The 144,179-nt window shown below is 36.8% G+C and overlaps 6 protein-coding genes, 3 non-coding genes and 1 pseudogene across 14 annotated transcripts; 3 read left to right on the top strand and 7 right to left on the bottom strand.

The window, feature by feature from the left end:
- Positions 1–15,366: 15,366 nt before the first annotated feature.
- Positions 15,367–18,872, top strand: LOC116110001. Its single transcript, XM_031396253.1, has 4 exons — positions 15,367–15,610; positions 15,896–16,291; positions 17,493–17,907; positions 18,369–18,872. Exons 1-4 carry the CDS (start codon positions 15,367–15,369, stop codon positions 18,568–18,570), a joined length of 1,257 nt encoding a protein of 418 aa, XP_031252113.1. The 3' UTR covers positions 18,571–18,872.
- Positions 18,873–20,331: 1,459 nt separating this feature from the next.
- On the bottom strand, positions 20,332–20,412 carry TRNAL-CAG. Its single transcript has one exon. It is a non-coding gene; the product is annotated as a tRNA-Leu (tRNA).
- A 1,879-nt stretch (positions 20,413–22,291) lies between these two features.
- On the top strand, positions 22,292–24,852 carry LOC116110000 (annotated as a pseudogene).
- Positions 24,853–27,911: 3,059 nt separating this feature from the next.
- LOC116109999 lies at positions 27,912–28,919 on the top strand. The gene is made up of 2 exons (XM_031396252.1): positions 27,912–28,244; positions 28,531–28,919. Exons 1-2 carry the CDS (start codon positions 28,001–28,003, stop codon positions 28,917–28,919), a joined length of 633 nt encoding a protein of 210 aa, XP_031252112.1. The 5' UTR covers positions 27,912–28,000.
- A 31,480-nt stretch (positions 28,920–60,399) lies between these two features.
- LOC116109997 lies at positions 60,400–64,625 on the bottom strand. The gene is made up of 8 exons (XM_031396250.1): positions 64,371–64,625; positions 64,043–64,284; positions 63,070–63,748; positions 62,550–62,784; positions 62,132–62,475; positions 61,623–61,922; positions 61,320–61,525; positions 60,400–61,113 (listed from the first exon to the last, which is right to left on the bottom strand). The coding sequence occupies exons 1-8, from the start codon at positions 64,531–64,533 to the stop codon at positions 60,400–60,402; spliced, it is 2,883 nt and encodes a 960-aa protein (XP_031252110.1). The 5' UTR covers positions 64,534–64,625.
- A 1,775-nt stretch (positions 64,626–66,400) lies between these two features.
- On the bottom strand, positions 66,401–69,016 carry LOC116109991. The gene is made up of 3 exons (XM_031396242.1): positions 68,627–69,016; positions 67,826–67,879; positions 66,401–66,787 (listed from the first exon to the last, which is right to left on the bottom strand). Exons 1-3 carry the CDS (start codon positions 68,921–68,923, stop codon positions 66,554–66,556), a joined length of 585 nt encoding a protein of 194 aa, XP_031252102.1. The 5' UTR covers positions 68,924–69,016; the 3' UTR covers positions 66,401–66,553.
- Positions 68,512–68,585, bottom strand: TRNAN-GUU. The gene has a single exon. It is a non-coding gene; the product is annotated as a tRNA-Asn (tRNA).
- Positions 69,017–69,365: 349 nt separating the features above from the next.
- On the bottom strand, positions 69,366–75,432 carry LOC116109996. Its single transcript, XM_031396249.1, has 9 exons — positions 74,167–75,432; positions 73,770–74,100; positions 72,727–72,876; positions 72,595–72,645; positions 71,807–71,940; positions 71,548–71,616; positions 70,985–71,064; positions 69,956–70,016; positions 69,366–69,874 (listed from the first exon to the last, which is right to left on the bottom strand). The coding sequence occupies exons 1-9, from the start codon at positions 74,362–74,364 to the stop codon at positions 69,668–69,670; spliced, it is 1,281 nt and encodes a 426-aa protein (XP_031252109.1). The 5' UTR covers positions 74,365–75,432; the 3' UTR covers positions 69,366–69,667.
- Positions 75,433–75,613: 181 nt separating this feature from the next.
- Positions 75,614–116,774, bottom strand: LOC116109990 (mitochondrial Rho GTPase 1-like). Of its 6 annotated transcripts, XM_031396237.1 has the most exons (15): positions 116,297–116,774; positions 115,694–116,201; positions 115,331–115,487; positions 115,081–115,230; positions 114,807–114,983; positions 114,454–114,705; positions 114,166–114,234; positions 113,975–114,030; positions 113,711–113,792; positions 112,317–112,528; positions 112,068–112,137; positions 111,557–111,669; positions 111,065–111,215; positions 110,750–110,936; positions 109,852–110,628 (listed from the first exon to the last, which is right to left on the bottom strand). In XM_031396237.1, the coding sequence occupies exons 2-15, from the start codon at positions 115,942–115,944 to the stop codon at positions 110,561–110,563; spliced, it is 1,995 nt and encodes a 664-aa protein (XP_031252097.1). In that variant the 5' UTR covers positions 115,945–116,201; positions 116,297–116,774; the 3' UTR covers positions 109,852–110,560. The 6 variants fall into 6 exon arrangements, with proteins under 6 accessions (XP_031252099.1, XP_031252098.1, XP_031252100.1 ...); XM_031396238.1 differs by having other exon boundaries at positions 109,849–110,628; positions 115,331–115,387; positions 115,648–116,774; XM_031396236.1 differs by having other exon boundaries at positions 115,694–116,774.
- A 16,470-nt stretch (positions 116,775–133,244) lies between these two features.
- Positions 133,245–133,351, bottom strand: LOC116110037. Its single transcript, XR_004124828.1, has one exon. It is a non-coding gene; the product is annotated as a small nucleolar RNA R71 (small nucleolar RNA).
- Between the last annotated feature and the right edge of the window lie 10,828 nt (positions 133,352–144,179).

Here is a 144,179-nt window from a genome sequence, read left to right as displayed (position 1 = left end):
AATGTTTAAGCAAAAACCAAATAGTAGCAGAAGCATAAAAATCCAACAAAAGAACCTCACTAATCCAACCAGTAAGAGAAGGGGCCAGCACCAAATAAAAATACATGCAGCCTAGCAGCACCAACCGCAAGCAGCAGAAGCATACAAATCCAAAACAACCAGCAAAAACAGAATCCGACAAAAAAAAAAACGCAAGCTTTAGCACCATCAGCCAACAACTCAAACAACCAAGTAAATGCAACTCTGGTAAGATAATATATGTATGGAAATAAACAACAACACAAACAGAGAAGATGCAAGTTGCTAGTGGCTCAATATCACCGAACATAAGCCATAAACCCACACAAAATGTTAAAGCAAAAACCAAATAGTAGCAGAAGCATAAAAATCCAAACAAGAACCCCGCTAATCCAACCAGCAAGAGAAGGGGCTAGCACCAAATAAAAATACATGTAGCCTACAGTACAACCCGAAGCAGCAGAAGCATACAAATCCAAAGCAACCAGCAAATAAAAAAAAAAAAGAAAAACGCAAGCTTCAGCACCATCAGCCAACACTCAAACAACCAGTAAATGCAACTCCTGGTAAGATTAATATATGTTATGGGAAATAAACAACAACACAAAACAGGAAGATGCAAGTTAGGTGGCTCAATATCACCGAACATAAGCCATAAACCCACACAAGAATGTTAAGCAAAAACCAAATAGTAGCAGAAGCATAAAAATCCAACACAAGAATCCCGTAATCCACCTGCAAGAGAAGGGGCTAGCACCAATAAAAATACATGTAGCCTAACAGCACAACCTGCAGCAGTAGAAGCATACAAATCCAAAGCAACCAGCCAAACAAAAAAAAAAAAAAAAAAAAAGCTTTAGCACCATCAGTAACACTCAAACAACCAAGTAAATGCAACTCCTGGTAGATTAATATACTTTATGGGAAATAAACAACAACACAAAACAGGAAGATGCAAGTTGCTAGGTGGTTCAATATCACCGAACATTAGCCATAAACCCACACAGAATGTTTAAGCAAAAACACAAAATAGCAGCAGAAGCATAAAAATCCAACACAAGAACCTCACTAATCCAACCAGAAGAGAAGGGCCAGCACCAAATAAAAATACATGCAGCCTAGCAGCACCAACCGCAAGCAGAGAAGCATACAAATCAAAACAACCAGCAAAAAACAAATACGAAAAAAAAAAAACGCAAGCTTCTGCACCATCGGCCAACACTAAAAAACCAAGTAAAGCAACTCTTGGTCAGATTAATGTACTTTATGGGAAATAAACATTAGCAACAAAACAAGTAGATGCACGTGGCTAAGTGGTTCAATACATCGAACATGAGACAATCCATAACCATAAACCCACACAAGAAGTTTAGCAAAAACCAATAGCAGCAGAAGCATAAAAATCCAACACAAGAACCCCGCTAATCCAACCAACAGAGAAGGGGCCAGCACAAAAAAAAAAAATATGCAGCCTAGAAGCACCAACCGCAAGCAACAGAAGCATACAAATCCAAAGCAACCAGCACAAAAAAAAAAAAAAAAAAAAAAAAAAAAAAAAAAAAAAAAACGCAAGCTCCAGCACCATCAGCCAACACTCAAACTTCAAACATCACAAATGAAGAACAAATCCTAGGATTCGAAGGCCTAGATTAGTACAACAAAAATGACAAAATCTAGCAAATCAAGATTGTATGACTAGAAATAAAGATTTAAACAAAAAAGATTCATATGAAGAAAACAAATTAAATCATTACCAAAAAGAAAAACGACAGAAGGCTGACGGTTGGAGCGTGACAACGCCGGACGCAAGATGGAGGGCTGATGACTGGAGTGATTGGAGAAGAAGAAGAAGAAGAAGTTTGCTAAAAAGAAAAACGACAGAAGGACGACAGAGAGCTGACGATTGGAGCACGACAATGTCGGATGCACAACGGAGGGCTGACGACTGGAGCGATTGGAGAAGAAGAAGAAGTTTGCCGAAAAGAAAAACGACGGAAGGATGATAGAGAGCTGATGATTGGAGCGTGACAACGCCAGACGCACGACGGAGGGCTGACGACTGGAGCGATTGGAGAAGAAGAAAAGTTTGACGAAGACGAGTTACAGTCTTAGAGAGAGGGATTTTGCTTTATGAAATGAAATTTACGACTAAAATAATATTTTATTCATTATATTAATTAAGGCAGATAAAAATTGAACTCTGACTTCTGATTCTGATTATACAGGCGGCGTTGCGGTTTGTTTGTTTGTTTGTTTGTTTTTTTTACTTCTTTCTTCTCCTTTTCTCCTTCATATCACTTCTTTTTCAATTGTCTTCACGGTTCCACCTTTATATCACTTCCATCTTCTTCAAAAATCAACCACCGCCACCCTCTTCCACATTTCTTCTTTAAAAATTACAAACACACTGCCACCCTCTTCCATGTTACAACCACCATAACATCCTCTTCCACTTGCATTCAAAAGGCCACCATCTTCTGATTACCATCACCGGTGCACATTTCCCAGTGAAGTTCACCCACCATCGACCACCCACCTGCACACCCACCTTCTTCCGCCGCTTAAGACTCAAGACCACCATTTTCTGATTGCCACCACTGATGGACATTTCCCAGTGAAGTTCACCCACCATCGGCCACCCACCTGCACACCCACCTCCAACCAAGAGCCACCAAAGTTCCAAACAGGTTTAGGCTTTTGAAAAGGTCAAAAAAAAAAATAAAAAAGGAAGATGGGGGAGAAAATGAAAATTATATGAAACATGTGAAGTAAATGAAAATGCGAAAGGGGCAATTTGCAGTAAAAAAAAAAAAATTATTTGGAATAGAGTTAGAATGCCTTTTTAAGAGGTAAAGAAAAGTGAAAGGGTCAATTTCATCAATCAAATTTTGTAAAATTAGGTTTGGCTATTTTATAGTCAAGTTTCGACAACACGAAATTTGTAGTTGGGATGTCTATTTTTATTTTAAATCACAACATATTTTGTTAATTTAATTTGTTCATTTTTTGTACCATTTGGAAATACTTTCAAAACAGTTGAGACCGTTAAATCAGATCGTCTTCATTGATATTGTAATTAACTCTTAGTAATACAAGATATTCATCTGTTTTGTAGGTTTGAAGTTGTCGTATGAAGAGATGTGTTTGTAATGAAAGCGTAAAATCGTAGGATTCGGTACTACTGTAGGCAAAGAAGGCAGTTTCAATGTTTTTACAGACTTCGAGTCCACTCTAAACGTTGTTGGTCAACCCTGCCCGTATCTTCTCCTATATTGAAGCCTTCTAGTAGTGTCGGAACAAACGAGGTAACAGTTTCTCTATATTTGTAATGTTTTCTTTCTAGCTAGTATACTCGGAAAATAATTAATAAATAATAAATCTCATTAATAATATATATAAGAAAATACACATATATACGAGTAACAAAGTATGGGCCCATATTGAATTTTTCTTTATATACAAATATTTACAAAATATACTCAAAATAGCAACGTGATAGTGTAACCCAATCCATCCACTGCACGATGTTCCGTGCGACCGCAACTCATCTATTACCTACAAAAACATTAAAAACAACGGAGTGAGCACTAATTGTTCAGTAAGTAAACCCGCTATGCTACCCTTCTCTCTCCGCTGCTTAAAATTCCGAATTTTCTTTCCTTACATCACATTTCCCGATTATTCTCTATTCTTTCCATGTTCTTCTCTCTGTTCTTTCTCTGTTCTTTCTTTATTCTTTCTCTATTTTGCTCTCTGTTTTCTAAATTTTTCACTACCCATGATAATGAGCATGGTATTATGCATATTCATGATACAAATGCACAAATGCATAAATTATGCATTTTCTTTTCTATTTTTCTTATTCTGTTTTTTCTGTTTCTGTTTCTTTATTTATTTATTTCTTTTCTATTCTTTCTTTCTATTCTTTCTTTCTTTTCTATTCTTTGTTTCTATTCTTTCTTTCTTTTCTTGCTGATTGGACTCGGTTGAGGCATGGATTTGGAGCCTTGGCCGTGAAAGTGAATTCTCTAATTCTGGGTACAGTCCTCATCCACACACACTTCTAACGGACTGTACATTTCTTCTTTCTGAATTCTGAGGCCGCCCACTAAAGGCGGCGTGCATGTGGGACTATGTCACTCAGGGGCTCCCCATCGCAACAACCTTCTCTTTTTTTTTTTTTTTTTCTTTTATCTTTTTACACTTCTTTAGGTAAAATTTCAGATTTGAATACCTTTAATATTCTCATTTATTTATATTTTCTCTTTAACATATTTTAGGGCTTTTTCATGCTCTTATGAATATATATATGCATGTAGATGGTTTCATGCTTATAATTCTTTCTAAATTTACATATTTAAATGCAATTATGCATTATGGAATGCCAACATGTTATTCTCTACCATCTACAAACACATCCCAAGGTAACACATAATCATACGCATACATGCACTTCTCCTTGACATTTCATCAAACAATTCATGTGCACAAATCAACACTAATTTGGCTACACTTCTATCTCTATTTTAGGCCACCAAAAACTTGGAATAAACTCCTGCATAATTAACTCCAAATCTGCCCAAAATACACACTTCAAAATTTTCACTTCAACTCTTCCAAATCTCAACCAAACAGTCATCAAGTATCACATACACCAACCCAACTTCTCATGGATAGATTCTAATTATTATTCAACACCAAATCCATCAACAATTCCAAATATAACATATATATATGCACAAAGAAAATTCTCTACACAACATAACTTAAATCACACTTAGGGTAGGATTTACTTACCTTTGATATGAGCAAATTCAACCCTTTAAGAATCTTCTTTGATCAAACTCTCTTCCTCTTAAATCCTATGAGCAAAAACCATCAAAATCAACACTTTAAAAACTAAAATTCACTTCTTAGTGCAAGGATCTTACCTATAGAAGCTTAAGATTGAAAATCCACTTAAAAACACCTAAAACCTTTGAATTTCCTTTGAAGAAGAATTGAAGAATTTGAGAGAATATGGAGGTGAAAGTGGCGTGCATACGGGTAAGAGTGGCTAGGGTTTCACTCTTCAATTTGATATAACATAAAAATTATATATAGTTTCCCATTTTGCCCTTGCACTTTCTTTAAAATTTCATCTATGTACTTTAGTCAATTACCATAATGCCCTCATTTTTATTGCGTTCTCCATGAAATTCTATCTCTTTTCACTCCCCACGATTTCAACTAATTTTCAGTGAAAAGACCATTTTACCCTTAATACAAGTTTAAGGCATTTTCTTCACATTTTCCTTAAAATAACCTTAGCAAAAATCAACTAAAGGCATAAGAACATAAATTAAATTACGTACCTCCATGTGGGCGTTACAGTTTAGTTTAGGGTTTAATCTGCGTATGTGAGTCTTGATGTGTTTGCTTTATTATTACAATGTCTCAATTTTGTTGTCGTTCCACCGTACCATTGTTAGATGAGTAATAGCGTTAGCTAGTCTGATGAGATGACCTACCAATTTCTAATTCTGTTGTCTGAGCGTGTGAAAAATGCCCATGGTACTACAATTAAAACGATGGATTACTAGAATATGTTGGCTAATTTAGAGTTGTTGGTTGGGAAGAAGCTTGATGTAGGACAGTTAGCTTCTAAGTTCCACTAGTTGAAAAGTACCTATAATGCTTGGCGCAAACTTATTCAACACACCGGTTTCGATTGGGATAATCATACCCAAGCCCCAACATGTACCATAGAGGTTTGGAAAGAATATGTCAAGGTAACTTTTCATATTTTAAATTCATATTAATCTATGATATCGTATGTTTTGTGCCTTTTCCTTAACAAACACATATTAATGTACTTGTATTTTCATTACCAGCATAACAAACAGGCAGTGCAATTCTTCTGTAAGGGACTTCCAAATAAGGAGTTATATGAGGACATTTTTGAAAAGCGAGGTGCCACTGGAAGATTCGCATACACATCAACGTCCCAACCAATGGATCTCGTGTACACATCATCTGACCATGGACCAATTAACAATGACAAGAGTGAGTTCAAACCTAATCCGGATTGAACAACGGGCGAAAAATGATCAAACATCTCTGGTCATGGAAGACCTAGGAGGAGGAAGGACATCCAACTTGAGAGAAGAACTTGTGGGTGTGATTGACAAATTGACAGACGTACTTGTCAATAGGAGTAAGGGATCTCGGGTTGGAAATCGTAGTGAAGATAGGGGGGTTGGAGAGAACACCAGTCGTCAATCTGATCCATTTTCTTTGTCCAACTATGTGGACATTTTGACGTCTATGCAAGTTCATACAGATATTTACATCAAAGTTGTAGATTACTTGTATGAAAATCTAGGTTTTAAGGAGGCACTCGTACGAATGCCACATGAGCATAGGTTAAATTGGGTTTATACTAAGTTTTCGAATTGATTAGGCTTATACTTGTATAAAAATCAAGTCTATTTGTCGTACGTGTAGTCCCACAATTTTGTACTAACTAGTGGGCACTGATCCTTTATACGGTTGTTTATTTTTTGCAGCATCTTAATTTAGTTTTGATGTAATTTATGTTTGCTATTGTATGTACTTATACAATGTGGTATTATTTTAATGTTAGAGCATGTTTCATATAAGTTGGAGGATAGGAGTACAATTAAATATTGAATGTTATATTTTCATAAGTACCACAACCGTATGAATTGATGATCAATGTTTTACAAATGTACAGGTTTAGATGGCGTCATCTAGGCATACAGCTTGTAACCAAAATGATGATGATGAAGAAATGGAAATTTTGGTAGATGTTGCAGTTGCATTATCCACATTAGCTGTATTGGAAATAGAGTTCGGAACACATAGACGACTATTACGACATACATCCATATTAACTGGTCACAATAAAATGTTGGAAGTACTTAATGGCCATCCTAACATAATATTTGCGACGTGCCGCATGGATAATCAATGTTTTAATTACTTATTTCATATTTTGGCACAAAAAAGGAACTTGCCAGACTCCAAAAGGATGAGTATTGAAGAACAGGTTATAATATTTTTTATAACCGTTGCAAAAAACAAGGCATACAGTACCATTATGACTGATTTCCAACATTCAGGTGAGACAATCTCTAGATATATGGGCAAAGTTTGCAATGCTATATGTGGGTTGCAGACAGAGTTTATCAAGGCACCGAACTTCCGTGAAGTTCTAGAGGAAATATCGACAAACCCAAAATATTACCCGTTCTTTAAGGTACTTTTATTATATTATTATTATTATTTGTACATACTTTAGTTCATTGTGTTATTTATGTTAACAGTCGATTGATACTATTGAATGTTATCTTTTGTCCACAGGACTGTATAAGGGTGATTGATGACACACATGTTGATGCTTGAGTTCCAATTGAGTTGGCTGATGTCTTCCGGAATCATAAAAGAATGTTGTCGCAGAATGTTATGGTCGTATGTGACTTCAAGATGATGTTCACTTATGTAGTCACTGGTTGGGAAGGATTTGCCCATGACTCAAAGGTTTTAAATTCGGTTCTTGATGATCCTAATTTTGGATTCCCGCATCCTCCACTAGGTACAACAAGCTTCTTTACGTATTATAGCATATTTGCTCCATTATTTCGGATTAAAATATCAAATAACATGTGTGAGTTGATTACAGGTAAATACTATTTGGTTGATGCGGGTTATGCAAATAGAAGGGGGTTCCTTGCCCCTTATAGATGTCCTTGCCATCTACATGATCGTCGTCGTAATCGAACTGATCCACAGGCATTGTTTAACTACAGACATGCATCACTCTGCAATGTTGTTGAAAGAACCTTTGGTGTTCTAAAGAAAAGATTTCGGATTCTTAATGGAATGAATAATTACCCGTTGGAGAAACAAGCTTGGATTGTTATGGCATGTTGTGTACTTCATAATTTAATCAAAAGGCATAATATGTAGGATGAAATCTTCAAAGAGTCTATAGCAGAAGTATATTTGCATGACCAAAACAGGGCAGCTAATGAAGAAAACGGGGAGGGATCGAGTCAACCATAGCAACATATTATTGATGACATGGTGCATGTGTGGGATAACATAACGACTGAAATGTGGGAACAACATGTGTCAATGTCGTAGTTGTTAATGGAATATAACTATATAAACGATTCTAAGGGTTGACAATCAACAGATTCGTCAAAGATGTATTAATGTGGTGTTTTTAAATGATGCATGTACTTGAAATTAATAGTTCCAAATTTTTCTTTAAGTTAGTGATTATGAAATTACCAATTAAATATTTAATAATAATAAAACGTTAATTGATGAGTTTCTACAATTTATTCAACTCTACGATAAGAGCGTTTACTTGGTTACAGAGCAAAATTAAACCAGCATCAAACAACATCAAATTAGTAAATTCCAAAGAGAAAATTCAACTGTTTCAAATAGCTTTATTGCTTTTTGATTGCATAAATTATACATAAAGATCTTTACCAACAAAAATAAGAATTCTCATACCCAAAGACATAGTCCTCTTCTGCATCAAAAAATTGAGAAACAAACTAAGAAATTGCAAGAATTATTAACCGAAGTCACCTAAAGATATGCATTCCTGACCTTTTAGACCCTAAAGAATTGAGAACTTCCTTGCATAAATTACAATTGCCACTTTCGAATGACTCTTGGATAGAAAATTTTGATAACTTTGGCAGATCACACTCGAACATCAATTTGTTAAGCATATGATACAAAGGGTGCAGATTGGAGTTCGGGAAAACATAAAGGGCCACCCAGTAAATTTCCAATATGCTGTCGTTTTGAGTTAGTTTAAAATAAAAAAAATAAAAAAAAAAAAAAAAAAAAAATTTTTACTTTACTCTTCTCCTTCGTGTTTTCTCTCCTCTGTATATAAGAGGGATTTTTGATTGTTTTCAATTTAATTCAATCAATTCAAATCAGATCCAGTTTTTGCTATTTTCTTTTTAATCTTCACACAATTTGATAACTTTGGCAGATCATACTCAAACATCAATTTGATAACTTTGGCAGATCATACTCATCAATCAAAGAGGATTGAGATCACTTGCCATTGAACTCCTCTGCAGCCATTAAACCTTGAAGACTTCTCTGAGAAAGAACCTACTGAACTGCTCTTATCTTCCTTCCCGTAATCTTTCTTAAAAGTAAAAGCAGTATGTTGAAACACAAACTCAGATATGAAAAGTATGAAAAGCATTTTCAAGCTTATGCTTAATCCTTTATAAGATGAATGATCAAATCTAGACAAGTATGAAACACTACACTAGCCTTTATATCAAATAGGAGATTCCAGGCCTCTTTGGTCAAGGCCTACCGAACTGTGAAGTTGATAATGTCCAGTGGAATGTAGAATATCAAGTTGTATAACCATATAACTCCAGCCCTTAAACCTTGAAGACTTCTCTGAGAAAGAAGCCACTGAAATGCTCTTATCTTCCTTCCCGTAATCTTTCTTAAAAGTAAAAGCAATCTATTGAAACACAAAATCAGATATGAAAAGTATGAAAAACATTTTCAAGCTTATGCTTAATCCTTTATAAGATGAATGATCAAATCTAGACAAGTATGAAACACTACACTGGCCTTTATATCAAATAGGAAATTCCAGGCCTCTTCGCTCAAGGCCTACCGAACTATGAACTTGATAATGTCTAGTGGAATGTAGAATATCAAGTTGTATAACCATATAACTCCAACCTATCCCCATCCAATGGCATTGGTATAAACAAAGCTAGATTTTAATAGAGATTGAAGAGGATTACCATTAACCAGCTTGCATTTACAGAGAAGGACCAGAACTAAGTGTTTGAAATCTGATGCAAATGTGATTTTAACGGTGGAGATAAGAGTGTGTGAAATCTAATGCAATCACATGGCTAGAAATGAAAATTTAGGTATTTCAGCAGCAGACGTAATACCTTTTGATTATTAAACATTTGTAGAAGTATCCTTGGTAATGCTTAAAATGGATAGGAAAAACAAAATTTGAAGAATAGCCTATAAATGTTGATAGTGTTCAGAATTTCCAACCATTTATTAGAATAAATATTCCATAATTACTCCAACCTTAATTGATAACCATCGCTTCCTTTTTGTTTTCTCACTAAGAGATAACCATCTATACCAATCATTCGGATGAGCTATTTTCATTTTGCAAGACAAACTGTATGACATTTGTGGTCATGTTGGTTATGCGCAACAATATTTGGAGAAAGTTAATAGCAGTTCCTGATAACCAACATGACCCAAATGTCACACAGTCCAAACTGCAAAAGCAACAGCAACAAGCCACACAATCGCCAAACACTCTGTAGACATCAAGGAGACACACTGCACAGACGATAGCATCTACAAAAACACCTTTAAAAAATAACCTGAAAAAAGTAGGTTAGTCAAAGTACTATTACACCAAAACAGCAGGCTTCTTCCAACCATTTATTAGCATAAATATTCCATAATTACTCCAATCTGCAATTTCCTTTACACCATTAATTGGGCTGATATTAAATAGAGAGAAAAGAGACTAACCATAGCCAAGAAGCACATATTCCTTCCCGCAATCTTTCTTAGAAGTAATTCAGTCTGTTGAAACACAAAATCAGATAGGAAAAGCATGAAAAGCATTTTTAAACTTATGCTTAATCCTTGATAAGATGAATGATCAAATCTAGATAAGTATGAAACACTACATTGACCTTTCTATCAAATAAGAGATTCTAGGCCTCTCCGCTCAAGGCCTACGAAACTGTGAGCTTAATGATGTTTAACGGAATGTAGAATATCAAGTTGTATAACCATATAACTCCAGCCCATCCCTATCCAATGCCACTGATATAAGCAAAGCTAGATTTTAAAAGAGAATGAAGAGGAATACTATTAACCAGCTTGCATTTACAGAGAAGGACCAGAACTAAGTGTTTGAAATCTGATGCAAATGTGATTTTAACAGTGGAGATAAGAGTGTGTGAAATCTGATGCAATCACATGGCTAGAAATGGAAATTTAGGTATTTCAGCAGCAAACGTAATGCCTTTTGATTATTAAACATCTGCAGAAGTATCTTTGGTAATGCTTAAGACTACAATGATAGAAAAGAAAAAAAATGAGGATTAATTCTTGACATATACACAACCAATGTAGAGAGCAAAAACAACAAAACTGACCCTATTGAAGATCAAGCTTGAAGGTGTGGAGTCAAAGAATGAAATGGCGCTTTGAAAACAGAAGTAATCATGTCCTGGAAGAAACACTGAGCAGTCTTCATTGCAATAGTTGCTAACAAAACTGCCCTTCCCAATATGAAGATAGAGCTCCTACCTAACAAGAAGACAAATACTCCTAGCAACTGCTCTCTGCTAACTTTGTGCTTCTCATCAGTTGCCCAGGCAATCCAATAATTGCTGCCTGCTACAGTCCCTAGATAATTACAATCAAATCACAGACAGAAAGTAAAAAGATAATAAGAAATCAGTAGCACGCAAAACAAAAAATAAAAGGTAGCCTTTTGAAAGGTGTGGTGGTGTTGGTCATCATTTTGAAGACATGGTTGGCTGGTGGTGGTCGTGCGTCCATCATACATCCCTACATTAGCGGGAAAAGTAGTTAAAAAGAATGACAATTTTGTTTTTAAAGGAAACAGTTGATATAACACCATTGATTTAATCAGAGCCACAGAGGACAAAACCCACAACCAAAAAGTACCTGAGACAAACTCACACAAAAAACTTGTGATAAATCAGAATACATATAGTAGAGAAATGAAGGCGCACAGCATACTATCACAGAGAATAGACGAGACTATTGATTTAATCAGAGCCACAGAGGAAAAAAACCACAACACCAAAAATTACCTGAGACAAACCCACATAAAAAAGTTGTGACAAATCAGAATACAGTAGAGAAACAAAGGCACATAGCTTGTTGTCGTAGACTGATATGTTCTATACAAAAGAGTAAAAAGGATAAAGACTAGAGAAGCAAAAACTCACCTCTGCTATCCGCTAACCCCAACTTAAAGGAGCCAAACTCAAAGAATATGGAAGAACGATAGGATTGAAATACGAACCAGAACTTAACTCATTTACTCTACAGACTCTCTTCATCTCATTTGTGTCGACATTATAGAGGTAGATGCTGGTACACACCATCATCAATAAGTACCCATCTTTGAAGGCCAAGGGATCCATCCATGGAGATAATTCATCACCAAGAATCTTTGTCACCCTCACCTGTAAGTTGCACAGGAATTTTGGATGTTCTTCTTCCATTTCATCAAGACTTTTTGAGTGTTTAAGCATCAATTAGTATTCAAAATAATTCTCCAATCACCAAACTTGAAATCCATATTTGGAGACCATGACATAATGTAGCTTACCATCAGATTCTCCAATACATACCCGACAGACGCTACTTAGTGTTGCAGTAGAAATTGGAACTGAAATCAACCAAGAAAGCTCATTTTCAACATTGAAGGTGAGGATTTCATCACCATCAGTCGACCAATGTAAGATCCCTCCAATAAGAGTGCCTTTGTTCTTGTATAATCTATTATTGCATTGACAAATCTCTTTTAATGTTCTCTAATCATTAGTATATGAAGAGTATATATCAAATGAGTAAAAATCCTTAGGTCTAGCCTCACAATGTTGCACTTGAACCAATTTAAAATTAGCTGTACGACTTATAGGTTCTAGACACAGATAAAAAACTAGAGCAACATTGGTTTCTTTATCAGCTTTGGTCCAATCCATCCCGATCCATTCTTTGTTCAAGGGATTGCACACATAGATGGAATATTTTCAAGGAGAAAACTAAATATTCTCCACTGCAATCCAGCTTTAGAATCAACAGGGATATGATTAATAATATCCCTATCATCTGAGGACCACTTGAACCTCTGTTGGAAGAAGAATCCAAATATTGGTTCTTGCTGTTGTAACTGACACTTGATGAAAACACGGTTAGATAGAAGATGATACCATCCTTTGCAAACACACTTTACTTTAAGCAAACATTTTGTTTGCAACCTGGTGATCACATTAAAGAAGATGTCAGTATTGCTCGAGCCAAAGAAAGTATCCATTGCTGAATTATAGAAACAAGTCAGCGTATTAAATGTCACATTAGACATAAACCCACAAAAGAATGTTTAAGAAAAAACCAAACAGCAGTAGAAGCATAAAAATCCAACCCAAGAACCCGACTAACCCAACCAGCAAGAGAAGGGGCCAGCACCAAATCCAAAAACATGCAGCCTAGCAGCACCAACCGCAAGTAGTAGAAGCATACAAATACAAAGTAACCAGCAAAAACCAAACCAAAAAAAAAAAAAAAACGCAAGCTTCAGCACCATCAGCCAACACTCAAACTTCAAACATCACAAATGAAGAATAAACCCTAGGATTTAATGGCCTAGATTAGAACAAAAAATTTGGCAAAATCAAGCGAATCAAGACTATATGACTAGAAATAAAGATTTAAACAAAAAGATTCATATGAAGAAAACAGATTAACTCATTACCCAAAAAAAAAAAAAATGACAAAAGGCTGACAATTAGAGCTCGACAATGCTAGATGCACGACGAAGGACTGACGACTGGAGCGATTGGAGAAGAAGAAGAAGTTTGCCAAAAAGAAAAATGACGAAAGGACGATAGAGAGCTGACAGTTGGAGAGCGACAACGCCGGATGCACCTACGGGGCTGACGACTAGATCGATTGGAGAAGAACTTAAGTTTGACGAAGACAAGTTAGCGTCTTAGAGAGAGGTTTTTTGCTTTTGAACTTGCTTTGGCCCGGGTTCCGAAGCGTTTGTTTAATTATTTCACCAATATCCTACCCTTATTCAATGCATTCAATTCATTGATTCAGTGTTTCAAACGATTTGTTTCTCTCTCTTGGTTATTGCCAACTAAAGCTTTTGTTCTTCAACTTCGATTGAGAGAAGAAAGCAATTAATATATAAACAAATATTATAGAAAAATGAAACAAATATTGAATGAAAACACAAAAAACCTTAGTTGAGTCCTTAATTGAAACGAAAACAACATATATACATTTTCTAGAAATGTAGAGGAACGAATAATGATTTGAGTTTTCTATTAATGCAGTGGAGAGCAATGCAGAGGAGACGGTGGTGGTGGCAGTCGGTGAAGTTGTAATGGATTTGAGGATATGAAAAATGGAGTTCATTTCTTTCTTCTCTTTGTATAAACCCTGGTAAGGCATATATCGAGCTTTGAAACACTAGACATCTGTACTGATCTATTATTCTCTCCAAAGAAAGCATTTCTTCTTCTTTGGTGTGGTGGAGCTACCATGACACTGCTTGGCGTTGGTGCATGGAGTTGCTGTGACAGACTTTGTGTAGCATTACTCATATATTATCTTCTTCTTCGATGTGGTGGAGCTATCATGACAATGCTTGGCGTAACATTATTTCTTCTTCTTCTTCTTCTTTAGTGTAGTAGAGCTGTTGTGACAGTGCTTTGTGTAACATTACTCATATATCTTCTTCTTCTTCTTTTGCATCTGGGGTGTGGTGGAGCTATCGTGACAATGCTTGACGTAGCATTACACACACACATATATATATAATTGTATTGATTGTGGTAATTAAAATATAAAGAAAATGTTGAGGATAAGGACTTAGAATTAACTATCACTAGATGTCTTGATGGTAAAAGAGCAAAAGGAAGCTTCATGAGCTCTTGTGTTCGAGTCCCCCATACACTAATAGGGATGGTCATCTGAGCTTTTATTTGGTCGACAATTGACAATTCCAAGGTCTAGACTAGTACTATTGATCTACCAAGACTTGCTTTGGAATTTTTCATATTAAAAGGATTTCTAGATTTATTTATGCTAAATAAATCATTATTTATTTATTAAAGTGGTAAATTCAAGTGTATTTAAGCCGTAACAAATCGGAAATTGGGCATAACCATTAACCAAGGTAAAATGTAATGGTAATCACAATAATTTTGCTTAATAAATAAAAAAGGGGAAAATTGAATTTTCTCATCAAATAATATTGGGAATATATTTAAAACCTAAATCTACTTGTGTATTTAAAATTAACAATTTAAAAGTGCAGAGATTTATTTAGAATTTATAGATTTAAAAAAAAAAAAAAAAATTAACATAATAAGCTCTTTTTTTTTTTTCCCCTTAAGAATACGTAATAAATATGGAGGCAAATCTCAGAATCAGGTATAGCCTATAGGTGACCAGCCAAACAGGCCCTTAAGCTTGTGATAAAATTCACAAACCCCTGATCTAAAACCCTAACAAGCAAAAATGAGACGAACTCTGCTAAAAAATGTTTCTCTCCTTACGCGTAACCTTCTGCATAATCCAAACCCTAATCCATCAATCATTCCACTCGCTGCTTCCACTCGGTCTCCACTCAGACTCTGCTCGTCCGACTCAAACGACTCCTCTAATGACCAAAACCTCCCTGCCCCTGCTGCTGAATCCACGTTGGCAGCTCAAACCCAGGAGAAGGACGTGTCTCTCGATTTTCAGGATGTGGGTAACAAAGGTAAAAAAGTTTATATTTGTGTTTTGAATGTGTTTGGTTGGTGGGAAATGGAGGAAAGTGAAAGCAAGTTTTCTGTGTCTTATTTTTTTTTTTTTTTTTATTGAATCTGAAATTTATTCTGGTAGAATTCTCAGCTAGGATTTATTAAAGGTTTCTGGGTTTGATTTTTTTTGTATTGCTGAAATGTATTTTGGAAAAATTCGAAGCTTAGATTGAAAAAAATGTTGTACTGAATTTCTGGGATTTAAATTATATGTGATTTAATCGTTTGTTGTTTGATATCAGAGCTGAAAATGCGGATAGAGAAGTATTTTAAAGGCGATGAAGAAGCGTTGCCAGCTATTCTTGAAGCAATCTTGCAGAGGAAGTTGACAGGGAAGCATGAGGAGACTGATGATGAGTTGATGGAAGAACTGCGGATGAAGCCACTGGACGATGTCAAGGACCAAGAGATAGAGTCGGATTTTGAGGAGTTGTATAAGACTGATGAGGAGATTGATCATTTGTATGATGCAAAGGATTATGTTATGAAGAAGATGGTGAAGGATGAATACTTCAACATGGATAAAAAGAAGTGGGATGAGATGATTAGCGAAGCTGTTCAGCATGGGTATTTGAAAGACACAAGAGAATGTGAGGAAATTCTTGAGGATATGCTTAGCTGGGACAAACTCCTGCCAGGTACTTTTTTCTGTAACTTTCTTATTGGGATTATCATCTCATATTATGTGGTTCTTGAAACAAGGTATTTATTTTATTGCTCTCTTCGTAGACCATGCTTGGAAGTAGATTCGAAACTAGATTTTGTTTTACTAGCTGTATTTGATGGATTAGAATTATAAAATTTCATCAATTTTCTTATGTTCATGTTTGCTTTGAAATGTTTCTGAGAACGTTTTTGATATTTCAGAGTGGATGTTGTGTTGCGCAAGCAAATTCTGTATGCAATTATGCCAATATGCTTTTTGAAAGATATCTGGGAAAACAATATAAGCTTCCTGAGATGGCTAGTAAAGTCAAAAGGACTAGTTAATGATATTGCTTAGGACCTTTCATGCTGTAATATATGATGGAATCTGTGAAGGCCTTTCAATTAGTCACAAATATTGCCTGGATCTTGCAGTTTTGCAATTTTTACATTAATGGTTATTATGGTCCTTGGGTCACCTAAGAATCTGAGGTGTTGAAAAAAAGAAATAAATTATGAGTCAGGGGGGTAGCCTTGACCGGTGTTGCTAGGAAAAGTTTAAGTAGTTAAATATTATGAGGCAAGAAGGTAACTTAGACTGTATTGGACGAGGAAAAAATTGGTATAATCTAGTGTTTTAAGGATGAGATAAGTGGAGCAGTCATGTTGTTATCAGAGGATCCTGAGTCAAGAAATCTATGGCGTGTTGTGATATTCCACACCTTTTTAATAACAATAGTTCATTGAGGCGACCAGAATGTGAATTCTGAAGAAATTGACATAATGAGTTGTAGATGTCTAATATGATTGTTAACCTGTCTGCTGTCAACATGATGGATGTCCATTGTACATGCAGTCATATATGTGTATGTGAAAATAATGGCTGGTTTGAAATCCCTCTTCCATCCTCCCTTGTAACTTTGGGTGTTTCTAGTAACAGGTTTTCCCTCTTCTCCATATCATGCTTTTCCTGTACTGTTTTCCACTATGGTTTATTTATTTGTCATATCCCATTAAACTATTTCCGGTGGACACGATTTCCAAGTCTAATTTCGTGAGTGAAATGAAAGCATTTGCTTATTTTTTGTAAATATATTTTTGCTAACTTTTTAAGTATTTATGACATGGTAGTTGCATAATTCATTTTGTATTTGCATTGTCTGGATTTTTCTCAAATTCTAATTATTTCCCCAGATGATATCAAGAAAAGTGTTGAGGAGAAGTTCAATGAGCTGGGTGATATGTGTGAAAGAGGGGAGCTTGAACCTGAACAAGCATACGAGCTGTTTAAGAAGTTTGAGGATGAGATAGTCTCTGGATACATGAAAAAGGTTGAAGCAGAGGGTCTTCCACAGGTTGATTTATCTGCAGTGCCGGACATGAAGAAGGACATTGATGACCCACCAGGAGAGGGACCAATCCTTAGATGGCAAACACGGGTTGTCTTTCTTCCTGGTGGTGATGCTTGGCATCCCAAAAACAGGAAAGTAAAAATGTCTGTTACTGTGAAAGAGCTCGGGCTTTCAAAACATCAATTCCGTAGGCTTAGAGAACTAGTTGGGAAAAGGTATCATCCAGGGAAAGATGAGCTTACCATCACCAGTGAGAGGTAAAGCCAACAACTTACTAATATTATCACATTTTTTATCCAGAAAGTTTTACACTGCAAGTGTTGGTCCTTGACAGATTTTTGAGAAAAATAACTTTGCTCCTATTGCAGAAATTTTCTGATATTCTATTCCCATGAGCCCTCACCGTAAGAAAATTGGCATATTTATCATGAAATTTCTGCCTGATTTGCAAGTATGAGACTATAATCAACCCATTTTTCTAAGTGCTTGGGGAAATGTAAAATATCACTGTACATGCTTCTTTACCTTGACTGAATATCCGTACTCTTGTTTTGCTAAAAAAAAAAAAAAAAAAAAAAAAAAAAAAAAGAAAAAAAACGATCAGTATGCTTTGCCAGACTGAAGCTTTACCAATAGTAATACTTCCCAGTTAGACTTTAATGGCACTATTTGTATTCTGTGCAGTTGAAGATAACTATAGAACATTATTCTTTTGCAGGTTTGAACACCGAGAAGAAAACCGAAAAGATTGCCTTAGGACTCTCTTTTCCCTGATTGAGGAAGCCGGGAAAGCAAACAAGATGGTGGAGGATGCTCGAACTTCTTATGTGAAGGATAGACTCAGAGCAAATCCAGCATTCATGGAGAGGTTGCATGCCAAGACAATGAGATCACAAGGATCTAACTCTGTGAGTGCATGAAATTTTGAATAGCAACCACATGGAGAAATAAACTTCCAGGTTGAGGACTTCCAATTTCTGGATATTAATTTGCAGCAGTTTCTGTTCTTGCAAATTTAGGGGCAAAACATCTTTCCTGTAGTGTATGGTGGCATCAATATAAATTATCATATGCTGATGCAGCTAACCGGCTTATGTTCTTGTGGTTGATTAACCACAGAGATACTTTCATTTTTTTCGTTAACAGTGTGGAGCTTCATAATTCGTTCTTTACGCTAAAAGATTCTGTGATGTATATTATTATTCAAAAAGGATTTTCATTATGTATGTGTGAACAGAGCAAGGGCTTGAAAAGTTACCAAGTTGCTATAGATCTTTTGTATATTTTGATGGTACATTGCCTCTTTTTGAAGGTAAGGACTAAGAAGTGAGGTTGTCAAGGTTATATATATATATATATTTTTTTTAATAATTACCAACTACAAATTGTTACCGGGATATCAAATGAAGAAGGAATTTTGGACGACGTCAAAATCAGATCAAGAAGGAATCTTGCTCATCGATGGGCGGTGTCAAAGATAGGGAGGGTTATCTTTCTGTGGCATTCTGTATCAACCTAATTGGAAACTAAAAAGGTAAAAGTAAAGAAGAGAAAAATAAAGAAGTGAAGAAAAGAATTCCAGCAAGCTAAGAATCTTGATATATTTGTTTTATACAAAATAAGATGACTTGGAATAGTGCCAAGATGCCATACACAAAAATATGACAGTACTGATAACAAACAATGCGCTAATACTCGAGGAATCAAGCACGTGTATAACATTCCTCAACTTAGGTACCAAGTTGTGCAAAAGTAAAGAGCAAGTTTAATATTGGAGGAAAGAAGAAACTGCAGGTTCATAAAGTTGACAAAAGAAACCCTCCTAAGTTTCTCCAGAATGGGATTATTTACAGCCTCAGATACATCATCACCAACCATTTAAAAGACTGTTAATAGTGCCATTACAGTAGCAAAAATGGAAAGCAGGCTTCTTCTTCAAGATCAAGTAAAGGAAAAATACCCAGATAAGCATATGAAGCAAAGAACTAATTCTTCTTGTTCTTCTGCAGAGAGAAGAAATTGCAAATGCTATGGGAAAATTGTAGAGTTTGCTTGTAGTGCTTGTATGTTGTGCCTTTGTTGCCCCCTTTCTCTCTGCTGGTGTTGCATCAGGCTACCATGCATGGTTGTATGGCGAGTTGCGAAGCGTTTAACTCACAGGGCTTGTTGTGGATCAGATAAGATTTATGCAACATATTCATCATTTTCAGATATTGATTCTGAGAGTTTGCCATATAAATCACATAGTAATTGTGTCAACTGATTGGATGCTCAAAGGAAATAGGATAGGATGATGAATAGACCTAAAAAGTTGCAATGTTTAAGGCAAGCTTCTTGTTGAGTTTTACCAGTAGTTGAAGTTACAATCTCATCAATTTTGTGGCAGTTTCGCGTTATATAATTCCTTATTTTCTTCAGTCAGGCTATAATATTTCAGTAAACTATTCTATTGTAGCACTTACTTTAAATTTTGCAATGGTATGAACAGAAGACATCTTTGTAATTGTAATTGCATGAGTGATAAATATCCATCAATTATTACATTATCATTAGTTCTTTAAAAGTTATGTGATCAAAAGAGAGAGGAAGAATCAGTGGTAAATTGTTCTCTGAAATGAAAACTTTGTAGTTTTGATTAAATCAAATTTTCACAGTAGAAAAAAAAAACTGCAAAAGTTTTATGTCAAGAATGGGATTCGAACCCATGCCCTTTCGGACCAGTACCTGAAACTGGCGCCTTAGACCAACTCGGCCATCTTGACTCTATATTGCTATTATTTCATTTAGAAACTAAACCTTGATATTTAGGGGTTATTTTCAACCTGCACCTTGAGAGATACGGAAATTAAATTCAGTATAAGCCATTTAGAACCACTGAAATTTTAAACTATAAAGGTTCATTAATTAAGGAATAAAACTATACTCTTTGTAAGTATAGTATTATTGTTAATTAATTATGAGTGTTTGTGACTGATAATTAAGAAAAATTACTATAACAAAAGCATAGATAAAAAAAAAAAAAAAAATACATATATATGAATATTATTAGATTCTTCAAAATTTAGAAGAGTTGACTTACCGTTAGTTGAAATTCACAAAGCTTGAATAGGGTTTTATTTAAAAGTTAATGCCTAAACGCATTTAACTCGATTTAAGTGCATTGTCACAAGGATGATCGAGATAGGGATACAAATCTTCCTCCCTTTTACCTTCTAGATTGCATTATTGAATACTTAATTGCTAATCTTTTTACCTTCTTAATTAGTTGCATTATTATATATTAATAATGCCAATCTTTTAGACTTTTACCTTTCGGTGTCATTATTAATATATAACTTAAGTAAAAATATTTAATACTAAAATTCTTATTAGCACTATATTAACTCATGTAACGACATTATTCATTAGTCATCACTCACGTGAGTTGTTACAAAATCGACATTTCAAATTTTTTTTTTTTTTTTTTAACAAAAATATCAAAACCAATTTACGTGCACCTCGATTAATTCTCAGGGGAGATTAACACAACAACATACTTTTACGGCCTCCCACTTAAATCGCAGACGTTCAAATGATGAATTGAATCTAAGACAGTTCGGATATCCACACTATCCTTAATTCACCCTAATTAGCTAGACTACCCAATTGTGGGTTATTTTGAAAAATGTTGCTCTCCTTTACTAATTAACCATATCAGCCATATATTAATTTCTGATTTATTCATTTACTCAGCCCGGTTTTACAATCTAGTTTGTTCGGCATTTGATGTTTGAATGAGTTTATTTTATATTGTGACTTTTAAAAGCGCTTTGGACTGCTTTTGTAGAAAGTTATTTTCCTTTAAGAAACCTTTCTGTTGTGAATTTGTTTAGTAATGTAGTATGTGTGTGTGACTTTTGAAAGCACTTTGCATCGGAGTGCTGAAACTGCATTTATTAAGTAAATGCACTTCCTATGAATGGCTTCTAGTAATTTTATTTTTTTTTGGTAAAAAACAAACATATATAGCATAAACTTGACAGGATACATTTACTATAAGATGAATAAAATGTAAGATTAGTTTATATCTTAGTGATCTGGTGACTTCTGAAAAAACGCTTTGGGTTTCTTCCATAGAAAGGGCTTGCCCTTCATTATTGTAAATATTTGTATTTTAAACAGAGAAATGATATTGAACTTCATTTCCATGCATGATTTATTAAATGTAAATTATGGAATATATGTTTCTTCATGGAAACAAAAAGCATACACTAAGCGTCATTCTACTGTCTCTCTAAATTGATTTCATCTCAAAATTGGCAGCTCAAACCCAGGAGAAGGACGTGTCTCTCGATGTTCAGGATGTGGGTAATAAAGGTAAAAAAGTTTATATTGTGTTTTGAATGTGTTTGGTTGTGGGGAAATGGAGGAAAGTGAAAGCAAGTTTCTGTGTCTGATTTTTTTTTTTTTTTAATTGAATCTGAAATTTATTCTGGTAGAATTCTCAGCTAGGATTTATTAAAAGGTTTCTGGGTTGGTTTATTTTGTATTGCTGAAATGTATTTTGGAAAAATTGAAGCTTAGATTGAAAAAAATGTTGTACGGATTTCTGGGATTTAATTATATGTGATTTAATCGTTTGTTGTTTGATGTCAGAGGAAAATGCGGATAGAGAAGTATTTTAAAGGCGATGAAGAAGCGTTGCCAGTATTCTTGAAGCAATCTTGCGGGGAAGTTGACAGGGAAGCATGAGGAGACTGATGATGAGTTGTAGAAGAACTGCGGATGAAGCCACTGGACGATGTCAAGGAGCAAGAGGTTGAGTCGGATTTTGAGGAGTTGTATAAGACTGATGAGGAGATTGAACATTTGTATGATGCAGGATATGTTATGAAGAAATGGTGAAGGTGAATACTTCTACATGGATGACAGAAGTGGGATGAGATGATTAGCGAAGGTGTTCAGCATGGGTATTTGAAAGACACAAGAGAATGTGAGGAAATTCTTGAGGATATGCTAGCTGGGACAAACTGCCAGGGACTTTTTTCTGTAACTTTCTTATTGGGATATCATCTCATATTATGTGGTTCTTGAAAAAAGGTATTTATTTATTGCTCTCTTCGTAGACCATGCTTGGAAGTAGATTCGAAACTAGATTTTGTTTACTAGCTGTATTTGATGGGTTAGAATTATAAAATTTCATCAATTTTCTTATGTTCATGTTTGCTTTGAAATGTTTCTGAGAACGTTGTGATATTCAGAGTGGAGTTGTGTTGCGAAGCAAATTCTGTATGCAATTATGCCAATATGCTTTGAAAGATATCTGGGAAAACAATAAGCTTCCTGAGATGGCTAGTAAAGTCAAAAGGACTAGTTAATGATATTGTTAGGACCTTTCATGCGTATATATGATGGAATCTGTGAAGGCCTTTCAATTAGTCACAATATTGCCTGGATCTTGCAGTTTTGCAATTTTTACATTAATGGTTATTATGGTCCTTGGGTCACCTAAGAATCTGAGGTGTTGAAAAAAGAAATAATTATGAGTCAGGGGGGTAGCCTTGACCGGTGTTGCTAGGAAAAGCTTAAGTAGTTAAATTTTGAGGCAAGAAGGTAACTTAGACTGTAGGACGAGGAAAAATTTGGTAATCTAGTGTTTTAAGGATGAGATAAGTGGAGCGTCATGTTGTTATCAGAGGATCCTGAGTCAAGAAATCTATGGCGTGTTTTGATATTCCACACCTTTTTATAACAATAGTTCATTGAGCGACCAGAATGTGAATTCAGAAAAATGACATAATGAGTTGTAGATCCGATATGATTGTTAACCTGTCTGCTGTCAACATGATGGATGTCCATGTACATGCAGTCATATATGTGATGTGAAAATAATGGCTGGTTGAATCCCTCTTCCACTCCCTTGTAACTTTGGGTGTTTCTAGTAACAGGTTTTCCCTTCTCCATATCATGCTTTTCCTGTACTGTTTTCCACTATGGTTTATTTATTTGTCATATCCCATTAGACTATTTCCGGTGGAACATTTCCAAGTCTAATTTCGTGAGTGAAATGAAAGCATTTGCTTATTTTTTGTAAATAATTTTGTCTAACTTTTTAAGTATTTATGACATGGTAGTTGCATAATTCATTTTGTATTTGCATTGTCTGGATTTTTCTCAAATTCTAATTCTTTCAGATGATATCAAGAAAAGTGTTGAGGAGAAGTTCATGAGCTGGGTATGTGTGAAAGAGGGAGCTTGAACCTGAACAAGCATACGAGCGTTTAAGAAGTTTGAGGATGAGATAGTCTCTGGATACATGAAAAAGGTTAAGCAGAGGGTCTTCCACAGGTTGATTTATCTGCAGTGCGGCATGATGAAAAGGACATTGATGACCCACCAGGAGAGGGACAATCCTTGATGGCAAACAGGGTTGTCTTCTTCCTGGTGGTGATGCTTGGCATCCCAAAAACAGGAAAGTAAAAATGTCTGTTACTGTGAAAGAGCTCGGGCTTTCAAAACATCAATTCCGTAGGCTTAGAGAACTAGTTGGGAAAAGGTATCATCCAGGGAAAGATGAGTTACCATCACCAGTGAGAGGTAAAGCCAACAAACTTACTAATATTATCACATTTTTTATCCAGAAAGTTTTACACGCAAGTGTTGGCCTTGACAGATTTTTAGAAAAATAACTTTGCTCTATTGCTGAAATTTTCTGATATTCTATTCCCATGAGCCCTCACCGTAAGAAAATTGGCATATTTATCATGAAATTTCTGCCTGATTTGCAAGTATGAGACTACAATCAACCTATTTTTCTAAGTGCTTGGGGAAATGTAAAATATCACTGTACATTCCTCTTTACCTTGACTGAATCATCCGTAGTCTTGTTTTGCTAAAAAAAAAAAAAAAAAAAAAAAAAAAAACAATCGTATGCTTTGCCAGACTGAAGCTTTACCAATAGTAATACTTCCCAGTTAGACTTTAATGGCATATTGTATTCTGTGCAGTTGAAGATAACTATAGAACATTATCTTTTGCAGGTTTGAACACCGAGAAGAAAACCGAAAAGATTGCCTTAGGACTCTCTTTTCCCTGATTGAGGAAGCCGGGAAAGAAACAAGATGGTGGAGGATGCCGAAACTTCTTATGTGAAGGATAGACTCAGAGCAAATCCAGCATTCATGGAGAGGTTGCATGCCAAGACAATGAGATCAAGGATCTAACTCTGTGAGTGCATGAAATTTTGAATAGCAACCACATGGAGAAATAAACTTCCAGGTTGAGGATTCCAATTTCTGGATATTAATTTGCAGCAGTTTTGTTCTGCAAATTTAGGGGCAAAACATCTTCCTGTAGTGTATGGTGGCATCAATATAATATCATATGCTGATGCAGCTAACCGGCTTGTTTGTTGGTTGATTAACCACAGAGAACTTTCATTTTTTTCGTTAACAGTGGGAGCTTCATAATTCGTTCTTTGCGCTAAAAGATTCTGTGATGATATTATTATTCAAAAAGGATTTTCATTATGTATGTGTGAACAGAGCAAGGGCTTGAAAAGTTACCAAGTTGGTATAGATCTTTTGTATATTTTGATGGTACATGCCTCTTTTTGGTAGGACAAGAAGTGAGGTTGTCAAGGTTATATATATATATATTTTTTAATAATACCAACTACAATGTTACTGGATATCAACGAAGAAGGAATTTGGACGACGTCAAAATCAGAACAAGAAGGAATTGCTCATCGATGGGCGGTGTCAAAGATAGGGAGGGTTATCTTTCTGTGGCATCTTGTATCAACCTAATTGGAACTAAAAAGGTAAAAGTAAAGAAGAGAAAAATAATGAAGTGAAGAAAAGAATTCCAGAAGCTAAGAACTTGATATATTGTTTTTATACAAAATAAGATGACTTGGAATAGTGCCAAGATGCCATACACAAAAATATGACAGTACTGATAAAAACAATGCGCTAATACTCGAGGAATCAAGCACGTGTATAACATTCCTCAACTTGGGTACCAAGTTGTGCAAAACTAAAGAGCAGTTTAATATTGGAGCAAAGAAGAAACGGCAGGTTTTTTTGACTGTTTGGCTTGAAGAAACTTAAAAGTGGTTTTTTGATTTAGTTGATGCACATCCTAATTAATTTTGTTTTTATCTAGTGCAAAATGCTCATTTGGTAATGGATTTATGAGTAAATAAGGATTTGCTGTTATGAAACAACGTTGAGCTATTCTTTGTTTATTTCCATGTTATTTGGATGGATTTTGTGTTGGAATGTTTGTAGAAATGCTTGTAGGGGAACGCGTTTTTTATTGTTTGCACTTGAAGGACTGGTAAGTATGAAATGATTCTTTGTCTAATACTGCAGAACCTGTATTGGATTTATAATTTCATATATTCTTAACTCTAGGTGTTAAAATGCTTGTTAATACTGGATTTTAATAGGGTCTGTTAAATAGTTAAAGTGGAAGAGTCTGTGGGACTGTGAAGTGTAGGAAAGCAAATATATGTTTTATAGTGATTTTGGGTTTGAAGCTGCACCTCTGGCTGATCGCAAACCCGGGGCCATATTGGGATGAAGTGTAATTATTTATGGCTCACATGTTTTACTTTTGATGTAGGAATTGAATTAATTATAAAGTTAATAAAAGCTGTTGTGTGAAAATTGAATTAAGCAAATGTTTTAAAGTTGAGCCTAAACGTTATCAAGTTCATACTGTTCTGGGGCAAACCATCAATTGTGCAGATACAGATTCTTATATATTTCATCAAAATACATTTTAAACTTCAACAAACACGTAATGAGAGAGAGCCTCTTGTTTGATGGGAAAGAAAGAAAATAAAAACAAATAATGTAGGCATTATTTGTATTTATCAAAGTTAATTCAGCAAAAAAGTGTTTTAACTTTATGGGGAAAACCAGCTATATCCGATCTTGGTTGGCCTTTCACCCCTAGCCACAAGTCATCCCCATATTTTGCCACATACGTGGGTTCGGTCCTCCAAGGCCTGTTAGAGCTCTCTTCAACCTGCTCATGGCTAGATCGATCGGTTTAGGGTCAAATAGGAAGAACTATAAGATTCCACCTCTGGAAAGCGCCTACACCTAATGGCTTAAGCCGCTGTTCCCATTTCCTCGCTGACCCATCATGCAAAAGGTACGCCGTTAGAGTGAGTGCGCTTTACATTTTTAAAAACTGTCAGAACCATTGGAAAATAAACTCCCAAGCACAGGTTGGGTGTTTTAAAAACCGTTACTAAAAACCCCTCAAAATCACTATAATGATTTACCCTCAAAACCGCTACGATGGTTTACCCTCAAAACCGCTACCCTGAAACTCCCAAGCAGACCTTTTGTGATCTGGTGGCTTCTGAAAAAATGCTTTGGGTTTCTTCGCGGAAACAAAATGCATACACTAAGCGTCATTTTACTATCTCTCTAAATTGATTTCATTTCAAAAACTAAAAACCTTAAAATTAATTCTACCATGATGATCAAGAGCTGCAAGTTATTATCATGCACAGCAGCCAGCGCCACAACCAGCAGCACATCCTCCGCCGTGAAAGTTCAAATCAGCCAAAGAAGATTTCTCTTTTGACACATCGTCTGTCCTATATGTATATATATATATAATTGTGGTAATTAAAATATAAAGAAAATGTTGATGATAAGGACTTAAAATTAACCACCACTAGATGACCTGATGGTAAAAGAGCAAAATGATGCTTCATGAGCTCTTATGTTCGAGTCCTCCCTATACATTAATAGGGATGGTCATCTGAGCTTTTGTTTGGTCGCCAATTGACAATTCCAAGGTCTTGAGGGATTAATTGAGGTACGTGCAAACTGACTCAGACAAAATGACCTAATTAACTATGGACTAGTACTATTGATCTACCAAGGCTTTCTTGGAATTTATCATGTTAAAGAATTTCAAGATTTATTTATGCTAAATAAATCATTATTTATTTATTAAAGTGGTAAATTCAAGTGTATTTAGCCGTAACAAATTGGAAATTGGGCATAACCATTAACCAAGGTAAAATGTAATGGTAATCACAATAATTTTGCTTAATAAATAAAAATAGGGGAAAAAATTGAATATTCTCATCAAATAATATTGGGAATATATTTAAAACCTAAATCTACTTGTGTATTTAAAATTAACAATTTAAAAGTACAGAGATTTATTTAGAATTTATAGATTTAAAAAAAAAAAAAATCATTAATTAACATAATAACTTTTTTTTTTCCCCTTAATATGGAGGCAAATCTCAGAATCAGTTATAGGTGACCAGCCAACAGGCCCTTAAGCTTGTGATAAAATTCACAAACCCCTGATCTAAAACCCTAACAATCAAAAATGAGACGAACTCTGCTAAAAAATGTTTCTCTGCTTACGCGAAACCTTCTGCACAATCCAAACCCTAATCCATCACTCATTCCACTCGCTGCTTCGACTCGGTCTCCGCTCAGACTCTACTCGTCCGACTCAAACGACTCCTCTAATGACCAAGACCTCCCTGCCCCTGCTGCTGAATCCACATTGGCAGCTCAAACCCAGGAGAAGGACGTGTCTCTCGATGTTCAGGATGTGGGTAATAAAGGTAAAAAAGTTTATATTTGTGTTTTGAATGTGTTTGGTTGGTGGGAAAATGGAGGAAAGTGAAAGCAAGTTTTCTGTGTCTGATTTTTTTTTTTTTTTTAATTGAATCTGAAATTTATTCTGGTAGAATTCTCAGCTAGGATTTATTAAAAGTTTCTGGGTTTGGTTTATTTTGTATTGCTGAAATGTATTTTGGAAAAATTCGAAGCTTAGATTGAAAAAAATGTTGTACCGGATTTCTGGGATTTAAATTATATGTGATTTAATCGTTTGTTGTTTGATGTCAGAGCTGAAAATGCGGATAGAGAAGTATTTTAAAGGCGATGAAGAAGCGTTGCCAGATATTCTTGAAGCAATCTTGCGGAGGAAGTTGACAGGGAAGCATGAGGAGACTGATGATGAGTTGGTAGAAGAACTGCGGATGAAGCCACTGGACGATGTCAAGGAGCAAGAGGTTGAGTCGGATTTTGAGGAGTTGTATAAGACTGATGAGGAGATTGAACATTTGTATGATGCAGAGGAATATGTTATGAAGAAGATGGTGAAGGATGAATACTTCTACATGGATGACAAGAAGTGGGATGAGATGATTAGCGAAGGTGTTCAGCATGGGTATTTGAAAGACACAAGAGAATGTGAGGAAATTCTTGAGGATATGCTTAGCNAAAATATCTAAAACTTAACAAACATTTTAATCGGCCTGTCGCCGCGGCGAAACTGTCCAGCAGCTTCCCCGTGGCTTCAACACCTCTTCGCCGCGGCGAAGATTCTTCTTCGCCCCGGCGAAGACTGAAATACTAAACTTCTTCTATTTTCAACCAATTTCAGGGCAAGCATTCAACACAACACTCAATCAAACAATATTACCAAAAACCAACTCAAATAAGAGCGAAAGAAGAATCAACCAATACGTACCTCAAGTGGGGCGTTACAACGGCTCCTTTCAAGATTTTGTTTCATCTAGCTGGAAAAACACGAAGTTGATTCCAAGATAGTTTTCACCCATGAAATAAAAGTCTCACAGAAGCCAAAGTGTCCAAGAACAAACAAAATCAAATCCCAGCTCATAGTATCAAAAGCCTTCCTAAGATCCAACTTTAAACCCACATTTCCACCATGAGCTTTCTTATCCATAAAATGAACTCCTTTTGAAACAAGAGGTAATTGACTTCGTCTTCGTTAACCCTCTTTGAAGCAAAGACGCAATACACATGGAGGTGGGAATTGCAGTATTCCCGAGGTGAGGAAGGGAAGATAATGACATTCAGAAAAGAACCTCTTCGTAAGGAAAGAACTGACTGAGAGCTTAGAGAAGAATGTACCAAAGAAAGGTAAAGAGGTTAGGCAAGGAAGTTGCCAGACTATTGAGTGAAAGCTTAATCCAAGTTTGAAAGAATAGCCTCTTATTGATAGTAAAAACCAGAAAGACCGGCTAAAAGAAGATCTGATTCAATAACTTACTACTCTAGGCATGAAAGCGCAACTACTTTTCTTTTTCTTATTTTACGATGATAAAGACCACTAAATGAAATGGACTTCCCTTCGACCGCTCTTCTTCTATTATGATGCTTTTGGTCACTTTCTTATATAGAGCGGAACTAGCCTAAAGGAAGAGGGTAGATCCTCGCACCGAACTCTAAGCTAGTGGCTCATTGTGAGACCTTTCACTAATACTTATAGGACTGCCTACCATCCACACCGAGCCATATCAGATTGATATACGCCAAGGCAAATACATAACAACACAAAGTCAATCTGATTGGTTGCCCGTCACCCTATTGTAATGGGGTAGTTCATTTTGGTTTGAATGAATCTGAAACTCAAGTCAAGGCATCGAATATGAATTTATGTCCATTTTAATCGGATAACTAATGGAAACTCTAAAGTAAAGACACGAGTTATCGTTCTAGTTCTATTTTTGTAGACCGGATGGGACCTATTCCCCTTATGTAGTCGTCAGCCTTCCCCCTTCGTCGCTTCTGGCTAAGCATCTTTTGGTGAAGGAAATGAGGCGACTAGTCACTTTTGGCAAAGTTGCAAGTTCATGAGCAAGTGAATGAACGAGCCAACGAGCTACGAGTGAAGTGACTTTGAGGGGTCACATTTTTTGGCATATCCGAGTTAATTCTGGGGCTTTGTGGCCTTGGAAAAAGATTCTACTCAGCCAAGATTGGTGTCGAGGTCTTATTGTCACATGCATTGGTGATGGGCGAGATACTTCTCTATGGTAGGATTATTGGTTACTGCAAGGGCCACTATGTGATTTGCTTTCTTTCTAGACACTTTCTTCTACAGGATTGCCTTGGGATGCAAAGGTGTTAAGGATATTATTTCTACCACCCAAAAGAGAACAAAATTTTTGTCGCTTGCACTGGTGTCTTCTTAGAGAAAGAATTTTTTCTAAGAAGTACTAGTGGGAGAAAAGTAGAATTCGATGAAGTTCTAAAACCACAAAATGCATTAGATGAAGGAAAAGAGGATGTGCCATAGGAAGTAGTTGAACATCGTGAAAAGGTTACTCCACACTCTGTGGATCAAAGTGAACCATCTGAAGTAGCACAAGAGCTACGTAGGTCCGAAAGAGTATGCCATGAGCCCGAGAGATATGGTTTTCTCGTGACTCAACATGGTGACGTATTAGTCTACCAAGTCAATGAACCCAAAACCTACGAATTAGGGTGAAAATGGGTCTTCAAGATGAAGACTGACATTGATTGCAAGGTGCATACCTATAAGGCACGACTGATTGCCAAAGGTTTCAAACAAATTCATGGTTTTGACTATAAATTATCTTTTTCGCTAATTGCCATTATTAAGTCCATCCAGATTATATTTGCGATTGCTACATATCATGATTATGAAATTTTGTAGATGAATGTCAAAACAGCTTTCCTGAATGGAAACCTTGAAAAGGATGTGTATATGACCCAACCTGATGGTTTTGTTCTTGATGGACAAGCTAATAAGATATGCAAGTTGCAAAGGTCCATTTATGGACTCAAGCAAGCTTCAAGGAGCTGGAACATTTGTTTTGATGAAGCCGCAAAAGAATTCGGTTTTATCAAGAATGAAGATGAGCCCTATGTTTACAAGAAAGTAAGTGGGAGCGTAGTGGCATTCTTGGTGTTGTATGTCGATGACATACTTTTGAACAGGAATGATATATAGAACTTGCAGTTGGTAAAGACTTGGTTATCCAAGTGCTTCCCCATGAAGGACTTAAGAGAAGCAACCTCCATCCTTAGAATAAAGATCTACTGTGATAGATCGCATAGGTTGCTTGGCCTAAGTCAGAGTACATACATAGACAAGGTACTTAAGAGATTCAATATGGAAGAATCTAAGAAGGGATTTCTTCCGATGTCACATGGTGTCTATCTCTCTAAGGATATGTGTCCTAAAACGGACGATGAGAGAGATAGAATGAAGAGGATCCCATATGCGTCAGCAATTGGATCCATCTTGTATGTCATGTTATATGTACTCGGATTGATGTCTTATGTGCATTAAGCACTTGTAGTAGATATCAATTGGATCCAGATGAACATCGTTAGATAACTTTCAAGAACATCCTTAAGTACTTGAAAAATGACTAAGGATATGTTCTTGGTTTATGAAAGGGAAGATGAGCTCACTGTAAGAGGATACAATGATGTTAGTTTCCAAATGGATAAATGATTATCGCTTGCAATCCAGGTTTTTATTTTGTCTCAATGGGGGTGCGGTGAGCTAGAAGAGCTCCAAGCAAAGCACTGTAGCAAATTCTCCAACAAAAGCTGAGTATATCACAATATCCGATGCGGCCAAAGAAGTGGTTTGGATCCAGAAGTTCGTCACTAAACTTGGTGTGGTCTCTACTATTATTGAACCAATAACAGTCTATTGTGACAACAATGGCGCAATAACTTAAGCGAAGGAGCCATGGTCTCACCAGCACTCCAAACACATACTTAGGCATTATCATTTAATCAGAGAAATGGTTGAGAGGAAAGATGTACAAATTTGTAATATTCTGTCTAGCTAGTAGTTCTTTGGAAAAATATAAGTAAAACTCACTAACATGTTATAGAAAATATATATGTGTATATAAGAATGTAATAGTGGGCACAAAATAAATTTAACTTTATATACAAATCTCTACATCAAGTAATAAAGTCACAAAAAAAAAAAAAAGTACAAAGTAATCTCGGATAGTGGTGCCATTCTCCTCCGCTACTTGACGTTCCTCTCGGCCGCATCTCATCTATTACTTGCAAAAACAGTGAAATCAACGGAGTGAGCACAAATTGCTCAGTAAGTAAACCCACAAAACTTTTATTCTTTTTCTGTTACTCAAATCCTAGATTTTCTTTCCTTACACCAAACTTCTCAATTCTTTTCTACTCTTTCTAAGATTCTAGTTTCTCATTTACCGATATGTAAGCACAAATAGGGAAACTAACTCAGAATAGTAGAAATGGCATGATGCATATGCACAAATGCATAAACTTTTTCTATGCAATGCATTTTCTTTCTGTTTTTCTGTTTTCTTATTCTGTTTTCTTTCTTTTTCTGCATTTCTTTCTTTTTCTGTTTTTTTTTTTTTTTCTTCTTCTTCTATTTCAGTTCTCTCTTTTCTATTTCTCTTGTTTTCTATTCTTTCTTTCTTTCTTTTCTTTTCTATTCTTTCTTTCTTTTCTTTTCTATTCTTTCTTTTCTTTTCTATTCTATTCTTTCTTTTCTTTGCCGATCGGACTTGATTGAAGAATGGATTCGGAACCTTGGCTGTGTGAGTGTATTCTCAAATTCTTTCTTGGGTACAATCCTCATCCACATGCACTTCTTAACTATACAAATTCTTCTTTTTATTCTTAGGCCGCTCACTAAAGGCGGCGTGCATACGAGCTATTCTTCTTCTCTGTCACTCACGGATTCCCCATCGCAACAACCTTCTCTTCTCTTATCTTTTTATATTTCTTTAAATAAAATTTCAGATTTGAGGTATTCTTTAATTATGTTCTTTAGATAATGATTCTACAATTAATTTCTTTTCTTTCTTTCTCTTTATTCTTTAATGTTCTCATACATGTATATGTGAATGTAAATATGCTCATTCTTAACTGTTCTTTGTAAATGCAAATGCTCAAATTTAAGAATGCATTATGGCATATAAAGATATCATTATGGAACTAGTATTCTCTACCAACAACATTTCCATAACAAAGTAATAATCTAACATACTCATACATATGCACTTTCTTTGACATTTCATCAAACACCTTCTATGCACATACAAACCCTAAATTGGTTACACTTCCACATATTTCTCAAGCCACCAAAATTGGAGCAAAAACTCCCTAAGGCCAACAACCACCCTAACAGAATTTCATCCTCCACCATTCCACATCTATTCTTTCATATTTCATCCAAAATCCCATCAACTCAACACATACAAATACATCACTTCTCATAGCCGTGAGATTCACATATCAAACAACTTCAATTTCAATCCATAATTCTCATCATCCAAGCACACATACAACATATAATAAATTTCTCTACACAAGTATTTATGTAATCAAAGCTAAAGTTGGATTTACTTACCTTGAATTTGAGCAATTCCAACACTGTAATCTCTCTTTGGTAGAATTCCCCTTCCTCTTAAACCCTAAGCATATAAAACCATAAGAATTCAAAACTTTAAAATCTAATCTCACATCTTAGTGCAAGAATCTTACCTTTGAATGCTTAGGATTGAAAATCTATCATAATCTAGCCAAAATCCTATGAATTTCCTTGAAATTAGTGGAAGAAATATTGAGAGAATTTGGTATAAAGGTGGCATGAATAATGGGTAGAGTGGCTAGGGTTTCAATCCTTGAACTCTTATTACTACATAATAATATATATAGTTTCCCATTTTACCCTTGTACTTTCTACAAATTCCATATATATCCCTTAGTCAATTACCATAATACCCTCATTTTTATTATCTTCTCCATGTTATTCTATTTCTTTTCACTCCCCACTTTTTCAACTAATTATGAGTGAAAAGATCATTTTACCCTTAATAACATTTTAAAGCATTTCCTTCACACTTTTTCAAGATAACTTTAATAAGATTCAACTAAGGGTGTTAGGGCATAAATAAAGCTACGTACCTTGATGTGGGCGTTACAAAATCAGTAAAGTGTATACTGATGACAATCTCGTCAATCCACTGATGAAGCCTTTATTGCAAAAAAAGCATGAAAAACACTTAAGATCATTCGATATTAAATACATGAATGATTGGCTATAGTGCAAGTGAGAGATTGTGAGAGTAGGTGCCTTAGAGCCAATCAATTATTGTAAAATTGACTCTTTGTAATATTGTTTATTTATCAATAAAAGGCATATTATTTTATATCATGTAAATCATAATTGTGTGTGTTGATATATGTCCTTAGGACGATAGAACCATGACGAGAGTATCAAGTGTTTCAAATCTTTATAGTGAGAACCCTATGATCACATATGGTAGCCATTCTAGAAATGTCCATAGCCCCAATATTATTCTGACCAAGGACACATATAATACGGTAAGGCTATCATAGGGTTAAACAACCCTGTCAAAAGACAATGACTAATCTCACTTGTCAAGGTTGTTTACCGACAACCTGGTGCAACACATTGGTGCTTGCTATAGGCAAGTTCACTGGACAGACCCACTAGAGGATTCCATATGGATGGTAACCCTAGTGTCTATGGAATAAATCCTTTAATGGATGGTAGTGCATGTGATCCTTAGACTTGAGATCACCGGAGTGCCTTGTGCACCAATTGGTGTAGTTTGACACTAGCACAACGTAGTTCTATTTAGAGCTATCAGAACGGTAGTGATTGGTTATATCAAGAAGTGTATCAAGACTATGGTGGATCGACAAAGGATTCATCACTCCTGGGTACGGGAGAAGTTATCTCATTGCGCAATTTAGTAAATGACAATGACACTTAAATTTGTTGCCGCAGTGGGATTGAGTTGTTGCTTAATCCAATTTATTATTCCAGTCATTGGTCCAGTAACTAAATACAAAGATACCGAGGATGTCTAAGGTTGACACTATTTATATACCTCAACCTTGATGGGATAATGAATGATAAAAGGATTTAATTGCACGGTAACCATATCATTGATAGGTAGCTATTTCGCTAAATTCGAATCTATTAAGTGGCCATGATGCCATGCTAGGGGCCAATCTTGGTCTGTGTATAGTGAGATGATTGATTGGTGTCAATCGCGATACTCCTCACTGCCGATATGATAAGGAGCCTATGGGTCACGCAATTAGAAGATAATTTAAGGATCAAAATGTGAAAAGGTTATTTTCGTCTTTTAGGACGAAAGGGTATTTTGGTAATCTCACAATGCAATTAAATTTTGCTGAGGTTGTTGCCTGTATTTAATTTTAATATTAAAATTAAAATGAGTGAGATTATATTTAAATATATGTGCGCATATATTTAAATGGATTATTGTTATTATTTGATGTTAATATATTAATTGATTTTAGTAATTATTATTATTATTATTTAAAATTAAAATACCGTAAAAGGGGTGTTTGGTTGCAAGGATGGATTAACATGAGAATCCATGGCTATTCCTAATAGGATTAGGGTTTTAATTAATGACACTATATAAGTGAAACTTAAATTAAAACATAAATAATAATTCATTTATTGAATTAAAAGAAACCCTAGCTACCCTCTCTCTCTCATGTTTTTCATTGATTGAAGAGAAGAAATTTTTCTCTTCTTGACTCTTTGATTCTTGAAGCCTTTTATTGTTCTTACAAAACAATATAAAGGTTCTATGGATTATCTTCGTGTGAACAACTTGAGTGCAATTCTAATTGAATCGGGGAAGTGAAATCAAATCAGAGACATTTGAAGGAGCCTTCGAACGTACGTAAATCAAGAGTAAACTAAGGTTGACACTATTTCTATGCCCCAGTCTCGATGATATAAAAGATGATGAAAGGATTAGATTGCAGGGTAACCATATCATTGACAGGTAGCTGTTTCACTGAATCCGAATCTATCGAGTGGCCATGATGCCTTGCTAGGGGCCAATCTTGGTCTGTGTGCAGTGAGATGATTAATTGGTGTTAATCGCGATACTACACACTGCCAGTATGATGAGGAGCCTACGGGTCACACACATAGAAGATAATTTAAGAATCAGTTTGTGCAAGGGGTATTTTTCATCTTTTAGGGCGAAAGGGTATTTTGGTAATCTCATGGTGCAATTAAATTTGTAAGGTTGTTGCCTATATTTAATTTGATATTAAAATTAAATAAGTGAGATTATATTTAAATATATGTACACATATATTTAAATGGATTATTATTATTATTAAATGTTAATGTATTTCTATAAATACATTAATTGAGTTTAATTGAAAATAATTATAATTATAATTAAAATATCATGAGTGGGAGTGTTTGGATATAGAGGCTGTTTGGGTTGAAGCCCAAGCCTATTCCTTATTGGAATAAGGTTTTATCTGCACTGTATAAGTGCAATGTTTTGTGAATTAAATGAGAGATTCATTCATTCAATCTTATTCATTGAAAGAAAAGAAAATGCACAGCCCTCTCCCTATCTCACACCACCTTGCTTCATTGAATCAAAGTTCCTTTGATTCTTGAATTTGGTTCTTGGAGCTAAAGAGGATCTAGCAAATCCCTCTTTAGCTCTTCAGGTTATCTTCATGTGGATTACAACTGGTTTGATCCTACTCTTGGATCGGTAGTGAACCCAGTCAGAGACAGGTTTGAAGAGGCCTCCAAACGTGCGTATGAACTCTAAACTTTACTCTGATTGTTCATATTACTGCAGATTTTGATTTAACATATAAACTGCATAATTTGTGCCCTGATCTTGGCTTTAATGGGAACGATCTATGCTTTAAAATTTGTGTTTCCGCTGCCATGAGTTAGATCTTTTCCCAACAATGGTATTAGAGCGTAGGGTACCAGATTTTACAGTTTAATGTATGGTTGATAACATGTATTTGATTGATAACATGTTGCCTTATTGAATCGGTATAAAATTTGCCTTGAAAGAATGTTTTAAGAAATCAATATAATTGATTAATTTAATTTGTTTATGATCTGCAAGATTGGTATATTGAGATATGGATTTTTGTTGAGATCAGATGTTTAGATTGATTGCAAAATCCGATTGGCGTTCTGTTGGTTGCTATTTGAACTGATCTGTTACATATTAGTGTACACTCACCACGGCGATATAACCCATCGTCGCAGCAATCGTTGTTTGGTGTACTCGCTAATTGTAAATCAGCGCTCGTCGTGGCGATCGTCCTTAGCGCGATCGCTGATTGAATATCATCGCCACGGCGATCATAGTCTATGTTACGCACTAACGATAATCAGCACTTGCCAAAGCGATATAACCCATCGCTACAGTGATCTCACGTGATGCATGTACGCAACGAAAATCAACGTACACCGTGGCAATATAATCCATCACTGTAGTGAGCATACTTTCAAGTGTGTAGGGGCCAAAGTGAAAAGTTTTAAAACTTTTGGACCTAATAAATCTGCAAATTGTCAGGGGGTAATTGATAATTCACCCACCCAATTCAAAAATTGATTGTTTTTTAATGTATGCAATGTACTTGTTTGAATATTGCATGGTGCCCGGTACAAGAGCCTTAAGACCTATGGTGAATGTTTTAAAATATTTTTGGGTATGTATGGTTGTAATTTTAAAATAGGGCATGCGTGTCCTACCTTTCTTCCCCTTCTCGATGTACATTCTCTTCTTGTCTCATTCCCCTCAAATGTAAATTGAGGTTTCTAAATTTATTGATGTAAAATTAGGTTGAGATTAATTTTATTGTAAATTTAGAATGATGTATTTTGTAACGTACTTGAAGACGGAGCAATGATGAGGCAATCATACTTGAAGACTCAAGATGTTTATTACAGGAGCCCTAAGTGACCCACCGATTCCTTTAGGCTCGAGGAAATCGGTTTTAGCTTGGCCATGTATCGGCACGTTTACATTTTGTTTAGAATACATGCTAAGGTTGAATGTTTAATAACATGCCAAACAATGTCATTCTAATAAAGATAATAAAACTAGTGAAACATAAAATAAAAACCCTCAATTAAAGTATATTAAGTCATATGTATGCCTTCTATCACCATGGGTTTAATCAAACCAATGTTCGTCGGAACCTGGTTTGCCAAAGCGAAGGGTACACTTCTACTAATGGGAGATTAAATTTCATTGGAGTTTTCCTTAATGGTGATAAGTTAACTTAAAATGACAGTTTTGCTTATTCGCCAAAGCGAAGGTTGATAAACATGTCATAGGCATAGTAGAGAAGTACACACATTGTGTGTACATGGCGGCATGTAGTGTCCACTCTACTAATACTGAGAATCACACTTGAGGACGATGGCTAGGCCTTTGGATTGTGTGATTGGCTTGTTGGCTTGTTTCACATTTGAGGCTAATAGTAGGAGGTATCAACTGGTGTGGATTAAGTTTGTTGGCCTACCTAATCAACTATTTTGGCTTGTTCGCCAAAGCGAAGGTTTAAAATGGGCTAGATGGGATCTCGGTCCACTAGGAAAGCCAACAGGCTTTCTCGAGTTAATAGTGAAGGCTATTGACTTGAGGAAAATAATGGGAGCGATTGTTTAATTAAAGGTCTTATTAAATAATAATAATAATAAACATTATAATAACGGTTACTTATTCTGCACTTGTAGATTTACTTAAAATTGAGCAAAATGATACCAACATCACTGCGACAAATCATCAAACTGGGAAAGAAATGGAATGGTGAGAATTTCGTTGACTGGTATAGAAGTATAAACAATATACTTCAGTCAAGCGATAGATTATACACCATTGAGCAAGCTTTGTCACCAGAGCCTGCTGATAGTTCTATCCATGAGACTGGGTATATATATGTGAAGCATACACATGATGCGAAAGCAGAAATTACTAGATACATTGTGCTTGCATCAATGACACCATTACTGCAACAACAATGCTAGAAAATGGACTCAGCTTCTATTCTTCATTTTCTTCAAAGAAATGAGAAGCATATGGTGTCTCGGTCTATTCAAATGTAGGATGGAAGAGGGTACCAAAATTGGTGTTCATATACTCAAGTTGACTGAGTATATGAACAGGCTTGAGATTTTGGGATGCAGACTTAATGAAGGTTTAGCGATAAACATAATATTACAATCTTTGCCATATTCTTACTCTCAATTTGTCTACGACTTCATTGAGAATGATAAGAAGATACCCTTTTCGAGCTTCTGGATATGTTGAAGGCTACTAAGTCAGACATGAAAATTTCAGAAACGTTCACGTTGGTTGAAGCTAACTCAAGTGAAAAGGAAAGGGCTCAGAAGTCATTGGAAAGAACTGTTGCAGAAAGGAAAGGAGTTTGTCCTCACTATGGGAATCTCAGCCACTGGAGGAAACATTGCAAGGCCTTCCTTGCAAAAAGGAGGAAGAATGCTACTTCTTCGTCAGGTATGTCTTAAGACTAACTTTTCCCGTCAATATCTTGGGTCATTGACACAAGATGTGGTACTCACATTTGACTGATGTGCAAGGACTACAACAGAGTAGATTGCTCGCCGAGGGAAAGGTGGACCTACTAGTTGAAAATGGAGCACGTGATGCTGCATTTGCTGTAGGCTCTTATCGTTTGATTTTGCCAATGGGCTTATTTCTTGGAACTTGTGGATTATTATGATCTTTCTTCAATTTCTAGAAATTATATTTCTGTGTCCATTTAGGACAAATTAGAATATTACTTTACTAATGGATTATTGTCCTTGAGTGTAAATAATATTCTTTATGGAACTGTTTCATAATAATATGTTCTTAAGATAGACAATAAGGATAATCTCAAAAAGGACAACTATGCCAACTGTGGCAAGTTGAGTTAAACATACCTGAAAGAATGTGGGATAGTATTAAAACTCGCATCTCCATGTACACCCCAGCATAATGGTGTATTTGAAAGGAGGAATAGGACCTTACATGAAATGGTTAGGTCCATGATGAGTTTTTGGTGATCTACCCACATAGTTCTGGGGTTATGCCCTAGAGATTACGACTCACGTACCAAACCGTGTACTGTCAAGGTCTGTAGATATGACTCCATATGATCAATAGAGTGGGCGAAAGCCCAACTTGTCTTATCTAAGGATTTGGGTTTGCGAAGCTTATGTCAAGAAATTGACTTCGAACAAGTTGGGCCCAAAATCTTGCATATGTATATTTGTGGAGTATCTTGAGAAGACCAAATGATACTATTTCTACCATCCAGAACAGCGCAAATTTTGTGTTGCTCGTACTAGTGTCTTCCTAGAAAAGGAATTTTTCTAAGAAGTTCTAGTGGGAGAAAAGTAGAACTCGATGAAGTTCTAGAACCACAAGATATATTAAACAAAGGACGTGATGATGTGCCACAGGAGGTGGTTGAACATCAGGAGGAGGTTACTCCACAATTTGTGGATCAAAGTAAACCACCTCAAGTAGCATAGGAGCTACGTAAATCTAAGCGAGTATGTCGTGAGCCCGAGAGACATAGTTTTCTCGTGACTCAACATGGTGACGTATTGGTCTACCAAGACAATGAACCCAGAACCTATAAGGACGCTATATTAGATCCAGATTCTGTTAAATGGCTAGAAGCCTTGAAATCTGAGATGGACTCCATGTACCAAAACCAAGTGTGGTCTCTGGTGGATCCACTTGAAGGGGTAAAACCCATAGGGTGTAAATGGGTTTTCAAGAAGAAGAATGACATGGATGGCAAGGTGCACACGTAAAAGGCACGACTGGTTGCCAAAGGTTTCAAACAAATTCATGGTATTGACTATGAAGAAACTTTTTCGCCAGTTGCCATAATTAAATCCATTAGGATTATGCTTGCAATTGTTACATATCATGACTATGAAATTTGGCAAATGGATGTCATAACTGCTTTCCTGAATGGAAACCTTGAATAGGATGGGTATATGACACAACCCAATGGTTTCATTCTTGATGGAAAGGCTAATAAGATATGCAAGTTACAGAGGTCCATATATGGACTCAAGCAAGCTTCAAGGAGCCGGAACGTTCGTTTTGATGAAGCCGTAAAAGAATTCGATTTTATTAAGAACAAAGATGAGGCCTGTGATTACAAAAAGGTAAGTGGGAGCGCAGTGTCATTCCTAGTGTTGCATGTCAATGACATACTTTTGATTGAGAATGACATACCGAACTTGCAGTCGGTAATGACTTGGTTATCCAAATGTTTCTCCATGAAGGACTTAGGAGAAGTAGTCTACATTCTCGAAATAAAGATCTATCATGGTAGATCGGGTAGGTTGCTTAACCTAAGTTTGAGTACATAGACAAGGTACTAAACATATTTAGTATAAAAGAATCCAATAAGGGATTTCTTCCAATGGCATATGGTGTCTATCTCTCTAAGGGTATGTATCCTTAACCACACGATGAGAGAGATAGAATGAAGAGGATCCCACATGCTTCAGCAAGTGGATCCATCTTGTATGCTCAGATTGATATCACTTGTAGTGGATATCAATCAAACTCAAGTGAGTAATGCCATGTTATATGTTTGGATTGATGTCTCATGTACACTAAGCACTTGTAGGGGATATCAATCATATCCAAGTGGGCGATGCTGTGATTGCATGCTCAGACTAGTATCTTATGTGCATTAAGCACTTGTAAAAGATATCAATAAGATCTAAGTAAGCAATATGTTATGTATTTAGATTGATGTCTTATGTGCATTCAGCACTTGTAGAAGATATCAATCAGATCCAAGCGAGTGACATTGGACTAGCGTCAATGGACATTCTTAAGTACTTGAAAAGGCTTAAGAATATGTTCTTGGATTATGGAAGGGAAGATGAGCTCATTGTACGAGGATATTGTGATGCTATTTTCAAACAAATAAAGATGACTATAGTTCGCAATTTGGGAATGTATATTTTGTCTCAATGGAGCTGCAGGGAGCTGGAAGAGCTCGAATCAGAGTACTACAGCAAATTCTACAATTGATGTAAGTATATCACATTATTTAATGCAATCGTGTAAGCGGTTTGGATCAAGAAGTTCATTACTGAACTTGATGTGGTTCCAAGCATTGCTGATCCAGTAAAATTCTACTGCAATAACAATGGAGCCATTGTTGTGGCTAAGGAATCACAGTCTCACTAGTAATCCAAACACATACTTAGTTGATTCAATCTAAGAGATCGATCAGAAAGGGAATGTGCAGATTTGCAGAATACCTACTGACCCACTATTGAAGTTTTTGTTGTAGCAGAAGCATGATGGGCACTTGGGTCATTCGATGTTGAATGCATGAATGATTGGCTATAGTGCAAGTGGGAGATTGTTGGAGGAAGTGCAGCCAATCAATTATTGTGGAGTTGACTCTTTGTAATAATGTTTATTAATCAATAAAAGACATTATCTACTATATCATGTAAACCATAGTTGTATGTATGGATATATGTCCTTAGAATGGTAGAACCGTGACGAGAGTATCAAGTGTTTCAAATCTTGATAGTGAGAACCCTATGAGCACATATGGTGGCCATTCTAAAAACGTCTGTAGCCTTAGTATTATTCTAACCAAGGGCATAAATAATACGGTAAGGTTATCATAGTGTTGAACGACCCTGTCAAAAGACAGTGATAGATCTCACTTGTCAAGGTTGTTGGGTGACAACCTAGTGCAACACATGGGTGCTTGCTTTAGGCAAGTAACTGGATTGACCCACCAGAGGATTCCATATAGATGATAATCCCAGTGTCTATGGAACAAATCCTCTAACGAATGGTGGTGCATGTGATCCTTAGACTTGAGATCACTGGAGCGCCTTGTGCACCGATCGGTGTAGTTTGACACTAGCCTAACGTAATTCTATTCAAAGCTGTCAATACGATAGTGATTGGCTGCATCGAGGAATGTATCAAGAGTATGGTGGATCAACAGAGGATTCATCACTCCCGGCTACGAGAGAAGTTATCTCATAATGCAATTCAATTAATGACAATGACAGTAAATCTGTGATCACAGTGGGATTGAGTTGTTGCTCAATCCAATTCATTATTCCAGTCATTGATCCAGTAACTGAATACAAATATATTGAGAGTAAACTGAGGCTGACACCATTTCTATGCCCCAGTCTCGATGAGATAATAGATGATGAAAGGATTAGATTGCACGGTAACCATATCATTGACAGGTAGCTGCTTCGCTGAATCCGAATCTATCGGGTGGCCATGATGTCTTGTTAGGGGCCAATCTTGGTTTATGTGTAGTGAGATGATTAATTGGTGTTAATCGCGATACTACATATTGTCAGTATGATGAGGAGCCTACGAGTCACACACATAGAAGATAATTTAAGAATCAGTTTGTACAAGGGGCATTTTCATCTTTTAGGATGAAAGAGTATTTTGGTAATCTCACAATGGAATTAAATTTGCTGAGTTGTTGCCAATATTTAATTTGATATTAAAATTAAATAAGTAAGATCATATTTAAATATATGTACACATATATTTAAATGAATTATTATTATCATTAAATGTTAATGTATTTCTATAAATACATTAATTGAAAATAATTATAATTACAATTACAATATCATGATTGGGAGAGTTTGGATATATGGGCTTTTGGGTTGAAGCCCAAGCCTATTCCTTATTGGAATAGGGTTTTATGTGTACTATATAAGTGCAATGTTTTATGAATTAAATGAGAGATTCATTCATTCAATCTTATTCATTGAAGAAAAGAAAACACACAGCCTTTTTGCTATCTCACGCCACCTTGCTTCATTGAATCAAAGCTCCTTTGATTCTTGAATTTGGTTTTTGAAGCTAAAGAGGATCTAGCAAATCCCTCTTTAGCTCTTTGGGTTATCTTCATGTGGATTACCGCTGGTTCGATCCTACTCTTGGATCGATAGCGAACCCAGTCAGACACAAGTTTGAAAGAGCCTCCAAACGTGCATATGAACTCTAAACTTTACTCTGATTGTTCATATTACTGCAAATTTTGATTTAACATATAAACTGTATAATTTGTGCCCTGATCTTGGCTTTAATGGGAACAATCTGTGCTTTAAAATTTCTTTTTCTGCTGCCATCGGTTAGATCGTTTCCTAACACACATAACTAATAAGAGAGAAGAAAATGAGGATTTTGTGAAAAAAGAAGAGTGAATGTGTTTATGTGTTTTGGGGTAGAAGGTATGCACATTTTGATTAGAGGAAAGCTGAAGAATCAGAAGGGCTTTAAAAATTAAAACAAAAGAAATGAAAGACTAAAGAACAACAAAGAGAGTTGGAGAAAAAAGTTATTGAAGTTTTCTCTCTCTACTCTACTCTTCTTTGTTCCTGCAATTTAAGGTGGAAGAGATTGAAAATAAATAATTTAATTTAATAAATAAAAAAGATGCACTTATATGGCATTTAATGAGCTTTTATTGAAAATAAAAAACAAATATTAAATGTCCTTGAAAAAGATGAAGAGTGTATTGTATTGCATTTAATAAAAAAACAAATAAAAAGTTGTTTGTTGGTGGACATGTTTCGATCATATGAGAGGTGAGGGATTCATGAGCTAATGAGATAAAGAAGGAGAAGTTGGGTGATGAGATCAAGAAGATGATGTCATCGGTCAAACCGATTTAACCGGTTAACCCGGGACTTAGTCACCTCCTCGGGTCACTGATAGAATCGGTTTTTAAAACATTGTGTTTTGGTAATGAATGATTATGACATAATTAATACCATTACAAATAAGAGATCTCAAAATGAAATTAATCCAAAATTACTTTGGCATCATCGATTAGGTCATATAAGAGATAAAAGGATAATCAGGTTAGAAGCAAATGGGCTTTTATGTTAGTAAACGGTCTCATACACGCAGCGGAAACAAAAACAAATAATTCAGGGATCGTTTACAAGAGCCAAGATCAAGGGTATAATTTTACAATTTATATTAAATAAAATCTGTAGAAAAATAAATCTGAGTTTAAAGAAAAACAAACACACGTTGGAGGCTCCTCCAAATTTGTCGACGAATGTTTTGTTACCGATCCAAGTGTAGGATCGAACATGCGTATCCACACGAAGATAATTTCAAAAGAACCAAAGAGGGATTTGCTAGATCCTCTTTGGCTTCAAGATTAAGAAGAAAAAGCAAATCAATTGAAATTGATTTTGGGCAATCTTGTTTCTGCCGTGGGAGTGTATTGAGAGGGGCTGTGTGTGAGTTTTCTTTTAAAAGATAAATCAAAGATTAATTGAATAATCACACATTTTTCTTTTTATAGTAAAAACAATTTGCCCTAATCCCATACGGAATAGGCTTGGGCTCCAACCCAAACGCCCCATGTTGCCAAACGCTCCCAATTTAATATTTTTATTTTTTCCATCATTATCTCAATTAAAATCAATTAATATATATTTAAATATATATTAACATTTAACAATAATGATAATATATTTAAATATGTGCGAACACACATTTAAACGTAATTTCACTTATTTAATTTTTCTAACAAATTAAATAAAGGCTACGACCTCAGCAAATTTAATTGCACTGTGAAATTACCAAAATACCCTTTCGCCTTAAAAGACGAAAATGCCCTTCTTTCTTCTTGCATCTTAAATTGTCTTCTATGTGTGTGACCCATAGGCTCCTCATCATATCGGCAGTGTATAGTATCGCGATTAACACCAATTAATCGTCTCACTAATACACAGACCAAGATTGGCCCCTAGCAAGGCATCATGGCCACCCGATAGATTCGGATTCAGCAAAGTAGCTACCTGTCAACGATATGGTTACCGTGCAATTCGATCCTTTCATCATACGTTATCTCGACGAGACGAAGGCATAGAAATAGTGTCAACCTTCGGTTACTCTCGATATTATTTATTCAGTTTCTGGACCAATGACCCGTATTATAAACTGGATAGAGCAACAACTCAATCCCACTGTGGCCACAGTTTTAGTGTCATTGCCATATACTGAATTGCGCCGTGAGATAACTTTCTCCCGTACCCGGGAGTGATAAATCCTCTGTCAATCCACCATAGTCTTGATACACTCCTTGATGCAGCCAATCACCACCGTATTGACAGCTCTGAAAAGAACTGCGTTAGGCTAGTGTCAAACTACACCAATCGGTGCACAAGGCACTCCGGTGATCTCAAGTCTAAGGATCACATGCACCACCATTCGTTAGAGGATTTGTTCCATAGACACTGGGGTTACCATCCATATGGAATCCTCTGGTGGGTCAGTCCAGTGAACTTGCTGTGGTGTAATCGCCTACAACAAACACCCATGTGTTGCACCAGGTTGTCACCAAACAACCTTGACAAGTGAGATCAGTCACTGCCTTTCGACAGGGTCGTTCAACACTATGATAGCCTTACCGTATTATCTGTGCCCTTAGTTCAGAATAATACTGGGGCTACGGACGTTTCTAGAATGGCCACCATATGTGCTCATAGGGTTCTCACTATCAAGATTTGAAACACTTGATACCCTCGTCACGGCTCTACCATTCTAAGGACATATATCAATACATATTGCAATAATAATGATTTACGCGATATAGAATAAAATGCCTTTTATTGATTAATGAACATTATTACAAAGAGTCAATTCTACAATAATTGATTGGCTCTAGGGCATCTACTCTAACATTTTAAGCCCATTGGGTTCAGAACCCTATCCAACTTGTGAATCCTGTCTTCAAGGAAAAATGACCAAATCGCCCTTTAAGTGTAAAGGGGAAAGATCCAAAGAATTATTAGAGGTTGTACATTCAGATGTATGCAGACCATTTAATGAAATGGCTTAAGAAGGTTTTCAATACTTCATTGCCTTTACCGACGATTATTCTAGGTACGGGAATTTGTATTTAATGAAATACAAATCTGAATCCTTTGAAAAGTTCAAAGAGTTTAAGAATGAAGTAGAGAAACAGACCATAAAGAGTAGTAAGACTTTGCGATCAGATCATGGTGGTGAATACTTAAGTACATAATTTCGAGATTTTCTAAAGGAGAATGGTATAATATCCCAGTTGACTCCTCCGAATACACTACAACATAACGGCATGTCTGAAATGAGGAACCATACTTTATTGGATATGGCACGATCGATGGTAAGTTTCATGGACATGCCAAAGTCACTATAGGAATTTGCCCTTGAAACCGTTGTGAATATTCTGAATAGGGCACCATCTAAATCTATCGAGAAGACACCATATGAGATGTGGTATGGTAAACCTCCTAGTCTCAATTATATGAGAATTTGGGGTTATTCAGCTTATGTCAAGATTGTCAAGACAGATAAGTTAGACATTAGATCTGAGAAAGGTCGGTTATAAGGTATCCCAAAGATAGTTTAGGATATTATTTTTACTTCCACACTGATTAAAGAGTTTCGATCAATAGAAATGCACACTTTCTTGAGAAAGAGCTCTTAGAAGAAGGTGGTGTGGGAAGAAAAATTGTGTTCCAAGAAAAGTCTGAGGAGCCTCAGACTGAGAGTACTCAGATGGGTGGTCCCTCTCGAGAAACCTTAATACTTGAAATGGTTTTGGTTCATAAATCATCTAGAGTGTCTCAACCTTCGGAAAGATATGGATTATTTCATGAAAAGTTTTTTGAATTTATCATTATTAGAGAAGTCGGTCATAGGGATGATCCTCGAAGCTATGAAGAAGTGATATTAGATATCAATTCTAGAAAATAGCTAGAAGCTATGAATTTTGAGATAGAATCCATGCATGCTAATCAAGTATGGACTCTCGTTGATCCTCTAGAAGGAATAGTTCCTATTGGATGTAAATGGATCTTCAAGGGAAAGATTGGCAAAGATGGAAAGGTAGAGACTTATAAAGCAAGACTGGTTGCGAAAGGTTATTCTTAGAAACAAGGGTTGGATTATGAGGAAACTTTCTCACCAATCGATATGCTTAAATCAATCAGAATTATACTAGCCATAACTGCACACTATGATTATGAGATGTGGCAAATGGATGTCAAAACAGCGTTCCTCAATGGATTTATTGAGGAAAATATCTACATGCAACAACCTGTAGGTTTTGTATCCAATTCTGAAAGAAATAAAGTGTGCAAGCGGCATAAATCCATTTATGGGTTAAAACAAGCTTCTACAAGCTGGAACATCCGGTTTAATGAAACAATCAAAACATTTGGTTTTATAAAGAATCCAGATGAACCTTGTGTTTATAAATAGACAAAGGATCATGCAATTATATTTCTCATACTATATGTAAATGACATACTATTGATGGGAAATGACATTGAGATGATGACTAAAGTTAAGTTGTGGTTATCCATAATTTTCTCCATGAAAAACTTAGGAGAAGTGACCTACATCCTAGGAATTCGTATCTATAGAGATAGAACGAAAGGATTAATAGGCTTATCCTAAAGGATGTACATAGAAAAGATGCTGAAATGGTTCGGCATGTAAGACTCCAAAAAGGGAATTTTACCTTTCAATCACGGAATTCATCTTTCAAAAGATATGAGTCCAAAGACTAATCAGGAGCATGAGCAGATGTGTGGGATACCCCATGCTTCAGCCGTAGGTAGTCTCATGTATGTTATGTTATGTACAAGCAGATATCAATCCGACCCAAGGAAAAAACACTGGTCAGTTGTTAAGACAATCCTTAAGTACTTAAGAAGAACTAAGGATCAAATACTAAGTTATGGAGGCTCAGAGTTGAAAATTGATGGATACTCTGGTTCTGATTTTCAATCAGATGTGGATGCTAGAAAGTCTACATCCGGATTCATTTTTACATGCAATAGAGGTGCAGTCAGGTAGAAGAGTTCCAAATAGTCTACTACTACCAATTCCACTACATAAGCTAAATACATTGCTGCTTCAGAAGCAGCAAAGGAAGTTGTTTGGATGCACAAGTTCGTGACTTAACTTAGTGTGGTTCCACACATGGTTTATCTGATAACCTTGTACTGTGACAATATTGGTGTTATTGCACAGGCAAAGGAGCCAATGGCGTACTAGAAGTCAAAACATATTCAGCATAAATATCACATTTTGAGAGAATTCGTTAGAGCTAGAGAAATTTTGGTGTAGAAAATACCTTCAGCAGAAAATGTAGTTGACCCATTCACTAAAGCGATGACACAAAAGCAGTTGGACTATCATCTTGAGAAAATGAGTAGCAAATACCACAACGATTGGCTCTAGTGCAAGTGGGAGTACTTTTGTTAGTGTATGCCCTAGGAACCAATCGTGTTATCGGTTTTAGGACATTATATCTTGTAAATGTATTGTGAATAAAAGAAAATGTTCTTATTTCACATGTTGATTTACTGCTTCATTTATATTATATTTAATATTGCATGTGAAATCTCCAGATGACACGAATCTTCAGAAGATCAAATCATCGAAGAATTCCCTACGCAAGTAATGTTAATTGGGCAATAACATTGCATAGTAGGCATGTTGAATGTCTCCATTGAATATCATGTAATGGTATTAGTGTGGGTGATTATAAGAGGTATGTCACAAAGGTATTAGCATGGATAAACAGTTAGTGAACTATTTATCGAATACAACCAATTACAATGAATTACATGGACGTGGTCAATGATACATTGTAGGATCGTGCTAGTGTATCATTGATCCGTAGACCTGAGACATAACATTTGGTATCAACATAGGATGCATATGGTTCATATGGTTTATAAGCACAAGACTAGTCATATCTTATGTAATAAGCCGATTTGGTCATATCTTATTCATGTGCGAGGATAAGTGATGGTCAAGATGGGATCTGTTAAATCAAAATTGTCCAATCTCAAGTTCCCAGACAAATGTTAACAAACATTGGAAAAGAAATCTCTGGCCCAAGTATAATAAATGTCAGATGAAAAGTAGTTTCATGCTGATGAGTTCCATTGTATCGATTAACAATTTGATTAAAGATTAAGTTAAGGGTTTTGACATACTATGAACCATTCTTAATCAGGATTAGATAATGAAGGGATTTTACTATACGGTACGTACGATCAGAATAGGTTCATTGCAGTTTACACTTCATTGTGGTTTAGGGGTTATGGAACATTGCTTGATGTCTACCATAATCAGTGGGAGTTTCGACTATAAAGAGTTATAACGAAACATATCAAATTTGATATTGGGCCCACAGCTAGATCACAGTGAACCAAAATGGTCACACATAAAACCAAGTTCAAGGAGAGAGAGTAATGCATATCATTAATCGGATTAATGATGTTAGGACAAAAACAATTGCATCCGAATTAATGTATTGGTGAGAAATGATTATCCATGGATAGCTAGCACTAACCAAGGATAATAAGGATTTATTAAATATTATTATTGAATCGGACTCAACAATGGGGACAAAAGTGCATTGGTTTTATTCTAAAGAGTTAGAATATTTAATGGGATTAAAATTTGGGTTAATTATGAATTAACCATAAAACCAAGGACTTGACATAAATGCTATTTTCCAAGATTAATTTTTAAATTGTTTGACGACTTCCCAAGACAATTTAAAATTACACTTTGTGCTCATGGTATATAAACCAAGTGTTATACCATTTTCATGGAATTTGAAAGAATTGAAACAAAATCACTCTCATTTTCTCTCTCACTCTCTCTGCTCTCTCTTCCTTGGCTTATGTGGATCACATTTTGAGGATCTTCAAGTTCACTTGAAGAACTAAGACTCCAAGAAAGAAGATTCAAGTGTTGAATAGCAAAGGAGTAGGTAATATTCCATCCTTACCTTGAAATTTTTTGGGCTTATGCGTTATGTTTGTGTTCTACCTTGCATCCATCATCTTGTTCATCATTTTTAGACCATTTCCATGTCCAAAATGCATGAATCCCAACATATATATCAACCCATTATTCAATTTAATCCAATAATTATATATTTTCCCATTATTGAATCTAATTCAATAATGACCAAATGACCATTTACCCTTGTAAGTGCTAGCTTACCATGAGTAATCATTTCACACCAATACATCAATTTGGTTGCACACGCTTACAACCAAACATCGTTAACCTCTAACGATAAGTATTACTCTCTTCTTATACTTGTTTTTTTTAGGTGTGACCACTTAGGTTCATTGTAACCTAGTCGTGGGCCCAATATGTTAGAGTAGATGCCCTAGAGCCAATCAACTATTATAGAATTTACTCTTTGTAATAATGTTCATTAATCAATAATAAAAGGCATTTTATTCTATATCGCGTAAATCATTATTATTGCAATATGTATTGATATATGTCCTTAGAATGGTAGAACCGTGACGAGGGTATCAAGTGTTTCAAATCTTGATAGTGAGAACCCTATGAGCACATATGGTGGCCATTCTAGAAACGTCCGTAGCCCCAGTATTATTCTGAAGTAAGGGCACAGATAATACGGTAAGGCTATCATAGTGTTGAACGACCCTGTCGAAAGGCAGTGACTGATCTCACTTGTCAAGGTTGTTTGGTGACAACCTGGTGCAACACATGGGTGCTTGCTGTAGGCGATTACACCGCAGCAAGTTCACTGGACTGACCCACCAGAGGATTCCATATGGATGGTAACCCCAGTGTCTATGGAGCAAATCCTCTAACGAATGGTGGTGCATGTGATCCTTAAACTTGAGATCACCGGCGAGCCTTGTGCACCGATCGATGTAGTTTGACACTAGCCTAACGCAGTTCTATTCAGAGCTGTCAATACAGTGGTGATTGGCTGCATCGAGGAGTGTATCAAGACTATGGTGGATAGACAAAGGATTCATCACTCCCGGGTATGGGAGAAAGTTATCTCACGGCACAATTCAGTATATGGCAATGACACTAAGACTGTGGCCACAGTGGGATTGAGTTGTTGCTTTATCCAGTTTATAATACAAAGTCATTGGTCCAGAAACTGAATACATAATATCGAGAGTAACCGAAGGTTGACATTATTTCTATGCCTTCGTCTCGTCGAGATAACGAATGATGAAAGGATCAAATTGTACAGTAACCATATCATTAACAGGTAGCTACTTTGTTGAATCTGAATCTATTAGGTGGCCATGATGCCTTGCTAGGGGCCAATCTTGGTATGTGTATTAGTGAGACGATTAATTGGTGTTAATCGCGATACTATACACTATCGATATGATGAGAAGCCTATGGGTCACACACATAGAAGATAATTTAAGACTCAGGAAGAAAGAAGGGCGTTTTCGTCTTTTTAGGCGAAATGGTATTTTGGTAATTTCACAGTGCAATTAAATTTGCTGAAGTCGTAGCCTTTATTTAATTTATTATAAAAACTAAATAATTGAAATTACGTTTAAATATGTGCTCGCATATATTTAATTAAATCATCATTATTGTTAAATGTTAATATATAGATTAAATATATATTAATTGAGATAATGATGAAATAAAAATATATATCTAATTGGGAGTGTTTGGTAACATGGGGTGTTTGGGTTGGAGCCCAAGCCTATTCCATAAGGGAATAGGGCAACTAAAATATGACTATAAAAGAAAAAGGTGTGTGTGATTTTTAATTGATTCATTCTTTGATTGAGAAAGAAAACACACAACCCCAAAAAACACTCTCTCCCACGCCACATTGCTTATTTGCCTTGAAATCAAATTCTTTTGATTTTTCTTCTTTGTTCTTAAGGCTAAAGAGGATCGAGCAAATCCCTCTTTAGTTCCTTACGATTGTCTTCGTGTGGACTTCATCGGTTTGATCCTACACTTGGGTCGGTAGCAAAACACGTTCAGAAATAAAATTGGAGGAGCCTTCAACGTGGGTATGGTTCCTAAACTTCAAACTGATTTTCTACAGATTCTTATAATGTATAAACTGTAATTTATGTGCTCTGATTTTGGGTTCTAAGGAACGATCCATTGTTCTAAATTTTTGTTTTCCGCTGCGTAACTAGATCGCTTCTTAACACAATATCATAAACCGATACATTTCGTCATAATTCTTTATTATCAAAACTCCCACAGATCATGGTAGGCATCTAACAATGCTCCATAACCTCTAAGCCATAATGAAGTTAAACTCCAATCAACCTTTTTCCGATCAAACGTTCCATGTAGTAAAATCCCTCCGTTGTCTAATCCCGATTAAGTATAGGTTCATGGTTGTCAAAACCCTTAACTTAATCTCTAATCGAATCGTCAATCAATGCAATGGAATGTGTCAACATGAAACTCTTTTCATATGACAGTTTTCATACTCTGGCCAGAGATTTCATTTTTCCAATGTTTATTTACATTCATTTGGGAACTCGAGATCGAACTATTTCGAGTCAACGGATCCCATGTTGACCATCACTTGTCCTCGTACGTGAATAACATATGCACTACTGATGGACTATACTAATGTTGTTTCTCTCTGCTGAGGCCGCTCACTGATGGCGACATGCTTGTAGGTATTCTCTGCTGGGTACAGTCCTCATCCACATACACTGTTGATGGACTGTACAAATATTGTATCTCTCTACTGAGGCTACTCACTGATGGCGGCGTGCATGTGGGCATCTCTGTCACTCACGAGTTCCCCATCGCAACAACCTTATAATATAACATGCTATAGAAAGAGAATAGAAAGAGATACTATACACATTTCAACATGAATTTCCAAGTTATGGAAATTCTACACTTGCATTCTTTAGTAAATGAGAAAAGTACATATTTGCATGTCAGCTTAAAAGAAAACTACAAACCATTTTCTTTTCTTTCTTTTTCTCATTCTTTGCTAACATATTCTTTAATATTCTCATTTACCAAATCAAGGCTGATACATATATCATATGCACAATATATGCATGATCAAGCCCATTCTTTGATATTCTTTCCAAGTTCACATCCACAAACTTGAAAATTCATTATGGCATAATAATATGTCATGACATATTCTACCATTCTCTACTATCACAAATGCCATATCAAAGTAACACTTTAATATGCAATTCTTTTCTAACACTTTCATGTGCTATTCAAGAACTAGTAAAGGTTCAAGTAACTAGAACCAAGCACTAAGGGCCATTTCTCTCATGGAAATAACATGACCAAGTGATATTCTAAATTTTGGCATAACAATATGCACCATGTTACAGTTGGTTAAGCCCAACATAATCTTTCTACTTCAATTCTTGCCTTTCTCTAACCCTTTTTTCAATAGGGTCTAACCAACTCATGTATGCATTTTCTCTTTGGATTTTCATCAAACACTTCATATGCACATGCAACTACCATGTTGGCTACACTTCCACATCTCTCTAAATCCACCAAAATTTGAGCCAAAAACTCACTAACTATAGCATCAAACCTGGCTGTTTTCAACAATTCTCAACACTTCAAAAATTCCATCACTAATTCTTCCATAATTCCACCAATCATCACATACTCAAGCACTACTTCTCATGGCTGGAAATTATACATCATTAAACTTCAAAAAGAGCCAACAATTCTCACATACAAACATTCAAGAATCATTCTACACAAATCTTGCTCAAATCAAGGCTAAAATTAGGTTTACTAACCTTGAATGTGTGATATAATCTCCCTTTTGCTAAAAGTCTCTCCCTCTTGGACCTAGATCATATAAAAACCATAAGAATTTAAAACTTTAAAGTTTAATCACACTCCTTGTGCTAGAATCTTACCTTTGGATGCTTTAGGATTGAAAATCTATAAAAATCCAAGCCAAATCTTATGCTTTCCCTTTGAAATTTAGTGGAAGAAAATTGAGAAAAAGAGGTGAAGGGTGGCGTGAACAAAGGTTAGAATGGCTAGGGTTTAGGTTATTGCATCTTAATATAAATTTATTATATATATATATTATATAATATATATTATATATATATAATTATATATATATATAGATATATATATATATATAATTTTGCCCTTGCTTTTTCTATGAAATTCCATCTATATCCTTTAGTCAATTACCAAAACACCCTCATTTTTATTATCTTCTTCACATTATTTTGCTTCCTTTCACTTCCCATTCTTTCATCTAATTAGGAGTGAAAAGACCATTTTACCCCTAATGAAGTTTTAAGGAATTTTCTTCACATTTGTTTAAGGTAACTTCAAAGAAATCCAACTAAGGGTATTAGGGCATAAATAAAATTATGTACCTTGCTGTGGGTGTTACAATTCTCCTTGCTAAACTTGATATATAGGGTCTTGAACCCTACTAGTAAAGGCGCGAGAGACAAGCTCCTCTAGAAACGGGGAACCGGGGGCTATCATCGCATGCTCGATTTGTCGAATACGCAAATCGTCAAGCATCCTTTGTATTTTTTCCAACTGCACACCAGCTGGGGGTTGCCTAAAGGAAAGGCATTTACCCTATTCTGGCTAAACAAATGATGAAAGTCGGGCTTTTGAGAATTCAAATGCCTGTGAAGATCTGGCTCATGGTTCTGTTGTTTTTCTCCATGGGGTGCACTCACACACAAGGAGGAATCATGTTCGCTCAAATAGTACGAGCTATCGGAGGTCGATTCCTGATATTCGTTGCAATAGGGGTCGGTGTTAGCACATGAATTTTGAACGTCATGTCGTCGTGGGACATGGTTGGAACATATCCATTGGGAACATGCTCGTGTGACTGTCATCATGAGGAGCTTGGTCGTTCCTTTGCCAGGAGTGGATGGGCTCTCGGTGGTTTATCTCTTCCACCATTAGTTGTTTTCCTGAGCGTTGCCCTGGGTATCCCGAATCTGGTGATCTTATCTGGGGGCTGATTATGTCGCAACCCTCATACCATGTCAGAATTATCTTCGGTGGTCCTGTGTTCCCAACTGGGCGTTGGCAAAACAAGGCCTCGCGAGTTCGGAGGGTTGTCTGTGATCTGTCCCCCCCTCATATTGGTTACTTCTCGCCAGAGATTACTAATCACGTGGGTGATTGATCGGAACATTTCTGTGCCCAGGGAATTTTCAAGACTAGAAGTATTTGTGTTTTGGTGGTTTTCCCAAAGGGGAGAGGAATGACTAACGAAATGTTTTGGCAGCCTCTCGGATGTTTCTAAGACCATCCGCTATGGGGGTGTCAACATGGTTTGCGCTGATTTGACTCCTAGTGACTCTCGTTCATCGCGCCATTTCCAATGGAATGTTGCGGCTAACTTGGTGGTAATCATCTTGAAGCATGATTAAAGCAGGTCAATTAGAGTGTTCAAGTCAAGCCCTCCTTCTAGTGCCAAGATGTTGATGCAAATTTCTGCACCGACTAACACATCAAGACAAAGACACACGTCAACTAGTGGTACTCAGTTGACTCTGAGGAGAACCTGTAATATGGGTGCATAATTCCTAGGAATCAGCAAAAAGGGGCGCAAGTGATTGGAATGAGAGTGAAGCCGTAAAAGGGTTACGTGAATAGTAAAAACAGAGAAGCAAGCTTTTTTAAGTGGTTCGGTTGAGCAATGAAATCAGACCTACGTCCACTATTCTTTTTTCAAGGCGAATGATTGCAGAGATTTCCTACACAGAGTTTGCAGAAATTTAGCTATATATCTCTCTCTGACCCCTCCCCTTTTTTCTCCTCTTTTTCGAGATTGTCAATGGGTATTTATAGGAGTCGCGATGGCTATGGTTAGTGGAAGTTTGCGCGAAATGATGGTTGTCTCCCCTGACACATTTTAGGCGATCAAGGGCGTCAGCACACTATTACACTTAATCCCGATTACAGCTTTAACTAACCAGAGCTTGTTGGAAAATCATCGCTGGTTTAGGCGAAGCAGCTGCATGTATTGCACATGGAGTTCATGCAGCTTGGTGGTCTTGTGAGGTGTCACGCTAAGCGTGGCCCAGTCGTCACCTGGCTTGTCCATCTCAAGTTGGCATGTGTCCTAGATGGGTGTTTTTTGCTCGATTCATTAAGCGCGGTACCCGAGCTGAGATCGATGTGCTTTTTCCGAGGTCAAGCTGTATTGCCACACAACAGGTAGTTCTCTTCCAAATACTTGATTTTTTTGGTTGTTGAAGATGATAATATCTTGCTGGAAATGATGAAGTCAACACACGGTGGGAGTTGCAAGATTTTGGCGCCACAGTTTGAAATGTTGTTGTGCATGCAGAAGTTGTTTTTTGGTCACTGTTTAAGAAATATTTCAGTGATGTGTTTAGGTGAATTAGGTTGATAAAATGATGTATTTTGATATGTTTGTACGTGCATTAGTTGGTGCGTTTAGTTTAAATTTTAAATTTGCAGCTTTAGGTGGAACAGTGGCGTGTGTTTTGTATAAAACTACCCTTGTTTTTTGAATGTAAAACAGAGCAAATTTCAATTCAGATTTTCTCTCTCTATAGCTCTCTCTCACGTCTGTTTATGGTCCTCTTTCCTTAGTATACTCCAGCTCTAAAAACCAATCATTTGTATCAGAGCTGTTGTGATCTTTCAGGACCTGGAAAAACAAAAACCTCTTAACAAAACTCCATACATAATCTACTTCATGGCTTCAGCTCCAGCTTCACTTTCTTCACCCATCTTCAATGGAGATCAGTTCAATGTATGAGCTGTCAAGATGAAGACTTATTTAAAAGGCCATGGGTTGTGGCAATACGTGGAGGAGGAGAAGCAAGTTCCTCAGTTGGGAGCAAACCCCACACTAAACCAAATCAGGATTCATGAAGAGGAGATGTCTAAAGCACCAAGGGCCCTACCTTACATACACTCAACAGTGACAGACCAAGTCTTCACCAGGATTATGGCGTGTGAAACTCCTAAAGAGGCTTGGGATAAGCTTAAGGAGCAGTTTGGGAGCAGCAATATGACACACAACATGCAAATTCTAAACCTGCGAAGAGAATTTGAGATGCTTAAGATGCAAGAGGTTGAGTCTGTCAAGAAGTATGTGGATAGGCTGATGAATGTGGTGAACAAGATTAAGCTACTTGGTGAAGAATTGACTGACAAGAGGATAGTAGAGAAGGTTTTGGTCAGTTTACCTAAGAGATTTGAGGCAAAAATCTCTTCACTTGAAGACTCCAAAGACCTGTCCCAGATCAGCTTAGTAGAACTTGTGTATGCTCTTCAAGCACAAGAGCAGAGGAGGTTGTTGAGGTAGGAAGACTCAAGTGAAAGAGCATGATAGCAAGCCAAAACAGAAGGTATGCTGGAGAGAAGGGAAATGAGGAAGTTAACAACGAAGGAGAAAAAAATACGGGACTGAGAACCTTTCCTCCTTGTCCTAACTGCAAGAAAAAGAACCACTCTGAAAATAGATGTTAGTTCACGCCTGGCATACAATGCAGGTCTTGTAAGCAGTTTGGACATGTAGAAAGGATGTGCAAAAACAAAGGAGGGCAGCAGGAGCATCAATCCCAGGCAGTAGAGAATCAATAGCAGACTCAAGAATTTGAGCAGTTGTTTATGGCTTCAGGATGTGTGGCTGATTTTGATCAAGAGGTGTGGTCAATTGACAGTGGTTGCACCAACCATATGTCACCAAACATGTCCAATTTCGTGAGCTTAAATCAAAGCTACAAGTCTAAAGTTAAAGTGGGAAATGGAGAGCTGTTGGAGGTCAAAGGCAAGGGAAATGTTTCTGTCCAAACCAAGTCAGGTACCAAGATTACATCTGATGTTTTATTTGTTCCTAAAATCAATCAAAGCCTACTTAGTGTAGGACAAATGCTTGAGAGGAATTACTCTCTTCATTTTAAAAACTCAGCATGTGTCATTATAGAATGTGATGGGAATGAGTTAATGAGAGTTCAGATGCAAAGAAAAAACTTCCCGGTAGAGTAGGGAAAGGTTGTTTTTCAAAACCATTCAGCTAACATAGTTAGTAGAGATGTTAAGGTGGACGAATGTGCTGTTTGGAACTGTAAAAAAAATCAGGTTAAAGTCAAACCAAGCTTCCAGCAAGATAGAATGCCCAAAAGTTAGATTGAAGAAGTGAATTCAGATGAAGTTGATGAAGTTCCAGTCAGAGGTACAAAGCCAATATCTGAAATTTATGAGAGGTGCAATGTGTTTGAGTTAGAACCAACAAGCTACAATGAGGCAGTCAAATCTGATGCATGGAGAAGCTGCAATGAAGGAGGAGTTCTTTTTAATAGAGAAGAACAGGTTGCTGATATAATGACTAAGCCATTGTCCAAAGCCAAGTTTGAATATCTTCAGTTCAGAGTTGGTGTTTCCAGCAATGATATCAAGAAGGAGTGTTGAAGATGATGATATCTTGCTGGAAATGATGAAGTCAACACACGGTGGGAGTTGCAAGATTTTGGCGCCACGGTTTGAAATGCTGCTGTGCATGCAGAAGTTGTTTTTTTGTCACTGTTTAAGAAATATTTCAGTGATGTGTTTAGGTGAATTAGGTTGATAAAATGATGTATTTTGATATGTTTGTACGTGCATTAGTTGGTGTGTTTAGTTTAAATTTTAAATTTGCAGCTTTAGGTGGAACAGTGGCGTGTGTTTTGTATAAAACTACCCCTGTTTTTTGAATGTAAAACAGAGAAAATTTCAGTTCAGATTTTCTCTCTCTACAGCTCTCTCTCACGTCTGTTTATGGTCCTCTTTCCTTAGTATACTCCAACTCTAAAAACCAACATTGGTAATATCATTGCATTGACTTTGTTAAAACCCCGTGTTGCAACAGTTCCTGGGTCAATCTTATTTCAGAATCTGAGAAGTGGAGCAATTCAGTTGCATATATCGATGACACTACTGAGCAGTGGAACAAATCTGAGCAGAGGAGCAACTCAGTTGCATGTATGGGTGGAGCAACCTTTGGATTTTGATTTTTAATTCATTGTATTTATTTTAGTATTCTTTTGATTTTAAATTTGGGTGGATTTATGTTAGAAATCTATTAATTATTAGATTTTTTATTTTTATTCTTATTTTTTTTCTGCTGATGTCATGCTGATATTTGAATATAAACTTGTGACGTTTGAAGTAGAATAGAAACTTGTTTGAAAAAGGTAAATATTATTTCACTAATTATATAAAAGGATGTCTAGTAATCATAATTCTAACCAAAACTTAATTATATGAATACTGAAATCAAAATGGCAAGCCAAAGCAACAAGAGGAAAGTAATAATAGAAGGAGAAAACCAACTTCCGAATCCACCATATCTACTATAGGGATCATCCTCCCAATCTAAAGCCTCCCCACAGCATATTTTTCCTGAACTTATGACAGGATTTCCTCCTTGTTCAGCCAATCTTATATGACGCAAAATGTGAGGAAAAACCTTCTTATAAGACTCCTCACCAATCAATAAGTCTGAATGTCCAAAGCCCTCCACAACGATCCTTTCATGTCTTAAACTTGGTTGGTGTAGCTTCATGTACTTGTTAGCGAGAAATGAAGTTTCTGGAGTCACAAGCAGACTCCTTCCACCGGAAATGTACAATGTTGAGACTGCCATTCTCTCTGGATGAATCAAATATGAGTTTTTTCCATGGCTATTCACTATAAATCCTGAGTTGCAAATTTTTCTGAGGTGGGAAAATGCTGCCATGGGAACCCTTGTTGTGCTTTGCCTGTTTAACCAATGGTGCATGGAAGGGCTTACATTTCGATGCCAGAATGTGTTACCAAATATGCCTGAAAAAACCTCACATTCTTTGTCTCTGCATCTCTCATACCGTGGAATGAAACAGGCTATGCATTTCAGGAGCTGGTGTCGAAAACTGGTTTTTGATGTTTCCAATAGAGCCAAAGTTTTGTCCTCGCCTAATATGGCCATTGATACCTGCAGTGTGTTAAACAAAAATCTAAGGTTCAAGTCCAAGCCTGATCAAGAAATAATGAACTTTGTTAAAGTACAAAATTTATGGTCGTGGGGAAAAGTCTTGACCAAGAAATAATGAACATTGTTAAAGTACAAGATTTATAGTAGTGGGGAAAAGTATCGACAAATTTTGAACTTAGATGGATAAAACTAATGGAAAAGCTTACAGGGATCAGGGGAAGCCACATTTTGAATGTAGCCAATGCATTGAGCTTGAAGAACATTGAAGAGTTTGTGCAAGACAGAGAAGCTATGTGGGTTGACGAGACATATCCTCCCAAGAGGGCCATGTGAACAGCTAAGCCTCCAACACAGTGTGCCACAACATGAACTTTTGTGCTCTTCCCATGCAATTCAAGGATCTTAGCAATTGCTGCAAAAGCCACAGAAGAAAACTCTCACTCAGATCATGATTTAATCAGCAATATTAAGAACCAAATCTGAAATTTGTCGTTAGCCTCTTCTTATACCAGCAGGAATATCAAATCTTGCAATATCTTCAATGGTGAAGTTGTTTGCAGGATGTAAAGGGTGCAATCTTGATTGCAGTAGCCATATCTCATGCCCTTCTTCCAGTAAAGTTCTCACCAAATCGTTTGGTTCTGATGGGAGTGAGTAACTTTCTGTAGAATATCCATTAAGAAGGAGAACAGGATTTTGTTGTTCCTCTATTTTAAGCTGACATGAAGTTTGACTGCATGTCCATTGCTTGCAACTGATAATATATCCATCTTCTGCATTATCCACAGTAGCCAAACATAGATAACTTGCTCATAAGTACATAAAACCAGAGTAACAATTAGAGTAACTGTGTTCTATATTTGCTTTCCTTATATATTTCATAAATATTAGTACTCTATTTCTTTTCATTTATTCTTAACAAGCAACTCATTTTAAACTGTTCTAAGATCGATCAAGTAAATTCTAAGTTAATTTCATTCTTCAGGATCTTAAAAAATGGATTTTGATTTCTGAATACCTGTTTCAATTTCATAAATAGTGGTGTTTGGATAAGGTTTATTGTAAGAATCTAAAAGGATACAGGCTTTGTGGTTCCCTCTTGGTATTTGTAATATATATGTTCTCAGGAGAGCCTGTACAAAAAGGGCTATGAACCTTCTCCTCCTGTTTCCTTCAAGACTCATGAGACTCTTTAGTAGCTCTATTAGGGAAATTCGAAGCTCTCCTGTTATATTTATCGTTTCTGGCCTCGAACTTTTTCCTGAAATATTTTTAAATGTCACATGCAATGTAGTTGCCTCCCTCCAAGCATACAGTGCTAATAGAAAGGGGTTCATTATCTTCTGTCCCTCAAGAACATATCTGCACAATATCAGATTTTAGAAGTTATGATAGAAGTAAGGTTGAAATGAATTCAAATTCAGATTGCATTGCACCTTGAACCAGAAGAGGAAGCGAGAAGAAGACGGTAATGCATGTACTGTGTGTAAGGAGTTCTGTAATCTACTTTGCACAGATCTACTTCTCCGTCAATAACATATAAATGATCCTTCTCAATGGCTTCAAAAACAATATAACCTCCAACTTTTCCTCTTAAAAGTGGATGAGATTCTTCATGAACTGAATTATTGGAGTTCATTTTCATTTTGAGATAAGCAATGCATGGCATACCTCCAATNGAAGTAAGGTTGAAATGAATTCAAATTCAGATTGCATTGCACCTTGAACCAGAAGAGGAAGCGAGAAGAAGACGGTAATGCATGTACTGTGTGTAAGGAGTTCTGTAATCTACTTTGCACAGATCTACTTCTCCGTCAATAACATATAAATGATCCTTCTCAATGGCTTCAAAAACAATATAACCTCCAACTTTTCCTCTTAAAAGTGGATGAGATTCTTCATGAACTGAATTATTGGAGTTCATTTTCATTTTGAGATAAGCAATGCATGGCATACCTCCAATGTACCCTTTCATGGTCTCTTTGATTGCAACAATTGATCTATCAGTGCTCCTTGATTTTCTACCAACAGCCAAAATTGGATATTGGCCAACATTTTTAACTGCAAGGTCTATGCCTCTTTTGCTCTTGTACTCCAGAACATCCTTCACAAGGTACTTACTTACATGCTCAGCTGCTGTCGCAATCGTAAGAGATGGATTTATGCCTACAGAACATGGAATTAAAGAAGCATCACAAACATAGAGGCCTGGATGCACAGTTGTAAACGCCTTTGTGTCAAACACCTGACCATTGGAGTTGCAGACACCGTGTGAAGGATCTGAAGCTGCATTGCAACCACCTAAAAGATGAACCGAAGTGCTTCGGTACCTTGACAAGAATAGGATTCCCCCTAATTTCTTGGCAAGCTTTTGAAAGGCCTTAACTTTTCGTGGGAGTAAAGGATCACAGGGTGGACTGAAACAAATTTTATTAGTGACCTTGTCAAAAATGATTTTCCCATCACTCTCATCATATCCCATTGCATTAAGCGCCACTGCTTGGCTTGCTTGGAAACCCATGACATGTTTCAACTTATCTATAATCCCATGAAAAAACCAGTAACCAGTTGGCCATCCATAAGATACTATCCCTTTGAACACGAGGTAGGGATAAGCAGTTGGAAGTACAGCACTCTACAGCATAAGAAAATAGCACTAGTGTTAAAAAAAAACAAAAAAGAAAAAAAAAAAAAAAAAAATCCACTTCTTCAATGTCTAGCCATCTAATTTCCATCTTTATCACACGATCATCCCAGAATCAATGCCAATAATCAATGAAGAACAATAGGAATTAGCATATTATATTATAGCTCCCCTGCTTAAAACAGCATATTCTGATTACTACAGCATGCCATGATATGAAACTAGAACTTCATGCAGAACTAAATAGATGTGAATTGAGTTTTTGAGCGTGGTGAAACGTTAAACCTGGATTGTGAAACCCAATGAAGAAGTGTGAGATGAAGAGATGGCTGGCCCAGGCCGCTTTTGAAAGGGTCTTTCAAGGATTTGCTTTCTGTCTAATCCATAAGCAGTAAGTGGAGCAGGGCTTCCAGCAAGAAAAGCAACAGTATTACCATTACAGCTGAATCCAGAACCTAGAGTGTCTGACAGTTCTAATCCTCTCATTTGTGACTGAAAAAGTATCTCAGTCGTGCCAAACACACCAGCTGAAAATCATGTTTTCCCAACTTGTTAAAAATTTTGAAACATTATTTTGACAAAATCACCAATATTTATCACTGCTGTGTCCTACCTGATAGAATTACAAAATCAGCGGCCACATAGTCAATCTCGTTTAAATAAACAAGCCACCTTCTTCTTTTTCTGCTAGTTTTGCCTTCCTGGTAACTTTCATGAGAGTTTTTGAACACATACTGAACTTGACATCCTGTTTTAACTATACATCCCGCCTGCATCACAAAAAAATTCTGATTGAAACAGCTCTTGGCTAACTCATTTCATATGGTATTAGTTAGGCTGGATATTTGCTAAAAAACAGTAGACAATCCCATATCATATTATTACTAACATTTACTGATTTTTAAATTATTCAGGGTAATTAAAGATGTGGATATATAAATGCCAAAGTCCAAACATATATGAAGTTGTAGAGAATATGCCTGGATTGCTGAAAGGATATAATTTTTGTCGGTAGAGTTTTTGGCATTATAAGGGCACCCAGCAAGACAATTTCCACAGGCTAAGCAGCTTCCTGTCTGTTGAAGCTTCATAAGATGGGGTGGAGGGTCTTCGAGATCAAAATTAATGCTTAGTTTCACCAAGTCTTCACAACTTTCTTCAATCTGTCCATCGGCTATTTCTCCCATGACTTTGGTCACAGTAAACACAGGAGCTCTTTGTACTCTAAGCATGGTAGCAGCAGAAGCTTCACAACTATCCCAATCCCATTCCCAGTCCTTTGGCCACTTTGGATTCCTTCTAGCACGAACTGGAGTTGGCAGCATCACTCCAGCATTGACTAGTGAACCTCCGCCAAGCCCACAAGCTATTGCTGCCAGAGAATCACCTTGTTCATAGAGCTGTAATCAAGAACAAACTGTCAGTTGCAAAGAGAATGTAATAGTGTTTCACACCATAAAATCAAGAAAAAAAAAGAGAGTATAACCTGAAACAAAGCATCTTTCGGGCCAAAGCTGACACCTAAGTTCCGATTCTCCACCCGTAAGGCTGACATGATCTTCAAACTATCAGTTGGAAAATCATGAGCTTCCCATTGTCTGCCTTTCTCTATTAAGCATACCTTTATCCCTGCCATTGACATCCGAAAGGATGCAACAGAACCGCCATATCCAGACCCCACAACAACAGCATCATAACTATCTTCTTCATCACACAACCTTTGTTCTAAATCAGTTTGTTTCTTCATATTGTTTGAAATCTCATAAAATTTCAGGACTATCTCAGTTTCAGATTCCAGGAAAGATGCAAATGAATATAATGTCAGCACAGATGATACAGAATATATTATTTTGTTCTCTAATGCACGTCCTTCTCAAAGAGTAGCTAGAAAATGGTTCTTTATCATGAAGAATACAGCTAACTCCAATTCCAATGTCTTGGATCGAATCGGTTTATATTGAGACAAATCACTACAAAACAATTACCTAGTTTTATGCTCCTCATCAATGCATAGTAGATTTCTTCAAAAACTTACAAATAAAAAAATGAGTGGATAGATTCTTCTCAACAGCTGAAAGAAAATCACATATAATAGAACCTTGATTTAGGTTAATTACTTGAAATAAAAGTTTGATCAACTTTTCAAAGACTCTTTTTGTACATTCATAACACCTGCTTATCTTTCTGTTTCTTTTGTTGTTCTGTTCTGTATTAGATTTTATCAAGTTCATTTTCTGCAGTGTAAATATTCAATCACAAGCATCAAGATGTTGACATGGGATAAAAGGAAAAAAAAAAAAAAAGTTCTCTTCTAGAAGATGAGTTACCACAAATATTTCTAAAGCTAAGTTGGTGAAGATTGAAAGTTACAACTACCTGCTTAATTCTACACTTCACATCACTCTTCTGGAGCACTCAGAAGTCAGAACTCACACTACAAATATTTTTCATTCTGAAAATGTTCTAAAAGTACAAATTTCACTGAAGCTAAATAAACCTACATAGTTGAGAACGACATATGCTTCCAATAATTAAAATTAATACTTACTCTAAGCAATCTACATTATTGTTGAAATTCAATGATAGAGATCACATATATCTAACTAGCAACAAGGATAAAAGGGCAAGCACGAATGATAGATATATAGACAGATAGAAATGAGATTTATGAGAACAAAAATTTTATTGCCTTAACCAAGCATTAGAAATTAAAATTCTAAACATAATGTTAGAAATAACAGTATGAACAAAAGAGAGTCCACATGTATGTTATTACATCTTAAATACAAAACTTGTTCAAACTCTAGCAATTTCAACTGATTTCTGGAGGGCTTGCAGAAGGCTTCTCATGATCCGTGGCTCACCAGGAGGTGGCTTATCTTTTAATGGTCCACTTCTTATAGCTCGAAAAATCGGACCTGAACTGCTAGTTGCTGGAAAAACCAAGCAATCTATGTACACAAGGACCTCAGTCTCTCCATCTCCAATTGTAATAAATCCCAATCGTGCTCCACCAGGTATTTTATCTACCTGTTAAATTTTTGGAAATGTAAACATCAGTAAGCCCATCAGAAGAAGCAATTTTTTCTCTAAGTCAATTCTAGAGTATTTAAGTTCGGCAAGAAACAAAATATATCCCATATAAATCCTTCAGATTGCAAGCAATACATGTATAAAATTGATATGCTGTCAAAAAACTAGAGTGATAGAATCAAGATCCTCCCCTGATTTGAACGCTCATGAGTTTTTCACAATACTGTATTATTTTATATTTTCTTTACCTATCAATCATATTATTGCATTTGCTCAAATAAAAGCTCGGGATAGGATTCTAGTTGCATGATAATGCTAGAAAGTGTATGGCTGTTCAAGTTATGCAGCCAGGTGACATTTTCACCAGGGATTTGGGCAAGGTTAAGAGATATAATATGTATGATCAATAGCTGTAACTTTTTCTTGTTTTCAGGAAGATGGCCTAAATGTTAAATTTTGTCCATATACTAAACAAGGACATACTATACAATGCAAGTTGAGGATAATGTAGTCAAAATTTGTTGGCCGGCCAAAGAAACATAATTGGTGGAAAATGCAATGATAGCTCTAGTGCATATAGATTATTTAAGAATCACAACCTAGAAGCTGCAAATAAATTAAGAATTATAAGGTCACTAAATCAAAAATCCAAGAATTTGTCTAGCTCTCATGCAATGTCGGCTCTTGATCCGATTTCTATCCACAACAGCAATTTCTTTTTGTTTTTTCTTAAAGCCACTAAAGAACAAGGCCTTCGTGCCCAACCACACAATTGTGGTCTTGCATTGCTTATGCAGTAAATCGAAAGTCCACATGTAACTAATTCGGCAAAATCTGGAATTATAACTGATTCTATAAAGAATCTCAAACTCTTTACATTAAAACCAAGAAGTTTTAACAAGAAGTTTCAATGTACATGAAAACCCTTTTGCAATAACAATGTTTATCACATTAGATTAGATAAAATGGGAACATTATTATATTGATTTACAAGCTTAAAACTGAAGAAACAAGAGAAAACAAATAATGACTCACCTTGAGTGGCACAGGAAGAGGAAGATTAGCTCCTTGGCATAGACTGTTTGCCCACTGTTATAAAAGACAAGCAAAAACAGAACAAATCAACTCAAAATCAAATAAATAAACAAAATATTGAATCAGCAAATTGAGATACTTCCATATTTCTTTTGTATTTTGACTCTATAGTTTTCCAGGGGGCGCTCAAAATTTCCAGCAAATCAATTGGGTGGTAGCTAGTAAATTACAGATTTAGAGATAATTAAAGTGGCTTTATCCATTTGTCTCCATTAATATTATTATTATTATTATTATTGCCATGCTTGAAGCTGATAAAAAATGAGACATTGTAAGAGTTTCCAAATGAACACGTAAACAAACAAAGGACAAACAAACCCAGAATGCATAATCACATAACACACTTTTCATGATTTGATTTAATAATCAAAATGCAGTTTTCACAGATAACATTAATTTGCAGAATCACTACACGTAATACACTAACATTAAGTATAAGACAGCAAACCCACATGAAATTTTCTTCATTTTAGATTCTTCTCGTGACCATGACTTATAATATAATAGTAATTCATATTTGTTTGGCTCAATTTTTACCAAGAATTCTCACGTGTTAGTCAGCCACATTTAAAAAAAAAAAGTTCAACAAGAGTATCAGAATTCAGAAAAAATAAAAACAATTAACTCGCTAGAAGGAGGGCTTGAACCTCCGACCTTGTGGTTAACAGCCACACGCTCTAACCAACTGAGCTATTCCAGCTTAGTTGATGCAAGGGCATTTTAGATTTTTCTATTAAATACCTGGAAGAGTAAACTATCGAATCGTTGAAGATCGGTGTCTAAAGGCAATTTCATGGTGCCAAGAGAGACACCATCTTCATCATCCTCTGGTGGCACAACGCTGTCGTTTTGCTGAGAGGACTTGGGCACTGGACTCAACTTCTGTCGGCCCAACAATACACTCTGTTTACTGAACCCTTTTCCGGTATTTCTGTTGTTGAAGATGAAAACTTGATAGCTGTGAATGGGCAGAGGGGAAGATATATGCACGTGTGAACCCACACGTGTGGGTTTGGCTAGGCTCATTGTGCAGGCCATGGTTGATGATAACGGCCTCTAAACTCTAGCCCTTACGAGAGTGTGAGAGTGCCTTGGAGTCTGAACTCTGGCCACGAAGAGTGAGAACTAAGTAAAAGTTTGTGATTGATGGATAAGGTAGGATCCTAAAGGTTTTTTTTTTTTTTTTTTTTTTTTTTTGAGTGGAGAGTGCTTATTGAAGCTGTGAATTAGGCATGCCATGTCATTTCAGTGAAAGGCCGTCATTAATTTGATTGAGAACCTAATCTCAGAGCCAAAATCTGCTATTTTGATGGGAATTTGTGGCATTGCATTTAATATCAATCAAAGTACATCTCCGGAGAAAATTCATGGGACAAAAACTTTAAGGTATTTATGATAACAATCAAATAATCTACAAATGTGGACGACAATTAAACTATAAAGGGGAAAAAAAAGTTATTACAAAAAAAAAATATCACATAAGAAGAGTTTATTCAGCTTTATGCACATTATCTAACTATAAAAATGAAGCTAAATTTTGTAATACACATGAAAATTTTGAAATTTTGCAACCTTAAAAGGATGAATGCTTTTTTGACTCACCCAGTGTTAAATTTGTACAAGCGAAGGTGTAAAATTAACATCAATACATACAGCGTCAAATAGCAGGGAGTTTAATTCCCCATAGTCAAGTTTTTAAAATGCAAGAGCTGCCCCTGCCATTTCCCAAGAACCAAATACTGAAACAAGAACTTTGCTCGGTGGGTGGTTAGTAAATACTGATTATGTGGAACAAGCTTCAAGTTTTGGAAGGAGACTTCGCCAGGCATCAGCGATACTATTGGCTAGTCGTGCCTGTCCTTTTGCAAATTTATGAAAAGCGATTCCCATATCCAATGTTTTCTGCTCCTGAAATCGTACTATCTCTTCATTCATTAAGCGTACAATCACCTCAAATCTCCTCGTTGCCTCCTCACTCTCTGCCTTCAACTGCATCCAAAACCAATGTTAGTTATACAGCATAGATTGTTTAGGCATCCACCGGATAATGTTTTTTGTAAACTGACTTACTTCCTTGTACTCAATCTCGGCCTCCCCAACCCTATCAGACCGTGTCAGCATGAGCTTGTCACTGCAATCCAATGGATACAGACAGATTACTGATCAATGACACAAAAAATGGAGGAAAATAAAAGATAAAGAAGCGCCTACTTTCCTGACTTGGGAAATCATCAGGTTTCATCCCTTTCATTAAAATTTGTCATTGTGTTAGTGTAAGATGTGCCTCTTAACAAAATAAACTGCCTATTTGATAGTATTTTGCAAATTGTTTCTACAAATGAATTCCAAAATTTTAAACAGGAAACAGGATGCCGTATTTTTAACATACCAGCAAGTATTTAGTACCAATTTTCTAAAACTAGTATTCTGAAAACAAAAACCATGAAAAAGCACTCAAATGATTTTCATTTTTGAAAAAAGTAAAGATCTTAATATAATCATTAAAATTCCCAACCAAAATTCCTAATGATAATAAAAATAATCAAATCAAACTGCTTCCAAAAAGGTTATAAAAGCATCAAATAATTTAAAACTACTTTCTGGTCTTGAGATATAATTCAGAAAACAGTGAACACAACTTAAAAATTGTTTTCCCATTTCTTCAACAGAAGTTAGAAAAAGGTTCTATATTTCTGAAAATGTTTTCCAAAATAGTTACTGGAAATCATATTTTGTAAAATGTAAACAAAGGCACCCTACTCAGCCATCAAAATTCAAGGAAATGTTCCAACATTCAAGTAACATGTACTTGATGACAACATGTTAATGTCCTATTTGACACTAAAAAGGCCTTCAAATTTTCCTCAAGGATGAGAAGAAAATGTGACTGTAAAAATTAAATAGCGCTTTGTTATTAGCACACTATCCTGGTGTTAGAGCTCACACTAAAATCAAGGTAGTAGGTCAAAGATTATCCTGACTAAGGAGAGTAACTAAGAGTAAATATTACGAAATACGAAAAAAAATAATAGTCAAAGCAATTCGCAAGTAGATTTAAGCATAAAAACATTTTAAGAAAATAGCAGGCAAGAATCATACAGGTTTATCTCCTTCAACTTGATGGTTTCAGCCAGTTCACACTGTTGCCTGAAGGCATTAGCTCTTTCTGCTATCGTTGCCTGCTTTGAAATACAGAAGCAAAGAATTCTCTCATTAATGAATAGACCAGATTGCAAAAAGAAGGGAGAGGAGAAACTTCTATTGATGATTTATCATTATTAGTATTTCTTAACCCACTTAAAATGTTATTTTATATACCCATAAGTCCTTTGACCTTCCGTACATGTTAATCAAGTTGTAAACTAGGGGCTACATCTAGACACTATAATCTTGGTGGTTAGGAAACTTGTAGGATATAATATTCCACAAAGGTGGCCTTAAGAGGATTTAAATCTTTGACCTCTTAATTGAAACCAAGGCTTCTATAACTAAGCCCAACCCTTGGAATTCACTTTCAATGATTTTAGTGTCAATTTTTAGCTGAACCAGACAGGTAAAGTTAAACCTGATCTGAAAAGAAACCGTGTAATTTGTAGTAAATTTATTTCTATAAAGCTGGTGGGCAGTCTCTGAGCATTAATAAAGTTAAAAGTCTAACTCACCTTAATGGATTGCACTGCCCGAACATAGTCCTTCAAGGGTTCTTCAAAATTCATCAAGAGTTGATGGGCCTGTACAGTAATGAAATACAGTCATAAATTTATAATTTAGTATTATAATTTCAAAACTATTATGAATAATGAAACCAATTCTAAGTCATCAGCAAATCAACATCACAAACACAGACATGCATGCTGGTAAACACACTTGATAAACAGCCTACTCCGAAGTTCTCATTTTTTAATTATAATTAAAGCCTACCTCCTTCTGCAGCTTTATTGATAATGTCTCAGATTTCACCCCAAGCTCAGAAAACGTTTTTCCAAGAGAATCTCCTTCACAAGCACCAAGAAGCTTGGCTGCTTTACCAAAATCTGACAAAGATTGCCCTAACTCTGAAATTGGACAAACAGTTACATAGTNTTGTTCTTAATTAATTATCATAATAATTATATGGATTGCTTTTATTGACACATTCTTAATAAAATCTTTTTGAGCCATGATTCTTGTTATCCACCATGAACGATACTTCCGAATCCAGAAGGAGGATTTTTGAATCCACGAAAAAAAAAAAAGTCGAATCCACAACAAAACAATTTTATTAATAAGTCATTGATTATTGTTTGTAACATAACAAACATATTTACATAATTGATAGTATTAACCGAACACCCAATTGGGGCGGAGCCAAATAATATTTTCCGAGGGGGCCAAAATATTATCTTTAATGAATAACGGAGCCCAAAAGTAATTAGAAAGTTACATTTACTATTTTATTGGGGCTAAAGTGTTATCTTCTAAAATTAGGGATAATCAGAATAAGAAAAACTACATTTAAAGGGGTTAAACATATTTTTTCTATATAAATTTTAAAAAATTTTGTGGGCTTGGGTTAGCCACGGCCACCCCAGGCCTAAAAGTAACTCCGCCCCTAACGCTCAGTTAGGTTTGGTTTGATGTATATGACACTTTAATGAACCAAACTTAACCTTGATCCCTAAACGTTAATTTAAGCCGAAAAACCAAAAAAATGTATCCTAGAACCCTACCATATATGAAGAAAATAATGCAAGATTTTGGCGCATTCATGCTCTTGTATACTTGTACAACACAAAACGAGTTCACAAATCACATAGGAGGATCTATACAAAAGTAAGTGCAAAAACAATTAGTTTGCTTACACTCCCCAACAGCATTTGGGAATTCTGAGCATGCCTGGTTGCATTTCTCAATCTCACATTTCTTCATTTCAATTAGCTTGTGACATGTATGCTCTGGGATCCTTGTTCCATGCACAAAATTTACACCCAAAGATGGGCCAAAACCATCACCTGTTCAACCCCAAAAAATAAAAAAGAAGAAAAAAAATTAATAGAGAACTTCGTACATCAGTCGTATTTGGAATGTAAAAGAAGAACCTGAGAGGAGGAGGGGGAGGAGGAGGAGGAGAGGGAAGAGCAAAGAAGAAATCTTCATGTTTTGAACTGAAGTGGGTGATTATTCTGATGAGGTTTCTTCTTCTCTGTAAGTTTGTATTAATGGCGAAACTGTGTGTTGCTAAAGTGAGTGAGTGAAGATATACTTGAAATTGTTTATTAAAAAGAAAGAATAAAGTGAAATGTTCAGCGTCAACTTCACTTTCTCAAGTACTTGTTTCAAGCTTCTTTGACTAGAGACAGAGAACTTATTCTTTCCTTCTTATATACTTCTTTCAACTGTGCCATTTTGAAGCCTCCAGTCTTCTTTTCCTTTGTATCAATTGCCAAGCCAAGTTTTCATTATATTATCAATAACCATTTGTTTTATTATGCTGATGAGATTTGCTACACTTAACGGGGATCCTCTCTCTGGATATTTATATATATATATATATTTTGGTATCTAACGGTGTTCGAGTTAACTTTTGCTTACCTTGACTATTCTCCTTAAAACGGTCAAATAAGTATTCAGTAACTACCCCTTATTAATAGTCATAAAATTCAAGCTCAAAATCTATTGAGTAACACACCCAATAGTCCTAAGCAAACCACCAAACTATCTAGTTCTTAATCTTGATTTGGATTCTCTGCTAATTTGTTTGAAAGATCCAAAAACATGTCAGTTCAACCATCTAATGAATATGATTGATTTTTTAATTTTATTTTCTTTTTTACCCAAAAGATACTACTTTTTCTTAAATTCAACTTTACTTGGATGGTAGTTCTTTCTCGTCTATCATACACACCATNGAACGTGTTTGGAGTTAGGTACGGATCTGAGATCAGTGTGCTCGGATCCGGGTTCCAGGACCTGAAGGCTTGCCAACCGGGGTTCAGCAGGGGCATCAAATTTTCGATTCCCTGGGAGTCAACATTCATAACAGTCTCGTTGAACAAATTTTCGATTCCCTGGGAGTCAGCATTCATAACAGTCTCGTTGAACAAATTTTCGATTACCTGGGAGTCAGCATTCATAAGAGTCACACAATGATTTTTGAGTCTTTTAAGAATGTTGACGGCTTTGTCTTTGACCTCGCCGGACCCATGTTTGGTGAACACGCAAACAAGACTCCCTAACTGCAAAAAGTAAAAACATCAAAACAATCTATGAAGTAATATAAGAAACGTAGTAAAATAAATTACCTCAAAAATTTTATGTGATTGAACCGAATCAAACGACTTTCCATCGAAACGGTTTAAAGTTCCAAATATGGAATTTTTTTTGGCTTTGTTCTCGGCCCTTGTTTGGAACAATCTGTTCTCGTCTCCCATTATCTGCTCGTGCAACCTTTTGAGGATGTCATCCACGTCGTACGCAGCTAACACCTCCAAATTTTCCATGAGAGAGAAATATCACAAGCAAAGGAGAAACGGAAGGAAGAAAGTGCACAGTTTAGATGGCGGCCAGAAAACGAAGGGAGTGCACAGTGTAGATGGCGGCAGGAGAACGAAGGGACTGCACAGTTTAGATGGCGGCAGGAGAACGAAGGGACTGCACAGTTTAGATGGCGGCCGGAAAACGAAGGGAGTGCACAGGGTAGATGGCGGCAGGAAAAAAGTTTATAACATTGATGGTCCCAGGGATTAGGGCTTTAAAAAAATTATATATCCACAAAAGACTCCCAGGAAAACGAAGGGACTGCACAGTTTAGATGCCGGCCGGAAAACGAAGGGAGTGCACAGTGTAGATGGCGGCACGAAAAAAGTTTATAACATTGATGGTCCCAGGGATCAGGGCTTTAAAAAATTTATATATCCACAAAAGACTCCCAGCGCATTTTAGATATAGACAGTACCCTGATCACTAAGTATGAGCATTCAAATCTTAATTACACTACTTTATAATCTTTCTATCAAATTTCTTATAACATAATCATCCAATTAAATAAATATATACAGTAAGTTAAACATTAAATAGCTGAAAAATCAAAAGCACCTTGGTGATGATTCGATAGGAGACATAAGTTTGAACGCACATTGCCTAATTTCACAGGATCGGTGATCGATAGGAGATATAAGCATGAACGAAAAAGATATGGGGCTCTGTGTCGATCCTAATCCGCTTCTTGGCTTTCCATTTAAAAAAAAAAAAAATCCAAAAAATTATAATTATAACCGAAAAATATGAGTTTAATTAGTTGTATGGGTAGATTCGTAATTAATGTGGTAATTAGGAACTCTAAATTCGAAGAGAAGAAGAAGATAGAAATGAGCAGGACTTATTTTAAACTAAGCTTTTAGTAGTTAATATTCAAGCTTAATGGTCAATGGTGGTCTGGTGGTTATAGTAGAGTAGTTATATGAATAGAATTCTGTGGCCATTTTTGTAAACTTTTGTTTTTGTGAAACCTAGTTGAAGGTTGCGTGCATGTGGCTGGTAAATGGCTACGGAAGCTGAAATTGTTGAGGAATTAGATTTCATTTACAAAGAAAAACTAGGAATGCATTTGCTTCCAAATGATGTAAGTTAGATATCCGAAACCTTATTTTACATATCGAATTCCATCAGGTCAATTGAATAATTAGGACCATGTTTGTGTGCTGAGGTGGTTTAGATTGGTTGTAGTTTCTTAGAAGATGTATTATTTCACATTTTGATTCATGTTGGAGTAAAATGACATTTTATCATCTATGTTTTTCAATTGAAAGATCAAATAAGTAAACATTGCTATTGGTTTTTGAACCTGCCTAAATATGTGTTCTTTGCACTATCTTCAGGCAGAAACTGGGTTTATGTATTCTAGCTGTGTTGAAAGGGCTGACGAGAATCTTTATATTCTGCTGCCCTCACAATTCTGCTGAATAAATTTTTGGAATCTCCTACTTTCATGCTTACACGAATAGGAGGCTCGATTCCCATCTCCTGACTAACCTAAAAATTGGAAAAGGAAAGGAAATTATTTGTTCTCCATAATCAATGACTAGCAATTTCTATAGGAACAATCATCCAAAGATGTTTATACTTGTACGTAGTCTAAGTAGCCAAAGATAGTTCTGTACCATTGCTGAATCTTGTACAGTGATTTGACATGGATCCAAGTCATCCTTGACTGCAATAAGAAGGCATGGCACCCCATGACCGCTGACTTCCCCTTGCCTAGCAACCTCCACCAGCAGTTCCTTTGTCCTTTTCCATGAATGTTCAACTGAACTGGAAATTAGAAACAATGCAGTTCATGATATCTACATATTCAAATAAATTAAAATATCATGACCAAACAACTCACAAACAACATAGAGGGAACGAAATTAAATTACTGTGCATACATACTCTTGTTAAATCACAAAAAGACAACGAAGATAAATTAAAAGCATCACCCCAATTTTAATTCTGACCATGGTGCACAGGCAAATGCATGACAGAAGGGAGAGAAGAGGCAATAAATCCAATAAAATGACAGTAGTAAAGAAATACATAGACAAACAATCACAAGCACTTATCCAACAAGAAGAGTTCACGTTGCAAATATATGCATAAGAGTTTTTAAGTACCTATCATAGACGAATAAAGCAACATCACAGGTTGCCACTATATTCCTTATATGAGAGAAATTCTTTCACTCCATCTTTGGGTATTTCTTGAAAAATAAGTGTCTTCTTAGTCCCCTGCACCATGATCATCAAATTTGTGACGTCCCAAGACAATGAGAACATGTATAACACAATTTACAAGAGATCAGAATGCTGAAAACATAGAAAAATGCCACTAAATCTGCAACGTCTTATTACAGATGAACATGTATAATATCCAGATTTCAGAATGATGATAACATAAATCTGCAACGTCTTATTGCATCAGCTTTATTCAATTCTTCATCAGTCTACCCTCATTCTCCAAGCTAAAATTGAACGTTTATAATGCACAAGAATCAGCATACTCCATTAAGTTTACCCTAATTCTCAAAGCTAAAATTGAACATTTATAATATACAAAAATCAGCCTATTTTATATTGCGCACACTACCTTAAAACTAACTACTTTAAACGTAAGAGCTTAAAAAAAAATCCAACTAAAAACAAATCAAATCAAATATGAAACAGGAGTTATGCACATACGAATGTACAATGTGTACGGACAGTGTACCTGGAAGAGGTGTCGATGATGGTGACAGTGCGCGATCGCGGTAGAAATGGAGAGGGAGGCGCGTGGGAGAATGAACTGGAAAGACCTTTCCCCAGACCGATCCGAAGGCCACAACCAATATAAGGCTAGATTTTCCGGTGCCTCGGTCGCCAACCACCACAATTCTCACGCTGGTCCTGGCATTTGTTCAAGATTTAAAAAATTTTGAGGGTTTGGTTTTGAAGAAATCAGAGCTTGGAGAGAGCAATTGGTGAAGGAGTGTGTGTATTTGGTAAAGGGGTTTTTGCGCGAGAGAGAAGAATGCTTGAGGAAAAACGTTTAGGGTTGAGGCTTCAAGCATGATTGGGAGTTTGGGACCGTTGGATGTACGGGTGTTAAATGGGCCGGGTAACCCGACAGCGGTCTTCTGAAGTGTGGTGGTGTTGATCGGGTCTAATCGAACGGCCCGTGAGCCATGAAACTAAAATGGCAAAACGTTTTGTATTAATTCGGGGCTTAATTTCATTTGCTCCGGAGATGGCCAAATCTAAGGAGTTAACTGGATCAATTTTTACTTAACCCCACACACCCCTCCCCCGACCCCCCCCCCCCCCCCCAAAAAAAAAAAAAAAAAAGAAAAAAAACAAAAAAGCATAAAAATCTCACTATGTAAGAGGTTTTTTTTTTAATTTATTTTTAGCAATAATGTTAGGTCTATAACTTAATCTCACAATCTTCTCTCCCAACCCTTGACGTGATAGTTCACAATTGGTCAGCTCATACATGGGTCTCGCTTATTCAATGCGAGCTAACCAATTATGATATACCATGTCCCAGTTTGTAAGAGAAAGTTGTAAGATTGAGTTGTGGACCTAATATTACTTATATTTTTAGAGAGTTTTCTGATATTTTAAGGGATTCTTTTATTATTTTATGATGATTTATAAGAGATTATTATCATTTTTAAGGAGTTTCATCATACAAATTTTATATAACAAAGTTTTTCAGCAGTTGAGTGATAAAACACTGCGTTTTGAAATCTTAAATGGAAAGTAAATAATTAAAAAAAATTATGTTTGGTCAATTTCTAATCTTTATGATAAATTGTTGCTAGAGTTTAGGTTAAGATTATGTTAGATTAGATTTGTGCAATTTTTTATTGCTGAACATTTGTTTGATGGTTTATTACTTGATTATTGTGATTGGGTGTTTGTGAAGAGGTGATTTTGTTGTTTTGTTGGAAGAAACTGATAAATGGAAATGATAGGAAGTCACAAAAAATCATAAAGTAGATTGCAAATTTGCTCGATAGCCCTTATCAGACACAATCGGGTTAATGGGGTCAATATTTGAAATGGTGATAAAAGCCCCCATGTGGTGATATCGGAAGGCATCAAACACTTACTATTCTAAATTTAGCTCAATACCTTCCGATATGATCCTATGTGGCACCGTAGTGCATTTGTGAAAATAACCTGATAGGGGTATTGAGTGGTTTAAGACATATTCAGGAGCTTTATATATTAACAAATAGGGATGATTTGGTAGTTTAGGGCATGTAAGTAATGACTTGATTGGAGTATTGGGTGGTTTGGAGTGGTTTTGGGCACTTTTACATAACATTATTGCTTGTGTGAAACTAAGTTTTTTTTTTTTTTTTTTGGTTTATTTCCAACATATATGTTATTATATATTATTTTCCTGTGATTAAAAAATAATTTGCAACTTTGTAGGGGGTAAATGACAATTATTAAGAATATTTTCATAACATCGGAATATGTGGAGCACTACAAACCATATGTTACCAATTGTTGCTAATTATCGACCCTCGCTTGTTGAAGAAGATAGGTTACTTTGGAAAATACATGAATTGTGGTTCAAAAATGGCAAAATTTGAGGTGAAGAGGTTATTACAAGATGTCATACTATAACAAGATACATAGTTTAATGATTGTAGCGCATTTACGTTAAAGTTTGTTATTATAAAGTACCTACAATGTGTTGCTTTCCTGTATTGAGAGACATGATGGACACACACTTAGGAGGCGTATTGTGTATTCTATTTTCTATAGAGAAATGCTTTTATAGTAGTAAATTAATAAACCATGTAACTATACATGCTTTTATTGAAGTTTAATGATAATATTTGTTTTTGTATATGTGTTTAAATGAGTTTGTGGACAAAATATGCTCATGATTAGATTGTTCAATGCTTTTAAATGGTATGGTTCATTATAACTGTAAGTATTAATTCTTTCAAACCGGAAATTTAGAATTACGCCGATTATCATGCCTTATTGATTTATAATCGTAATAACTCCTTTATACTAGAATACTCATAGAAATACATATATTAAAATACATATATTGTAGTAAAAGTAGATGGGCCCAAAATTTTTATTTTATTACATATAAACATTCTTTATACAAGATAGAGCATCATTTATAGAAAGTCATCAAAACAGTGGACAGTGTAGCTATTACTCCTCGCTTGCCAACACCTAGATCCTGCAATCACAAAGAAAACAACGGGATGAGCACAAAATAATGCTCAGTAAGTAAATCCTCTACTTGTCTGTCACCGTAACTCTTTCTCTTAATTCTTTCCTTACACTCTTCTCATGTCATTTATTTTATGTTTATGTTTCTGTTTCTCATAACTCCTTTCTATTAACTTTCTGTTGTAGGTCACAGCCTTATCTTACCGGAGGCACGGCTGGATACTCATCCACTCTTCGTGACCCTACTCATTCTCTCTCTTTATTCTTTCTCATGTTTGCTTATTCTTTCTCACTTGAATGTCACGGCCTCATCTTACCGGAGGCACGACCAGGTGGAGTTCACAAAGCACCAACCCACTCTTCGTGACTTCTACTCATTCTCTGTCGATCGGACTCGGTTATGCATGGATTTGGAACCCTTGACCATGTGAGTGTATATTCTCTCTCTCTCTCTTGAATGTCATGGCCCCATCTTACCGGAGGCACGACTGGGGATCACAAAGCACCCACTCTCGTAACCATTCTACTCATCACTCACGGGCTCCCCATCGCATAACCCATTCTATTCTTTTCTTTAGCACTACTTTGTCTTTATTCTCTAGTGATTATTCTCTCTTCTCTTTACTCTTAATGTAGCTTATACTCAAAATTCTCTACTCTTTCTCAAGCTACTTCTCAAGTGCACAATTAATGCATATGGATGGCTCATGCTCATTAATGCACTTATGAAACGCAATTATGCCATGTAGCAATAATTAAGGTTCTCTACTCTTACTCATGTCCCTTTTAAACATTTCATCAAACAACTCATGTGCATACAAAAACTCTACTTTAACTATAACTCTATTTCTTTCTTAGACCATCCATATTTGGAGTAAAACTCCCCTATAATAATTCTAAATCTGTCAAGGAAAGGCACTTCAAATTCTCTACTCAACTTCTTCTCAAATTCGGCCAAACTTCAATTGGCCATCGTAACCTTGACTCTACTTCTCTTAGCTCAAAGAACCATTTATCAACACATCAACTCATCAACAATTACAATCTCAGCAATCAATCTCACAATTATAAGTATATAAATACATATCAATTCATTTGATTGCTTAAATCTTAACTTGGGTTGGATTTACTTATCTTATGAGTGAGTGATTCCACTAGCACTTCTCTTCTCCTTTGGTAGGTAACCTTTTCTCTACAACTTTAAATAATAATACAATAAGACCTCCACATATTTATAGGTAAATTTCACATCTAGAGCAAGGATCCTTAGCTTAGGATGCCTTAGATCAACTTTCTACCAAAAGCTACTCAAAAGCCCTCTAAAATCCTTGAAAGATTGAATGAAGAGTTGAGAGAAAATGGTGAATGGGAATGGCGGTGGAGTAGAGAAAATGAAGGGTTTACTAAGCTTAATCCCTTTTTAGCTCATATTTTACACATGCATTCCCATTTTGCCCTTGCTCTTTCTTGGAAATTCCATCATTTTCCTTTAATTCCTTACACTCACACCCCTAACTCTAACACATTCTCCATGTAATTTTCTTACATTTCACTCCCTACTTTTCTTGCTAATTAGGGGTAGAATGGTCACTTTACCCCTATAGAAAAATTCTCTAGAAACTTCACCCAACGTTTTAGTCGACTTGTCGCCGCGGCGAAGACCTTTCTTTGCCCGGACGAAAAATTACAGAACCTACCATGCCGATTGCAGAACCTACATCGCCGTTGCGAAGATTATTCTTTGCCCCGGCGAAGTCTGTAACTCCAAAATTCACCAAGTCTTAACCAATTTCAGGGCAAACTATCAACCAAACCAACACATACATTCAACCAAGGGCCAACCAACCAAAATTAACAATATACTAACTCAAATAAGAGCAAAACAATAAACATGTAGGTAATACAACAAACATTAGCTACGTACCTCAAGTGGGGCTTTACACCAATTATAGATACTGATCATTATATGGAAAAATACATTTAGAATATAAGCTACAAAGCATTAATCACACCACTTAGGTATGGCTACAGTGTAAGTAATCAATAGTTCAATACATTATAAGCTAAAAAACATACGATCAGTAAAGTGTAAATCATTTATACATTGCAATATTGAAGGAAAAATCTTCCCTTGTACATATTGTATTGGACTATCGAACTCAAACTCCAAACGCCCTCCGTACTTCTCAAGAACATGAATAACATCCATTGTTCTTGCAAAGTTAATATAAGATGTTATATATGCAAAAGTATAAACAATTTCAGAATTTGGAACACAAAATAAACAAAGTACTAATTCAACCCGACAATGCTCGATATCACTTGATACATATCAATCATGCATTATTCTATAACCCATAATACTCGACATGGCTCGATATCACCTTATCCACTTTGTCGAGTGTTTCTACTTCAAATATGCCCTATACCTTATTATTGGGTGCCTATTAAGTTGCTAAAAATATATGCCTGATAGTGCCCAATTATCAAGTATCTGGCATTAGTTTTCTTCTACCTCTAGCATAAACTTGGTTGAAACTACTCCAAATTCACAACCCAAATGATTTTATATACATTCTTATTTACAAATTAACACAACAAGCATACATATTATCCATTGCAAACTTATATACAATATATCATATCAAATCTATAAGAAATTTTCAATTATATACTAATTTACCAAATATTCCAAATCATCAAAAAACATACCTATTGGTTGTGGTTTCTAATGGATGAAAAACTCAACAAATGAGCCAAGTATGAAGTAACGTCTTCTTCTCAATAAAACAAAGCTTCAATTGTTAGTGTATGTGCCCTAAAACCAATGATAGATGTAAACTTTGGGGAAACATTTATATATAAACTTTGTAATGTTTTAACATTAATAAAATGACGATTATTCTATGCTACTTTGAGCTTGTTCTGGAAAGAATTCTATTTTCAAAGAGTTTGAGAATATGAGTATCAAGATTCTTTCATGTGACTCACTCTTAAGTATGTTCTTGATTAGAGGTGATAATAATTGGGGGCAATATTATCGCAAGATCAGCATTACTATGTGCCGCCATTGATTAGCATGAGATGTTGATGGTTGGGTGATGAGACTCATATCATAAGGGAATGAGTAATGAGGTGATTTATTAGAGAATGAAGCATCGAAGATGATTATTGGATGATTGATCACATGGGTATAATGTCTTCAGTCAATGATCATTGTTTTGTGCATTAGTGTCACTTTATCCCTAGACCTAAGATGCGATCATGTCTTGTGCATGGGAGCTCGTGGTTCTTCAGTACGTTATCACTAGATTGTTTATATCTAGTGTGTAGTGCTTGTTGGTCATGAGTTAATCATGTACGGAGTCATATGCATATTCAATAAGGAATCTGATGGCTCAGACATTATGAGCTTGAGCATTCCAAGGGATCAACGAATGTGGAGGATGTGTTTTCTAAATAGTTTCATAGAAACACAATTCCACATTTTAAGATGATCTGAATTATGTGATCAAATTAGGGATTTGACTATACCATGGTCTACACTTGATCGGAACACAACATCAAAGGGAATGAGGTGACATGACTGAATGCTCAATTTTACAGGTTCATATGATCACACTTCATTCATTGATTGGCGGCCATGATATACTACTAGGTGTCACTCATGATCTGTAAGGAAGATGGATATCAAGAGTTGATATTTACCTCATGCCAATCGATAAATGAATCTAGAAATGTCACACACATTATCGATTTCTAAGCTTGATGGGAATCTGGAATTTTCTCATTAAAGAGTTAATGAGGATATTAAAGTTTCTAGAAGTCCTAATTGACTAATTAGTAGAATTGGTTAAAAGGGTATTTTTGTAATTGGATAAATTAATTAATTATTGATTGATTAATTAAAAATTAAGTCCAAATAAAGAGACTTTATAAGTGGATTTAATAATTAAACTTGGACTCAAATTGGGCTAGCACTTAAATAGGCCTAAGTTTAGTTATTAGTTAATCCATTAGAGAATAATTTAAACTGGAATAAGATATCCCAAGGATTGCCTACTAATCCATTTTTGGTGGCTATTTAAAAGAGGCTTAGGGTTCATTATTATATAAGAGAAAAATTATAAGAAAACCCTAGCCACCGATATTCTTTGCCATCCCAAGGAAGAATTTGTTCTTGATTCCATTGTAGTGAGTTAATTCCCATCAATGAGAGAGCTTGTGTGTATCGATCTAGAGGTACCACACTTGGGGTACTTTGTGAGGATTCAATGAGGAGAAAGAAAATAGCAAAGGAGCCGATAACTTTTTCTTACTCTTATTTTGTATTTCATGTTTTTGATACATATATACATGCATGTGTTATTTGAATTAAATCATTATTACCTTGATCATAATGGCACAATTAGGGAGGAAGTTTTAAAATCCGGGCAATCGGGTGCTTCCGCTAAACGTTCCTAACCCCCCAACATCAATAATATTGGATGATGTGATAACTTGTTAAGAAGAGAGAAAAATTGAGAAAAGAGAAAATAGGTGTTAGGCTAAGTGTTAATTGGAGAACAAGGGGACAATTTCGTCCAAATTGTGACATAAAATATGTAGAAGAAGTATTTAGTGAGAGTTTTTTTTTTTTTTTTGTTGCTATTTTTCCATTCAGTCCCTTAATTAGGGACACTTAATATAATTTCTTTATCCCAAAAACTGTTTTTTTTTTTTTAAATTTAAATATTTCTTTTTTTTCTTTTCATCATTTACGAAAACTCTTTCAAAAACTCATTTGCTTTGTCCCCACAACGACCCAATCATCATCCTTCAAACATAAGACTCTTTTTGTCTCCCTTCCAAATCAATTATTGTAAAGATTCCATTTTTTCAATTTTCAAGTAGCTATGCTTAAAGCCATACAGATTCTTGGTTCTTCTTCATCCGGGTTCGTTTCACAAATTTGGAGAAAAGGACATATATAGCAAATTTTAGAGCCAATCGAGTTTATGCAACTGGGTCTAAGTCTGAGTCCAACTCGGATGCTGTTTCTTCTTCTCAAGTTGCTGTTCAGTCTACTGTGAGTTATGTATGGTAGTTTATGTTTTTTACATTAATGGGTTTAATTTGGATTCTTTTGTAATTCTAAATTTGGTGTAATATTTAGTTTTTAGTTTCAAGACAAGTATTTTTTTTTTTTTTTGGGAATTTTGTGATTTTGAGTTTGGTGGGTTTGTGATAGAACATGGAGATTATTTGTTTATGCATAATGATTGTATTTTTATCATGAATTATTGAAAAATTTGGGTTTTAAGGGTTTGTGATGGAACGTGATTGGAGCTTTAGCGGTTATATATATAGAAAACATTTGTTTATGCATACTGTTGATGCTTGATTTTGACACCAACAACTTTGCATGTATAAAGTGCTAAGAAATCACACGTGAGCTGATTAAAGTGAGTGGGAAAGGTACTGTGAGCACAGTACCATGCAAAGACGTAAATGTAAAGTTAACAAGATAATTTTTTTAGTGGTTTAGATGCGTAAAGTAAATCCTACATCCATTGTATTTGTTTATATAAATTACTTTTTGATCGCTAGACAGGCTTACAAGAGGTTGCAAGCTACCATCTCGGATCACAAGTGCTTGGTGTTCTAAGTGTTATTAGAGAATGTCAAGCCAGTCACTTTCTAGTAGTGTGTCTTTGCTATTTTCTTTGTTGAATGCGTAAATGTCTAATCCAGATTTTATGAGACGGAGGTGCCTATTTATACCCGTTTAGCTTAAGGTAATGATTACACTTTTGTAAGTGGCCTCATGCCGTGAAGATCCCTCTTGTATTCCCATTTGTTGAGAACTCAAAGAATATCCTTAAATTAGATGGGGTCTGGATAGGTGTGCGAACCAAATTCATGCAGGCACAAAATCTTGAGTCGATTTGGGTCTATGAGAGCTATATTCTTTTGCCTATGGATATGTGTCATGTTTTGGACAGTGGAATGGTTTTTTGGATTCTGATTGGTGCTTGATGACGTCAGCATAGACCAGCCCTTATTTTAGGCATAACAGAAGTTCCTAGTTCTTGAGATTCAAAGTGTTGGATTTTGAGAACTTCATGATTATGCCATGACCTGATCTGGCTGGTCCTAGAGATGTGCACCCAATTTGAGAGCTAGGGCAACCACATTATTGGAGATGACCTGAGACTGGTTGCTGGGAATTGAAAGCTAGTCACTTCATGCGATCTGAGAGACTTGTCCTGATCCACGATCTAGAAAACTTGGATTTTTCCATGGCTAAGCTTTTGAACAATCTTAGTTGGTGTTCGCTTTTGATAATCTAAACAATGCCTCTTTTGAACAACCTTCTCAGATGTTTTTTGTCGCATTGATAACTGGTACAATAATAAAATAATTTTAATATGAAAAAAGTGATACTGTGCGCATTAAATGTTAGCCATGAACATTAAATGCTGGCCATGTAGAAACGACATTCTTTAGGGCGTATTTAATGTGGTTGAGATGATTATGCCGATGATTTTGATTCTCAATGGGAGTTTTCATCAGTTGGTTTTTGTCAAAACATAGGGTCACTCTTTTCGTGGATTGATGACATGTGGTTGGGATCAATGGTTAGAGGTTTGTTGCCACCCAAATTTTGCTTATATAAGGCAACCAAAGCGTCGTCCTTCCACCTTAAAACCCTAACTTTGCCCTAAATTCTGGAAACTTAAGAATTTTTCTCAGAAAACCTTGGTTTCTTGCTTTCCTAAAACTCATCCTTCTCACCCCGTTGATGCGAACTCAACATTACTTCAGAATACCTTTCTTTGGCGACTATAAGTTAAAAGACTTCTTCTATTTTACTTATTTTTTATACTTTTTTCAGCATTTTTACAATCATGGTGGTTCGTGGGTATCTGGTAGGGTAGACAAGAAATGTTTTCTGGGTTGTGCTCAAGGGAGTCACTGAAAAGCTTTGAAAACTTAGGGTAAAGAATCTTGGTGAATCTTTTTAGGATTTTCTAGGTTAGTGGTAGCATACCAGCCATGGGTGGATCCTTTGAGTTTTCTTATAAGTGTACTTCGAGGTAGATTATTCAGGGTTTGAATCCCTCTTGTTGTTGTCCCTTTGCAAATAGTAGAACCAGTGGAGTACCCAGCTACTGGAGTGAGTGGACACCAAGAGCCGAAATGGGGAAATCTAGTGAAGAGGACACCTTCAAACCTCATACCTCGGCCATAGGACTTGGAAACCCAAAGTACTCCAAGTCCATGATCATTGGAGAAGAGATTCAGAAGATCGCAGATCAGTATGCGATCATGGTGAACTTGTACCAAAAAAAAAAAAAAAAAAAAAAAAGTTTTAAGACCTAAGAGCCTCCCGAGGGAATGGTCTTGATCTTCAAAAGTAGGGTTGTGGTTCCTTTCCACCCCTTCATCTGGTCGATACACGACCACTTCGAGATTGTGCCATTCCAAATGATGTCGAATGGGTACATCATGGCAGTGATGATATACATTTTTTCCTGCGAGCACGACTTGGGAGAGCCTACGACGCTGGAGCTTGCATGTGCCTATATGCTGAAGAGAAGCAAGGATAAAGACTCGTATTATCTCTCCAAGCGATCATCGATCGAAAGAGGATTATTTGTTTATCCCAGTAATGCAGGAACTTATGAAACCAAATGCTTTTTCTTAAAGTATGTTGGGTTTTGTAATTTTCAAGACTTGTGTAGGTTTCCCTTTTCGTTTAGGTCATTTCCTTTCCTTTTTTCTTTGTCTAATTGTTGATTAACAAGCTTTTTGTTGTGTAGAAAACAAAGCGACTAAGTGACGGTTGTTAGAGGATCACAATCGCATTCAAGCTTTTGGTGCTTCCAAGAGGAACATAGTGACGTGAAGAGACCTATAATGACCAAGAATCTTTGGAAGTACAGGTTCTTTACCGCAGAGGCATATCTTGACTCTTTAGCTCATAAGTTTTCCTCTTTGTCAAATACTTAATTTTTTGTGTCTCTTTTTATGCTATTTGTTGATCGTACTGCTTTTGTGGTGATGTAGCAATGTAACCAAGGAGAATCAAGAGAACAATGGGGATTACATTCCCAAGACTATTCAGGGAGTCTAAGGCTAAAGAGACTCCAAGCAATGTCCCTGTAGCAGGGACAAAACTGGTGTTGAGAAGTGCCAGGAAGAGAAGCGACCTGCAAAAGCTTCTCAACCTAGGGTTGAGCCCCCAAGGAAGAAGTCAATGGCTTCAAAGAAGAGGAAAAAGATAGAAACAAAAAAGTCTGAATCTTCTTCCAATGAGCTCGAGCAGCGACCAGCTAAAAATCCCAAGGGTGGATCCGTGGTGGCTACCAAAGTTGCCCTTCCATTGAAGCCTCAGTCAAAGGACAAGCCAGTAGCTACTCAAGAAAAGGTCGGTAAGGCCACTCAGAAAAAAGTTGGGGAGACTTCTAAGGTGAGGGGTCGCAATGACTCTGTTCTAGACCTCATTGGGAAGCTCCTTGAGCATTTGCAGCTTTAACTCTTGAACATGCTTGATTGCCAACTGGAGACGAACTTCGAAAGGTATCAAAAGGCCAAGCCTTCTAACCTGCTGGTGATGACACTTTAGATGCAGAACTAGGTACAAAACCTTTTTCTTTGTGATCTCTATTGAGATCAGTCGAAAATCCTCTTTTTATGACTAACTCGTATTCATTCTCATTTGTAGGTTGCTTGTGCCTTGAACATCCTCCACAACAAAGCTAAGTTCACTTCTAATGAAAAAAGTTAGGAGTTGAAGGAGAAGGTTGTTAAACTAAGACAAGCCCTCACAACGATCAATGTGATTGCAAGGGAGGTTCAAGTTCTAGCGGACAAGCACTTGGAGGAAAAAGAGGCCTTTTTGAAAACGGATGATTTTCAGAAGAAGGAGCTGTAGAAGAAGAAGGATCTGAATATGGAGCTTTAGCTGAAGGTGGTGAAACTCACTAGAGTATGAAGCTTGAGGGAAAAAAAGTTTCAAAAGGAGGAAAAAGAGCTTTAAGAGAGTAGAGATCATGAGACTGAAGCATCTTCAGCCAAACTGTGGGCTATCATGGAGAAAGCCACTAGAGAGAAGGGCCGAGAGCTCGAGATCACTCACAAGCAAATCTCCTATTTGAATGAGCAGTTGTAGCTTTCTAAGCTCGAGGTAGAGAAGAAGTTGGGAAGTGGTCGTTGCAGGTTATCAGTAAAATATGCAAAGATAACCCTTATATAGACCTCACTAGCCTTCCCAAAGACTACTGAGATGCGATTGAAGCACTCTACAATGAGGAGATAGAAGTCAGGGAAGAATTGCCACCGTTCATTCATTCCGAGGATGAAAGGGACGAGAAGGATGCTCGTGAGAAGGGTGATCACGAAGAGCAAGAGAATCCTGAGGTCAGAGCTACTGATCTGGAGGTCGGAGCAATCGAGGCCAAAGATCTTGAAGACAAGGAAAATTGATCGTCCTCTTCTCTACTCGCCTTGAAGAAGCTTTATTCTCTTCATTTTTTTGTAGTTCTTTATGTTTCTCCTTTGTACATATTTTTTGAACTAATATATACAAGTTTTTATCATTTGTGATCGAAATTTTATATTCAAGCACCTCACTAAATGAACAAAATTCCTCTAATCACATAATTCGTACAGTATTGCAAAGATCAAATAACAAGATTACGAAGAGTTAATGTGACAACACTAGTAATTCTTGAAGAATAATCTTCTTGTTGATAAAATTTACAAGTACATGAGATCAAAAAGAATAAAAAGGAACTTGGACTTTACTAATAATAAGGTTGTATATGTTTAGCATTCCAAGCTCATGGTATCTCAAAGCCATTAAGTCATTTTAGATGATACATTTCTGGTCGTATGACCTTACCAACCCGAAAAGGACCTTCCCAGTTAGGTCCCAACACTCTTGTGCTAGGTTCTTGAGTACCAAGAATGATTTGTTTGAGGACTAGATCCTCGACCTAGAAGTATCTTCTTCTAACTGTAGAGTCAAAGAACCTCTTAACTTGCTGTTGATAGGAAGCTATTTGTAACTGAGCTTTGTTGCGATGTTTTTTGACTAGATCCAGACTAGCACGTATGAGTGCTTCATTGTCTGTCTCATTCTAAGATTTCCTCCATCTCATTGTAAGATTTCCTCCAAAGAGAACTTGTCCTGACCTCAACTGGGATCATTGCCTCACAACCATATGCTAGCAACATTGGTGTTTCCATAGTAGAGGTCCTTGGACTGGTTCTATATGCCCATAGAACCTTTGGGAGATCATCGGTCTAATTGCCTTTAGTTGCACCAAGTTTGGCCTTCAAAGTGTGTTTAATGGTTTTGTTAATAGCTTCAACTTGTCCATTAGCTTGCGGTGTTGCTATTGAGGCGATTTTTTTCTAAATCCCTAAATCTTCGCAAACTATTTGAATTCCTCATTTTTGAACTGTTTTTCATTATCTGGGATAAGGGTATGAAGAATCCCGTAGCAGCACACTATATTCTTGAAGACAAAGTCTTTGAGCTTCTTTGTAATGATGTGGGCCAAGGTTTCTACTTCGACCCGTTTTGTGAAATAATCCACTGAGACCATTGCATATTTGATGCCATCTTTACCGGTTGGCATGGGATTGATGTGATCAATTCTCCACATAAAGAATGGCCAAGGGTTGGTCATCGTTGTTAATTAGTAGGAAGGAGCTCACGATATGTTCGCGAATCTCTAGCATTTGTGACACTTCTTCACAAAATTGTAGGTATCTTCATGAAGTAAGTGTCAATAATATCCTTGTCGGATAGTTTTATTGGTGAGAGATCATGCGACAGTGTGATTACCATAGATCCTTTCATGTATCTCTCTCATGATGTAGTCTGCTTCTTCGGGGGTGTTTGTCTGAGCTTATGAAAATTAGCTTATAAGCAACAAGTGCTTATAAGCTAATTTTAGCTTATAAGCATTTGAAATTTTAAGTAATTTATGTGTTTGATTAAAGTACTTATAAGTGACTGATAAGTAGTTGATGTGTTTGGTAAAATATGGCTTATAAGTACATTTTATTATAAAATGACTAAAAAGGGTACTACATTAAACAAGGGTATACTATAAAATTTTAAAATTAAACAAGGAAAATGTGAAAATAAAATTGGTCAAACTCTGCTTAAAAAATAAAAAAAATAAAAAAATAAAAAAAAAAAAAAGGTACCTCCCCAACTTAGTTTTTTTTTGGCTTATAAGCTCAATTTATAAGTTCAAAAAAGTTATAAACAAATAGGTCAGCTTAATTTTAGAGCTTATTAGCTAGTTTGATTAGCTTATAAGTTTAGGCAAACACCGCCTTCATCTGTCACACATCGGAGCAGAGGGGTGCTAAATCCTCGTTTGTACAGTTGGTCTCCTATCAGAATGTAATGAGCAGCTCAAGTTTGTAGGAGTCTTGCCTTAATTTTACTGTTAGGAAGAACCCCTTCTTTGAGACACTGAATAATAGGAGTCATCCAGGTTATTGACTTTGTAGTAGCCATTGTTTGGTTGGGTGAGTTGATGTTAGGAGCTTCGATGTACTTGACCAGAATGTTGTCTAGAACATTAGAATCCAACAATGAAGCTATCTTAACCAAAGCATTCGCAACACTGTCTTTAGGGATTTGCTTGATCATGTCGTGCTTGAAGGACCCGAGTGCGATCTTAGCTTTCTTTAAGTAACTGATCATATTATCTTCTTTGGCTTCATACTCTCATATTATTTTATTGATGTCGATTACTTCTGACCCTATCTTTTCTGCTAATCGTAGACCAGCAAGTAGCACTTCATACTCAACCTCATTGTTGGCGGCTTTAAATCCAAATCTGAGGGCTCCATATATGCGAGCACCCTTAGGACTTACGAGTAGGAGACCAGCTCTAACTCTTTTTTTGTTGGAAGATCTATCAACAAAAAGACTCCATGTTGGTAGATTTTGGACGGTCTTTTGGATCGTGTCACTAGTTGGCTGATCTGGTACTTGATCTAGCTGATAGGAGAACTTTGATATGAAATCAACAATAGCTTGCCCTTTGATAGGTACTTTAGGCTTGAAGTGTAGATCAAATTTACTTGAGGCCTCTGGTTTCTGAAGGACTTGCCTAAGCAGATAATTAGTTAAGACATGGATGGTGTGGGCATGAAAATAAGGTTATAGCTTCCTGGAGACGATTACAAAGGAAAAGGCTAACCACTCCATTTTTGGATACCTTGTTTTAGCTTCCAATAGCCATTTGCTAATGTAATACATATGCCATTGAACTTTGTTTTCATCCTATATAAAGGCTGCACTGATTGCATGTTGAGAGACAGACATGTAGAGAAACAAGATTTCTCTAGGAAGTGGCTTGGACAGAAGATGTGGCTTTTCGAGGTGTTCTTTTATACTTTGGAAAGTTCGCTTACATTCTGGAGTCCATTCAAATTTTGTAACAACTCCTCTTTAGTACTATTCTTATAATACGTACTATGTAAAATATAGATATGTATATTATATGAAAGATAGTGGGCTCAAATTTTTCTTTACTCATAAAAATATACTTCTTTACAAATACAAAATACCATGTATTAAAAACTTTCTAATTAATACAAAATATCATAGCTGGTGGACAGTAGTGCCAATACTCTTCGCTCCTCGACGTCCATCCGACCGCTGCTTCTATTTCCTGCAAAACAGAGAAGAACAACGGGGTGAGCACAACAATGCTCAGTAAGTAAATCCTCTCTATATTCCCGCAACTCACTCTTTGGTTCTTTCCTTACTCAACTGTTCTCTATTTCTTCTACTTCTCACTGTTTTTCTCTTTCTTTCTAATACTGTTATTCTCTTTTAACTCTGTTATGCTCTTTACTCTTTTCTTTCTCTCTGTTCTTTTTCTCTTATCTTACTTACCATGAAGGGTAATCATGGTTCTCTCTATTCCTCATACATACCATGAGAAAAGTCATGGTTCTCTTTCCCATTCTCGTTATACTCTCACTAACCAGGGAAGACTCATGGTACATACATATATGAGACGACACGTAACTAATGTAAAAGAACTGCATGTTTCTTTCTTCTACTCTTTATTCTTACTAACTCAAACTTTCGCATTCTTTCTCATATTCTCTCTCTTTCTATCTCTTCTTTCTCAAGCTTTCTCAAGCTTTCTCATTCTTTAATTCTTGCTATTATCTCATTCTCATTTCTGTTTCTCTTCTCATAACTATTTTCTGTTAACTCTCTTTTTAGTAGTCACGGCCTCATCTTACCGGATGCACGTTCGGGACTCGCTCCTGCTCTATGTGACTTCTTCTCATTCTGCCGATCGAACTTGGTTATGCATGGATTCGGAACCCTTGGCCACGTGAGTCTATAATCTCTCTCTCGGGTACTCGGTATAGCCCTCCCATGCCCTCTCTCTCACGGGCTACACCACTTCTCTATCTCATACTCATGCCGCTCTCTCAATGCGGCGCACATGCGGGAATACTCTACCCCATAACTCACGGGTTCCCCATCGCATAACCTACTCTCTATGCTCGTATCTCTCTTACTCTTTCTCATGTTTGCTCATCTCTTTCTCAAACTAGTACTCATACTCAAGCTACTACTCATAATATAGCTTAACTCTTAGCTTTTTCTCATCTCTGTTCTATCTGTTTCTTTTCCTTCTCATTCTTCCTCATTGGAATGTCACGACCTCATCTGACCGGAGGCACGCTGGGCGCTACCACTCTACGTGACTTCTGCTCAATTCGCTACCAGATCGGATTTAGTTATGCATGGATTCGGAACCTTTGGCCATATGAGTGTACAATCTCTCTCTCTCTGATTGTCACGGCCCCATCTAACCGAGCGCACGGCTGGAACCTCGTGTCCACTCTGCGTGACGGTCACGGCCTCATCTAACCGGAGGCACGGCTGGAACCTCGTGTTCCTCTGCTTACTCTACTGTCACTCACAGGTTCCCCATCGCACAACTTACTCTATTCCCTCTTCAACTCTTGTGCACAAGATCTCTACCCTTTCTCTACTACTCATCACTAGCTACTCATCATAATGTAGCTTAACCTTAGAGTAATTCTCTACTCTTTCTCAACTTTTCTCTTTGCTATCAGAGTATCCTCATTCTCTTTACTCTTAAGAGTTGCCATTCTCAACATTCTCTACTCTTTCTTACTCAAGCTATTGCTATAATATAGCTTATACTCAAAATTTTCTACTAAGCTAGTATCATAAGGTAGCTCATACTCACATTCTATATTCTCTCTCAAGCTACTTCTTAATGCACAACTAATGCATATGGATGGTTCTACTCATTAATGCACTTTTGAAATGAAATGCAAGATTTCCTCAAAACTGTCATTCTGCACAGGTCACACTAAAAAGACCATAATTTCATTATACACCTCTGATTACTACGGTTCTAGTCTCGTTTCAAAGCTTAGAAACAGGGCTATAACTTCTATGTTTTGGTCTCAGCCCAGTTCAACCGTAGCTACTCAAAAATTACTTAGAAAGTTACGGCTGTGACGGGCAGATTTCACTTAGGCATTTCATCAAGCAACTCATGTACACATAAAAACTCTTCTCTAACTACACCTCTCCTTCTCTTTTTAACCATCCAAAATGGGAAGTAAATTCCCTTCTATGGGCATAAACCCTATCATGAAAAACACTCCCAAGATACATACTCAATCTCCTCCAACTTCATCTCAAACTATTACTCATAAACACTTTCCATAAAGGAAATATCCACAAACATATATAATGCTCTTCTCAACTCAATTTCTCAATAAATAAACATACATCTCTACTCAATTTCTCAATAAGCATCATATATACATGCATAATAAATCTCTACTTAAGAATTTCTTAAACTTTAGCTTGAGTTGGATTTACTTACCTCATACTTGAGTATTCTCCACTAAAGCTCTCTACCTTGTTGGATCATAACTTTCTCTTATTTCCTAAGCATAAACTTAGTAAAACTTAACCCTTACATGCATAAAATTCATCTTTAAAGTAGGGATTCTTACCTCTTCTTGCTTAGGATCACTTCTTTGTCAAATTCCAACTCAAAACTCTCAAAAATCCCTTTGAAAATTGAGTGAGAAATTGAGAGAAATGGGAGATGAAAGGCGGTGGAAATGGGTAAAATGAGTGGGTTTAGAGAATTCAACCCTTATTAACCATATAATATCCACTCTTTCCCATTTTGCCCTTACTCTTTCTTGAAAATTCCACCTTTATCCTTTAATTCTTTACAAACTCACCCCATTTAACATTACTCTCCATGACATTTCCTTACATTTTACTCCCCCCTTTTCCTATAATTAGGGGTAGAATGGTCATTGTGTCCCAAAAGAGATTCTCTAGAAAACCTCAAGAATCTTTCTGCCGTCCCCGTCGCCGCGGCGAAAAACTTCCTGTCGCCCCGGCGAAATAGTCCACCAACACCACCAACACAAAATCAACGTCGCCGCGGCGAAGCTTCTCCTTCGCCCCGCGAAGACTGAAATTCCAAAATTTGCTAAGTCTTGATCAATTCCAGGGTACACACTCAACCAAACCCAAAACCTAAACTCAACCAAAGAACATGAATCATATATAAACTCATTTAGGGCAATTCAGGATTCCTTTAGGCCATACCATAAGCAGTGGCTACGTATTTCAAGTGGGGTATTACAATTCTCCCCCCCTTAAAAGAATTTCGTCCCCGAAATTCGATGAACCACTCCGAGTAACGATTCTGGATACCTTAATTTACCTCTCGTACTTTCACTGGAGGGAAATTCTTGTTTTGGAAGCTCCTTAATCTCTCTGTCCAATATTTAGACTGGACACTCCTCAAACATAGAACTCTCATTCTCCACTCTCAATACTCAAAACATGGGAGGGCTCACTTGTATACTTTCGAAGCATCGAATATAAAACACATTATATACACTCGTCCATACTAGTGTTAGTATCAACACCTTTCCCACTCATTATAATCTCACATGACTTCTGTACTTCGATGCTAACTTTTCTATGCTATTAACACTACTACTCGGTCGTAGGGAAAAAGTCTTAAATAAAGCACTCTAACACCCCACTCTGAATTCAATAACTTTTCTCTTCAAATCTGTCAAACGTTTCTATTTCACTTGGGCTTGATCGATTCTACTTCTGATTAACTTTATCTCTTCGATCAATTCCTGAGTCATTTCTAGCCAAAGGATTATCTTTAACTCATCTTTCTTACTCACACATCTCAGTATACTGGAGTTCAACATAGTCTGCTATGCCGAGTCTCGTAAAGAGCCATCTATTTGTAGACTGAACTATTAACATGGCAAATCCTTGCTGAAATGATCTCAACTTATACTTTTGATCTAGCTCTAACCATCTTTCTCCCTCATACTCAACTCCCTCTAAGTAAGGAGATTCATTAAACTCTTAGGTTTGGTGTAAATCTTACTCTGGGCACCATAAAAGTAATGCCTTCAAACTTCAGGTAAGACTCTACAAACTGAGCAAGACAATTAAGAAACACCCTGATGATAACCCCTCCAATCACTCTTGGAAATACTATTGTACTCCTTAACTGGTCTAAAGATCATCCGTCCATGGTAACGGGCATTTATTCTTCTGTTACTCATTTCTTTGTCATCACTACTTCGTAATGATCCTTCTTTCTTCCTTACAAACCCTACAAACAAGATCGGAGTTCCCTAGGGAGAACGCCTCGGTTGAATAGGGCCTTTATTTCGAACCTCTTAAAGACACTTCTTTAATCCTTGAAGCTCGGCTGGCCCACTATAGAAGGATTTTAGACATCGGTGCTGTCCCCAGTGCCATTTCAATACTAAACTCAACTGCTCTTTCCGGAGGTACCCGATAACTCATTCAGAAATACCTCTAAATTCTCAGACTACTGGCACACTCTGCATCTCTGGTTATGGGACATCACTATACCAGCACACACATGAACTATCTATCCAAAATCCCTTTTCTTAACGTCTTTCTTACTTTCACACTACTGCTCAACATACTGAACGAATGGCCCGCTGCAATTCTGGAAATGAATTATTAGTGACTCTCATTCTTCCCCGGTAATCAACCTCCACCCATCTCTCCTTTAGGGAACTCGTGCTCAAAAACATCCAAGTAGGGCAAGGCACTATCTAATCAATTGTTACCTCTTACTCTCTTTCTGGATCACTCGCACCTTTACTGAATAATTCTTCCCTTCTCTCAAACTTCACTCTAAGCTCGAGGGGTTCTAATTCCTCTGATTTTAGCCCATGGACCACTTGTCTTTTCTCACTTCCGAAGTACTCACTACTCCAGACAAACCTTACAAGGGATGTTACTCTCACTGTCTACTCTTCACTGTACTCAATCCTATTAAAACTAATAACTTTTATACCGTCTTAGAAACTTTGCCAACTGATCTCAACTTCCACCATCTTCTAATCTCTTCTCAAATCATGACCAAACCATCGGGGGTATCCTCTATTAATGCCCACAAACTCGAGCATCCCTTTAAGACACGAGAATGGTATACCGGATCTTCACCCGGTCTCTTAACCACTCAACGCTAACCATTCTTTTACTACCAACGGGTCTGTTGTCACTTTTAAACTCTAACGGCTGATAATAACTTAGAAACCATGAATCGACTCAATCCGATTCTATACCATCTGGTATCGACCTTTCTCTTCTCTTCTCTTCTAGTAGTGCGCACTTGGATAGGTTTCAATCCTTTCTAATTCAACTTGGAAGCAAGTTTCCCTGCACTCACTGCTTTCTTAGTCTCAACTCAACTCGGGTCTTGTATCTTATTGACAGACAACCACATTAAACAATTCAAATAACATTTAAGCAAAGAAAGACTTAATTGACAACGGTCGCTACGGAACGTCATGGCGGCAAGAATGGCACACTGTCAATCCCAAAATCTTTGCTCTGATACCAAAAATGTAACAACTCCTCTTAGTACTTTCTTATAATACGTACTATGTAAAATATAGATATGTATATTATATGAAAGATAGTGGGCTCAATTTTTCTTTACTCATAAAAATATACTTCTTACAAATACAAAATACCATGTATTAAAAACTTTCTAATTAATACAAAATATCTAGCTGGTGGACAGTAGTGCCAATACTCTTCGCTCCTCGACTCCATCCGCCCGCTGCTTCTATTTCCTGCAAAACAGAGAAGAACAACGGGGTGAGCACAACAATGCTCAGTAAGTAAATCCTCTACTAATATTCCCGCAACTCACTCTTTGGTTCTTTCCTTACTCAACTGTTCTGCTATTCTACTTCTCACTGTTTTTCTCTTTTCTTTCTAATACTGTTATTCTCTTTTAACTCTGTTATGCTCTTTACTCTTTCTTTCTCTCTGTTCTTTTTCTCTTATTCTTACTACCATGAAGGGTAATCATGGTTCTCTCTTATTCTCATCATACATACCATGAAAAAGTCATGGTTCTCTTTCTCATTCTCGTTATACTCTCACTAACCAGGGAAGAACTCATGGTACATACATATATGAGACGTACACGTAACTAATGTAAAAGAACTCCATGTTTCTTTTCTACTCTTTATTCTTACTAACTCAACTTTCGCATTTTTCTCATATCTCTCTCTTTCTATCTCATTCTTTCTACTCCAAGCTTTCTCAAGCTTCTCCATTCTTTAATTCTTGCATTATCTCTCTCTTCTGTTTCTCTTCTCATAACTATTTCTGTTACTCTCTTTTTAGTAGTCACGGCCTCATCTTACCGGATGCACGTCGGGACTCGCTCCTGCTTATGTGACTTTCTCATTCTACCGACGAACTTGGTTATGCATGGTTCGGAACCCTTGGCCACGTGAGTCATAATCTCTCTCTCGGGTACTCGGTATAGCCCTCATCCGCATGCACTCTCAGGCTACACCCACTCTCTATCTCATACTCATGCCGCTTCTCAATCGGCGCACATGCGGGAATACTCTACCCTAACCACGGGTCCCCATCGCATAACCACTCTCTATGCTCGTATCTCTCTTTACTCTTCTCATGTTGTCTCACTCTTCTCAAACTAGTACTCATACTCAAGCTACTACTCTAATATAGCTTAACTCTTAGCTTTTTCTCATCTCTGTTCTATCTGTTTCTTTTCCTCTCATTCTTACTCATTGGATGTCACGACCTCATCTGACCGGAGGCACGGCTGGGCGCTACCACTCTACGTGACTTCTGCTCAATTCGCTACCGATGCGATTTAGTTATGCATGGATTCGGAACCTTTGGCCATATAGTGTACAATCTCCTCTCTCTCAATGTCACGGCCCCATCTAACCGGAGGCACGGCTGGAACCTCGTGTTCCACTCTGCGTGACGGTCACGGCCTCATCTAACCGAGGCACGGCTGAACCTCGTGTTCCACTCTGCGTGACTCTACTCGTCCTCAGGTTCCCCATCGCACAACTTACTCTATTCTCCTCTTCAACTCTTGTGCACAAGATCTCTACCCTTTCTCTAGCTACTCATCACTAGCTACCATCATATGTGCTTAACTCTAGAGTAATTCTCTACTCTTTCTCAACTTTTCTCTTTGCTATCAGAGTATCCTCATTCTCTTTACTCTTAAGAGTTGCCATTCTCAACATTCTCTACTCTTTCTTACTCAGCTATTGCTTATAATATAGCTTATACTCAAAATTTTCTACTCTTAAGCTAGTACTCATGAGTAGCTCACTCAACATTCTATATTCTCTCTCAAGCTACTTCTTAATGCACAACTAATGCATATGGATGGTTCACACTCATTAATGCACTTTTGAATGCCAAAGCAAGATTTCCTCAAACTGTCATTCTGCACAGGTCACACTAAAAAACCATAACTTTCATTATACACCTCTGATTACTACGGTTCTGGTCTCGTTTCAAAGCTTAGAAACAGGGCTAACTCTATGTTTTGGTCTCAGCCCAGTTTCAAACCGTAAGCTACTCAAAAATTACTTAGAAAGTTACGGCTGTGACAGGGCAGATTTCACTTAGGCATTTCATCAGCAACTCATGTACACATAAAACTCTTCTCTAACTACAACTCTCCTTCTCTTTTTAACCATCCAAAATGGGAATAAATCCCTTCTATGGGCATAAACCCTTCCATAGAAAAACACTCCCAAGAACATACTCAATCTCCTCCAACTTCACTCAAACTATTACTCATAACACTTTCCATAAAGGAAATATCCAACAAACATAATATAAATCTCTTCTCAACTCAATTTCTCAATAAATAACTACATCTCTACTCAATTTCTCAATAAGCATCATATATACATGCATAAATAAATCTCTACTTAAGATTTCTTAAACTTTAGCTTGAGTTGGATTTACTTACCTCATACTTGAGTAGCTCCACTAAAGCTCTCTACTCTTGTTGGATCATAACTTTCTCTTATTCCTAAGCATAAACTTAGTAAGAACTTAACCCTTACATGCATAAATTCATCTTTAAGTAGGGATTCTTACCTCTTCTGCTTAGGTCACTTCTTTGTCAAATTCCAACTCAAAACTCTCAAATCCCTTAAAATAAATTGAGTGAGAAATTGAGAGAAAATGGAGATGAAGAGGCGGTGGAAATGGGTAAAATGAGTGGGTTTGAGAATTCACCCCTTATTAACTCATATAATATCCACTCTTTCCCATTTGCCCTTACTCTTTCTTGAAAATTCCACCTTTATCCTTTAATTCTTTACAAACTCACCCCCATTTAACATTACTCTCCATGACATTTCCTTACATTTTACTCCCCACTTTTCCTACTAATTAGGGGTAAATGGTCATTGTGTCCAAAAGAAATTCTCTAGAAACTCAAGAATCTTTTCTGCCGTCCCGTCGCCGCGCGAAAAACTTCCTGTCGCCCCGCGAAATGTCCAGAACCAACACACCCCAACACAAAATCAACGTCGCCGCGGCGAAGCTTCTCCTTCGCCCCGGCGAAGACTGATTCCAAAATTTGCTAAGTCTTGATCAATTCCATTGTACACCACTCAACCAAACCCAAAACCTAAACTCAACCAAAGAACATGAATCATATATAAACTCATTTAGGGGCAATTCAGGATTCCTTTAGGCCATACCATAAGCAGTGGCTACGTATTTCAAGTGGGGTATTACAAATTTCTTATTAGCTCTAAGCACATTGAAGAATGGCAAACAACGATTTGTAGCTCTTGATATGAAACGACTGAAAGTTGCTATCCTTTCATTCAAGCTTTGAACTTGCTTGGGCTTTGTAGGACTTTTCATATCTAGAAGAGCTTGGATTTTTTTGGGGTTGACTTCGATCCCCTGATGGTTAACCATGTACCCCAAAATTTTTTCTGAGGCTACTCCGAATGAACAGTTAAGTGGATTAAGCTTCATTTTGTATTTTCGGAGTATGTTGAACCTTTATGAGAGGTGAGCTATGTGATCTGAAGTGACATGCAACTTGACCAGCATGTCATCAACATAAACGTCCATTGTTTTCTTGATTTACTCGGAAAACATTTGGTTAACTAGGTGTTGGTAAGTTGCTCTAGTGTTTTTTAGACCAAAGGGCATGACTTTGTAGCAGTACAACCTTCGATTTGTGATGAACGAGGTGTGTTCCTTGTCTAGTGTGAACATCGGGATCTGATTGTATCTTGAATATGCATCCATGAATCTTAGAGCTTGTACCCAGAAGTGGCATCAACGAGTTAGTCGATTCTAGGCAAGGAAAAACTGTCCTTAGGGTAAGCCTTATTGAGATTTGTGAAATTAATGCAAGTCTGCCATTTACCATTGGGTTTTTTTTTTTCACCGAAACAGGATTGGCAACCCAACTAGAGTAATGAGCTTCTTGGATGAATCCGATTAAGATGACCTTATCCATCTCACTTTTGAGAGCCGTATAGCTCTTTGGGTTGATGACTCTTCTTTTTTAGTGAATTGGCTTGATCTCAAGATCGATATTGAATGCATGACATATGACTTTGGAGTTGATCCCAATCATGTTGACATGTGTCTATGCAAAAACGTTGATGTTTTGTCTAAGGAAGCTCGTTAAATTAGTGGTGAGATGAGGGCTTAGATTACTTTTGATTCTTAGTGTACAAGTTGGCTCGTGCTTATCAATTGGTACCTCAGATAATGTCTCTACTGGCCCACTATGGGTATTCTCCTCTTGAATATAAGGATCAATGTTATCCTCCACTAGGCCAGGTTGTAACTTGTTCTTGTTGATCGCCATTGATTGCTTTGGCTTGCCCTCGGGCTTCCCTTTCCCTTTGCATGTAATTTGAACTGCTTGATTGTAGTAGTCACGAGATTCATGCTGTGATCCCCTCACTTCCCCACACCCTAACGGAGTGGGGAACTTCATCTTCTGATGGTACATGAAAGTGACAGCTTTAAAGTTTCGTAGTTGTGGTTGTCCAATGATGCCATTGAATGCGAAGGGATAGTCCACTACCAGGAATTTAGTCAACTTGGTCACTTCGTGGGGATCGTCCAAAGTGATTACAAGAGTTATCATTCCTCAAGGAGTTAAATGGTCCCCAGTAAAACCGTATAGAGGAGTGGCTATAGGCTTCAGGTTTGTATCTTTGAGCTTCATCTCCTTAAAGGCCCTTTGAAATAGGACATTCACAGCGCTCTCATTGTCTACCAGCATTCTGTGGACTTCGCACATTTCTATCTTAGCCGCGATGACCAATACATCAGCATAAGGATGATGCACTCATCTCGCGTCTTTCTCTAAGAACGTTATTTCTTCTTCTCTGCTTTGTGAGGTTGCCGTTTCATATTGAGGACATTGTAGGGCTCATATCAAGCTTCTCGGGCATACCGATCTTGTGCATGCCGAGAGATCCTAGCAATGTAAGGTCCCTCCATGTTGGTCCTATAAGAGTAGATACGCTAGAGCCAATCAATTATTGTAGAATTGACTCTTTGTAATAATGTTTATTAATCAATAAAAGGCAATTTCTACTATATCGTGTAAATCATAGTTGTATGTATTGATATATGTCCGTAGGATGGTAGAACCATTACGAAGGTATCAACTGTTTCAAATCTTGATAGTGAGAACCCTGTGATCATATATGATGGCCATTCTAGATATATCTATAGCCCCGGTATTATTCTGACCAAGGACACAAATAATACGGTAAGCCTATCATAGTATTGAATGACCCTGTCAAATGATAGTGACTGATTTCACTTGTTAAGATTGTTTGTCGACAACCAGGTGTAACACATGGGTGCTTGTTGTAGGCAAGTTCACTAGACAGACCCACCAGAGGAGTTCATATGGATGGTAACCCGAGTGTCTATGGAATAAATCATCTAACGAATGGTGGTGCATGTGATCCTTACACTTGAGATCATCAGAGCGCCTTGTGCACCGATTGGTGTCGTTTGACACTAGCCCAACATAGTTCTATTTAGAGCTATCAATATTGTAGTGATTGGCTACATCGAGGGGTGTATCAAGACTATGGTGGATCGACAAAAGATTCATCACTCCTGGGTACGGAAGAAATTATCTCATTAAGTAATTTGGTAAATGGCAACGACATTGCATCTGTGGCTATAGTGGGATTGAGTTATAGCTTAATCCAATTTTTTATAGTCGTTTGTCCAATAATCAAATATCGAGAGATCAAGGATATCTGAAGTTGACACTACCTCTGTACCTCGACCTTGATGAGATAATGTATGATGAAAGGATCAGATTGCACGCTAACATATCATTGATAGGCAAGCTGTTTGGTTGAATCCGAATCTATCGGGTGGCCATGATGCCTTTCTAGAGGCCAATCTTGATTTGTGTTTAGTGAGAAAGATTGATTGGTGTCAATCACGAGACTGCTCACTGTTGATATGATAAAGAGCCTTCAGGTCACACACATAAAAGACAAATTAAGGATGAATTGGTGAGAAAGGGTATTTTCGTCAATTATGATGGAAATGATATTTTCGTCTTTTGTGATAAAAGGGTATTTTGGTAATCTCACAGTGTAATTAAATTTGTTGACGTTGTTACCTATATTTAATTTCATACTAAAATTAAATTAGTGAGATTATGTATTTAAATATATTCATATTTTTAAAATAAAGATAATATATGAATATGAAATTTATATTTGAATTTGAATAAGATGCCATGTGGATTATTATCTTGTTTGGTAATGGGGATTTACTATTCTAGTCATGGAATAAATTTATTCCAAACTAGATTAGGGTTTTAATTTTTGTTGCATATAAAAGGCAACTTAAAATTAAAATAAAAGAATAGAACACATTAATTAAAATCCTAGCCACTCACCTCATTCTCTCTCACATTTTCTCCCTAAGTGGAGAAGAGAATTTTTCTTTGGAAAATTCTCATGCATTCCTATCATTGATCCTTGTGGGTTTGGCTAGCACATCGAATTGCTTGGTGATTGACATCCTGTCTTTGTTTGGATACCAAGAGTTCATTCTTATCTTAGAGTGAGAATGATTTGTATCAATTGAAGGAGCCTCCAAACGTTGGTATGAAATCTAGAAATTTTATATTCAATATTAGTTCATACATAAATAACGTAAATCAGGTATAAGGTTATTGGGTTCAATATTGTTGTTGGAGATTTTATTTTTGTTTTCCACTGCGTAAACCCCACCAGCAACTTATAGGTCCCAACTTGGTAGAGACCCTTGTGCCTTTCCCTGTTATCACGATCTTTTTCCCTTAAGGTAATTGGATTGTCAACGTACTCCTTGAAGTGACCTTTCTAGATGAGGTCTTCAATTGCTTGCTTGAGAGCATGACACTCATTGGTATGGTGTCCCTGTGGAAGTAACATTATTTCTCATTGCTCCTCTTTGATAGGGGTGCCTTCATGGGCTCTGGATCTATGAGCAGGCTAGCTTCTTTTGAAACAGCCAGGATGTTCGAGATCGATGTGTTCAACGAAGTGAAGTTGTCCCGACGAGGCATAAGTCTTCTTGGGCTCAAAACATTCTTTCTTTCCCTTCATCTGATAGTCATTTGCCCATTTGCGATCATTTCTTCTACTCTTTCCATGAAATTCATCCCTTTGACTGGGAGCACTGATCGAAGGCTCAGGGTTGTGGCGATTTAGAGTTGCCAATGAGTTTTCAATTTGGAGATATTTCTCTACGAGGTTATAGAAGCGAGAAAGGGAAATATTGTCTTCTGATTGCCGTTTATTTTCCTGATTAGTTTGCAGGCAAACTCCTGCTATAATCAGAGTTCTAACTGAATGTTTAGGTGTATTAGCCACCTTATTCAGCTCCCTGTGGAACCTGTCGATGTAAGACTTGAAAGACTCATTCTTTTCTTGCCATATGTTGCTCAAATAGTTGAGCGGGATTGAAAACTTCCTATTTGCTTAGAAGTATCTCACGAACAATGAGCTCATCTGCTGCCATGTGTTGATAGACCCTGGTGGAAGTGATCTGAACCAACGTTCTGCATGGGTAGTCAGGGTCACTGCCAAGCAGCTACATTTCGTCAAATTTGAGACTTGGTGAAACTCTATGAGGTTGTTAAACTCATAGAGATGATCTTGAATGCCTTTAAGTCTAGCATTCTGAATCTTAGCGGGAGAGGTGCTATTAGAACCTCTAGAGAAAAGGGAAACACCTTAGCGATCACTCCTTCCTCATTTTGTTGAGCTCAAAGTTGATCCAAGGCTTGCTGTAAATCCTCAATCTAAGGAAGTGGATCCCTTAGGGGATCACTTTTTGCAATGTGGGTACACGCCCTATGATTGCAGTTGATGAAAAACCGTAGGTCGGTGCTTTCTATGCTTTGGCTGGACCTTCATCATGCCTTGACACTTGTGGGCCAGAGCTTTGTGAAGGCATTAAGTGGCTAGGGGAGTTTTCCCTATCTACGCGATGGTCAGAACCAACATGCTGATGGTGAGTGTTTCCCTCTCGGTGATGGTTGGAACCATCGTGCTGATGATGGTGGGAATCTCCATGTCTAGCACTTTCATAGGCGTGCCCGTGCGATGTGCCATGGGACTACTCTTGGTGTGAAGTATTGTCAAGCCGTGTGATAAGAGCTTGAATGTTTATATTTTGTTAGTGATTTAATTGGTTTATTTATGGAAAATTGTGCTTAAAATGTGGAATTTGAATTAATTCTTTCATAAATACCATTTATGGGATCACGGGTTCATTTCGAGTGTTTTCAGGCTCAAACAGATTTTTGAAGGGAAAAGAATGATGTTGATGGAATTCATGATGAGTAGGAACAAACGGTGCAAGAATCGGAGTTGAAACGACAAAGTTGTGACGCGTCGAAATACAACGTAAAATCTGAAAATTCTTTAAGATGAGCGTGCTTCACTGTTTGGATCATAACTTGAGCTGTGGAAATCGGAATTCGACGATTCTTGTGGCGTTGGAAAGCTTATTCAGAGAGCTATGTTGATGAATTACCAAATTATAAATATCATGGATGCCATGGACAGGAAGAACGATCGCTGTGGTGATGGTTCTCACTGCCTCGGTGATGGATCACAGGCTTATATTGTTAATGCGTTATCCTAATCTGAATCTAAATGGGATAAGACATTTACTCTTTTCCTAATTAATATCAGAACCCTAGGACTATAAAAGAAGGATTTTTGAGAAGTTTTTGGAGTTTTTGGAGAGAGATAAAAAAACGGCTACTAGTTTGGAGATTGGGATTCTGGAAGCTCTCGTTCACCGATTAGAGAAGTGTTTATATTTTTCTTTCTTGAACTCATGTCATTGAACATAATGATGAATTTTATTATTTTCATTATGAACTAACTCTCTTTTCTAGGGCTAAAGATGTAGCCCAATTTATGAATATGCGTTGATGTTATTGTTGTTGATTTTATATTGAGCAGTAATTCTAAGTTTTATTATTGTGTGTAATGCTTTCAATTCTTAAGGGCCCGAGAGTTGAATGATATCATGGGTTGGGTTGAGATCGAGAGATGAAACCTAATTTGTCTAAGGTAATAAAACCATAGATTGAGCGAACGCTAGAGATAGGTTACCGAGATCTATGAGGCTCTGGTGAATTCCATAGAACTTAATGATCTCTTAGCTTCTAAATCTGTTTTAGAGATATCTTGGGTTGTTGCTTAAGGGTTAATTTGCTAATTGTTCGAGAGAAAGTTAGTGGAATTTTAGGGAATCTGGCTTTTAGAATATGCTTAGTTAGGTTAACAATAATTGTCGATGCATAAGATTAAATTGGTGTGAAATCTATGCCCTAGGTTTAGTCATATTGATCTTTACTTCAAAGTGTTTAAAATTCTGCCTTTATTTAGTTTTTAGTTTGTTACTTTTTCATTAAAGTCATTCTTAAAATTCTGTTTTATCAAATAGCAATAGAATATACTAGTTTGGTACTTGGTAGGTAGTTCCCTTGGGATTCGACACTCGTTTACTCGAGCTTTATTACTTGCACGATTTTGTACACTTGCGAATAGTCTGTCATAGAACATGATTTTTATTTCTCTACTCGTGGGCAGTATGTGAAAGCCCTTTTGAGCCTTTCTACCCTTGATCGGCTATGCGTTTACCCTTTTGCACTGTAATGCGTGTGACATGAGGATGTGCTCGTTTCCAAGCTTTTGCGTGACTTGCAGGCATCTTTGGGAGTGGTACCACCCTTTCTGAATTGGGTGGAACTATTTTATCCAAACGATCAAGTCACTGGTTCATCATTTGGAGAGTATTATTGAGCTTTCCCAAATAATAGATTAAGGTAGGATTTGCCTAGGAGGTCGAGGGCATGCTCCCCGCTATGGTTTGGGGAGTTAGAACTCGTTCGGGAGGAGTTGTTTCCTAATTGTGGGGAATTTCCTCGTTGTTGCTAGTGCTAGGACGCTTAGTTTCAAAGCCACGAGCCATGAGAAATTGTGGTTGATCTTCGAAAAAAGAAACCGATGGGTCAGTTGAGTTTACTAGATAGAGAGCTAATGTGAAATCTGCCCTTCCTCTTATGCCAAACTATTGATGCTTGATTTTGACATTAATGACTTTGCACGTGTAAAGTGCTAAGAAATCACACGTGAGTTGATTACAATGAATGGGTGAGGTACTATGAGCATAGTAGCATGCAAAGACGTAAATGTAAAGTTGACAAGATAATTTTTATAGTGGTTCAGATGCTTAAAGTGAATCTTACATCCACTGTGTTCATTTATATAAATTACTTTCTAATCGCTAGACAAACTTACAAGAGGTCACAAGCTGTGATCTAGGATTACAAGTGTTTGATGTTCTAAGTGTTCTTAGAGAATGTCAAGCCAGTCTCATTCTAGTAATGTGTTTTTGCTATTTTCTTTGTTGAATGGATGAATGTCTAATCCCGATTTTATGAGGGGGAGCTGCCTATTTATACCTGTTTAGCTCAAGGTAATTATTACACTTTTGCAAGTGACTTGATGTCATGAAGATCCCTCCTGCATTCCCATTCATTGGGAACTCAAATAATATCTTTAAATTAAATGGGGCTTGGATAGGTGTGTGAACCAAATTCACTCAAGCACAAAATCTTGAGTCAATTTGGTCTGTGATAGCTATATTCCTTTTGCCTGTGGAGACATGTCATGTTCTGGGCAGTGTAATGTTTTCTTGGATTTTGATTGGTGCTTGATGATATCAGCATAGGTCAGCCCTTATTTTAGGCATAACACATGCTGATTATAAAGAATAGAGTTGCTTATTGCTTTGAGATGTGTTATTTTGAGCCACTACGGGTGAAAATAGAAGCTTTTGATTCAGTTATGCCAAATGATTATGAAGAATAGAGTTGCTCATTGCTTTGAGATGTTATTTTGAGTCACTTTAGGTGAAAATAGAAGCTTTTGATGGAGTTTGGACACTCTATTTGGAGGTCTCTCCCTGGAAGCTCAATTAAACTTTTGACCTTTCAGCTTGCCTATTCTTGACTTGCACTACTAGGTAATTTGGATTTGGGTTTAGGTCTATTATTAGAGGTCTTATTGTTTTACTTCCTAAATACAACTCAGTATCATGAATATTTTTTAAGTGTTTCTGTTCTCTTCTAGCAAATAGTAAGATAGATTGAAATTTTTAATTTTGTTATACTTCGAAATCCCTTGACCTTTCTTATCCCCGTGTTCACCAAGTCATAAATGAACGGCTAATTCCAGCCCTACAACTTAGTGGCAGGGAAACTTGTGGGATATGAAATCCCAAGAAGTTGGCAAGAAAAATTCTTCTTGTTTTTATTTAACAATTTCTCATCTGCATGGATAGTGTTTATCTGATCCATTGTGGCATAATATTCATAACGTGTATGAATTGGATTTTAGGCATGTGGGATATAACTACCCTAGGTTGTTGTTCATTGCATGGTGAGTTTTTGTCACTTTTGAAGTGTTTGTGAAATAGGTTGATGTTGCGGACAAATTTTGAAAAGATCCATGCTTCTTGTTTGATGGTAAATATTGACCTTGCATTAAGCATTAATATTGGAATTCTCACTGGTAGAGGTAGCCTCAGCTGATTATTATATAAAAGATGGTAGCAAACAAATCACTTTAATCAAGCAATGATAGAATATGTATATTTTTATAGTACTAATGGCTGAGTTTTTTTTTTTTTTTAATTTATTTATATGTAATCTATCATGTCAACCTAAGACTAAGAATCTTAATATAATATATTAATTTGTCTATATGCCATTATTTCTCATGGTTTTTGTTTATAATATCTTGTAGGGCAATGTTCGTAAGATAAAATTCTGTCAGTGGTGTGGAGGCCTAATTTTTGAAGGACCAGTCTTGGGCCCAGTTCTGGGACCGGTCCTATGAGCCCATATTTTTTGTCATGAATTTACACTCGGAAATAACTCTGAAATATGCATGTTTTTTGTCGTGAATTTACACACTGAATCATGCAGTGTGGGTTCTACCTATTAATATATTTAATAGTAAGGGTTGAATGTCACTATATTCGCTTGAAGCTGATGCACTGAGGACTTATGTTTTCTTATTTTAAGTAAGCAAATTGAAGCAGATGTATGTATGAAAGGATCTGCTCAAATTTGACTGGAGGATTTACTATTTATTGAAACTTTTAATAATTTTTTTCATCTTATAAGTGTCATGTTATGAATGTTGTTTCACGTTACTATTTATTGAGTTTGATTTTACATAATTGTGATAGGGCCTGCTTACTATGCCCGAAAGAAAATTAACTCCAGCGCTAGCCACCAAGATTCTTTCAAGGTACTACTCTTTAGTCTTCTCCCATTGATCTGGGCTGCCCGCCCATTATTGATTTTTTTTCCCAGTAGTTTGCTTTGTGGGATATTTTGGTGATCTCCTTTGTTAAAAATCGATTCGGGTCTTGTGACACTCATGATAATAGTTATTATACGATGAATGAATCGCCACTGTTATCGAACTCCAACACTTTTTCGTGATATGCTCATGTTTACTTCAACTGCCATAATCTTTTTTCCTTAGGTAACCTTGTCACAGGAAACCGAATGGTTCTAACAGTCAACCCATTAATATTCTTGAGCAGGTTGCTGTAGAAGGAAAATTCAAGTTGTGCGGTTAAGCAAACCAATCTTTATGTGACAAACTAGCTGTGAACTGAGGTTCTCACGATTCATGCCATATCCGAAAGCTATTTTCATTCAACTCCCCGCAATTCTTGAAGCATATGCTAATAGATTAAACGAGCTTATTACAATTAAATCCAGTTTTGCAACTTTAAAGCTTTGAAGAAATGGAGCTTTCGACAATTCATTCTATGATAACATCCATTGATGGCAATGACATCCCCACTACCTCTTTAAGAACCAACCATTTATGGGGATCGACGAGACAGCAAAATGCAGTTGATTAATGGCCAAATCCCCAATACCTCTTAAAGTTTCCTGCTAAACATAGCTTTCGCTCCTGACACTCAGTTAGAATTCCTCCTAGCAGCATAGGCTCGATAAGCTGCCAGTCCAACAATAGTAACGGCAGACCCTAACAAAAATCAAACATACAATCCCAGTTAGAAAATGTACATTAACAAAATAAAATCAGTGCTATACAAATTCATGGATGTAATCCTGGGAGATGTGGAACTAGTAGACAACAAACACACCAGAAACAAACATAAGTGAGTTGTTGACAAGATGGCGGTATCGCTTCCTACCCTTCCCCACCTCAGTTTCAGGAATGTTCAAATGAGGGTGTTCAGCTGCCCTCACAATTCTTCTGAAAAAAATTTTGGAATCTCCTACTATCATGCTTACACGAATAGGAGGCTTGATTCCCATCTCCTGACTAACCTAAAAATTGGAAAAGGAAAGGAAATTATTTGTTCTCCATAATCAATGACTAGGAATTTTTGTAGGAACAATCATCCAAAGATGTTTATACTTGTACGTAGTCTAAGTAGCCAAAGACTGTTCTGTACCATTGCTGAATCTTGTACGGTGATTTGACATGGATCCAAGTCATCCTTGGCTGCAATAAGAAGGCATGGCACCCCACGACCGCTGACTTCCCCTTGCCTGGCAACCTCCACCAGCAGTTCCTTTGTCCTTTTCCATGAATGTTCAACTGAACTGGAAATTAGAAACAATGCAGTTCATGATATCTACATATTCAAATAAATTAAAATATCATGACTGAACGACTCACAAACAACATAGAGGGAATGAAATTATATTACTGTGCATACATACTCTTGTTATATCACAAAAAGCCAACGAAGATAAATTAAAAGCATCACCCCAACTTTAATTCTGACCATGGTGCACAGGCAAATGCATGACAGAAGGGAGAGGAGAGGCAGTAAATCCAATAAAATGACAGTAGTAAAGAAATACATAGACAAACAATCACAAGCACTAATCCAACAAGAAGAGTTCACGTTGCAAATATATGCATAAGAGTATTCAAGTACCTATCATAGACGAATAAAGCAACATCACAGGTTGCCATATATTCCTCATAAGAGAGAACTTCTTTCACTCCATCTTCAGGTATTTCTTGCAAAATAAGTGTCTTCTTAGTTCCCTGCACCATCATCATCAAATTTGTAACATCCCAAGACAATGGGAACATGCATAACACAATGTATGAGATATCAGAATGCTGAAAACATAGAAAAATGCCAATAAATCTGCAACGTCTTTATTACAGATGAACATGTATAATATCCAGATATCAGAATGATGATAACATAGATAAATCCCATCAAGTCTGCAACATCTCATGACAGATGAACGATGTAGTGATCTCCCAAATATCAGAATATTGATGATAAAGATAAATAGGAAAAAAAATTCAGTTCACTTCCAGGCCGGAATTTTAGAGAATACACGAGAAAGGGAGGAGTGGACATCAAGATGGAGGGGAGGGAGTAGAATTATAAAACTACCAGATAACATTGTGTTTCTAGTGTTAGTACTTACCCCAAACTGGTCGACCACATTTGCTGCATATCGGTCAGAAGTTGTTGGATAATAATATTCTGAGAAAGGCCTGTAATCGAATTCGAGGACACTAAAATATAAGTCCTTAGACAAAAAGAAGAGTAAAATGGAAAGTCAAAATGAGTAGACTCTACAGTCAATAAATAAAAACTAGATGAAGAGTAATGTACGAAATTAGCAAGATCAATAACTGACTATGCTACATTGAAATTGGTAACAGGTCAACACCTTCCCAAAAATGAATCCAACAATGCAGACTTTCCAGCAATTTTAGAGCCAAAAACAAAGCAGCGAAAGACATTTCTTTCAGTTAGTTGCTCCTTATGATCTGCTGATTTTCTCCTAGTAACATGAAACACTTTGGCAGCATCACCACGATATCCAATGTATATCAAATAAGCCAAAGTGCGACGTGGCTCAAGTAGTGTCATTAGGGCCCACTGCAACCAAGCATTTTTACCAGACAATTAACAAATACTGCAAATTGATTAAAATGCATAATGCAAAAAGTTAAATCGTAATTTGTGGAAGTCAATATATAAGGAGAACGATTCTTCTGCTTTATACTATCCAAAAAAATGTACACGAGAAGGGGTAAACAATACAACTAAACGAGACAAAGTTCCTGGAAAAAAACTAGGGTAGGACAGACAGATACAGACAGAAGAAAGCACATTAAGACATTAAAAAACTGTATAGAAGCAATACAACTCGTACAACTATATAGTGCCCAGTGAAGTCTTTCTTGACAAAGATGTAAAGCCTTTATCATAGGAGAAGCAAACGAGTCAAAAGCAACAATAAAAAGTTGGACATGTCAATGAAACAAACTGTATAAAAACCAGGCAACCTGTAACTATAACGTAACAGTAATAAATAACATATTGAAAAGTCAAAAGATTTTATTAAGCAACCATTAATCCCAAAAACTTTACAGGAAACAGCCTAGAAAAGTATGTAAACTCTTGGCAAACCCCATCCGATGTATGGCCAAATATAATTTATAAACTTGTCATGGGAATCCAAATAAACACAAAAACATACATGGACTGCTCATGTGTTTAAGCACAGCTTACCATAGTTAATGAATAAAATCGAGGGGATTACAAAAAACCTCATGGTCAACCTGGCTTTGATACAATGTTCGGACATGATTCATTCTAAAAGTTCAAACTAACAGAATTAATGGTTCCTCAACATGGTAGTAGAGCCAAGTCGACTAGTATGTTTTGTTGTTCACATTCTCTGATTGTACTATTTAAGTTATAACCTGTAGTAAATGGACCTGTATTTGGATCCAGGTGTGTGTTCATTTTAGTTCCATAAAACAAGTTTGTCAATTAAAATTTGGCCGTGTGTAAATAGGACACATATTAGAGTTTAAATACTATTGCTAGTCTTTTTCCTATAAGCATATTAAAATTGTGTTAATCACAGATGAGAATGCAATTTGCATGTATCACAGAACATAACTGATTAATCATTTAACAATATAAACTAAAAATTGAGACAAGACACAGTGAAAGAATAAGCCCATAAAATATTGCTGCATGATATAATATGTCACCATTAGCTATATTAACCCATGGAAGGGCAAAAATCAAAGTGACAGTCATACAAACCTCAGATAGGAAACCCTTAAGAGTTAAATTGCCCAGCGATGTTTTCTCTCCAGCATCCCTGTAACGAGCTTCATCCCACGGACTGGATTAAAAAAGGGACAGTACATAAGAAATTATACTTGGTAATTACAATGGCATCAGGATAGGATTGATAGCGAATCCTATCGCAGAAAACTTTTAAAAGAAAATTTGCTAAAAGATAGCAAAACCTAGAAATTAAATTATTGGCTGGATAGAGGAACAAGTCTGAAAAACAGATTTCACCTTTCTGGTGCGGTTGAAAATAGATCTTCAAGCTCAGCGGGGCTCAAAGCTCCATCCTACAAAAGCAATAAGAATAAAGCATTCAGAGATTCAGTGCAATGTATTAGTCAACATCATAAAAGACAGCCCAAATATAAAGCACTCTCAATGGCATGAAGCCATAATTCATATTGGCAGAGGGTAGAACATACATTATCCTTGTCATACATTCCAAAGATACCACATAGAAATTCCACAACCTCACTTGCCAGCTCCACACTCTGCAGGGTGGCATCAAAGGGTAAATATCTCAAAAGATGTTATGAAAAGTTAATAAAAGATTTCCTTTTTTTATTCAGATAATAAAAAAAGAAGGGCAGAGAGAGGAACATTTTTATAAAACCACATAAATGTAGATCAAACAGCCACATGTAAATAAAAAAGTAGGATTTTGAAAACTTAAACGGAATGATGTTCATAAATTCTCTTAGTTGAGATACCTGGTCAGGAGCAAGCTTAAGTGGGACAGGAAGACACTCATCCCTTAGTTCTAAATCATTGCCGTAACCAAATTTTCTGAGGACACCCCAAGTAGTCTCAAGGCGCCCATTTCCAATGAAAAGTGCTTGGAGAGTGATGAATCCTTTAAAGGTAACACCATGACCATTGACTCCATCTTGTTGCTTCTCTTGTACAACTCTTTTCACTGCCGCTATTTCAGTAGGTTTCAATGGAGCTTTACAGCATTTAACCTGTTTAACATCAATTAAACATGTTAGACACTCAAAGAAGAGTATAAATCAGCCATGGTAAGAAAGTATCAAAAAGGAAAAAAACAGAAATACAAACAAACCCAAAAATCATTAAACTCTGCATCACTGAGGGCGTCATCCTTGTCTCGGTCACAAAGAAAAAATATCCTTTTAAATGCCCTGACAAATCGTGGTTTCAGATGTAGTGAATCACGATCAAGCAATGGATCTACTGGATGAAGTACTGCCTTCTGAGCGGAATAGAAAATGTAATGGACCTACCATCAAGGTAAATTTGATTAATCTTAACGTGTCAATAAGATCTCAATACAAAAAGTGGCAAGATTAAGAAACTGACAAAACTAACAATTAAACCTGAATCATTTTAATCGCAGAGCATTGAAGACAAATGTCAATCTCCCTAAACTGTCCAGTGATCGGTTCCATCATCTCCTTCAAGTTCACGGAAAAAGGATCACCTCGCAAATCTGACTTGCACTCAGCAACAATAATAGGCACCTTAACCTATCCGTGCAGTATAATATTATACACAAAAAAGCAGGCTGTCATTTTAGTGAAATTTAGAAATAAGCAGTAACGAAACAAAAGCGTAAAACATAAAAACCTCTAAACTTCGAAGCTGGGGAAGCCAAAAAGAAGTCAAACTAGAAAGAGACATGGGCTGATCACATGCATATGTTAAAATCACGGCATCAGCCTTCTTCAATTCTTCAGCATCAGCATTGTTCAATTTTTCATTATTTTTACCTTTATTCTCCAACCTAAAATTGAACATTTATAATGCACAAAAATCAAGATACTCGCACACTACTTTAAACCTAACTACTTTAAAGCTAAAAGCCTAAGAGCTTAAAATAAAAAAATAAAAAATCCAACTAAAAACAAATCAAATCAAATATGAAATAGGAGTTATGCACATACGGATGTATAATATGTATACAAGAGTAGGTGTGTACGGACAGCGCACCTGGAAGAGGTGTCGATGACGGTTACAGGGACGCGATCGCGGTAGAAACCGGGAGGGAGGCGCGTGGGAGGATGAACTGGAGGGACCTTCTTCGGGACCGTTCCGAAGGCAACAGCAGATATAAGGCTAGATTTTCCCGTGCCTGGGTCGCCAACCACCACAACTCTCACGCTGCTCCGAGCACTAGACCCTGGACCACCTGGCATTTGTTCAAGATATAAAAAATTTTGATGGTTTGGTGTTGAAGACATCAGACCTTGGAGAGAGCAATTAGTGAAGTAGTGTGTGTATTTGGTAAAGGGGCTTTTGTGCGAGAGAGGAGAGGCTTCAAGAGGAAAAACGTTTAGGGTTGAGGCTTAAAGCATGATTGGGAGTTTGGGACCGTTGGATGTACGGGTGTTAAAGGAGCCGGGTAACCCGACAGCGGTCTTGTGAAGTGTGGTGCTGTTGATTGGATCGAATCGAGAGGCCCGTGAGCATGTTGGCTTGATCCATTAAACCCATGAAACTAAAATGGAAAAACGTTTTATATTAATTCGGGGGTTAATTTCATTTGTTCCGGAGATAGCTAAATCTAAATAGCATAAAAATTATCCCCTTAACTGGATCAATTTATATCGATGATGGTTACAGGGACGCGATCGCGGTAGAAACCGGGAGGGAGGCGCGTGGGAGGATGAACTGGAGGGACCTTCTTCGGGACCGTTCCGAAGGCAACAGCAGATATAAGGCTAGATTTTCCCGTGCCTGGGTCGCCAACCACCACAACTCTCACGCTGCTCCGAGCACTAGACCCTGGACCACCTGGCATTTGTTCAAGATATAAAAAATTTTGATGGTTTGGTGTTGAAGACATCAGACCTTGGAGAGAGCAATTAGTGAAGTAGTGTGTGTATTTGGTAAAGGGGCTTTTGTGCGAGAGAGGAGAGGCTTCAAGAGGAAAAACGTTTAGGGTTGAGGCTTAAAGCATGATTGGGAGTTTGGGACCGTTGGATGTACGGGTGTTAAAGGAGCCGGGTAACCCGACAGCGGTCTTGTGAAGTGTGGTGCTGTTGATTGGATCGAATCGAGAGGCCCGTGAGCATGTGGGCTTGATCCATTAAACCCATGAAACTAAAATGGAAAAACGTTTTATATTAATTCGGGGGTTAATTTCATTTGTTCCGGAATAGCTATCTAAATGCATAAATATCCCCTTAACTGGATCAATTTTTACTCAACCCCATACCCCCCCCCCCCCCCCCCCCCCCCCCCCCCCCCCCCACCCAAAAAAAGAGCATAAAAATCTCACTATGTAAGAGGTTTTTTGTATATTTTTTTAGCAATAATGTTAGGTCCATAACCCAATTTCACAACATTTTCTCCCACCCCCGACGTATAGCTCACAATTGGTTAGCTCATATATGAGTTTCGCTTATCCAATTAAGAGCTAACCATTACGATCTACCACGTCGCAGTTTGTAAGAGATGTTATAAGATTGGGTTGTGGACCTAGCATTACTTATATTTTTAGGAGTTTTCTGATATTCTAAGGGATTCTTTTTATTATTTCATGATGATTTATAAGAGATTATTATCATTTTTAAGGAGTTTCATGATACAAATTTTATATAACAAAGTTTTTCAGCAGTTAAGTGATAAAACACTGCGTTTTGAAATCTTAAATGGAAAGTAAGTAATTAAAAAAATTATGTTTGGCCAATTTCTAATCTTTATGATAGATTGTAGTTAGAGTTTAGGTTAAGATTATGTTAGACGTAGATTTGGGCAATTTTTTTATTGTTGAACGTTTGTTTGACGGTTTATTACTTGATTATTGTGATTGGGTGTTTGTGAAGAGGTGATTTTGTTGTTTTGTTGGAAGAAACTAATAAATGGAAAAGATAGGAAGTCGCAAAAAATTATAAAACAGATTGCAAATTTACTTGATAGCCTTTATCAGACATAATCAGGCTAATGAGGCCAATATTTGAAATGGTGACAAAAGCTCCCATATGGTGATATCAGAAGGCATCAGACACTTAGTATTCTAAATTTAGCCCGATACCTTCCGATATGATCCTATTTGGCACCATAGTGCATTTGCGAAAATAACCTAATGGGAGTATTGAGTGGTTTAGAACATATTTGGGCGCTTTATATATTAACAAATAGGGGTGATTTGGTGGTTTAGGGCATGTAAGTAATGACTTGATTGGAGTATTGGGTGCTTTCGAGTGGTTTTGGGTACTTTTACATAACATTATTGCTTGTGTGAAACTAAGTTGTTTTTTTTTTTTTTTGGTTTATTTGCAACACATATGTTATTATATATTATTTTCATGTGATTAAAAACATAATTTGCTACTTTGTAGGGGGTAAAATGACAATTATTAAGAATATTTTCATAACATCGGAATATGTGGAGCACTACAGACCATATGTTACCAACCATTGCTAATTATCGACCCTCACTTGTTGAAGAAGATCGGTTACTTTGAAAAATACCTGAATTGTGGTTCAAAAATGGAAAAATTTGAGGTGAAGAGGTTATTACACGATGTCATACTATAACAAGATACATAGTTTAATGATTATAGCACATTTACGTTGAAGTTTATTATTATAAAGTACCTACAACATCCTGCTTTCCTGTATTGAGAGACATGATGGACCCACACTTAGGAGGCGTATTGTGTATTCTATTTTCTATAGAGAAATGCTTTTATAGTAGTAAATTAATAAACCATAAAACTGTACATGCTTTTATTGAAGTTTAATGATAATATTCGTTTTTGTATATGTGTTTAAATGAGTTTATGTAACACCTGCTCTCTACTACTATTCAGATAATGCATACTATGCAACTTATAGATATACATAGCGTATGGAAGATAGTGGGCTCAAACTTTTCTTTACTCATAAAATATAATTCTTCACATATACAAAATACTCTGTATTAAAAACTTTCTACTTAATACAAAATATCATAATTGGTCGACAGTAGTGCCAATACTCTCCGCTTCTCGACGTCCATCCGATCGCTGCTCCTAATTCCTGTAAAATAAGGAAGAACAATGGGGTGAGCACAACAATGCTCAGTAAGTAAATCCTCTACTACCTGTCCCCACAACTCACTCTTTGATTCTTTCCTTACTCTACAGTTCTTCTATTTCTAATTCTCACTGTTTTTCTCTTTCTTACTAATACTTTTATTCTCCTTTAACTCTGTTCTGCTCTTTTTATTCTTTCTTTCTCTCTGTTCTCATTCTCTTTTCTTCTTCTCTTATGCTTACTCACCATGAAGGGAAATCATGGTTCTCTTTTATTCTCATCATACTCACCATGAAGAAAAATCATGGTTCTCTCTTATGCTCATCATACTCACCATGAAGGAAAATCATGGTTCTCTCTTATTCTCATCATACTCACCATGAAGGAAAATCATGGTTCTCTCTTATTCTCATCATACTCACCATGAGGGAAAATCATGGTTCTCTCTTATTCTATCTCATTCTTTCTCAAGCTTTCTCAAGTTTTCTCATCCTTTAATTCTCTCTATTATCTCTTTCTCATTTCTCATAATTCGTTTCTACTAGCTCTTTCTTTAAATGTCACGGCCCCATCTTACTAGTGGCACGGCTGGAACCTCATATTCTACTCTTCGTGGCGGTCACGGCCCCATCTTACCAGAGGCACAGCCGGGACTTCTCCTGCTCTACGTGACTTCTACTGATTCTCTTTCTGTCTCTCTTTCTCATGCTCTTTTCTATACACTCTTTGGTGTATGTCACGACCTCATCTTACCGGAGGCACGGCTGGGGATCACAAAGCACCCACTCTCGTGACTTTACTCATTACTCACGGGTTTTCCATCGCACAAACTACTCTATTCCCTTCTTTTGTTTTTCTCTTTCCTCTTAGAGTAGTTCATTCTCAAAGTTCCCTACTCTTTCTCAAGCTATACTCTTAAAGTATTTTATTCACAAAGTTCTCCACTCTATCTCAAGCTATTACTCATAATGTAGCTCATACTTAACATTCTCTACTCTTTCTCAAGCCACTTTTCAATGCAAAATTAATGCATGTGGATGGTTCATGCTCATTAATGCACTTATGAAATCCAAATGCAATATTGCATCAAAACAGTCATTCTGTGCAGGTTACACTCAAGAAGACATAACTTGAGTTATACGCCTCTGATTGCTACAGTTTTGGTCTCGTTTTAAAGTTTAGAGATAGGGCTATAACTTTGATGTTTTGGTCTCAGCCCAGTTCAATCCGTAAGATGCCCAAAAATCACTCAGAAAGTCACGGCTGTGATAGGGCAGTTTTCACTTAGGCATATCATCAAACAACTCATGTGCATACCAAAGCTCTACTTATCTATAACTCTACTCTTCTCTTTAACCATCCGAAATGGGAGGAAAACTCCCTCATATAGTCATAATTCCTACCAAGGAAAACACTACCAAAAATATTCATACAAAACTCCTCCAACTTCAACTCAATTTCACTCTCTCATCACACATCAAAAACACTTCTCATAATTTAAGCATATCCAACAACTATGACTAACCACACATCTCATCTCAATTTTTCAGTATGTATAACATATGTATACATAATCAAAATAAATCTCTACTCATTTACTTTTCTTGAATCTCAACTTGGTTAGATTTGCTTACCTCATACTTGAGTAGTCTTCACCAAAGCTCTCTACTCTTGTTGGACCTTAGCTTTCCCTTATTTCCTAAGCATAAACTTAGTAAGGACTTAGCCTTTACATAAATAAAACTCATATCTAGAGTAGGGGTTCTTACCTTTTCTTGCTTAGGATCCATTCTTTGCCAAATTCCAACTCAAAACTCTCAAAAATCTCTTGGAAGATTGAGTGAGGAATTGAGAGAAAATGAGGGATGAAGAGGTGGTGGAAAAAGGGAAAATGAAGGGGTTTAGAGAACTAAACTCTTATTAGCTCATATAATATACACTCTTTCCCATTTTGCCCTTACTCTTTCTTAAAAATTCCACCTTTATCCTTTAATTCTTTACAAAGTCACCCCTATTCTATACTATTCTCCATGAAATTTCCTTGCATTTTACTCCCCACTTTTTCAACTAATTTTGACTGAAAAGACTATTTTGCCCTTAATGCAAGTTTAAGGCATTTTCTTCACATTTGTCTCAAAATGACTTTAACAAAATTCAACTAAGGGCCAACCAAACAACATGAATAATATACAAACTCATTCAGGAGCAATTCAGTAAACCTTTAGGCCATACCATAAACAGTGGCTACGTATCTCAAGTGGGGCGTTACAGTTTATCAACAAATTATGCTTCTGAATAGATTGTTCAATGCTTTTGAATGGTATGGTTCTATAATACCCACATTCAGAAATATGGTAGAGATTATTTTATAGTCATAGTGAATATATTTAACTAGTTTTATAGAGAAATTCCATAAAAGTTTCAATAGGGGCAAAATGGTCATTTCACTCAAAATCACGTGTTGAAGTGAAAAGTGAGTATAATAAATATAATGCATTAAGTGTGCTAGCCATGAGAATAGAGTAGCAAAAAGATTATGGAAAATACAAGTGATGTGATGCAGAGATAAATACGTGCTTGTAAAGCAATAGAAAGAAATTAAAGAATAAGGATAAAATGGTCTTTTCACTCACAACTAGATGAGCGGAGAGTGAAAATGACCAAGAACATGTGTTAAATCCATTGAAAGTGAGGATATATCAGTAAATGCACGTATGGTATGATTGGCATTATTATAAAAGTACAAGGACAAAAAGGGAATATAAATATAAATAAATAAATAAATAAATATATATATATATATATATATTTTAGTTATAAGGCTTCAATTGACAAACCCTAGCCATTCCCTTCCCTAAAGCACGCCACCTTCTTCCCCCATTTCTCCTCCATTTCTTGAAAGTCTTCTAAGAGAATTACATGAGAATCATGCCTAAGTGAATATATGTTCATTTTGTGGCTTTCTAAGGTAAGAATTTTAGCAAAAGTTTGTGATTTGTGTTTTATAAGTAGGAGTTCTCATGAATTTATGTGTTTTAGCATGAATCAATGGAGAAAGTGAGCAAAGGAAGCAAAGAAAAGGATTCGTGCAAGAAAAATGTAAGTAAATCCAATTTTAGTTTTGATTTGAGTAATAATTTTGTAGATTGATTATTGTATGTTTGTATGTGATTGTGTGGTGAGAATTATTAGCTGTTTTGTAGTACCTCTTTCTAGCTAGTATACTTGGGAGATATAATATAATAAAACACATACAAATATAATTGAAAGATAATGGGCCCGAAAATTTTCTTTACTTTATATATTAAATTCTGTACATAAAAAAATATATTATATACAATAACTTAAAATCAGTGGACAATAGTGTCATTTCTCTCTGCTTCTCGATGTCCATCCGACCGCTTCTCACCTATTTTCTGCAAAAACATTTGGAGACAACGGGGTGAGCACTAGTTGCTCAGTAAGTAAACCCACTAATCTACTCCTCTCTTTCCATTGTTTAGGTTCCAAATTTCTTTCCTTACATCACTCTTTTTCTTTTTTCTCGATTCTTTCACTATTTCTAGTCCTCACTATTCTTTCGTTCTAACTTTCTTTGTTCTTTCTTTCTAGTTCTCTCTCTCACTACCCATGATAGAAATCAGGGTATTATGCATATGTATGATGCAAATGCACAAATGTATAGAAATGCATTTTCTTTCTACTTTTCTGTTTTATTATGTTCTTTCTTTCTCTTCTTTCTTCTTCTCTTCTTTTCCGTTCTTTTTATCTCTTCTTTCTTCTTCTCTTCTTTTCTGTTCTTTCTATTCTTTCTTATTCTTTCTTATGCTTTCTTATTCTTTCTTGTTCTTTCTTATTCTTTGCCGACCAGACTTGGTTGATGTATGGATTCGGAACCTTGGCCGTGTGAGTGAGTACAGTCCTTATCTACATGCACTCTTACGGACTGTACAAATTCTTCTTCTTTTTAGGCCACTCATTAAAGGTGGCGTGCATGTAGGTATATTCTTCTGGGTACAGCCCTCATCCACATGCACTCTTACGGGCCATACAAATTCTTCTTCTTATTCTTAGGCCGCTCACTGAAGGCGGTGTGCATGTGGGAAAATTCTTTTTCTTTTCTTTTCTTCAGCACTCTTCTTTCTTTCTTTTTATTCTTTAGTGCTTTTCTTTCTTTTTCTTTGTTCTTTAGTGTGCTTGTATGCATGTAGATGGATTCTTCTTATTATTCTTTCTCAATTCTTAGTTAAATGCAAAAATGCAATATGGCATGTAAACATGTCATTTTCTACCTTTTCTACCATCTACACACTCATTTCAAATTATTATACTATCATAACCATACATGCACTTCACTTTGGAATTTCATCAAACAAGTGGTATGCACAAATAAGCACTAGATTAGCTACACTTCTATCTCTTTTTCTAGCTACCAAAATTGGAACACAATTCTCTACAACTAACCTCAAACCTGGATAGAAAATTCACACTTCAAAATTCTATCTCAACTTTCTCATAATTTCTTCAAACTTCCACCAATTCATCTCATACTACACACTATTTCTCACGGTGGAATTCAACTCAACACTCAACATCAATTTTATCATCAATTCTCAATACTCAAGCATGCAAATACATATAAGGAAAATTCTCTACCAAAGGATTTCTTAAATCAAGGGTTAGGGTTGGATTTACTTGTCTTGAACTTGAGTGCTTCCACTAAAATCTCTTTCTCCTTGGTAGTCTTCCTCTTTCTCTAAAATCCTAAGCATATAAACTATAAGAACTCAACACTTTAATAATTATTCTCACACCTGTTTACAAGAATTCTTACCTTGAGATGCTTAGGATTGAATCTCTACCAAAATCCAACCAAAAGTCCCCTAAATCTCCTTAGAAATTGATGAAGGAATTGAGAGAATTTGAGAGTGAAGGGGGCGTGTGAGGTGTAGAAAATGATAGGGGTTGTATGCTTGAATCCTTAATATCTCATATTATTATGCATACTTTCCCATTTTGCCCTTACACTTTATTAGAATTTCCATCTTTGCCATTTACTCAATTACAAAAATCCCCTTACCTTCATTGCATTCTCCATAAAATTTCCTTACTTTTCACTCCCCACATTTATAGCTAATTAAGGGTAGAATGGTCACTTTGCCCTCAAGGAAATTTCTCTAGAATTTTCTCAAGAATTTCAGCCAGCTCTTCGCCCCGACGAAGCTTTTTCTTCGCCTTAGCAAAGCATTCCAGAGCATACGTCGCCGCGGCAAACTTTCTTCTTGGCCACAGCAAAGCCTGCAAATCTTAAACTTGATTTGGGCAGAGAGTTTGTTGTCGTGGCAACCAACTTGATTGCTCTAGCTTGCCCACTGGCTTCCCTTTCCCTTTACATGTAATTTGGACTGCTTGATTATAGTAGTCATGAGATTCATGTTGTAATCCCCTCACTTCCCCACACTCTGACGGAGTGGGGAACTTCATCTTCTGATGGTAGATGAAAGTGACGGCTTTGAAGTTTCGTAGTTGTGGTTGTCCAATGATGCCATTGAATGGGGAGGGACAATCCACTATAAGGAATTCGGTCAACTTGGTCACTTCGTGGGAATCGTCCAAAATGACCGGAAGAGTTATCATTCCTTGAGGAGTTAAATGTCCCTAGTAAAACCATAGAGAGGAGTGGCTATAGGCTTCAGGTCTGTATCTTCGAGCTTCATCTCCTCAAAGGCTCTCTGAAATAGGGATATTCACGGCGCTCTTATTGTCCACTAGCTTTCTGTGGACTTCACACATTTCTATCTTAGCCGCGATGACCAATGCATTAGCATAAGGTTGATGCCCTCATCTTGCATCTTTATTAGAGAAGGTTATTTCTTCTTCTCTACTTTGTGAGGTTGCTGTTCCAGATTGAGGACATTGTAGGGCTTATATATATAAATTACTTTTTGATCACTAGACAAGCTTACAAGAGGTTACAAGCTACTATATGGGATCACAAGTGCTTGGTGTTCTAAGTGTTATTAGAGAATGTCAAGCCAGTCACTTTCTAGTAGTATGTCTCTGCTATTTTCTTTATTGAATGCGTAAATGTCTAATCCCAATTTTATGAGAGGGAGATGCCTTTTTATACTCGTTTAGCTCAAGGTAATGATTACACTTTTGTAAGTGACCTGATGCCATGAAGATCCCTCTTGAATTCCCATTTGTTGAGAACTCAAAGAATATCCTTAAATTAAATGGGGCCTGGACAGGTGTGCGAACCAAATTCATGCAGGCACAAAATCTTGAGTCGATTTGGGTCTGTGACAACTATATTCCTTTTGCCTATGGATATGTGTCATGTTCTAAATAGTGGAATGGTTTCTTGGATTCTGATTGGTGCTTGATGATGTCAACATAGGTTAGCCCTTCTTTTAGGCATAACAGAAGCTCCCTAGTTCTTGAGATTCAAAGTGTTGGATTTCGAGAACTTTATGATTATGCCACGACCTGATCTGGCTGGTCCTGGAGATGTGCACCCAATTTGAGAGCTGGGGCAACCACATTATTGGAGACGACCTGAGACTGGTTGCTGGGAATTGAAAGCTAGTCACTTCATGCGGTCTGAGAGACTTGTCCTGGTCCACGATCTAGAAAACTTGGATTTTTCCATGGCTAAGCTTTTGAATGATCTTAGTTGGTGTTCGTTTTTGATAATCTAAACAAATGCCTCTTTTAAACAACCTTATCAGATGTTTTTTATCGCATTGATAGCTGGTACAATAATAAAATATTTTTTATCTAACAAAAGTGATACTGTGTGCATTAAATGTTAGCCATGAACATTAAATGCTAGCCATGCAGAAACGACATTCTTTGGAACGCATTTAATGTAGTTGAGATGATTACGCCAGCGATTTTGATTCTCGATAGGAGTTTTCATTAGATGGTTTTTGGCAAAAGGTGGGGGTCACTCTTTTTATGGATTGATGACACGTGGTCAGAATCAACAGTAAGAGGTTTGTTCCCGCCCAAATTTTGCTTATATAAGGCAACCAAAGCGTCGTCTTTCCACCTTAAAACCCTAACTTTGCCCTAAATTTTGGAAACTTAAAAATTTTTCTCAGAAAACCCTGGTTTCTTACTTTCCAAAAACTCATCCTTCTCACCCTGTTGATGCAAACTCAACATTACTTTAGAATAGCTCTCTCTGGCAACTGTAAGGTAAAAGCCTTCTTCTCTTTTACTCATTTTTTATACTTTTTTCAGCATTTTTACAGTCATGGCAGTTCGTGGGTATCTGGTAGGGTAGATAAGAAGTGTTTTTTGGGTTGTACTCAAGGAAGTCACCGAAAAGCTTTGAAAACTTAGGGTAAAGAATCTTGGTGAATCTTTCTAGGATTTTCTAGGGTTAGTGGTAGCATACCAGCCATGGGTGGATCCTTTGAGTCTTCTTATGAGTTATACTTCTAGGTAGATTATTCAGGGTTTGAATCCCCCTTGTTGTTATCCCTTTGCAAACGGTAGAACCAATGGAGTACCCAAGTGGTTACCGAAGTGAGTGGACACCAAGAACTGAAATGGGGAAGTCTGGTGAAGAGGACACCTTCAAACCTTGTACCTCGGCCACAGGACTTAGAAACCTGAAGTATGTCAAGTCCATGATTATTAGAGAAGAGATTCAGAAGATCGCAGATCAGTATGTGATCACGGTGAACTTGTACAAAAAAGAAGTTTTAGGACCCAAGAGCCTCCCGAGGGAATGGTCGCGATCTCTGAAGCGATCTTCAAGAGTGAGGTCGTGGTTCCTTTCCACCTCTTCATTAGGTCAATACACAACCACTTTGAGATCGCGCCATTCCAAATGACGTCAAATGGGTACATTATGGCAATGGCAATGTACATTTTGTTCTGCGAGCACGATTTGGTAGAGCCTACAACGCTGGAGCTCGCATGCGCCTACATGCTGAAGAAGAGCAAGGATAATGACTCGTATTATCTCTCCAAGAGATCATCGATTGAAGGAGGATTATTTGTTTATCCCAGTAATGCAGGACCTTATGAAACCAAATACTTTTTCTTAGAGTATGTTGGGTTTTGTAATTTTCAGGATTTGTGTAGGTTTCCCTTTTCGTTTAGGTTCTTTCCTTTCCTTTTTTATTTGTCTAATCATTGATTAACAAGCTTTTCATTGCGTAGAAAACAAAGCGACTAAGTTACGGCTGTTAGAGGATCACAGTCGTATTCAAGCTTTTGGTGCTTCCTAGAGGAATTCAGTGACGTGAAGAGACTTGTAATGATTGAGAATCTTAGGAAGTATGGGTTCTTTACCACGGAGGCATATCTTGACTCTTCAGCTAGTAAGTTTTCCTCTTTGTCAAATGCTTACTTTTTTGTTTCTCTCTTTATGCTGTTCGGTGATCGTACTACTTTTTGGTGATGTAGCAATGCAACCAAGAAGAATAAAGAGAAGAACGGGGATTACATTCCTTAGACTGTTTAGGGAGTCTAAGGTTGAAGAGACTCCAAGCAATGTCCCTGTAATGGGGACACAAACTGGTGCTGAGAAGCTCCAAGAAGAGAAGCGATCTGCAGAAGCTTCTCAACCTGGGGTTGAGCCCCCAAGGAAGAAGTATATGGCTTCGAAGAAGAGGAAGAAGATAGAAACAGAAAAGTTTGAATCTTCTTCCAACGAGTTTGAGCAGTGACCAGCTAAGAATCCCAAGGGTGGATACGTGGTGGCTGCCAAAGCTGCCCCTCCATTGAAGCCCCAATCGAAGGACAAGTCAGCAACTACTCAATAAAAGGTCAGCGAGGCCACTTAGGAAAAAGCTGGGGAGACTTCTGAGGTGAGGGGTCACGATGACTCCATTCTAGACCTCATCGGGAAGCTCCCCGAGCATTTGCAGCCTTATCTCTTTAACATGCTTGAGTGCCAACTGGAGACGAACTTTGAAAGGTATCAAAAGGCCAAGCTTTTTGACCTACTGGTGATGACACTTCAGATGCAGAACTAGGTAAAAAACCTTTTTCTATGTGATCTTTATTGAGATCAGTCGAAAATCCTCTTTTTATGACTAACTCGTATTCATTCTCATTTGCAGGCTGCTTGTGCCTTGAACATCCTCCACAACAAAGCTAAGTTCACTTCCAAAGACAAAAGTTAGGAGTTGAATGAGAAGGTTGTTAAACTTAGACAAGCCTTCACAACGATCAATGTGACTGCAAGGGAGGTTCAAGTTCTGGCGGACAAGCACTTGGAGGAAAAAGAGGCCTTTTTGAAAACGGATGATTTTCAGAAGAAGGAGCTGTAGAAGAAGAAGGATCTGAATATGGAGCTTTAGCTGAAGGTGGTGAAACTCACTAGAGTATGAAGCTTGAGGGAAAAAAAGTTTCAAAAGGAGGAAAAAGAGCTTTAAGAGAGTAGAGATCATGAGACTGAAGCATCTTCAGCCAAACTGTGGGCTATCATGGAGAAAGCCACTAGAGAGAAGGGCCGAGAGCTCGAGATCACTCACAAGCAAATCTCCTATTTGAATGAGCAGTTGTAGCTTTCTAAGCTCGAGGTAGAGAAGAAGTTGGGAAGTGGTCGTTGCAGGTTATCAGTAAAATATGCAAAGATAACCCTTATATAGACCTCACTAGCCTTCCCAAAGACTACTGAGATGCGATTGAAGCACTCTACAATGAGGAGATAGAAGTCAGGGAAGAATTGCCACCGTTCATTCATTCCGAGGATGAAAGGGACGAGAAGGATGCTCGTGAGAAGGGTGATCACGAAGAGCAAGAGAATCCTGAGGTCAGAGCTACTGATCTGGAGGTCGGAGCAATCGAGGCCAAAGATCTTGAAGACAAGGAAAATTGATCGTCCTCTTCTCTACTCGCCTTGAAGAAGCTTTATTCTCTTCATTTTTTTGTAGTTCTTTATGTTTCTCCTTTGTACATATTTTTTGAACTAATATATACAAGTTTTTATCATTTGTGATCGCAGTTTTATATTTAAGCACCTCACTAAATGAACACAATTCTTCTAATCACATAATTCGTACAGTATTGCAAAGATCAAATAACAAGATTACAATGGTTAATGTGACAACATTAGTAATTCTTGAAGAATAATCTTCTCATTGATAAAATTTACAAGTACATGAGATCAAAAAGAATAAAAAGAAACTTGGACTTTACTGATAATAAGGTTGTATATGTTTAGCATTCCAAGCTCATGGTATCTTAAAACCATTAAGTCACTTTAGATGATACATTTCTGGTCGTATGACCTTACTGACCCGATAGGGACCTTCCCAGTTAGGTCCCAACACTCTTGTGCTAGGTTTCCAAGTACCAAGAATGATTTGTTTGAGGACTAGATCCCCGACTTAGAAGTATCTTCTTCTAACTTTAGAGTCAAAAAACCTTTTAGCTCATTGTTGATAGGAAGTTATTCGTAACTGAGCTTTGCTACGATGTTCTTCGACTAGATCCAGACTAGCACGTATGAGTGCTTCATTGTCTGTCTCGTTGTAAGATTTCCTCCAAAGAGAACTTGTCCCGACCTTAATTAGGATCATTGCCTCACAATCATATGCTATCGAGAATGGTGTTTCTGTAGTAGAGGTCCTCGGAGTGGTTCTATATGCCCATAGAACCTCTAGGAGATCATCGGCCTAATTGCCTTTAGTTGCACCAAGTTTGGCCTTCAAAGTGTGTTTAATGGTTTTGTTAATAGCTTCAACTTTTCCATTAGCTTGCGATTTTGCTATTGAGGTGAATTTTTTCTAGATCCCCAGATCTTCGCAAAATTGTTTGAATTCCTTATTGTCGAACTATTTTTCGTTATCTGAGATAGGGGTATGAAGAATCCTGTAGCATTACACTATATTCTTGAAGACGAAGTCTTTGAGCTTCTTTGTAATGATGGGGGCCAAGGTTTCTGCTTCGACCCATTTTTTGAAATAATCCACTAAGACCATTGCATATTTGATGCCACCTTTACCGTTTGGCATGGGATCGATGAGATCAATTCTCCACATAACAAATGACCAAGGGTTGGTCATCGTTGTTAATTAGTAGGAAGGGGCTCATGATATGTTCACGAATCTCTAGCATTTGTCACACTTCTTCACAAAATTGTAGGTATCTTCATGAAGTAAGGGCAAATATTATCCTTGTCGGATAATTTTATTGGTGAGAGATTGTGTAGCAGTGTGATTACCATAGATCCCTTCATGTATCTCTCTCATGATGTAGTTTGCTTCTTCATCTGTCACACATCGGAGCAGAGGGGTGCTAAATCCTCGTTTGTACAGTTGGTCTCCTATCAGAATGTAACAAGCAGCTCACATTTGTAAGTGTCTTGCCTTAGTTTTACTATTAGGAAGAACCTCTTCTTTGAGATACTGAATAATATGAGTCATCCAGGTTATTGACTCTGTAGTAGCCACTATTTGGTTGGGTGAGTTGATGTTGGGAGCTTCAATATACTTGACCAGAATGTTGTCCAAAACATCAAAATTCAACGATGAAGCTATCTTAGCCAAAGCATCCGCAATACTGTCTTTGGGGATTTGCTTGATCATGTCGTGTTTGAGGACTCGAGTGCGATCTTAGCTTTCTTCAAGTAACTGATCATATTCTCTTCTTTGGCTTGATACTCTCATATTATTTGATTGACGACAAGTTGGGAGTCTCTATTGATGTTGATTACTTCTGACCCCATCTTTTTTGCTAATCATAGACCAGTAAATAGTGCTTCATACTCAGCCTCATTGTTGGCGGCTTTAAATCCAAATTTAAGGGCTCCATATATGCGCGCACCCTCAGGACTTATGAGCAAGAGACCAACTCCGACTCTTTTTTTGTTGGAAGATCTATCAACAAAAAGACTCCATGTTAGTAAATTTTGGACAGTCTCTTGGATCGTGTCACTAGCTGGCTGATCGGGTTCTCGATCTAGTTGACAGGAGAACTTTGATATGAAATTAGTGATAGCTTGCCTTTTAATAGCTACTTTAGGCTTAAAGTGCAGATTGAATTTACTTAATTCCATTGTCCACTTAAGCAATTTACCTAAGGCTTTTGGTTTTTGAAGGACTTGCCTGAGCGGATAATTAGTTAAGACATGGATGGTGTGGGCATGAAAATAAGGTCACAACTTCTTGGAGGCGATTAAAAAAGAAAAGGCTAACCGCTCCATTTTTGGATACCTTGTTTTGGCTTCCAATAGCCATTTGCTGATGTAATACATAGGCCATTGAACTTTGTTTTCTTCCTGTATAAGGTTTTCACTGATCGCATGTTGAGAGACGGACATGTAGAAAAACATGATTTCTCTAGGAAGTGGCTTGGACAGAAGATGTGGCTTTTCGAGGTGTTCTTTTATACTTTGGAAAGTTCGCTCACATTTTGGAGTCCATTCAAATTTCTTATTAGCTCTAAGCACATTGAAGAATGGCAAACAACAATTTGTAGCTCTTGATATGAAACAACTGAGAGTCACTATCCTTCCATTCAAGCTTTGAACTTGCTTGGGCTTGATAATCCTAGGATTATACTGCTTTACCGAGGCTTTTTGGCTAAATTTTTGATACTTCTTAATTCGTTTGTGCCTGAATTACAACTTAATTGCATACATTTTATGTTTCAGGCTAAAACGTGTAGTTAGAGCAAATAATGAGCGGAATTGAGTTTCTGGACCCAGAAGCAAGCGAATCTCAGGATTTGGGGGAGTTATGAAGCAGATTTGAAGCACTATGAAGCTTGTTCCTATTGGAGAGCACCAAAGATTGAAGATTCAAGCAAGGAAGCAAGCAGAAGGCAATTCCATAATTTCAGAATTGTGCAGAAAAGTTTGCCGATAAACTCTCGGGACAGATTAGCAATTTTAAACCAACTTGTTGTCGCAGCGAAGAATACTCTTCGCCGCGACGAAGTTTGCAAGATTTAGTTTTTCAAAACTGTGCGTTTTAATTTAGGCGAAGGTTTTAGGTTTGTTTTGGACCGACTATATAAAGAAGACTTTGTCTTTTTATTAGGGGTTCGACATTTTTTGGGAGAAAGGAGGGAAGATTGGAGATTGAACTCTTTGGATTCATCAAATAGGGAAGATTTTGTTCTCTTTTCTTAATTCCAACATGTTGAATGCATTGTTTACTGTTTTTATTTCTATTTGTGTTAATTTTAGTAGGAACTAACTCGTTTTGGGTTAGGGTTTTGATGTAATTGGGATTTTTATGTTTAATCAATAAATTAATGTTGTTTTTACATTCTATTGCATGGATTGTGTGATTACTCTTGTTTTTGTTGAAATTATTTGTTGAACATGATGAGACTAAGAAGTGAGTCATGTATTAGCTTCTTAGGGTAATTGTCATTGTTGTATTGAATGCTAGAGATAGGTTTGAGAATCAATGAAATCAATTTATGATTCCTTTTAGCTTAACGAACTTGGAATCATTAACCTTCAATTTGTTGGGTGCAGAAGCTTAAAAGGGAATAGTAGGAAAACATAGCTTGAGAAGGTATGTTTTACACATTAAGGAATCTGATTTATAATCCGTGCATGTGAGTGTAGAAGTGCATAATTCGTAGATTAATTCATAAAATCCTAGTGAAGTCAAAACCCTAACCGTTTGTTTTAATTGATATTTCTCTTGAATTAACCTCGCTGTCTTTAATTAGTTTTTAAGTACATAGTAAATTTTGTTTTCACTTTAGCTTAAATTTCTCTTGCAAATCCAAACATCTTTCAGGTTCTCCAACTTGATAAACAACTAGGAAAATCAGTATTTAACAAACAATCCTCGTGGGAACAATACTCTACTTATTACTTTATTACTTTTTGCGACTAGTGCACTTGCTACACATTGTATGTTGTAATTTCAACGCTTCAAGTTTTTGGCGCTGTTAACGGGGATCAATTTTTGTGTTAACATTGAACTTTTCTTGTGTTAGCTAGATTGGAGTTTAATTTTAGTTTTAATTGTTGTCTAGTTTAATTTTGTTGTTCGTTTCTATTAGCTTGTGATCTCACGCTTTCTTTCTTTCTGTGTAGTTTATACAAAAAGCTAGACGTCATCCAATGGTTCCTATTGATCCAGAGATTGAAAGAATCGTAAGAAGACTTAACAAAGAAAGAAGAGAACGAGAGGCCATAGTCATTGAGATGGAAGAAAACAGAACATTGAGGGAATTTTCAATACCCACGGTTGATGGCAGTGGTCCAAGTATAACTAGGCCACCAATGCAAGCCAACAACTTTAAAATAAAGCCGGCAATCATCCAGATGATCCAATAGTCGGTACAATTTAAGGGAGATCTGAAGGAAGATCCAAATTCACACATTGCAAACTTCTTGGAGATCTGCGATACCTTCAAATTAAACGGAGTGGCAGATGACGCTATCAGACTAAGATTCTTTCCTTTTTCATTAAGGGATAAAGCAAAGGGATGGTTAATGGCACTACCACCAGGAACAATCACAACCTAGAATGAATTGGCATAGAAGTTCCTTATTAAATACTTCTCTCTAGCGAAATCTGCAAAGATGAGAAATGATATCACGTCGTTTCTACAGGAAGAGACTGGATCACTTTATGAAGCTTGGGAAAGATATAAGGAACTGCTAAGAAAGTGTCCACACCATGGTTTGCCAGTTTGGATGCAAGTCCAAACGTTCTATAATGGGTTGACGGTTAATGTGCAAACGATGGTGGATGCAGCATCTAGAGGAGCATTGCAAAACAAGACACCTGAAGAAGTTATGAGTTGCTTGAAGTCCTAGCAAGTAACAACTATCAGAGACCCAATGAGAGAATGCAGTCGAAGAAGTCCATAGGTATTCATGAAGTTGATGGTTACACGGCCATCTCAGCCCAACTTACAGCACTTCAGAAGCAATTAGGAGGTATGCAAGTGAATTCTATTCAAACACCTCAATTGACATGTGATTTTTGTGCAGGTAACCATACGAGCAATGAATGTCAAGTAGGGAACACCTTTGCTTCAGCCTCATCATCGTCGGAACAAGTCAACTATTTGGCAGGGAATCAAAGACAACAGAACAATCCTTTCTCCAACACGTATAATCCTGGTTAGAGAAATCATCCAAACTTGTCTTGGGGCAATCAAAATCAGTAGAATAACTAGTGGAATCAAAGAACAATGCCAAACAATCAAGTGGGGGTGAATAATCAACCAGGTGATCAAAGATTGTCAAAATTGGAGGACATGTTCAGGAAATTCATGCAAGAGACCACAAGTTTCATGAGTGAGACGAGGGCAAATTTCAGAAACCAAGGGACATCCATTCAAAACTTGGAGGTATAGGTGGGACAGTTAGCAGAAAAACTGAATGATCGACCACAAGGTTCCCTACCAAGCAACATAGTGACAAATCCACGTGAACAAGTGAATGCAATAACTCTACGGTGTGGAATAGTCTTGGAAGAGGTGGAATAAATAGGGAAAGAAGAGAGCCCACTAAAGACAAGGAAGATTCTGATGAGGAAGTCGACGAAGAGATCATTGTTGAAGAGAAACCAACAAGTCCCAGGGAAGATGAACCAAAGAGGGAAGAGAGGCAAAGGCAAAAGAAAGAAAAATTGCCATTTCCCAAGATACCACCAGAGTTGGCACATCACACCCCTTCTGTGCCTTTTCCTTAAAGACTCAGAAAGAAAAATCAGGATAAGTAGTTTACAAAATTCATTGAGATATTTAAAAAACTACATATTAACATTCCTTTTGTAGATACCTTGCAGTAGGTGGTGAGCTAGGCAAAGTTCCTCAAGGATATTCTGTCAAACAAAAGAAAGTTAGAAAAGGAGGAAACAATGATGCTTACTGAGGAGTGCAGTGCCATTCTATAGAAGAAGCTACCACCGAAACTCAAGGATCCAGGGAGTTTCAATATCCCTTGTGTTATAGGAGATATTACATTTGATAGAGTTTTGTGTGATCTAGGTACAAGCATAAATCTAATGTCTTTTTCTATTTTCAGGAGACTAGGGATTGGTGAAGTGAAACCAACGACCATATCTTTACAGCTTGCAGATAGATCCATCAAGCATCCGAGGGGCATAGTTGAAGATGTATTGGTTAAGGTGGACAAAGTCATCTTTCCGGCAGATTTCGTCGTGTTGGATATGGAAGAGGACAAGAAAATGCCTCTCATTGTGGGGCGACCATTTCTTGCCACTAGAAGAGCCCTAATTGATATGCAAGAAGGAAAATTCCTTTTAAGGGTCCAAGATGAAAAGGTGACATTCAATGTTTTTGAGGCCATGAAATTTCCATTAGAGTCAAATTCTTGCTTTAGTGTAGACTTGGTGGATAGACTAGTAGCAGATGCTATTGAAGAGAACACCCCTCAACTACCTTTAGAATCTTGCATTGCCTAATAAAAAATAATAAAGGTAGATGAGCCGGCAAAGAATGAGTGTACTAGACTTTTGGAAGCACTTCAGCCAATAAATGCAAGCCAAGCTCCAGAATTTGAAGAGTTTGACATTGAAAAAGAGAAGGAGAAGGAAAGAATGGAAGAACCTCCAAAACTTGAACTGAAGCCTTTACCTTCTCACTACAAATATGTGTATCTTGGTGAGTCAGAAACCTTTCCAGTGATCATCAATGCAAGGCTGAGTAAATTGGAGGAAAATCGGTTGATTCGGGTGTTAAGGGAGCATAAATCAGCAATTGGATGGACCATATTGGACATTAGAGGCATCTCTCCATCTTTTTGTATGCACAAGATACTTATGGAAGATGATGTCAAGCCTAGGGTGCAGCCACAACGGAGATTGAATCTTTCTATGAAGGAAGTGGTGAAACTTTTAGATGCAGACATAATCTACCCTATTTCAGTTAGTCCATGGGTGAGCCCGGTGCAAGTGGTTCCAAAGAAAGGGGGTATCATGGTAATAAAGAATGACAGCAATGAATTGATACCAACTAGGACAATCACGGGTTGGAGGGTGTGCATTGATTATAGGAAACTAAATGAAGCGACAAGGAAGGATCATTTTGCACTTCCTTTCATCGATCAAATGTTGGAAAGATTGGCAGGGCTTGCTTATTATTGTTTCTTGGATGGTTTTTCAGGTTATAATCAGATTGCCATTGCTCTTGAAGATCAAGAGAATATGACATTCACTTGTCCTTATGACACCTTTGCGTACAGAAGGATGCCTTTTGAGTTGTGCAATGCACTAGCCACATTTCAGTGATGCATGATGTCAATTTTTGGTGACATGGTGGAGCGGTTCATAGAAGTCTTCATGGATGACTTCTCTGTTTTCGGTTCTTCTTTTAATAATTGTTTGTCTAATCTCTCATTTGTTTTGCAGTGATGTCAAGATACAAATTTGGTGCTCAACTAGGAGAAATGTCACTTCATGGTTCAAGACGAAATTATACTCTATCATCGAATCTCAAAGGACGGCATCGAAGTGGATCGAGCCAAAACAGAAGTGATTGAGAAGCTGCCACCACCTAAAAACATTAAGGCAGTCCGGAGTTTCTTGGGACATGCGGGGTTCTATAGATGGTTTATCAAGGACTTCTCTAAAATCTCTAAACCCCTCTACAATTTACTGATTAAGGATGTTTCTTTTGATTTTAATGATGAATGCATGCATGCTTTTCAAACTCTTAAGAATTTATTAGTATCTATTATTGCATTTCCCGATTGGGGATTACCTTTTGAATTGATGTGTGATGCTAGTGATTTTGTAGTAGGAGTAGTTTTAGGACAAAGGAAGAACAAAGTTTTGCATGTAATTCAGTGTGCTAGCAAGACACTAACTGATGCACAGTTGAATTACACCACCACTGAAAAAGAGCTGTTAGTCGTTATTTTTGCATTTAACAAATTTTGTTCTTATTTGCTAGGTGCTAAGGTGATAGTCTACACAGATCATTCAGCACTCAAGCATCTGTTGGCAAAGCAAGAAGCAAAACCAAGGCTAATAAGATGGATCCTACTACTGCAAGACTTTGAATTGGAGATCCGAGACAAAAAGGGGTTAGAAAATGTAGTGGCAGATTATCTATCAAGAATTGAATGACCAAACCAGGGAAGTAAAGAGGAAACTCAAATCAAGGAGACCTTCCCAGATGAGAAATTGATGAAAATTGAAGAAGCACCTTGGTATGCAGATATTGCAAATTATCTATCATCGAGAGCGCTCCCAAATGGCATGACCTTCCAACAGAAGAGAAGTTTTTCTTTGACTTAAAGTTTTATTTCTAGGAAGAACCATTTCTGTATAAACACTGTGCAGATCAGATGATACGTATGTGTGTCCCAAGAGAGGGGATAGAGAGTATTTTACGACATTGCCATGAGAAAAAAATGGGTGGTCATTTTGGAGGAACTAGGACAGCGGCCAAGGTTCTTCAATCTGGATTTTATTGACCAACCCTATTCAAGGATGCTTTCCGGGTAGTTCAGGAATGTGATCAATGTCAACGGAGTGGAAATATTTCAAAGAGAGATGAGATGTCGTTGAATAACATCCTAGTTGTTGAATTGTTTGATGTGTGGGGAATTTACTTCATGGGTTTTTTCCCAAATTCTTATGGAAGTATGTACATCTTGGTGGCTGTGGACTATGTGTCGAAATGGGTGGAATAGTTGCATTACTATCCAATGATGCCAGGGTGGTGGTTAACTTTTTGAAGAAGAATATCTTCTCAAGATTTGGAGTACCACGGGCAATTATCAGTGATGGGGGATCTCATTTTTGCAATAGGCAATTTGATGCTCTCTTGGGAAAATATGGAGTGAAACATAGAGTTGCCACACCATACCATCCTTAGACCAGCAAGCAAGTGGAACTGTCGAACAGAGAGCTGAAAAGAATTTTAGCGAAGATAGTTAACGCGTCCAGAAAGGATTGATCACGGAAGTTAGATGATGCATTATGGGCATACCACACTGCATTCAAGACTCCAATTGGTATGTCTCCGTTCAGGTTAGTATATGGGAAGGCATGTCACTTGCCGGTGGAACTTGAGCACAAGGCATATTAGGGAGTTAAACAGCTAAACATGAATTTACAAGCTGTTAGGGAGGAAAGGATGCTGAAATTGAATGAACTTGACGAGTTTCGTCATGAAGCATATAAGAATGCCTGGATTTACAAAGAAAAGACCAAGATGTGGCATGATAAGCATATCACGAAGAAAAACTTTGAAGTAGGTCAGAAAGTTTTGTTATACAATTCTAGACTTAGGCTTTTTCCTGGAAAACTTAAGTCTAGATGGTCCGAACCCTTCATAGTTACCAAAGTCTACCCATACGGGGCTGCGGAGATTTCACATGAAGAAAATGGGATATTTAAGGTCAATGGACAACGGTTGAAGCCATACATTGATAGGGCAATGAGTTGCAAGTCACTACCCGTCAAACTCAACATCCCGGAATGAGAACTTGAGAAAGTCGAGCTTTCGACCATAAAAAAGCGCTTCTTGGGAGGCAACCCAAGTGTTCTCATTTTTTTGTTTGTTGTTGTGAATTTGTTTGTATGTTTTATGACTTAGGAAATAGTTTAAATTCTTTTGTTTTTTTGTATTTCAGGTGAATGATCAAGAAGTGTAAAAAGTTGAAATTCTCCAGATTTCGCCGTGGCGAAGTTTATTCTTCGCCGCAGCGTTGTACACACTGCCAAAAAATTGGATTAAAGGAATTCCAATTTTCGTTGCGGCATTGTTTTCACTGGAAATTTTCTTCGCCGTGGCATCGACTGGGTTGCATAATTGGATTAAGAACTTCGCCGCGACGAAGTTTATTCTTCGCTGCGGCGAAGTCTATTTTCTATAAAAAGTCGCGATGACTTTTCATTTTCGCAAAAAACCTCCAAGAACCTTCAAAGAGCCAAACACTTTCACCTTCAATCCAAAGAGTTCCAGTGAATGTTCTTCCCTCTACTCCACTCCTTAACCCTCATAAACACTAAATCACCTCACTTTATCAGGGATTTTTGCAAAATTTTGAAGAAAAGTTTGGAAACCCTAAGTTTTCCAAAAATTGGGGATCTTGCAATCTGGGGAGAAATCGGTAAGATTGGTGGTGCATTCGTCGTAGGAGTGGTAAGATTTCAAGTTCTCTGGCCTTAAATTTGATCAATTGCGCTTGTTAATGCTTTGAGTGTGAGAATTTGATTGAATCTGTTGAGTTGTGGATGTTGATGCAATTTATGGATTGATTTTGACTTGAGAAGTGTTGAGTTTGATTTGTTTGTTGTTGAGGAAGTTGGGTTTTCGATTTTGAAGTGGTTTGATTAAGTTTGGAAGAGTGGTGATTTAGGGGTGTAGGTGTAATTTTTGAAACCTTGGTGTGAATTCAGCAGTGATTGTGGTTTGTAGAAAGGGTACTTTAGCGTTGAATTGTCAAGTTGAATTTTTAGTTTGGGGGTAGATTTGAGTGATCACTATTGAAAACCAAAATGCCGCTCAAAACGGCTCCTAAGGGTAAAGGAAAATAGGCCGACAATAGGTTTGTAAATAAGAAGGCTAGGAAGCGTTATGAAGGCGCAATTAAAACAAAAGACAAAGGGTTTATTGCCGAGAGAGGATTGACCACAATCCATAGAGAAGATTTGAATCGAAGGAGAAATTGGGATATCTTCATGAGTGAACCGGAACACTTAGCCATAGAGCCAATAGTGAGAGAATTTTATGCCAACTTCCATGAGTGTGATCCCAGGCATGTTTATGTGAGAGGTATCAATGTGCCAATCGATGCAAAGATTATCAATGATTTCTACAAACTTTATCCAATTGACCGTGATGAGTACCAGGAATCTAAGAAGAAGAAGATCAAGGAGGAGGAGATTCTTAAGGTCATAGAAAAGTCGGGTACCTCTTGGATATTTCAAAGAAGGGGACAAGAAGCATTAAAGGAAAGAATTTGATTCCTATGGCTAGATTGTGGCAGTATTTTGTTTGTGCGCGAATGGTCCCAGAGACACATTATAGTATAATGGTTTTTAAGCAAGCAATGTTACTTTATTCCATTGCCACTGGAAAGAAAATGGATGTGGGGAATATAATCATGGAGAGTATACGACATGCAGCCAAACCAGGGCAAGGGAGCTTCGCCTTCCCACATCTCATCACTAAGTTATGCACCGAGCAAGAGTCAAGAAGGCAGATGATGAACCACTTATCCATCCTGCCCCAGCCCTTGATTCCAACTATTATTTCAAGCTACTCGAGCATTCTCCCAAAGAAGGACCCAGCTCCGGATTGAAATGACAAAGAACCATAACAGCTACCATAACATCAGTTCAACATCCTTGATAAGGGAGCTGCTGTAGCAAATTTTAGACAAGGTGAACCGGATATAACAACGTCAAGATTGGATGGCAAGGCAGACCCGAATACTGTACGAGATGCAATACAACTGTTGCATTAATCTGGGCATTGATGTTTCAAACTTCCAATGGCAAGACTGGCAAGAAGAGGAAGAAGATGATTCCATGGAAGAAGATGATGACGCTGAAGGAGAAAAGGAAGATGAAGAATAAAGCCTGAANTCCTTTGAAATCCTTGGAAGATTGAAAGAAATTTGAGAGAAACTAGAGAATGGAAGAGGCGGTGGAACTGGATGAAATGAAAGGTTCTCTACACTTAACCCATTTTTAGCTCAACTTATACATAAGGATTCCTATAGTGCCCTTACTCTTTCTTGAAAATTCCATCCATATCCTTTGATTCCTTACAATCACACCCCCATACTAACATATTCTCTATGAAATTTCCTTACAATTTACTCCCCACTTTTCCTGCTAATTAGGGGTAGGATGGTCAAATAGCCCCTAGGGAAGAAAATATCTAAAACTTAATAAACATTTTGGTCGGCACGTCACCGCGGCGAAGAAGCTTCTGTTGCCGCGGCGAAACTGTCCAACAGCTACCCCGTGGGCTTCAACACCTCTTCGCCGCGGTGAAGATTCTTCTTCGCCCCGGCGAAGCCTGGAACACTAAACTTCTTCTATTTTCAACCAATTCAAGGCAATTATTCAACATACCACTCAATCAAAGGCCAACCAAACAATAATACTAATAAACCGACTCAAATAAGAGCAAAAGAAGAAACATTAGCTACGTACCTCAAGTGGGGCGTTACAGCCAGGTACCTCTTGGGAAATTTCAAAGAAAGGGAGAAGAAGCATTAAAGGAACGAATTTGATTCCTATGGCTAGATTGTGGCAATATTTTGTCTGTGCGCGGATGGTCCCAGAGAGACATTATAGTACAATGGTGTTTGAGCGAGCAGTGTTACTTTATTCCATTGCCACTGGAAAGAAAATGGATTGGGGAATATAATAATGGAGAGTATACGGCATGCAGCCAAACCAGGGTGAGGGAGCTTTGCCTTCCCACATCTCATCACTAAGCTTTGCACTCGAGTAGGAGTCAAGAAGGCAGACGATGAATCACTTCTTCATCCTACCCCACCCCTCGATACCAACTATTATTACAAGCTCCAACATCGTCCTCCCAGTGAAGGACCTAGCTCCGGATCGAAAAGACAAAGAACCACAATAGCTGCCACAACATCCAGTTCAACATCCTTGACAAGGGAGCTACTATAGCAAATTTTGGGCAAGGTGAACAGGATGGAACGACATCAAGATTGGATGGTGAGGTAGGCTTGAATGCTGTACGAGATGCAATACAACTGCTGCACCAATCTGGGCGTTAATGTTTCAAACTTCCAATGGCAAGAGTGGGAAGAAGAGGAAGAAGATGATTCCATGGAAGAAGATGATGACGCCGAAGGAGAAGAGGAAGATAATGAATGAAGCCTGAAACACTTGTTTTTGGATTTTCTGTTTTCATTTGTCTTGTTTTTGTTTTGTACATTGGAACTAATTTTCTTTTCTTTTTAGATTGTTAATTGTTGTTTGAATTATCTAGTTTAGTTTGTAAGGGTGAGATTAGGTTGTAATTTTTTCATATTATTCTGTGGAAATTTCTAACACAGTGGGCACCATAGAATTGCATTTGTTTTACAGATGATGATGATGAGGAAGCCAGGGAAGGGGTATGCATGATGTTAAACGAAAATCAGCCTTCACGGATTAATCAGGGAACTATCTCATACCCTTTGAATTATGTTTTTCTATTCCTAGGATGTACATGATGTGACATTGGGGACAATGTCATTTTTAGTTTGGGGGTGGGAAAATTTGAAATTTTGTTTTGTGTTTAGTTGTTTTTATGTTTTGTATTGTTGTTGCCAATGATGAATTGCACAAGTCTATGATGAGAATAGGATTGTTGAGATTTTATTTATGGAAAATGTTAAACATTGCTTCAAGTTTAGGTTGGTTGATTAATTTTTCCTTTCTAGAGGTTTGTTGAGTGGTTCAACCACCATTTTCATTTTTTCGGCATGCCTAGAAACATTTTATGTGGTTAGGTGAAGTCTTGATAATGTGGGTGGACTCTAGAACCTAGTTGAGAAGTGCTTGAGGCGAAATTCTAGGAATAGACATTATTGAGGAAATGATTTAGACAGTTTTCGGAATGTTTTAGCCTTTCCAGCCGACCATGAAAATTTTTCCCTAGTCACCCATTTTAACCTTATGAAATCATCACTGTCCTATTTTTCTTGTATAAACAAAAATTCCCAAACATTTCACCCTAAACATGTTTCACAACCTTTAAGAGAATTCTGAACCTAAGGCAGACACAAAAGAGTTTGGAGAGTTGTGTGAGATTTTGACGAACCAGAATAATAAGTTTGGGGGTCGCAAGATCGACAAGAAGAAGGGGTAATTGACCTCAATAAATTGATGTTGCTTTGGAAAAAAAAAAAACGAAATAAAGATAAAAAGAAATAGAAATTTGAGAGTTTCATTTCAGAATCAAAGAAATAAGAACTGCACATGTTTGAGGTTTATAAAATGGTTGACACCTTGATCGGTGGTTGAGAAAGAAAGCGGAGATTGATGTTGTTCTTAGTGTTTGCTTAAAGGAAACTGAGTTCTCTTACTTTGTTTATCTTGTCCTTTCCTTTGGAGCCCACAACCAAGCCTAACGTTACAAGCCTATAAAGACCTTTTGATCCTTAGTGATGTCTAGTCCTCATTACTGGAGAGTAGTTCGATACTTAGGCTTATGGAGTCGACCACCATTTGATAAACTTTACATTTTTGCATAAAATAATCTGGGAAGTCGGAAGGTGGACTGAAGTGGGGATTACCTACTCAAGAGGCCGATAGAGAAAAATAGTCAATCAACTTATAACTTCTTAGAGTGTTAAGCATTTTCTAGTAATAATGTTTCAATAATTTTTTAGACTTGTATAAATTCTAGGCAATTCTTTGTGTTTGATTTTGATTCTAATTTCTCTCATTTCATGTTTATTTTGTTATCTTTTTCTGTTTGTTAGTTGTTTTCTTTTAATCATATTTTATACCTGATGCTCAGGGACGAGCATGTCTTAAGTTTGGGGGTATTTGATAATCCTAGGATTATACTGTTTATCGAGGCTTTTTGGCCGAATTTTGGATACTTCTTATTTCGTTTGTGCCTGAATTACAATCTAATTGCATATATTTTATGTTTCAGGTCAAAACGTGCAATTGGAGCAAATAATGAGCGGAATTGAGTTTTTGGACCTAGAATCAATCGAATCTCAGGATTCGGGGAAGTTCTGAAGCGGATTTGAAGCACTATGAAGCTTGTTCCTATTGGAAAGCACCAAAGATTGAAGATTCAAGCAAGGAAGCAAGCGGAGGGCAGTTCTGTAATTTCAGAATTATTCAGAAAATTTTGACAGATTAAGAATTTTAAACCAACTCATTGCGACAGCGAAGTTTATTCTTCGCCGCGGCGAAGTCTGCAAGTTTCAGTTTTTCAAAACTGTGCGTTTTAATTTAGGCAAAAGTTTTAGGTTTGTTTTGGACTGACTATATAAAGAAGACTTAGTCATTTTATTAGGGAGTTCGACATTCGGGAGAGAAGAAGAGAAGATTGGAGATTGAACTTTTTGGATTCATCAAATATGGAAGATTTTGTTCTCTTTTCTTTATTCCAACATGTTGAATGCATTGTTTACTGTTTTTATTTCGATTTGTGTTAATTTTAGCATGAACTAACTCACTTTTGGGTTAGGGTTTTGATGTAATTGAGATTTTTATGTTTAATCAATAAATTGATGTTGCTTTTACATTCTATTGCATGGATTGTGTGATTGCTCTTGTTTTTATTGAAATTACTTGTTGAACATGATGTGATTGAGAAGTGAATCATGTATTAGCTTCTTAGGGTAATTGCCATTGTTGTATTGAACGCTAGAGATAGGTTTGGGAATCAATGAAATCAATTTAGGATTCCATTTAGCTTAACGAACTTGGAACTATTAACCTTCAATTTGTTGGGTGCGGAAGCTTAATAGGGAAAAGTAGGAAAACATAGCCTGAGAAGGTATGTTTTACACATTAGGGAGTCTGATTTATAA

The sequence above is a fragment of the Pistacia vera genome, unplaced genomic scaffold (genome assembly GCF_008641045.1).
Source record: "Pistacia vera cultivar Batoury unplaced genomic scaffold, PisVer_v2 Contig592, whole genome shotgun sequence".
NCBI classification, from domain to species: Eukaryota; Viridiplantae; Streptophyta; class Magnoliopsida; order Sapindales; family Anacardiaceae; genus Pistacia; species Pistacia vera.
This window is presented reverse-complemented; position numbering and strand designations above follow the sequence as displayed.

Coding starts and splice junctions, on each gene's coding strand:
- LOC116109990 (XM_031396236.1), bottom strand. CDS start 115,944: ATGTCTTCAACACCAAACCATCAAAATTTTTTATATCTTGAACAAATG. Junction 112,529..113,710: donor TTAAGGGTTTCCTATCTGAG/GTTTGTATGACT, acceptor GCTTGGTTGCAG/TGGGCCCTAATGACACTACT. Junction 112,138..112,316: donor TTGGATTCATTTTTGGGAAG/GTGTTGACCTGT, acceptor ATTCGATTACAG/GCCTTTCTCAGAATATTATT.
- LOC116109997 (XM_031396250.1), bottom strand. CDS start 64,533: ATGCAGGCGGGATGTATAGTTAAAACAGGATGTCAAGTTCAGTATGTG. Junction 61,923..62,131: donor TATTTATGAAATTGAAACAG/GTATTCAGAAAT, acceptor TGTACTTATGAG/CAAGTTATCTATGTTTGGCT. Junction 61,526..61,622: donor AAGATTTGATATTCCTGCTG/GTATAAGAAGAG, acceptor TGGCTTTTGCAG/CAATTGCTAAGATCCTTGAA.
- LOC116110001 (XM_031396253.1), top strand. CDS start 15,367: ATGAGACGAACTCTGCTAAAAAATGTTTCTCTCCTTACGCGTAACCTT. Junction 15,611..15,895: donor TCAGGATGTGGGTAACAAAG/GTAAAAAAGTTT, acceptor GTTTGATATCAG/AGCTGAAAATGCGGATAGAG. Junction 16,292..17,492: donor CTGGGACAAACTCCTGCCAG/GTACTTTTTTCT, acceptor TTATTTCCCCAG/ATGATATCAAGAAAAGTGTT.
- LOC116109991 (XM_031396242.1), bottom strand. CDS start 68,923: ATGGCCTGCACAATGAGCCTAGCCAAACCCACACGTGTGGGTTCACAC. Junction 67,880..68,626: donor TCGATAGTTTACTCTTCCAG/GTATTTAATAGA, acceptor CTTTTATAACAG/TGGGCAAACAGTCTATGCCA. Junction 66,788..67,825: donor CTCTTCCTGTGCCACTCAAG/GTGAGTCATTAT, acceptor AAAATTTAACAG/GTAGATAAAATACCTGGTGG.